A 144,179-nucleotide genomic window follows, 5' to 3' on the forward strand; every position below is an offset into this window, starting at 1 on the left:
TCTTCATATCCAAATAACATTTATTTTTTGTACATCAGAATGGAAAAGAAAATCCCTTATAATGTTAGGTTGACATATGTAATTATATAACTATATATAGGTGCACATATGTTCACATATTTAATTTGCCATTGAGTCACTTTTAAAATCTTATGGGACATTTGAGAAGTACTTGTGAATAGCTACAAAGAATGATTTCAAAGCTGTAGCTATTAAAAATTTGGGCTTTTCTGACTGTATTCGACCTCCACAAATCAACCGGGGCTATATAAAGGAAAACATTTTACAAGGGTGATAATAGCACTTGACGAGCAAGAAAAGAGATAATGACAAGAAATGAAATCTAGTTTTCACACCAATTTGCTGCCATTGGCATCCTTGTTAATGGAGGTTTATAGATTCCTTTAAAAAATTTAATTCTTCTAATTATAAATAAAGCAACTTTATTGCATCCAATTTAAGACAAAACTGCTCAGAGAAATGACTATATTTAAAAAACAGAGATAAAGCTTTGGAAGAAACTACAAAAGAAATCCTCACTATTCTTCCATGGGGATTTTGTTGCTTAGAATTATGTTAAAGACTGGGGAAAAAATGGCTCAATTTCTCCAGACTGATACACAGCCAATTGGCAGATAACATCTACCCAGACAGTAAATTAAATGAATACATACCAGAAAAATAACAAAAAAATCTATGTGCATAGTAATTTGGAAGATGAAATACAGGAATCAACACTAACATGGATGATTGGATCTGACAAGAGGCCTTGAGAAAATATAAAATGGATTAGGTCATGCTCAATAGTCTTGGTTGACAGAAATAAAATGCTGTCTTTTTAAATTTCTCATTCATCTGTTTATGTTATTGAGACTAGTTATAATACTTAATCTGAATATGAATGGTGATTTTGCACAAAAGTGAATACTTACAAATAACTTCAGAATCAGTAATCTGAAATGAAGTGTTAAGAATGCATTTTATTTGTTCAAATACTTTTAAATGCACAAGATGATTCAGATTAATATAAGAAATTTCTTTTTTGTTTATTTCTTTTTTCTTTAGAGAAAACTTCATTAATTCATAATCTTCAGTGCTATGATATTCATCAAACCTTGCAGTGACAGAATGAGAAGTAGTTGTGTTTCAAGCCTGCCCGCTGCACTTCTGTCAGATACCACAAATCAATCTGATTTATAGCCTTGCAAAGCAACCAATCAAGTCATGGAGAATTGGAATCAGTTTTGGTAGGGTCCACCTCCTTGCTTCTGCTTGATTTATACCCATTTGATCTTCTTCACAGAAGCAAGGACATTCTTGGCATAGCACCAGATTGTATGGAGAAAGCCTGGTAAACATACAGTAAGTAGTGGGGCTCTATTGAGAAGGTAAGAAGTCTCACTAAAGTAGGTAGCATAAAAACAGGTGGTGGGATCTCAATCTTTCATCTTCACTTTTTATTTGACAAGACTTAGAACAGGCGCAGTCAATGGCTACTTCAATAGCATCTGCTGAATACAGTGGTGCACCTTTTCTGTAAATTCCCTGCATTTATATATCGTAGAAAAGTATTTGTGTTTTTGTCATTACACCTGTAAGATACTTGAAGAATACATTTATAGTAGAAATAAATAACCCCCAAGAATAACTTTCTGTGGTTATCCTAATGTGAGGAGTTCATCATACTTTGAGGATAATTGGGGATGGAAAAGCTACACATTTGACTGAAAAACTGGTTGACTGACTGAGGAAAGAGGCCTAGAGGGAAATCTATGTAGATGAGATAGATGGTGATAGTGACAATTAAGAAATATCACTTTTATACTGATAAATGGCATGAAAGTTGAATTCTAAAAACATCCTGGATTGGTGTGAATATAACCATCTGAGGATCTGATGAAATCACAAGAATTTTATCTGTAGACATGTTTTAATTGTTTGCTGCTCCATGAATAGTAATAACATCAAATAATTATCAATAAAAGTATGTAATGTTATATGAATTGAATAATACAATAATTTCATAAGTTCCTATATCCACTAAGGGAAACCAAAACCTAATGAAACTACTCTTTTAGTCCAAACATTTTCCTAGATTCAAGAAGCCTTGAGATAGCTAAGTAGGAATCTTTCTAACTCTTTGTCAAATTTTATTTTAAAAAAAGTGTGGCACTGGATTTCTAGCTATCATGCAATTTACTGAACTCACCATAACCTTCTTACGTTCTATAGAGGTAGCTTATTGAAAAACTAGAAATCCATCTTAAAATGATGCAGTACTATTCAAAGGTAAGCACCTACTTAAATAAACCTCTTTTCTCCTCCCTTGCAAAAGCCCCCAAACAATAGCTGAATCTGCAAAGGTCTCTTGTAATTATAGATGTCCAATATAAATCATGATGGTGTGAAAATGTCAAAAAGCTGTTCTGATATCTTGATGTACCACCTGACCTTTTATACTTGCATTCCAACATTAGATACAAATATATATTCATATTGTGAATCATAATGCCCATTATTAGTCCTTTCTATGAACACCTAGGCTTATTGTAGTTTTTCACTTTTTTCTACTTACCTGGATTGGATATTCCCTATTCAAGACATCTGATCCACTACACTTCTCCTTTTAGCTCTAAAGGGATTGATCCTACCCCAGCCATTTCACTGGGTAGTTTCTTCATTGGTAAAACTGCCAGACTTCTTTTCCTCCATTGATTGAGTACAGGTAGTCCTCAACTTACAACAGTTCATTTAGTGAGTGTTTGAAGTTACAACAGCATTGAAAAAAGTGATTTATGACCATGTTTCACACTTAGACTGTTGCAGTATCCCCATGGTCACATAATTAAAATTCAGATGCTTGGTAACTGACTCATATTTATGATGGCTGTAGTGCCCCAGGGCCATGTGATCCCATTTTGTGACCTTCCGACAAGCAAAGTCAACAGGGGAGCCAGATTCACTTAACAACGATGTTACTAATTTAGCAACTGCAGTGATTCAGTTAACAACTTTGGCAAGAAAGGTCATAAAATGGGGTAACAAATGTAACTTAACAAATGTCTCACTTAGCAACAGAAATTTTGGACTCAGTTTTGAGAACTACCTATATGGCAGCCAACACCTCTTATTCCCTTGTATACCCAAGCTGCATTTCTTCCTGTTAACTACAGGGACTGGCTGAGTACAGTTCTGCAGGGAAGGGGGAAACCTTCACAAGTAATTTTTCTACTATCCTTTATTCCTTGACCCCTTATCTCTTAAACTGTCACTCTTTAAAATGACCTATTCTTCTAGCCCTTGATCAAGAGTAACTATTTTTTCTGTTCAGCTTCTTTCTTTCTCTTGCACCTATTTCTACTGCTTTTTTATTTTCCCATTGCTCAGTTTCATTGTTGTTTCTCTAAAAGAGGACAAGGGGATTATAGGAATGGGGCATTACAGCATCTTAAGTATAAATATTGCTTCATAGAATGACAATTATGAGCCAGAGACATGAAATTAAAGAATGTCTTGCTTTATTCCAACTTTGCTTAATTAGTAAGACAAACAGCATGTCATCCAATGTGAAAGTTATTCTTTTCAACTTAAATTGCTTTCCAACATGAATTAAAATGAATTTCCAGGTTCAACTGTTTTGTTATTCAGTCAGTAATCTCTTCAGAAGAAGGAAGCTTTGAGTTTGAAAAGGGTGCAGAGTGGAATACAATAATTTCAGCTTAATGGAAGTGCCTGAGATACTCAGTGAAGAATCAGATAATACTTGGAGCAGAGAAGATGCATAATTTTTTTCAACCCATTTTGGTAGGGCTATCAGGTTGCAATCCAGAGAACAAAAATTATGTAAAGAATATACCACCCATCCTGATCATCACTCATTCTTTGCCCATACGCTGAAGCAACAAGACTTAAGTTTGTCCAAAGCATCTGGCAAGGAACATGAATGCTTAGGAAAGGGCAAATGAAGATAAAATATAATGATAGCAAACTGTTGCCATTGCTATATGGTTATTGTTATATTCTATGTCAGTAGTGGCGAACCTATAGCATGGATGCCAAAGGCGGTACTTGGAGCCCTCTCTGTGGGCACACATGCCATTGTCCCAGCCTCACCTTCCCCCACAACCCCCTCTTCTCCAGCAGCCCCCCCTGGAAGAGAGTCGCCCTTGAGCATGGCCCATATGGAGCAGCGCAGCCAAGGACATGGCAGCCAGGCAGTGTAGATAAGACTCTGCCCTCACACCCCACCATGCAGATGATGCTGATGCTGCAGAGCGCTGGCAGAGGGTGTGGCTGCCATAGTGCTGCTGGGCTGCCTGGACAATCTGTGGTGGGCCCTGGAGGCAGTGAATGGTCCTATGGGTAGGCAGGGCAGAGGATGGGGGTAGAGCGGGGGTGGAGCAGGGAGGTGGAGCAGGGGCGGGGCCAGGTTTTGGGAACTCGGTCTCTAAAAGGTTCGCCATCACTGTTCTATGTTGTCCTTCATTTGTCTCTCAAGAAAATCAAGAAGATGGTATTATGATACCAAGATATCTCTACACAGATGTATCTATTCTGAAAACTGCACTGTCTCTCAGTGAGATTCCATGTGTAATTCTAGGTGTTGGGTTTCTCAGTAAAATCCCATATATATTTGTTATATACTGAACCGTCTTTGTCCCACAATTTCTTCCAATCAGTAAAATCTGAAAGAGTTGGCATACTCCAGATTCCACTATAAAACACTGACCTTATGGGCCAAAGAAGATGCTCTGTCTTGGTAAGTACACCACATCTGAAAAACAGAATCTCTATGTGGTTTGCATGGCCCTGAAATTGCCTCTGCTTGCAGGCCCTGGGTATGGTGCAATGATTTACTACCTAGTTCCGTGGTGGCGAACCTATGGCATGCATGCCACAGGTGGCACGCAGAGCCCTCTCTGTAGCCATGCATGCCAGTTCTAGGCCTTCAGTTGAGTTTTATAAAATCTTTTTGCTTTGGGCCTCCGCTGCCATGTGCAAAAAAAAAAAAAAAAAGGCTCAATCAATCAAGCAATTTCAATTTCTCGCAGGAAAAAAAAGACCTCGCAAAGTTGAAATTGATTGATTGAACTTTTTAGTCCCACCCAGTCAGCCATTACCATTGCAGCCACGTCCTCCCAATGGGCCACGCCTACCCAATGAGCCACACCCACCCAATGGGCCACGCCCACCCGACACCCAATGATACATAAGTGGGTTTTGGGTTGCAGTTTGGGCACTTGGTCTCTAAAACGTTCGCCATCACGGCCCTAGTTCATTCCTGGTTATTTTATATTATATTATCCTCCCCATTATGATATATATTATTGTCTGTTTTTTCCTCCTTTTGGCTACTTTTATATTTGTAGAAGTAATGTAAGCCACATAGAATTGCTTTAGTGATCGACACAATATACAAATTGGTTTGTTGATAATATTTCATTTTAAAAATGAAAATAAGAACCACAATCCATTTAATTCCTATAGATACAGGAATATCAGTGAGTTTAACATTTGAAAATTGCATATGCCCAATTATTACTTCTTTTTTTAAAAAAATTAAGGGTCTATGAACATTTTTGTGGGGGAAAGAATATATCAAGAATAATGAAGCAATGATCAAGTATAAAATCTAGTGTCCTAAATCAGGAAGAGAGCTCATTTATCTATTTTCTCACTGAGGTAATGAAGATCTTCCTTACTGATTTGTACATTTACATGCTAATCGCACATTTCTTTTGTCCAGTCTGAATTATACTGTTTTTCTGAAAGTAGGGAGAAGGACTACATTCTATATTAGAAGGATCTTGGGAACTTTTCTATATTTTCCCAGACCTATCATTCTCTTTACAGATGACTTTTCCACTTTACAAGTAAATTAATGAACTATAGTTTCAGCTAGAGAGAGAGATTTTCATAGCTTATTCATAAACGGAAGACATGTACTGTATATTCAGTAAAATTTTGTCAGGGGTTTGTGATATGGTTTAAGCATCCTTTTTGTCTAATAAAAAGAAAGAAAAATCTTTGCAGCATTTGCAAAATAAGGGAGCATATGCTGATTTTGGTTTTTTTTTTATAGAAAGGAATGTAGCCAAACTGTTTGTGTCAAGAAAGCCTCAAAGAAACAGAAGGTTTGCCTTGAGTGCTTATTTGATTATTTGTTTTGAACAGAATTTAAAACTGGAAAGCAAGTGGGACTATTTTCAAAATCAATTCAACTGCTTTTGCCTCTTTGTTTTGCTTTTTAAGAGTAAAAACATTCCTCTCGCTTTTAGTCATCTGTTCCGTCTGGCAGTCTGACGCCTGTTAGATGGTAACTAAGATAATGGAAGTTATAACAGGAAAAAAAAAATAACAGACTAACAGAGTTGGAAGGGACCTTGGTGGTCTTCTAGTGCAACCCTCTGTTTGTTCAGGAGATCCTATAGATGGACCAAATTTTTCGGAAACTAAGTTTCTTCTGATGGCAATTCTCATTTAAAAAGTCTCAATATTTTTATTGGTTCCATCAGTTCAAAAACCTTCCTCGTGCTTAAAGTTGAAATACTTTCCGGTTGCGCAGAATATTTTCCTATATACTGGGACTTGGAATACCAGAAATTGAAATCTAAAGCATCTAAAGAACATCATTTGGGAAGAGCTTGCCTAAAAATTTCTTTATATGGATTTTGCACCAATTTGAAAGCAGTTACAGATACCTGTGATTGCATAATGTCAGCAGTGATGTACAACTGAACTGTCTTATTTCTGGCTCAGATTCAGTGTATTTGAAACTATGTCCAGCTTAGTATAGGACTGGTGTTGTGTACATTTGGGGGAACCTGGTTTTTGAAGTGTGGAAATTATTAACTGAAAGAGATGTGGAAGACAATGATTGAAGGAGTTGATAAGTGAAATGATGGAGTATGAAGTTCAATGCAGTAGAATGGTCTTTGAGGAGGGAAAATAGAAAAGATAAAGGATATTTAACTGCCTACAAATTAACAAGAATTAGTGAAATAACAAGATACTGTTTGCTGATAATGGCTCTTGTGCCAGATTGTTTTTCAGGTGGAATGACAATATATTAGGTTGAAAGCAAACTAGGTTGTTGTGGGGACAGATTTTCCATTGCTGTGGAACTAGTATGGCACTAGCTGCCATTATACATAGGGTCGTAAAGATGGTTACTTTACAATAATTGTAGATACTATGGCTTTGACAGAAGAAGCAGTAGTGGTTGCATGAACAAAATGTCTGAAGTACTTTTTAAGTCTAGAATAGGAAGATAACATTTGAAAATAACTCAGGCAGTCATTGCCATGAATCACTGCACTTTAAGAAGGGGAGGTGTGAAGCACAATCGGACTTGCAAGATTCTGTTAATGTAGCAACTCCCAATAAAAGTAGATTTAGCCTTCTTGTGGAATTGATTTCCTGGTCTAGTGTATCTAATGCAGCTGATGATAATAGTCCAAAGGATATTTGGATATTCTAGAACAGGAATGTCATGACTTTTTCCCCATTGCCGGAGCTGGTGTGGTTTGGCATGATGCATCCAGCCCATGGGCTGGCAGTTTGCTACCCCTGTTCTAGAAGAAGTTCTATATAAGAAAACAGAAAAGAGAAGAAACAAGAATATACAGAGCTGAACTGGAGGAGAGCAGCAGGTGGGAGATACCAAAGACAAGTGTGCAACAATTGTGATGGGAGGATGGAGTCTGAAAAAGGATATAAGGGGAATTAGTGATTTCCCCCTCCCCCCCAATGGCATGTGAGATGGATGAGAGAAAAAAGACCTACCCAGAGGTGAGAGTTTAAGAGATGGGCTGTTTATCCAAAGGTGAGCATGTGGTTCATTAATATGGAAAGCTGGGCACTGGATTGATGGCTCTGTCTTGAGGGTCTTGTTGATGAAATGTGTTGGAGTGGGTGAGGAGGAACAGCGCTCCAGATTATTTGAAGATCTTTTGTGATAAAAGGAACATTTTTAATAAATATCAAATTTATTTAAGCCTTGCAGAATGTCCTTGTGTTCCCCTAAACTGAGCGCGATAACAAGGTTATAAACAAGAAACATATGGGAGCGTATCAAATAATTATAAAAATAAAAACTAGATGTTTTGACTAACAAATAGAGGTAAATTTCTGCCAACCTTATTGGGAATACAATGCATATATTATCCTGCATATTTACTATTGTGTTCTTGGAGAATAGCAGCTGAAGTTCAAGTAAATCAAGAAAGCAACATACAAAATTTATTATCTTGAGACTTCATCTTGTGTGAATTATTATCAGCTTGGGTTAGTTTGGACCATCTGTTGATGTAATATATAGATGAGTTTCTTGAATATATTTAGCTGTTTTGCAATATTTATATATCTTTTAAATTGTAGGACATAAGAACGCTTATTCTTAACATGTTGGAACTAATATAGAAATATATATAATAAACTTAGTGGTTTATACGGTATGACATTTTTATTCTATTTTTAATTGGTTAAGTTAACAAATTTTGCTGACATTCAGTGAAATTACCTCAAACCTGTCCAATTTTATCATATTACATGATGACTTGTCCACTTTGCATGATTCACTTCCTTCTTTAGTGGAAGTAATCTCCATGGGTTATTAAAATACAGTTTAGTCATACTCTTTATTATAAATACAATTTATAAATAATACATTCTTTGTATGTATTTGTACATTTATTTATCATTATAATGCTGTTCTTTCAAAGAAGTTAATGAAACATTCTCCTCTTCCTTTCCTTGCATTTTTTTTCTGTTTTGTGAAAGAATTCCAAATGTTGTTTATAAGCCTTCTGTAAGGTAAAATTTCACAGGATATATAAATGACTCTTTCTATAGCCTTGGACTTGATTGTCTTTGTCCTTTCCTTTGCCTCTGTCAACTTCAAATCATATTGGCCTACCTCAAATGGTCTTGTGAAAAATGAATAATAGGAATAAGAAGTGCTTCATTTATCAAGAATGTCATAGAAATAATAAATAATAGTTTTTATTAGTATTAGTAAGTTTATTTGATAACACATGCTAAAGATATTAAGAACTTGCTTGTAAATTTTATTTATCTTATTTGCCTCCCCTCCCTCAAAGTCATATAAGATGCATCTGAAGAGATCAAAACCATGGAAGCAATATGAGAGTTTTTCTTAAAAATAATACAGAAATGGAAAATTCAGCAGATGGGATATTGGCTCTTAAAAGTACAGGGCATGTGGTAAAAATATGGTAGTTGTCATCCTGGCATTTCTTGCTTGTTCCTTCTATGAACAGATCACATTAGAAAGCTCTGTGCTTCCTGAATAGAATAATATATAGATCAACAGTTTAATCATGTATGTACTGCATGTGTAAATAGAACAGGTAGAATAGAGCCTTGAAAACCTTGTTTCTATCCTATAATTTCCTCTAATTTTATTACTGTTACAGCTCTTCCATCAGCAAGAGAGATGGAAATGAAAATACACAGTTTTAAATTGTCAATATTTTTCGCAAATAACTATTAACAGTACACTATGATTTTGGTACCTTAGCAAGGCAAAATATATCATCTCTTGAGTGTCAGCTAACCTGCAATGTTATAACTTCCAGATTTTTGGTGTGTGTGTGTTTGTGTGTGTGTTCCCTTGTAGTACAATATACATACAACTGTAACACATCTATGCAATTCAGCATTTCTTTCTTATTTTTAAAGAAACCAATGAAAGAGCTATTTTCAAAGACTCGTTGGCCGTTGCCTTTCTGAAATTTGATGGCTAAAAGAGAATTTCTTCTAAGAGACCGGTCGACTTATCTTATTGGTCTGCTTGGCTGAAAACATGCATTATGTAAGGCTGTAATACTTAATTTAATCTTTAAAAACTTAGTCTTACCTTTTAGTATGTATGTGTGTAGAAATTAATTTACCTTGATCCTATACTGTATTTGGGGAATGGTAAATGATAGGGTAATTCACCGTACTTTGGATCCAGATTTCTAGTTGCACAGCTCATTTTATTGTAGATGTTTCTGTTCCCTGAAAATTTATAATTGTCTCAATGGTTACTGTAGAGCAGACATGTCAAACTCGTGACGTTACATGACGTTGCATGATGTATCGGAGTGCGGTTTCCTGGTGATGCATCCGGCCTATGGGCTGGCAGTTTGATACCCCTGTTGTAGAGGATCCTCCAACTTGATTTGAAATGGGATACATGGTTTACTCTTCTAAGAGGAAGCAATCATGCTTACATGGGAAGTAATATTCCTCCCCCACAGAAATATAATGTCTTTTAGTTCATTTAGAGAGGTTATTTCTTTCCTCTCCCCAACTAATTTTCAAATCCAATTTCCCATCTAGCTATGATATGACGGTGTAACCCAGCAGTGGCTTTGTTCAGGGCATATTACCTTAGTAAAATAATGAAAGGGAAATTAATTAAGTAAATACCTTCATTTGATAAATACTGTGAGGCAGAACTGAAATGGTAGAGGAGAACAATGAAAGCTGAATGCTGTGGCTTCAGAAATCTATTTGTATGGTAAACGATGTGGAGATCTTGTGGTCAAAATCTATTTCTGTAATTTTTAAAGCAGATTTACTACTTCATGACAGCAATTATAATTGACTAAACTTTGGGGGAGGGCTGTGAGTTCTGTGACCCCCAAAGTCAGATTTAATATGGTTGAATATTTTATGCTCTTTAAATCAAATGTGTCAGCTTATGAGGCACCTGTGGAAAAGCAATGCAGAAATTGCTTGGCAACAGAAATCTCTGGGGATAAGATGAATTAGTGCTGCTAAGATCTGCTTCTTGCCTTGTGCAGTGTATTATCCAAAACTAAACAACTAAACATACATTTCCCTGCTTGCTTATTTTATTATTTTCATTTTCTGCTTTTCCTCCAGGAGCTCAAGGTGGAAATGTACACCATTTCTTCCTTCTATTTCTTCCCACAACAACAATCCTGTGAGGTAGGTTGGGCTGAGAGTAGGTGAATGGTCCAAAGTAATGCAGTGAGCTTCCAGGGCTGAGGGCTCACTTGACATTAGTTCTGCTCAGTGCTTGTCCAGAAATCTGGCACAATATTACCTTATGGGCTTGCTGATCCATCTCTTGCTTCAAATTTGGAAAACATGAAAAATCTAGCATTGTCTTATGTTTAAAGCTAGAAATCCTTAGTGCTCTCTGAGCTTGTTTGCAGATATTACTCAACTAGGTAACATCATTAGTTTGGGTATGATGTACCTAGTTGGGTATAGAAACCTCTGCAAGCAAACAACCAAGCTCAGAACGCACGAAGAAATTCACAGTACAACTCTGAGCTACAGATATTATCTTATAAAGTTAGGATTTTGAATTGGTGTTAGTCATTCAAATCCTTTAAAAGAAATGATATTTTCCTTATTTTTCTTCTGTTGTCCACTTTTAAAAAGAAACCCTCAATATCTCCCCCAATTTAGAATGTAGTCCTCATTCAGGTGAAAGAGATTCACCTTCATTGCAAAGACTATCTGTTTTTCTATCTCAGTCTTCACAATGTCCATTAAAAGCAGAGGGAGTTTGTGTTGACTTTTTCTGTTAATGAATCTTTCCAACCTACTATAGTCTCCTTGCCTGTTATAGTATGAAAAAGTCCAGAATTAATGAAAAAGTGGGAAGTCTGGAAGAATACAGATAAGCAGAAAAATAATTGTACTAAGAAAGAGAGAGAGAGAGAGAGAGAGAGAACCAATCACATAGACTCTTCTCCAATGGTGACTTGTTTTCTATCAAATTAAATAAGTATGGTGGGGAAATCGTAAGATAACTGTTAGATAACTTAGGTTTTCTCATCTAATGAAACAAGAAATAATTATGATCAAATATCAAGTACCAGCATGAGGTGCAATGTTGTCATAAAACTTTTACTATAAATTTTAAAATACTTCATGAAAAACAGGATGTTTTTATTCTTCTCATCAAGCTAATCACATTTCTTCTCCTAGATGAGTAAATTTCAGTTTTGAACTTGTGCCTCAATATGAAGCAAATGTAAGTTACCTCAACTGCCTTTTGTTCAGATGGTCACAAACAAGGGTAGTTTATTTCTCTCAATGCAACTGAAGGTGAAATAAAGAGCAGAACAATATATTGAAACATCCTCAGTGAAGGGACAAGTTCATTCCCCTGAGGTTGTAAAGTTCTGACTCAGTCTTGCTGAAGGAAATGAGTCATTTAAGTTTGAGTGCTTCAAAATGCATTTACTCTCTTAGTTTAAAAGCCTAAGTAACAAGATTCCATTTTGATTGCATTTTCTAAATAATGAAATTTAGCTTTAAGAAAAGTTGAAACTTACTGCAAATTGATGCTCTGCAGCTGTTTCAGACACTATGCCTTTTTTTTTTTTTTGGTCAAGGGGGACTCCACTACAGTTGGGCTATTTCTGATGACAATTATTGCCTTTGGAGGGAAATGATTCTTCTCTCTTCTTTTGGTTTAATGTAAATTAGAGTAGTAATATTATACCTATGAGAGTCAAAATGAGAGCTAAAGACATGAATTTAAGCTTTTCCTCATAACAATCATTCTTATATAACCAGTGAAATGTATACATGATCCACTGATTTCATAAGACTAAGCAATTATTTAAACTCCCTGACACTGATACGATTGGCAAATGAATGCTAATTAGTGACCATATATTCAAAGTTAATAAATGGAACAAATTGAACTTTTGATGGCTACTTTTGATAATGAGGTTCTGGAGAATTAACATTTTTCTCTAAATTTTAGTGTCATGCTAATGATATAACCTGCATAAATAATGTGTATAAATTCAGTTAAATTGCATATATGTTAGTGATTTATTTTATATAATTTAATTTTCTTTTGGTATAAAGATTGAGATAGATTTGTACTATAGTACTTTGGAGTTCTGTTATAAATTTTGGAGATTTTGCTGAACTGCTTCCCTATTTCTTTAAAATTCTTCAGGCACTTTTCTTACGTTTGATACTTTCCAGATATTTTTTTACTTCAATTTCCATTGACTTCGTTTTGCTTCAGTTTATGAAAGTTGAAAGTCAGCATAAATTGGAGGGTCCAGGTGAGAAAGGCTTGGGCAGTGGGCCTAGTTTTGCTTGTGGAAAACTATCAAATGAATAGATCAAGGGGATTAGATTGAACCACAACTTTTCTAAGTTATGTAATGTTTTGTCATGCCATTTGTTATTTGTGTCTTCTTAAAAGTTATTTATAATAGTGCAAAGGCACTATTATATGCTTTGCACCTAATTAAAATTATATTTTATAATGAAAATGGAAAATTGTTTTTTCACCCAAGTTTTCCCCTCAAGCTTTAGGCAAGGTTTTCATGAATGACTAACAGAACAGATGCTGCAAACAAGCTCAGAACTTCTGTTTGCTGCCCTATTAAGAGCAATGACTCATTTTGGCATGATGTCAAAGCTATGAAAAGCTAAGAAAGGAAAATTTAAAACCAAATATCATGATCCAAGAACCCCAGCAACTGCTCTAGCATGAACAGAAGTTTGGCCAAAACTAATTTTGACTGGGAAATTGGTGATGGAAAATTCCAGTCATATCTTGGTTGCTTAAAGTCTTCTAAGACATTCTGGTGGGAAGACATGAATGATTGAGAAAACACCCATAACAAGGTATATTCATGAAATTAATAGCATGCTTTTAGTTTTTTAGTATTAATGTTTGGCTATGTGTTTCTCTAACTTAAGATTGTTTCCAGTTGAGTTTGGATAATGGTGCAGAACAATAATTACATTTTTGAAGCTTGCTTTACTTTTTCACCTAACAGCTTTTCTATCAATGTTCAGTACATTTTTGTAGTGCACATTATAAGGTTAGAGGAAAAATAAACATTTTCCCCTCAAGATATGTTATGAGTTCTCAGGAATTGATTAGACAAAATACAACAAGCAAGATCTTTCATATCAATCATTTTGATTTTCTTTTTTGCAGTGGAACAAAATAGAAAGATATTACTTTTTGGTACTGATTCTTTCAGAGAAATATTTATTTACTTATTACTTTTATTAATCAAATTTATGTGGTCTCCTATCTTATGGACATTGACTCTGAGTGGCACACCACAATTCAACAAAACCATAAAATAAATAATAATAACCTTAAACAATTATATAATAATTATTAAAAGAACATTAAAAATTAGAAAACCAGAACTAAAAAAGAAAAAGGAATGGAGAGATGTTAATAATAAGTGCATTAATTATGAGGCAACATCCAGCCAATACATATAAAGAAAGACAGCTTCAGTTTCTGCCTCTTTTCTGAATTCTTCCTTCATTGGAATGTTGCAAAGTTACAGCCTAACTGCTTTATAGTTCAGAGTTTATTTATGTCTCTGCTATAGTATTTCAGTGTCCTGTTCTTTCTTCTGTTGCAATATCATCTTAACATGTAATTGCCAGTAAATTTGCCAGTTGATTAAAACTTACTGCAAACCTTTGAAGGCCACCCCTGTCTCTGTTTTTGGTAACTTTGCATCATCTTTTCACCCTGAATGTCCACACCAAGTATACAGGTCTTGCATTGCATCATTGTCCTTCTCACATAGTGAATCTTCACTGATTTTGAATCAACCTTAAACTTGCATCTCTTCAGCACTCAGTCTCATTCATTTTTCCCTGCTATTCTCTGTCCAAATCCAACAGTACTAACTTCCTGCAGTTGCTTAGCTCTTTCAACTTCTCCACATGAGAGACTCTGTGTATTTGTGAAAATCTTATTGGTGTTTTCTTTTCCTCCAGTTTTTTTCCCAGCCTCAGGTTATCATCATAAATTTAGACTGTTTACCAGGGTGATTACATGGTAGGCTGACAGTGTTTGCTTTCTCCACTATGTCCAAGGGCAACTTTGTATAGATTGGAACATAGGAATCTCTCTTTATCAATTCAGATGTACCCATTCTGCACAATACAAACTTTTCCAAAATGCTAGCCTAGCTCAGTGGTTTTCAACCAATAATAAACAGTGAGACTTTATTGGCTATGATGGGACTCATCTTTCCAAATCTGTGCATGGAAGAGAGATTCAGAAAAGCAGAAAACAAATCAGAGCATTCTGGTTGAATGCATTAAGGGTGCTTAGTTAAATATTAAATGTCTAATATTGCAATTGACAGAAGGGACAGGGACACTTTCTTGCTAGAACATCAGGAAAGCCACCTCACCCTTGCTGCTGCTTCCTTTTGAGGTGTACTATATGGAAATGCACAATGGAGGGATAGTGAGATTTGAGAATGTCTGGTAACATATACAGACAGGTTCTGCTGATTGTGATTTGGGTAGTTGTTAGATTTGGCTATTACTGAAATTTTCTTTTGAGATACACATGTCAATCCATTGCATTACATCAGAATGGAGAAAAGTTTGATTCTCTTTTGAGTGAAATGCCAGTTAATGAAGTGCAACCACAAGATTCTTGCCAGTGATTGAATTATCATACCTGCTGTGATGATGAAACTATGCTTAACACAACAGCAAACATTTTATTAGCCAAATTTTTACAGAATTGTATGTATTTATATGCTTAATTTATATACTTAATTGTATGTATAATTGTATGTATTTATATGCTTAATTTATATACTTAATTGTATGTATATATATATATGTAGGTCTTTGGTTGTTCAGGTTTTCTCCCGCGTAAAATTGGAAGTGTCTTGGCGACGTTTCGACGAAGTCCCATTCGTCATCTTCAGGCTGGTGTTTTCAGCTTCGTGCTTCGAGCAGCAATGTGTGGTCTTAGCTGTTTCTTCCTTTTAACTGCCAGTGGGGTATGAACTGATTGGGTGGGAGCTTGGCTGTGTTCTGATTGGGTGGAGGTGTGTTCTGATTGGTTAGGGGCGTGGCTGTGCTCTGATTGGCTGGGGGGTTGGCTGTGCTCTGATTGGCTGGGGGAGTGTTCTGTTTGGTTGTGCTCAGGTTAGTCTGAGTTGCAGAGGGGTTTAAGATTTTGGGCTGCCTTGCTATTTTTTGGCTTCACGTTTGTGGTCGTGCCTGCTCTTCATGGAGGGTGTCAGTTTGCTTCATGTATGGATTGGAGGGGTTTAAAGTGGCTAATGATGCAGCTGTGGTCTGGCTTCTGGTTTGTCAGCTCCATAGGCTCACCTCTACAAAACCTAGCCAAATTTCTCGCCAAACAACTAAAGCCCTATGCAGAATCCATCACCTCACACATAAAAAAACTCATTCCAGTTTATAGAGATCATAAAGAAACAAAACTTACAGCCCAGCGACCTACTAGTGAGCTTCAATGTCATATCCCTCTTCACCCAAGTGCCTATCAAAGAAGCCTTGACAGCTATTCAAAACAAATATAACCCCCCCAAACACATCTTAGATCTGACCAACCACTGCCTATCCAACACATACTTCATCTATAACGGACAAAAATACAAACAAACAGAAGGAGCACCCCTGGGATCACCCCTCTCACCTGTCATTGCCAACTTCTACATGGAACACTTTGAAACCCAAGCTCTAGAAAAATCGGATCACAAACCCAAACTCTGGCTCAGATACGTAGACGACACCTTCATAATCTGGCCACATGGGAAAGAAAAACTGGACAACTTCCTCACACACCTCAACAGCCTACACCCCAAAATACAGTTCACCATGGAAACAGAAACTAACAACCAACTTCCCTTCCTGGATGTCTTAGTCTACAAGAAATCCAATGGCTCCCTAGGACACACCATCTACCAGAAGAAAACACACACAAACCGCTATCTGCACGCTCTCTCACACCACCACCCAGCACAGATCAACTCTGTAGCCAAGACACTCATCTCCAGAACAAAACGCTTAGCTGACAAACAACACCTAAAAACCGAACTACACACTCTCACCAATGTTCTAACATCCAATGGATTCCATAGAAATAAGATTACAAACCTAATCCAAAAAGAAACCCCCACTAAAATCCAAGATAAAGAACAAGAAAATGGCAAAGCCCTCCTCCCATACATAAAAGGCACCACAGACAGAATCAGTAAGATCCTCCATAAACACAACATCAAAACAGCATTCTGCACAAACAGAAAAATATCCACCATCCTTAGAAACCCCAAAGATAAAATTGAATTAGAAAATCAAGGAGTATACGAAATCCCATGCACCACTTGTCCCACCACATACATCGGACAAACCAACAGAAGAATAAGTGCACGCATTGTAGAACATAAGAACTCAGTCAAAAAAGAGGAACCAACATCTTCCCTGGTCCAACACCTTAAAGCCACAGGCCATGAAATTGACTTTAAAAATACCAGAACCATTGCCAAAAGTGAACATTTTAATAACAGAATAATCAGAGAAGCCATTGAGATAGAAAAACGCCCACACAGCATGAACAAGCGAGATGATACCTCCCACCTACCAGCCATTTGGAAACCCGCCCTTATTGACAAACGACTCCCTAATACAAAAAATGATACCAGACCCACACTCACAAAAAACACACAGGATGTCACCACCACACATCCACGCAAAAAGCAAACCCAAAGCCACACTGATGATGAGGCACGACCACAAACCAGAAGCCAGACCACAGCTGCATCATTAGCCACTTTAAACCCCTCCAATCCATACATGAAGCAAACTGACACCCTCCATGAAGAGAGGCACGACCACGAACGCGAAGCCAAAAAATAGCAAGGCAGCCCAAAATCTTAAACCCCTCTGCAACTCAGACTAACCTGAGCACAACCAAACAGAACACTCCCCCAGCCAATCAGAGCACAGCCAACCCCCCAGCCAATCAGAGCACAGCCAACCCCCCAGCCAATCAGAGCACAGCCACGCCCCTAACCAATCAGAACAAACCTCCACCCAATCAGAACACAGCCAAGCTCCCACCCAATCAGTTCATACCCCCACTGGCAGTTAAAAGGAAGAAACAGCTAAGACCACACATTGCTGCTCGAAGCACGAAGCTGAAAACACCAGCCTGAAGATGACGAATGGGACTTCGTCGAAACGTTGCCAAGACACTTCCAATTTTATGCGGGAGAAAACCCGAACAACCAAAGACCTACATACAAACACCCGCGAAAACCTCAGAAAACACACACACACACACACACACACACACACACATATATAAAGATTACCAAAGATTACCAAACTAATCCAAAAAGAAACCCCCACTAAAATCCAAGACAGAGAACAAGAAAACGGCAAAGCCCTCCTCCCTTACATAAAAGGCACCACAGACAGAATCAGCAAGATCCTCCACAAACACAACATTAAGACAGCATTCTGCACAAACAGAAAAATATCCACCATCCTAAGAAACCCCAAAGACAAAATTGAAATCAAGGAGTATACGAAATCCCATGCACCGCTTGTGCCACCACATACATCGGGCAAACCAACAGAAGAATAAGTGCACGCATTGAAGAACATAAGAACTCAGTCCAAAAAGAGGAACCAACTTCTTCCCTGGTCCAACACCTTAAAATCACAGGACATGAAATTGATTTTAAAAAGACCAGAACTATCGCCAAAACTGAACACTTTAATAACAGAATAATCAGAGAAGCCATCGAGATAGAAAAACGCCCACACAGCATGAACAAACGAGATGATACCTCCTGCCTACCAGCCATCTGAAAACCTGCCCTGATTGACAAACGAGTCCCTAACACAAAGAATGACACCAGACCCACACTCACAAAAACCACACAGGATGTCACCACCACACATCCACGCAAAAAGCAAACGCAAAGCCACACCGATGATGAGGCACAACCAGAAACCAGAAGCCAGACCACAGCTGCATCATTAGCCACTTTAAACCCCTCCAATCCATACATGAAGCAAACTGACACCCATCATGAAGATGAGGCACGACCACGAACGCGAAGCCAAACAATAGCAATGCAGTTCACCATCTCACATCCCCTGCAATTCAGACTAACCTGAGCACAACAAAGCCCCCACCAAACAGAACACTCCCCCAACCAATCAGAACACAGCCAAGCTCTCATCCAATCAGTTCATACCCCCACTGGTAGTTAAAAGGAAGAAACAGCTACGATCACACATTGCTCCTAGAAGCACAAAGCTGAAAACACCAGCCTGAAGATGACGAATGGGACTTCATCGAAACGTCGCCAAGATACTTCCAATTTGACGTGGGAGAAAATCCAAATAACCAAAGACCTACACACACACACACACACACACACACACACGCACGCACGTACGTATGTATGTATGTATGTATGTATGTATGTATACATACATACATACACACACATATATACACGTGGACTTTAGTTCCCAGAATTCTGGGAAATTAAAAACACATTAAAGTTGCTTAGGCTGAGAAACATTGGTCTAAGATCCAGTATTATGCCCTACCCCCCCCAAAAAAAAAAATTCTAAAAAGGACCATACTGAGTGTGCTGGTTTGCCCATTTTTTTGAACAGCTGAAGATTCAGAAAAGGGCAGGTGCAGTAGTAGGCTTTATATAAGAAATTAAGAAAATCAAAAGTATACATTCCATTTTAAAAGACTTTTAAACAGAACAGAACTTCAACTACTACAAAAACAGAAGAATAAAACAACAGAAATAAATTTAAAAAGCAATATAAAACAAGAATGGATTCTCATGCATTTATATAGATGTATGAAATATTATACAACCACTTTAATTAATACAAGACAACATGTTATTTTAATCATCCATACATAATATTCATCTCTAAGCAACATTTTTATAAATCACAAGTAACATTAGGGCTTCAATCTACTAAATATATGAGATCATAAATTTATATTTCCAATGTTGAAGGACTACAGAACTCCATTAAGAACATATAATTTATTTCCATTGTCCAGCAATTTCCATTTAATAGTTATGTAGTTCAAAAGAATATGGACGTAAAAAAATTAAACCTTGTCTCAAAAGGAAAATAAGAGATGGCCTTGGAGAAGTAATCAGGTGGCAATAGTTAGCAAAAAAATGAATGCAGCCTAGGAAAAGATAAAAATGTTAGCAAGAAACGTAAATTGACCCTGCCTTGACTCTCCTTGAAAAGGAAAGGAAGAAAAGGAAAAATGCTGCAGCATTTTTTCAAGCTATCATACTCTAGCCAATATCAGCAGAGTTCCAATATTTTTTGTGGAGTCTTTTTTCTGACATCAAATGGCTGAAGGTAGAAAATATTCTTGTGCCTGCTTTCACATTAGTATCCTAGTTCATTAATCTATAGTTTTCTGCAGTGCTTTTTTTGTTAAAAAAAAAGGTGCCAGAACTCACACGTCATACAACCTGCCTTGCCTGTCCTACAAGGTTCCATCCAAAAAAGGTGCCGGAACTCCATTCTGGGCGTTCTATTACAAAAAAAGCCCTGATCTACTGTGAAAATTGAACTGGAGAAATCTGGTTTAGGGACTCCTTCCAAACCAGGAAATAAAACAATAAGGATGGTTGCAACACTATTTACAACTTTTAACCAGAACCTAATTGTGAACACTTTGTGCTTTGGTCTTCAGTCCACTTTTTTTTTAACAACCTTATAATTCCTTGCATTGGGGTGGAGTCAGGGCAACTGAATGGACCTGAGTGTTTACTGATTCGATGCCCTTCCTGACGCCTATGCGGAGTTCACAGCATAAATTTTTTCTTTACACCCATAAAAAAAAAATATCTGCTGCTACCTCAGATTGAACTCATAGCCTCCTCATTGTGAGGTGAGAGCTCCACCTCTAGGCCACTAAGCCTTGGTATAAAAAATTGGCAGAATAGGTTACTCTTCTCCATCCTTGGCTCCTTCAAATACATTTAATGTAATTAATTTCATTATGATATATTAATGGTAGTCGACTTATAGCTAATTGTTTAGTGACTATGTAAAGTTAAAACGGCACTGAAAAAAGTGACTTACAACCAGTCATCACACTCACAGCCATTGCCACATTCCCATGATCAAAATTAGCGCATTTGGCAACCAAAATATGAGTCACTTAACAAATACCTTGCTTAGTAATGAAAATTGTGGTCTCAGTTGTGGTTGTAAGTCCAGGAGCCTGTAATATAGTTGCCAATAGTAAAACATACCAAAGTTAATTGGGCATCTTTGTGATTGTATGAATACCAAAATAAAATAACTAAACTTCTGCCTGAAAGCTATGATGACCAATAATATGAAATTATACACATCTAAATAATAAGAAGAAATAATTAAAAAATACTAGACTGTGCAGAAATGGACAGATTGACTTTGAGACTGAAAGAAAAAGAAGAAAGAGAACATTTTCAAACTTGGGAAATGAACTAGGGATTAGGAATTTAATTTGTATTAGAGAATGATAAACTCAGACAACAAGTTTGTTGAATAAGCACTGTTGAATTGTATTGAAAAATCAATAAAAACTTTATACACACAAACACATGAAAAGAAATTATACACATCTAAATAAATGCTCTATTCAAATTTTATTTTTATTTTTTGCAAAATAATTAACTAGGTTCATTGTTATATATTTATAAATAAATAAAATAAATAACAATTCCCTTAGGCAGTACTTCACATGAAGGCTTTTACCTTTCTTTTTCACCAAGATACAATGAAACTTTATTCTGCAACCTGTAATCTGTAGATAGTGAGTGAAGTGTAAGGATAGACATTTGTTATTTCTGAGGGTGCTGCAAGTGTTTTGCTAGAAACAAAATTTGCTACTACATCTTCTCTTTTCACAGGAACTACCCAAATAATTGCTGATGGATAAGAAAATGCAACACATAAAAGTGTTTTTGAAAATCAAAGACATAGCTCCTTCTACTGCTCTTCACCCAGAGTTAAAATGGTAAACAGATAAATTTGGGGCAAAAAAATCTGTTTAAAATTGCATGATGTGAAAGACACACCAATAGATTTTCTAGCTTCCCCTTCAGGCTGTTTCTAGGATTTTTATATATATATATATATATATATATAAAGCTTACATGCAAAAAAAAACTTAGTCACAAATCAATGTCAGAAACTTAGTTTATCACAAATGATGAATGTTATTTATAGTTTGGAAAAGGTATGCAAAGATTCGGAGAAATTGTGCACTACCAGAAACCCAAGATTCCTACTTGAATTGGCTGCCTCATTTTGCCTTCCCTTTTCAGGCTTTGTTTTTTTAATGATGAACTCTAATTATGAAATGAGAAGTTCAACTGGACCAGAGGTTGGGGAAGTCAATTCTGAAGATTCAACACAGGAATCAAAACATGAGGTCGAAGATAGTGGTGAAGACAGAACTGACAACAATGTGGCCTGGGCATCTTGTAGCTCAAACTGAAAGATTGGCAGAAAAGATTTTATAAAAGCAGATGTGTTCCTTTCACTGGATTTGCACACACAGTTTATTTAATCATTCTTTACTGAATACATCACAGTGGCTGGTACATTCAGTACCCTAAATGAAAATCAGATCAATCACATTAGGGCAGTGGTGGTGACCCTATAGCACACGTGCCAGAGGCGGCACTCAGAGCCCTCTCTGAGGGCACGCATGCCATCACCCCAGCCCCACCTCCCCCTCACGCCCCCCTCCTCACCAGCAGCCCTCCTGGAGGTGAGTCACCCCCGGGTGCGGTCTACACGGAGCAGTGCAGCCAAGGACATAGCCAGGCAGCAGGGACAAAACTCCGTCCTCATACCTCATAGTATGCAGATGATGCTGCGGGGTGTGGGTGGAGGGCGTGGCTGCCATGGCGCTGCAGGGCTGCCTGGGTGATCTGCTATGGCGGGCCAAGGAGGCGGTGCGTGGTCCTGCAGCTGGGTGGGGCAGGGGGCGGGCAGGGGCAGAGCAGCAAGATGGAAGGCGGAGGAGGGAAGGGGGCGGGTTTTGGGCACTCAGTTTCTAAAAGGTTCGCCATCACTGCATTAGAGATTAATGTAGAATGTGGATCCAGTGAGAGCAATGGTATCAGCTGACTGCCTTCCGGCTGAGGATCAGAATCTGGACATTTTGATGCAATGTTTCTTCACTCTTTCAAACAATATTATGCTATTTAAAAGCTTATGCTACACTGTATTTTCCACCTCAAAACATCAGGAAATAATAATTTTTGACAGTTGGGGTCAGAAGGCAGTTAAAAAACTGATAACAGGGTAAGTGTATGTCACCTTGTTCCCTATTGGTTTAAGGTATGACCCAGGCTTCTCTGAAAAGCATTTTCAATCCCTCCAAAGTTACTTATTTATCTTCCATTGATGGATCTGGCATCCTATTTTCTCTTCTAAAACCTTTTTCCTTTTTTCTGATGATTGCCAATCTGTCCTGTTCACAAAGAAGATTGTCAGGAAAGGGGCAGATTATCCTTGCAGAACTCTGAACCAATTACTTACAAAGGGCTTTGTAAATTAAATTTAGGACCGTATAAAGCCACTTGTCAATTCTTTACCTAGCAAATCAAATAATACACATTGTGTTTCATAGTATTTTTTTATCCTCTTGAAAATCCTGTGAGATGCATCGTGATTGAATGGAAATTTGAGCTTGAGTGTCTTTAGGACTAATCTGAAACTATATATATATTAAGAAAGAAAAAGGAAAAATCATATTGAGCTAATGAAATTGAGTGACATTGACCCCCCAAAAAGCACTTCATAAAATGCAGAGATAAAATTCTGACATTTGTTACAACAAGATATCAAGTTACCTAGCTATAAAAGGGGGATTATCCAAATTCATGGGGCAAGCTATCAGTGACAATAGTTCAACTAGCCATGTTTTACCTGTAGTGTTAAGAAATAGATTTTTTCTTGAAGAATAACTGCTGAGAAATCCAATCCAACCCAACCCTGAGAAAATGAAGCTATAGCCATATTCTGCTTGTGAGTTTTTCATAGTCATCTTATGAAAACAGAATGCTGGACAAGATATATCTTGAAATTAATGCAGCAAAAGTTTAAATCAAACATATATATGATCGAGTACTGTATATATTTGATATTGGTGTCAATAAGACATAAATGTGTGTATGTGAACCCAACAGAAAAATGTACATGATATGATTAAATTTTTATCTGTGCATATTTTTTCAAGATACAAAATGTCATTAATGCTGGAATCACATCCTATATCTCTAACTTATTCTTAGAGCCATAAGGAAGGTTGCAGAAAGAAAGGACTTGGGAGGGCAATAATGGGAAGAGAGAAGAAAATCAGTGAAGGCCAATAGTCATGATAGATGACTTCCTATTTCCTCTTCTGATGAGTTCTGTATATGTTCAGTCAGCAGTTCAAACTATCCTTTTTTCATTATTCTGTTTCCTTTTTTAGAAAAATAAGTACCAATGTTCATTCTTATAAAAGTTTGTGTGTTGCAGGGGAGGGTATTTTATGTTACACACACATGTGCACACGCGCGCACACACACACACACACACACACACAATACATACATAAGGACACCTTTTAAAAGGCATTTTGCTTGAGAGTACACATTTCTAAATGGACTGAATCCTAAAACAGAGAGTTTTATGTGCAACTTGAGGCATTTTTCTTAGCTAACAGCATCAGTGTGAAAAATATATGGAATCACTGTGTTCTCATCCAGGGAGTAGTTGAATAGATGCAGACCAAATCTGTTTGCTTTGAAATGCTGACTGAATCAAATATTGCTAGCAGGTGAAGTTATTTTCCAGAAATTCTGCAGCCATGCCATACTGTCTTCTGATTCTGTTATTATTCTTTTTTGTTATTGATTTCTCTTCATCTCTCCTCTCCAAAAAACCAATTGAAGGACAAAACATAAATGCACAATATCCTGGTTCTCTCTCTCTCTCAGAATGAACTGGGAGTGAAAAACAGACAAACAAATGGATGCTGCTAATGGCATTGGTAGGAATCCATTGTTTAAATTACTTTTTCCAGGTCTTCCTACAAACTCCTACAAACTACAAAAAGCATCATTGTGTCAAACACTCTGGAACCCCTCTGCATAGACAAGATTTGACAATCTTTATGGCTTGGAGACTGCAGCAGGTGTAGTCAGTGATGTTGTGACACCATTGTAATGGGTATGATCTGAACCATTATCATATAGATCTTTCAATTGGAATTTAATTGACAAGCCTTGAATACATCATTTTATTTATTTTCATTTCACACAATATTTCCCCAAGGTACCATATGAGAATTGGGCAGTGCCTTTATTAGTCAAGTGGAGAATTTTTAAAATGATGAAATCAGCTGCCAGGTATTTTTTTGCATAATAACTTCGGACTCCCATGTTTTTCTTTTCCCAAATAAGTAATTTGTCAGAATTAGAGAACTGACTCCTTTGAAAATGAGTTTTAGTAAACAGTTCTTACAACATGTGCATGACTGCATGGCTACAGAAGTGCTTCTTATGTTTTCAAGTATTTTATATCATTTTCTTCAGTTTTTTATTTTCTAGGCTTTCACCCTCAGAATCTGATGATAATCTGAGAGATATTGCTTTTCACTCTTCATTGTCCAGGGTTGAAGAGAGAGATTCTTAGAAAATGTTTGTTTTGTTAAATTTACGTGCCTCCCATCATCAAATTATAGTATTTGAAATACTCCAGCTAGTTAGATTGCTGTATGTAAGGAAGTTCTGACTGGTAGTTATACTACATGACAACCTTTTACCATGGGGATCCTTAGAAAAGGGGGTTCTCTAATAAGATGAAATCCCTATACCTCCCAAATCTATAAAAGGCCTTGATGCAGTAAATTGACTAATAACTCAAAGAAGCCTCTAGCCATTGTACAACCGCATTTATATGTTTGTAGGTCTATAAGAATGAAATTCAGCCATTTCAATTTATTGCTTCACTGAAAAAGCTCAAAGCCAGGATAAAAAATTATCTAAATTGGGATATAATTATTCTCTTTCAGCTTGCAGAAATGCTGATTAAGGAATGCTTAGCAAAATTTGTATTCAATCTTGTAAAAAAATGATTTACCCCCAACACAAAGGACTATAATGTATTAAATAATCTATAATCTTTGACACTTGCTGTCAAAACAATTTAAAAATTAAATCTATCAACACCATACATTTTGTAGAAGTATTATTAATATAGAAGAAATGATCACATAACAATTTTTGTTTTTACAAAATTATATTGAATTGATCAGAAACTGGTCCAAAGTCATAAATATATCCTTCAAAGATTCTAGTATCAATTTCTTAGAGTAAAAAGTTATAGTAAGATTTGCCATAAAACTTTCAATCTAGACAGCCAAATTAAAATAAACTCAAAGAAAATATAATATACATGTGCTGCTATACTTACAGCACTGTGGCTGACCTTCATCTTGACAGTTGCATAGATAACATATCACTTTTAGAACTTTGGGGAATATGTATTTTAAGCAAAATCTGGCACTTAAGAGATGTTATGCCATATTACATGGTCCCTTTAGCTGGTTCTATAGTTTTGATTTAAAAGGCAGGCTTGCTCATATATTCTTCCATTGTCTGCAACAAAGAACAATCAAGAAAATAACTCAGTTATAATCAGAAGTTACCCATAGAATTCATAATGTAAGAACAATCAACCTACACAAAAGCAGATAACTGAAACTAATTTGCTAAACTAAAGAAAAATCACATTATTAATAGACTCATTCTCTTCTCACTAGCTTAATCTTGTAGCCTAGACTAATTCTGAATGTTAAAATTATTTACTTTCAGTACAAAAATAAAATAGTTTTGAAATCATGAAGCTAATGAACATGAAACATTATTTTGTTAATAAATTCATAATCTTTCAATCAAATAATTCTAGTGTTTTCTTTTACCAATCTACAATCAAGCTTGAGATAACAACATCTATAGCAAAAATAAAAAAATTAAAATATAATGAATAAATTAAACAAAAAAACCTCAAAGGGTGTACTTGATGAACCATTAGGTCTCTTTCTGATGTCAGTTTTCTATGATTATATGCAGTTTAGCAACTTAAGCTTTTCTTGAAACACTGAGAATCTCAAGATATCTCCTTGTCTCTGCATTAAAAATGGATTAGCAGCATATTTAGCATTTAGTCAACAAAATTTGTTTGTTCTGACCTGGTTTGATCTGGGTTCATTTTAGATGCTTCTATGGAAGTCTTTAGTAATTTTCCATCACGATAAAGTCATTCCCAATACTTTTAAAATTCTAGCATTACTTGTGCACAAACCAGTCTCAATGGTGTGCTTATGTCCCATTGAGACTAATTTTACTATGCTACTTATTCAGCTAATTTGTTTAACAAATGAGACTTAAGATTGTTTCACAAATCATACCTTGTTTTTCCATAACATCATAGGTACATGCTATTAGGGATAAATAGGGCACAAAGTCCAAGTATTAATTTATACAGCTGATAGTAATTACAATTATCATGTTGGACAGATTGGGGAAAATAGTCCTGCCTCTTTTAAATTCCTTTTTACTTAATGCTGGCCATGAAATCAAGTATTTGAAAACACTAGATATGTTAATGAGTAGGGTATACATTTTAGTGTTTGAACTGAACATTAGACACCCATAACATCTTACAGAATTTTGTGTTTTTGTGTGCATGTTTTATACATTCTATAACATGACTGAAACAAAAGAAAGCCTTTCTATAATCAATGAAGCACTTGTAGACCTTTTTTTATTAATCTTTGGGTTTCTCAATTATATAGCAAGCATCAGCAATTATTCTCCTATTCCTTGGACTTTTCTAAAACTAGTCAAACATCTGGCACCTCTGCTAAATGGTTCTCATCTGTTTTGGATGATCCTAAGCATTATTTTTCTAGCATGTATAATTAAGTATATTGTGTGAATATTTGTTCATTCTGCTAAGCCTCCTTTGTTTGATATTGATATGTAGACTCACTTCTTCCAATTTTTTGGCCACTGGGTCTTTCTCCCAATTTGCTGGCCTTTGATTACAAACATTATAGATTCTTCTGTTGTTTGCCATATTTCTTTAGTTATTTCATCAACTCCAATAGCCTTCCGACTTGAGTACTGGCCTAATTTCCAGTATTAGTGGTTTTGTAAATATAGAGGATACCTTCTGGATGTTAACACATATAGTACAGACTACTGTATACTGCTTCCACCTTTACTTGATCTTCTTTGAATTAATTCTCACTATCCATTGATAGTTGTTTTAGCATGCCAATTCAAGGCTGGAACCTCCTTCTGAGTTAGGAAATCTTTTGGAAGACTACCCTTATTTTTCCATGTGTTTTCTTGTTTTCATATTTACTGTTGTAATAGTGTTTCTTGTCCTTTCTGATATGTCTTGGAAATTCTTTGTTGAGTTCTTCCTTGAGATCTTTGTCTTCCTTGTCTTTGGTTTCTTTTTTCTTCTTTGCAACTTTCACCTTTATTTTGACATCCAGTGTGCTTTTTCTGTTTCCTGATCTTTGATAGCCTATTCTCATATTTATATTTAACAACATCTTTCATGCATTCCATTGTTCAGCTAGATCTGTGAGGTATAGAATTTCAAATGATTTCTGATGTTCTTGAAAATGATGAGTACATATTCAAGATCATACCAGAGAAGCTGGCTGGCTTTCTTTTTCAGCTTTAGTTTAACTCCTTCCCTCCTAGGAATCTGGACCACATTCCACTACAGCTCTACAGTCAGCCCCTGGCTATATCTTTTCTATTATAAGTGAGCTTTTCTATATCCTTATACCAATAATATTGTTAGAGTATGATTGATGGCCTAAACCAATGCAGAGGGGTGGACTTCAACTCCCAGAATGCTGGCTGGGAAATTCTGGGAGCTGAAATCTTAAAGTTGCTTAAATTGAAAAACACTGACCTTAATAAGTAGGACAATCATATTTTTAAAGAAGGAGAGAAAGTGAGGGATTTGTTTTCTTCTCTTTTCTGACTTACCTCTTGTAACATATCACCATCTTCTATGGCTTTCACCGCAGATTTTTTGGATGTCTCTTGAACTTCCCCACCCATTAGAAATTCATCAAGTATAAAATATGCTTTCTCAAAATTGAAAATAATATCCAGTTCACATACCTGTTAAGTATTATAGAAATAAATATTTAGAGTCCGTATCCTGCTACTGAATATGTTAATATGTACTCATATATACTGTATAAATGTGCACTCCTAGGACAGCCAACTAAGGATATATAAAATTAAATGTATCCCGATGGTTCAAATTGAAATAATTTAAGACTAAGTGACATTTCAAGATCATTTTATGTCTTAACTGTTGACAGACTGCAATCCTTTTCACACTTTTCTAGAAATAAAATCCTACAGCTGGGTTTTATAAAAAAAACCATCTAAAGGGTGTGCACTGGCTATTATTTCTGCCTTTTTATAGGCAAGCTGGCCTTTCTTCAAATTCATTCATGGGTACATTGTCATAATAAACCAAATGAAAAGAAAACACATTATGCAATGTATTTGTTTTATCAAGGATTGGAAATATATACAGAAATTTAAAAAGTTTTTTATTTATAATACAGTTAAAACAAAAATGGACATAACGTGACATTCCAGAATAAATATTCCTAACAATTTGTTCCTCTTTATACATACAGTATAATTAATACATCATTCTTAATCTCTAAATAAACGTATTCTTCTATACAATACATTATATATACAATTATATGTATTTCTATCTTAACACTAGCTTGAAGCCCGAGCAGTTCTCTTTAATTTATACCAGTAATAAAATTTGTCCCAGAAATTAATTTCTGAAGGGGAAAGGAAAGCTTTAAATGAGTAAGCCCTTTAGTATTCTGATATTTTCTCTATTCTATTTTGAGTGTTTGTAGAACAGAACATTACATTAAGAATTAAAGTACACAAAATAATCACATGTGTAAATGAGCAGTTTGCCCTTATCAAGGAGATAGACTTGATAAGAAGTAGTGTTCCTTTGAAGCTTTCGTTACATTGTATTCCTTAATGCTGCAATGTGTGAAACTATTGGCTGTACAATATGCTATCAAAAACTTTATATGACAGGTGATTAGTTCACCAGCAATATACCATAAACCATACCATTTTCTAAGATGGAAATATGTGGGAGGTCTTCTCTTAGCCTTTACCTTCTCCGCAACATTTTAACTTCTTCGAACAATAAAAAAATGGAGAATCTCAATAGCCAGGTTACTAGTACTTGGAACTATCTTAGAATATAAACCAGCAACTACTATTTCATAACTAGCTAGAAGTTTTTTTGCAGATTGTTGCTAGCAAGAAGTTTAGCAGCTGTATTATGAACTAGTTGAAGTTCCTAACTAGATTTTGCGTTTCTGCAGAAATTACCCACTGAGGGAGTCTATTCTTAAGACAATGAAAAATAATTGCAACCAAACACAGTAGCCTCTTTCCAGGCAGGCAGGACCATGAATCTCAGTTGGTCAAACATATTCCACCCTACTGACACTATGAAAACTTGGGTGAAAAAGAGCTCACACATAATCCTTCAGGGAAACAGAAGCTCATCTACTAATTTTTACTTGGTTTATATAGTTTTATCTGGCATATATTTTTGTTATACTGGCCTGGTCACTGGATAACTAATAAACCTTAGAAATACATAGTTAAAACATAATAAATTGCAAACAAACTAAACTAGCTCTTCAAGTGGACAGATAATACACCAACATATTTCTATCTTGTCAGAAATCTCAGAATTAAAATAATTCCAAAGCACTTAGTGTTCCTATGCCTTTATATCATTTTTCCATTAAAGAAAAAAAATAGCATGATTGGATTCACATATAGGCTTGTGGAATACACTCTAATTGATTATATTTTACCCCTATTCCAAACCATAAAACACAATTTGCAAAGAAAATTATGTTAAACACATTATCAGTTGCAAAGAAAGCTATTTATGGAGCAATAATAAAGAAATAAGCTTACATTGCCAAAATATCTGTCCAATAGCTCTACATAACGATGGACAACTTCTAGGGTCAGAAGTTCATTATCTTCTTCTTCTACTGCACAACAGAAATACAAACTAGCATATCTAAATTATAAAATGAGGAGAAAAAACCATGACCATTAGCAGTACTTTTTTTGTCATAGAACGCACTGGAACGAAGTTCTGGCACCTTTTCTCAATGGATTTTCCAAGTTTTAAAAGTAACTTTGGAAAATTTGATGTTTGGTCCACATGGACTTGAATCGCCCTGTTAAGCATAGCAGGTCAGCAGCAAAATCATTAAAATGATGCATGCAGGCTGCTTGTGTGTTGAGTCTGATGCATGCGTACTTTGCGCTAGTTGTGATGGCTGATCTGGACCGATCAGTTAGATAGATCAGTATGTTAGAATACTTGGCATTTATTGGGTTAAGTGCTGTCTCCTTAAGAGATGGCTTATGGGTAATGTAGTTTAGTTATTCAGTGACAAATCTTCTCCACTGGACGCATCTTCAGGAATATAAGTTTCTGTTAAGGATTCCCGGATTAAATATTTGTTTAAATCCATTTTGTCGCATTATCTATCTGGGTCTGAATTGGAAGGCAACTCAGTTCAAGATCCAGAATAATGGCACTGTTCGGCTTGTGGTAATGCTCGGCTTTTGATTGGTCAAGTGATCGCAATCTGAGTGCTTACTGCAGGCGGAGATCATTATGTTTCGTTACACAACTGACATGTGGGTAGGGGGTGTACAGTGTTTGACTATGTGCGAAAGGTAAATAATTTCTCTATTTTAAAAAATTGTTGATAAATTGAATTTTTTTTTAATTTTAGTGTAAAAGTATGACCCCCAAATTTAAAAATGAAAAAAAATTACTAATTACTTCTCAACCACTAGTCCTGCTAAGAACTGAACATATAACTTTTTAAATAAAAAATTAACGAGATGTGAGTTCCGGCACCTTCTTTCTTACAAAAAAAGCACTGACCACTAGTATATATTAAAGATCAGTTTTGTTCTTTCTTCAATTTTGCTTGTTCAGTACATCATAAAATAATTTGTCTTAAAAGCACCTTGAAAAGTGGTTATCAATGATTATGAAAATAAGAAGTGCCATATCAGTTATGTTGATATGAAGTAAGTTTACAATTCAGCACAACAATCTGTCATAAAATCTCACCCTGTTTCTCTAAGGTCTATGGTATGCAAACCTATTTTTTACTTCTTAACATATCTTCATACATCTTAATACTTTATCAATATCGGTCCCAAATTATATTTCAAATGTTTGCATATTGATATAGTTTTTATGTAAACAGCTTGTTTTGTTAAAAGAAAGGGCAATTGTCTCTTTTAAAAAAATCCAGAATTCATGTTCCAGTAGCCCTTTTGTTCGTCCCTTTCATGATGAAAGTTTACACACTGTTTTGTGACCTTGAGTTAGTCCAATAAATGGATTGCTTTAAGGTAAATGTTTTCTTGAGCAGCCCAGAGTTTGCTCATGGGCAGCTCAGATTACCCTGAGATTTTATCTCACAAGCGTAGCAGCAGTAATTACTAGGAAAGTACAAATTAAAAACCATGAAATAATAGCAGAAATATGTACACAAGAGAGAAATTGTCATACATGAAAGTCCTCAAATGATTGTGAAAACCAGTATTTTTCATCATATCCCTGAAAAAAATGTTGCTGGGTAGGTCAGTGTTTCTCAATCTCAGCAGCTTCAGCTTCCAGAATTCCCCAGCCAGCAATGCAATTTCAGAGTTGAATTTCATGCATTTTAAACTTGTTGATGTTGAGAAAAACTGGTTGCTTAGGTGTATCATTGATTTGAAAATGTTATCCAACCCTTCCTTCGGCTAACAGAAGCCCCCAAAGGTAGTTTTATGTTCAGTATATTGATACAATTCCCTTCTTTTTCTACAAAAACAATATTTTTTTAATAGAAAATGAACCTGAACTCATGTGGTTGTTCTTCAGTCCAGTCAATTGCTATTTATAAGCATTCTAGCAGTGACTTAGAGAGCATTTATTCCTCTTCCTTTTCATTACATACGGAAATGATCTGCTGTATATAAAAAGTTGATTTATAAAACTTCCCATACCTTTTGTAAACAAGCTTGAGATCTTTCCAGTCAACAAAGCTGCTCATTTTTTGATTTCGAGCCAGAATAATCTGCACAATTTCTCGGGTGACTTTTTTCTTTTCCTTTTCAGGAAGTGTAATAAACCATTTCTGAAGTCTTAATTTCCCTTGTCGGCTGAACAGCAGGATAAAATGTATCTAGAATAAAGAAAATAAGTTGATTATAGTGACATGAGTGTAGAAAGTGCCACAACTTTTTTTTCCTTTTTCTAATATATTTTTTGTTTTATCATAAAAAATAAAAAATAGAAAAACAAATGAAATGAAACAAAACAAAAGCATACATTCTACCCTAACAACAACAAAAAAGAAAAAAATAGTGTACAAAAAAAAGAGGGAAAAGAGATCAATTAAATTTAATATTTAACATGTGGGATCCACTCTAGCTGGTTGCTGAAAGAAAAGAAAAAGCAGTACATTCTCTTCCCCTTACACACACACACACACACACACACACACACACGCACGTGTATGTGTGTGTTTTCTGAGGTTTTCGTGGGTGTTTGTATGTAGGTCTTTGATTATCCGGGTTTTCTCCTCGAAGCACGAAGCTGAAAACACCAGCCTGAAGATGACGAATGGGACTTCGTCGAAACGTCGCCAAGACACTTCCAATTTTACGCGGGAGAAAACCTGAATAACTAAAGACCTACATACATACATACATACATACATACATACATACATACATATAAAAGCAGTCAACAAATTAAGCTAAACATTACACCACTCTTCAAATCTCTCTGTTAACCATGTTATTATATTTAGCATGTAGAAAGTCCATCAACGGTTTCCAGGCTCTTATAAAACTATCTAGTCCATTATCTCTAATCAAAGCAGTTGATTTCTTCATCTCTGCTAATTCAGTTAATTTCAAAATGAAAAGTTTTTCTTTTCTTCTAAAGTCAGCTTGTTACCAAGCCATATATTTTCCATACAGAATTTTGCTTGTTACTAAACAAAAGTATAAAAAAAACCAGTGTGTGTGTGAGTGTGTGTTATATTTTGCTACTTACCTTCTTTTCCCTGGGCTGATATTCTTCAAATATCTATGTCTTCAACATCTACACTTTATATCTGAGATGGTCAAGCCTTTTACTACTAATGCTTTCTTTAGTTTTACTGCTGCCATGGCCTTTGAAAAAAGAACTGAGCTGCCAAAGAAAAGCAATGGAAGGAATGACAACACAGCACTGGAGTGTGTATTATCATAACATCAAGGTGCGAATATGCAGCAAAGGCAAAGCATCAAGAATAAAATTAAACAAAAAATATATACAAAATCTCAGAGCTAAAGCAAATACAAAACACATTTACCTATGTTTGGATTATAAACTAATTCAGTCTCTGTGAACTTTAACCAAACCCAATTAGCTGTTTTAAACATTTGAACCATGTAACTCAGTAACTCGCCCTGCCTATTTAACTTATATGCAGAGCACATCATGAGAAAAGCAGGGCTAGATGAAACAAAAGTTGGAATTAAGATTGCCGGGAGAAATATCAACAACCTAAAATATGCAGATGATACCACTCTAATGGCAGAAAGTGAAGAGGAACTAAAGAGCCTCTTGATGCGGGTGAAGAAGGAGAGTGCAAAAGTTGGCTTGAAACTCAACATTAAGAAAACCAAAATCATGGTATCCGGCCCTCTCAATTCCTGGCAAATAGATGGGGAAGAAATGGAGGTAGTGACAGATTTTATTTTCCTGGGCACCAAGATCACCTCAGATGGGGACTGCAGCCAAGAAATTAAAAGACGCTTGCTCCTGGGGAGGAAAGCTATGGCAAATCTAGACAGCATACTAAAAAGCAGAGACATCACCCTGCCAACAAAAGTGCGTATAGTCCCGGCCATGGTTTTCCCAGTTGCAATGTATGGATGTGAAAGTTGGACCATAAGAAAGGCTGAGCGCAAAAGAATTGAGGCCTTTGAACTATGGTGCTGGAGAAGACTCCTGCGAGTCCCTTGGACTGCAAGGCGTTCAAACTGGTCAGTCCTAGAAGAGATCAACCCCGACTGCTCTTTAGAAGGCAGATCCTGAAGTTGAAACTCAAATACTTTGGCCACCTAATGAGAAGGAAGGACTCACTGGAGAAGGCCTAATGCTGGGAAAGATTGAGGGCAATAGAAGAAGGGGACGACAGAGAATGAGATGGCTGGATGGAGTCACTGAAGCAGTAGGTGTGAACTTAAATGGACTCCAGAAAATGGTAGAGGACAGGAAGACCTGGAGGAACATTGTCCATGGGGTCGCGATGGGTCGGACATGACTTCGCAATTAACAACAACAACAACAAACTCAGTAATCAGGATTTGTGTTTGTTCAGTGACTTTTGGTTATTTCCATTTTGAGTCGCATGGGAAATCTTTCAAAAGATCTTTTTAATTTTGTAACATTTTCTCCTATACATTGCAATTCTGCCATGATAACGGATTCATGTCAAATAACCCCACTAGACACAATAGATACAATGCTGCAAGATGAACTAGTAACTGCTATGGCATTTTCCTAGTTCCAATGATCCCTTTACCAAGTTTGCAAACTTAGTATTTAAAAATCAGTAGGTCTATCATTAATCACCTAGGTAAACTATTAAAAACCACAAGTTTGGGGGTTCAAGAGGGTCTGAACATCATTTCATTCTTCAAATAAGATAGAGAATGCTATTTCTATCATTAATATTAGAACACCTTCCATTAAATCTGTTCTTTAAGAAGTGATGCTTGCCGTTACAATATGTAATGTGAAAAATTCTTCCAGTCTATTTGAATTACCATTTTAATCCCTCACTCTCCAACTAGTCACTATATGATAACCATATAAGCAGATTGCCCAACTGGAAGCTTATAATTATAAAATATTTTTGATTCAGGTGGCTGGCTTAAGGTCACCTAGTATCATTCACCGTGAAAACAGTTCTTGCCACTCCTAGTTCAACACCTTTGCAACTATATTTCATGTATTTTATATTTCCTCTTAATAGCCCAACCTTTATAGAGTACAGATATTGGATTACCAACAATTATTTAATACATAGGTGGCTGCAACTTCAGTGAAAGCTGACAAAATTAGACCCAGTCCCTGAGCCATGGAGCCAAAGAATTAATTAGGGGAGATAACTATAAATTTATTAAGTTGTTCTTAATATACAATTTAATTCTATTTTTTCTTTTCCTTTGACATAGATGAAGCTGCAAAGATGCAGATATAGTTTATGGATTCAGTAATAATTTTTATCTATAAATTATGAATCTCAATGGGGTAAACAATTGAGATATTGAAATTGGGTGTTTATCAGATGAGATATCAGTTCTATGAAACAGCAAAAGTTGTGCTTTTCCAGTTTGTCTATTCGTGGCCAGAAGCGCCTTTCACCAGTTTGGACTGGCTTGAACTACATATGATTTGGGTTAAGATGTCTGACATTATCAGTGCTTCCTCAAGTACTATTCTCAACTTTATTATTACAGTATACTGTTTTTATGGATGTCTTTGAAAATGACCTGGGGCTTTCAACCAAGTCAGAATGTCTGTATTAGATGGTTAGCAGGTATAGCCAGTTGAAATTACACCAATGCTAAAATCCTTCGTCTCAGGCTAATATAAAATGGTAGCTTTAATTCTGAAAATCTTAAGTGGATAGCATCAGAGGATGTTTTTCTGTCTATCAGACCCGGAAATATCCTAATTCTACTAGGGAGGCCCTTCTTTTAGTGTCAGCAAGGGAAGAAAAATATATCTGCCCTGATGATAGATTAATTTTTGTTTCTATCCTTATTTTTATGGATGATATTCTTGATATTTTATTTATCTATTTATTTTTCATGTTATAGAAACTTCTTCTCCTAACCTGGGTGTCCTTTAAATATGTTGAGTTCAACCCCCTGATTTACTAATTAGCATGACAATTGCTAAGAATTCTAGGAACTGAAATCAACATATCTGAAAGATCCGTAGGTTAGGAAGGTTAGTTTGATACAATCTTTAAAAAAAATAAGTGCAATTATAAATATTGTAAGAAGAACGATTAGATTTTAGTAACAAAATCATATATATCTTACTTTGAGACACGTATGAAAGCTTATATATCATTTGGAACAGATGGATTTTTCAGATTTCTACAGTCATCTGTCAAAACTGCTTTATTATTTTAGAAGAAAAGGCAGTTATATTTTTTGAAAAATTAACAGCAGAAGCAATAATATCCATATTTCACATATGCTGATCTTATACTTTCACTAGGGACAGACAATTGACAAAAAAATGGAGAATTGGAATCAGAAAATCTGATCTCAGGAACTGATCTGCCATTTCTCCCAACTCTTGCTATGATTCTGCCTATTAAGCCAGTTAGAAATAGAGGAAGTATCACCTGAATTTAACCTGTATCTTACAACAATTCTTCCTATCTCAGTTCATTTAGCATTTACTACGAGAGCATAAAATATAACTAAATGACATTTCTATCAACAAACCAGTGAAACTTTGGTAATTTTATCTTTGCCTTATGTTCTGGGCTTCTATTTACTGGTTTTGGAACAAGGTGTGTTATTGATTTAAGGGAGTGAGTCATTTTAGGGCTTTTCCATTTCAACAAGACTTTACTGGATGTTACATTGTTCAGCTTGTATATCAAGGGCCAATATGAAAGTTCAAAGATGTAATAGGAGAACAGACTGTGCCCCCCCCTCTCTCTCTCTGACAATGACATAATTAAGAAAGAGAAAAAATGTAATCCTCTGATCAATTGATTTAGGCTCTTGAATCTCAATGAGGTTTCTGGCCAACAGATGTGGACTATGAACACTGAAAGAGAAGGAAAACTAATTACTGACAATGTTTTGGTGCTATAGGTAGGTAAAAGAGAAAACGCACAATTGGGTCTATAATAGCTATAATAAAACTACAGCTACTATAGTCATAGTTTTATTATAGCAAAAAATGGGTTTTCTATTTCCCCTCCCAGTCACTACCTGTTTCATAGATCTTTTAAGCAGTTTTGAAAAAAAATATTTGTATAATTGTCCTATTTGTTTTTTGCTCTGATAAACATAGCTCATAATGTTGAGATGTCCCTTGTTTGGAAAAATGCCACATGACAAAAAGAAAAGTATATGTTATTTTGCTCATTTTGGGGGTAAGCACTACAAATTGAGTTGGGAGCACAAATGAAATTTTATTTTCTGTGCTTGTGGCTGTCAGTGAAATTCAGTCTACCAAACAATCATGGAAAAAGATGGAACTTTGTGAAAAACTTTGATTTGAATATAAAGGATGTAATGAAGTTGGCTGTATTCATGTCAGTCTAGTTTTAAACATGTTTGTTGTTGTGTCCTGAGCCTGCAAAAGCAGGCTCAGGACATTGCTATGATCCCGGGGTTGCTGTAAGCTGCCCAGGGCCAGACTGAGCAGTGTCAGCCTTGCACGAAAGCGCGCCATTATCTGTAACCATTTTGCCCGGGGATCCGGATACAAGAGGCCTGCGAGTCTCTGAGTTGTTGTTGGAGTGAGCAGAAGAGAAATAAAGAGCTGTTGGTTACAGAATGTGTACTCTTCATTCGCCATTAAACCAAGGACTTAACACTGGTGACGAAGGTGGGATGACTTGCAGGCTTAAAGAAGAAGGCTGTAAGACTTACCCAAGGAGTCCTTGAGTAAAGGAAGATGGCGTTAAACTCAGTGTCTGGCCTGCCAGTACAGCATTGCTGGAGGTAAGCTCGGCTGATAGACTCCTTCCCAGGCCTAGAAGTAAGGATGGCGAAGATAGGTCGTTTGCCAGAATTCGATGTTGCCCACCCAGAGAGATGGGAGTCCTATGTTGCTACAGTAGAAAATTACTTTAGGGTAAACCAAGTCAGAGAAAATGGCTTGAAAGCTGCAACCCTGTTGTGTGTCTGTGGTCAGGATATGTTTGAAATTGCGTAAAATTTGGCGGCCCCTGCTCCTCTAGAGTCTGTAACGTACACAGACTTAAAGAAGTTATTGAAAGAACATTTCCAGCCGAAGATGTCTGTCATTGTGTGGAGACACATGTTTGAACAGAGGGACCAAAGGGCAAGTGAATCAGCCAAGGAATTCATTGCAGCTTTGAGAAGAGCAGGCAAACCCTGCGAATTCAAAGATTTGGAAGAAAGGCTGAGAGACCGTTTTGTATGCGGTTTAAGGAACAGAGACTTAACAGAGACTCTTTGCAAAAGAAGATATTTATTCCAAGATGCTTTGAGAGAGGTGACGGCTGAAGAGGCAGCAGGTGGGGCGGTCAAGAATATGCGGCCCATCAGGAACAACCCAGAAGCAGTCTCCGTGCACCATGAGGGCGTCCAAGAAGGCTCACAGGAAGATCCTGAAGAAGAGGTGAATCATCTTTACCAGTCCACGGAAAGGAAGCAGAAGGAAGGCATCCTGCTTCGGGTGTGGAGGTCGCCATAAGAGAGCCAACTGCAGGTTCCGTTCCGCCATCTGCAGAGTGTGTGGCAGGCAAGGCCATATAGCATCCGTCTGTTTGGGTCGCCAGAAGGTACAACCTCGAGAAGAATTGTGTCTTAAAGGTACCAGGGTCCCCAGCCAAAACAGGGTGGGTTTCTGCGCGTCGTGCAGAAGTATTTGCAGAACAGGCACATACAAACACCTTTAAAAAAAGCTGTCACTTAAGTGAGGTTGCAAGGGGTTCCTTTAGTCATGGAGCTGGACACTGGGTCCACTCTTTCAATCATTTCTATTCATACATTTAGAAAGATTTGCAACAGCAGTGGGTTCAGGCCAAACTTAAGCCATCCAACATAATCTTAACAGATTTTCAAAATTCCAAGGTATGTGTTAAGGGGGAGGCCACCCTTACAGTGCAGCACAAGGATTTTGAAGGTCCATTGGATGTGTTCGTTCTTGGGGGTGAACGAACGAACCTTATAGGACTCGATTGGTTTGAGGCCTTGGGAATCCAGGTTACTGGGCTGCAATATTTGCAAATGTTGAGCCTAGCAGAAGTCTGCAAGGAGTTTGCAGATGTGTTTAGTAGACAAATTGGGTCCTACAAGGGGCCTCCAGTTTCATTGAGGCTTGACCCTACCATCACACCCATTAGTGTTAAAGCTAGGAGAATACCTTTTGCAGTAAAGGGTAAAATTGATGCTGAGCTGGATAAATTGATCCAGCAAGGCATTTTAGAGCCTGTAGATTCAAGTCCATGGGAAACTCCCATAGTTACGCCTATCAAGGCTAATGGGGACATACGCATATGTGCAGACTACAAGTGCACACTAAACAAGGCACTGCAACAGCATGCATATCCTGTACCTGTAGTCAGCCATATTTTGGCCTCCCTCAAAGGGGGGAGAGTTTTTGCAAAGCTTAATCTGGCACAGGCATATCAACAGTTACCTGTTGATGAAGCAGCTGCTGAAGCACAGACCATTGTAATGCATAGGGGAGCATTCAAGGTCAAGAGACTGCAATTTGGGGTAAATGTAGCCCCTGGCATATTCCAAAGTGTCATGGAGAGTACACTTAGGGGTATCCCTGGAGTTTGCCCCTATTTTGATGATGTCCTTATTGCTGGAAAATCTACTCAGAATTTAGCAGAGAGATTAAGGGCTCTTTTGCTTCATTTTCGAAGAGCAGGCCTAAAACTAAAAAAAGACAAGTGTAAGTCACTTCTACAGAGTTCTTAGGATTCAGAATAGATGCCCAAGGTATTCACCCTGCTGAATCTAAATTGAAGGCTATACAGCAGGCTCCTAGCCCCAAGTCTAAAAGTGAACTGCAGGCTTTCCTAGGCCTCTTGAATTTTTACAATGCTTTCCTACCTCACAAAGCTGCTGTAGCAGAACCACTACATAGGCTTTTAGACAAGCAGGCAGTTTGGCAGTGGACAAAAGTCCACGAAAAGAGCTTCAATGAGGTCAAGGCCTTGCTAACATCCAATGATGTGCTTGCGCATTTCAATGAACAATTACCTGTCTGCATCGCCTGTGATGCATCTCCTTATGGGGTGGAAGCTGTACTTAGCCACTTGAGGGCTGATGGAACTCAGGTTCCTATAGCATACTACTCCAGGACTCTATCTTCTGCTGAGCGTAATTACACTCAAATAGACAGGGAAGCATTGGCCATAGTAGTGGGAATTAAGAAATTCCATGATTTTTTATATGGCTGACATTTCACGGTCTACACAGACCATAAGCCTCTGCTGGGATTGTTTACAACCAACAAACAAACCCCTCATATTATTTTCCCTAGAATGCTGAGGCGGTCTATTTTTTGTCAGCATATGATTATTCATTAATTCACAAACCTGGTAAAGAAATGGGCCATGCTGATGGCCTAAGCAGACCTCTGAAGCTGGTAAAAGCAGACCCTGCTCCTGCCATCAATATCCTCTCCATTCAGGAGTTGCCTGAATCTCCCCTCAATGCCAGGGATGTGGCTTCAGAAACTGCCACGGATCTCACACCTACACGCATGCTTTCGTAGGTCTTGTCTGGATGGCCTGACAGAAGTCCAGGTCCTGAGTTCCAAAGCTTATGGCTCAAGAAGCATGAGTTATCTACCTTTAAGGGTTGCCTGTTGTGGGGCAGTAGGATAGTTATCCCAGCCTCATTGAGACCTAGAATCTTGGTCTCTCTGCATGAGGGACATCCTGGCATTGTCAGAATGAAAGTGCTTGTACGTAGACATCTCTAGTGGCCCGGGTTAGATAAGGATATAGAGGCTCAGGTGCATGGGTGTCGGTTGTGCCAGCAGTCATGTCCAGAAATGCCTCAGGCCACAGTTCATAGGTGGGAGGAAACTGCATCACCATGGTCCAGAGTGCATATAGATTACGCTGGGTCCTTTCAGGGGCAATTCTTCTTGGTTGTTGTTGATAGCCATTCAAAATGGCTAGAGGTTGTTCCTGTTTCCTCCACTATTACTGCCAGGACAATCCAGGTGTTGAGAGGCATTTTTGCAGCACACAGCCTTCCAGTGTTCTGGTTTCAGATAACAGTCCTCAATTCACTTCTTCTGAGGCTTTCCTTCAGGCCAACATGATCTGTCATGCGACTTTGGCTCCTTTCCACCCTTCCACCAATGGTATGGCTGAACGAATGGTACGCATCACCAAGGACGCCCTCAAGAAACTGACTTATGGTGACTGGCATCACACGTTGGCAGATTTTCTTCTTGCACACCGCACCACACCGTGTACTTCCACTGGGAAGAGCCCAGCTGAACTCCACTGGGGTCGCAGACTAATAACTAAACTTGACAGATTGCACCCTGATCGGGTGGCGCCTGCAGTCTCACAGCCACGGGCACCTAGGTGTTTGCAAGTGGGCGCTCTGGTTTGGACCCAGAACTGTGGGCCCGGTCATCTTTGGATTCCAGCTGTGGTCTGCAAGGTCTCTGGATCTTTGTTCCCAAGGAAGGTCTATTGTGGACCTGGAGAATACCACAAGTCCGCAAAATACTGAGTAGGACTCAGAGAGTCCAGCCAGCCTACACTCAGGCAGGTCAACCAGGTATGGGGAGAAGCAAAGACCTGGTCTGCCAAGCCTGGTGGGTGAGCAAGCAGGCCAGGCAACAGAACCAAGGTCACCTGGGCAACTGTGGAAGCAAAGAGGGGGCACCCCAAACCCAGTAATTGAGTAGGAAAGCCAAGGGTGTTCCCTGGGTCCGAGAAGGTCGCAACGGGTTAAATACCCACCCAAACACATTAGGGAGTTTGTAAAGTGGCTGTCAAGTCACGGGGAAAAATAAGGCAGGAATGCCATAAATGAATGGTGGAGTTATTGGTTTGTTTTGGAGTGTCAGATACAATTATTCCCAAAACGATAGCATGGTATCACACAAGGGTGTGATCCACGAGTAACATCAACATCCACAGTCCATGCATTTGATTGATGGAACCTTTACCACGTCCCTTCAGAGAGGTCACACATGTGTGAGGAGAAAGTTTCATCTGGGGGGAAGAGGTGTTGTATCCTGAGCCTGCAAAAGCAGGCTCGGGACATTGCTATGATCCCGGGGTTGCTGCAAGCTGCCCGGGGCCAGACTGAGCGGCGTACTCTTCATTTGCCATTAAACCAAGGACTTAACATTTGTAACATCCTTGCTGTTAAAATTCTTGTTTAAATTACTAAGCTCCTGCTTTTCAGTGTCAATTGTAGTCAATATTTTAAATTAAAATGAAGGCTCTTGAGTTAGATGCAAGTGAAAGCAAGAATGCAAATAACCCTGAGAAATTAGGGGTGGGATGAGAGAAAAAAATCATCAATTTAGTGAATGTAATTCATACAAAGACAAAGACAATATTAAGTTATGACAAGTTTAACTGCAGAGAATTTATTTTAGTAAAAAAAAACCCTGTAGAATATTGTGCCTACAGGCCTCATTATTTTTACAAAAGGGAAAGAAAAAGCATTCATGGCAAACAAGAATGGGATGATAACCATGAACTACAGAATCAGAATGGCATTGATATGCCTTCTTCAAAGGACTCTTCCTAGTAAGAATTGCTGGATATTTCACAATTTTTGAGGGACAAAGAATTCAGCGGGGTATACTAGCAGGACATGTGTCACACAATAACCCTTTTTTTGATTGGCTTCTTTAAAACTCTTCAAAGGTTCTTGTGCAGATGAGAAGAAGGTAACAAGGAACAGAGAAAGAGGGGAAAAAATATAATACATGATTCAGCATCATTCTGTTTATTCATTCTAGTTAGAGATCTCTTATAAAACTATCCCTTCTGATTAGAAGATTGTCCTATCAGTAACTCAGTTTTCTTGTGTTATCAAAGCATTTTTCCTATATGGAAAATAAAAAGGAATGTGGGTATTTGATTTTATCTTGACCTTTCTCTAGCCTTCTGAATTGCTGAATTACTCACAAGGCTTTAAAAAGAGTTCAGATTCAGTTCAAAATTGTTTTAATTTTGAGTCTGAAAACAATGGAATCTCTTCAAAGGACCCCAGTTCGATTTATGTTTCTTTGTTCAAAGCAGGTTTAGTTAATAAATCAAACTATAATATCAGGAAACAAGATAAAAGTATATTGTATGCAAGTTACAGCAAACTGAACATAGAAGGTGCAGGTTTTGGCTCATAAATGTATGAGAAAGGATTGATAGAGGCATGAGAGAAGGGGGAAAAAACTGGAACGGGGACAAAAATGTCACCTTGATGGGATAGAATAAGAGAGTTGGCAGGAAGAAAGGGAGACACAGAGGAGAAACTAAGTAGAAGAACCTCAACATTAGAAGCTTCTGAACCTCTGAAAGGAATATCTAACACTTCACAGATATAAATAAGCGACCACTGGGAAGAGTATGGGAGAGGCAAATTTGCCTTGTTTTAATTTCAGATTATTTCATATGGATAATCAAGGGAAGCCCTATAAGAAGTAAATAAAATTGTAATGTCTTCAACATTTTTTTTTTATTTTTTGGTGCTAGAGCTGCTGTGCTATATTTTATATCTGAGAAGATGAAACAGTGCATCCTTAATAAATAGATAACTTTATCCATATCAAAATTAGCTGATCTTTTTTTGCCAGGCTCTCCCCATATTTTTGACTGATTAAGTAATCCATGTGGAGTTCTTGGTGCTCTCAGAGCTTAGTGGTGTTCTTACAGACTTGCTAGCACTGATGATTTACCTACTGAAATGCCTGCAAGAAAATCACCAAGCTCAAAGAGCACCGAGAACCCCACATTCTAACCCCAAGATACAACTGTTCCCTTCTTTCATTAAATAATCCATCTTAAAAATATAGGTTTAGAGACCGAGTGGCCAAACTGCAACCCCAAACCCACTTACGTATTGTTGGGTGCCGGATGGGCATGACCCATTGGGTAGGTGTGGCCCATTGGGTGGGTGTTGCCAGTTCAGTGGGCATAGCCCATTGGAAGGGCATGGTTGCGGTGGTAATGGCAGACTGGGTGGGACTAAAAAGTTCAATCAATCAATTCCAACTTTGCGAGATCTTTTTTTTCCCGCAAGAAGTTGAAATTGATTGATTGATTGAACCTTTTTTATTTTTTTGCACACAATGGTGGAGGCCTAAAGCGAAAAGGTTTTATAAAACCCAGCTGAAAGCCTAGGACTGGGGCAATGGCGAGAGGGTTCTGTGTGCCATCTGTGGCACGCATGCCATAGGTTCGCCATCACGGGGTTTACTATTAAAATACTAAGTATTAAAAATTTTCAATAAAAGTGCCTACTTGATTGGGAACAAAACCAATTATGACATCAAAAAAGAGGAAGGACTATACTGTTGATAAGACTAATGGGTAGGAAGGGAAAAAATAACTTTTCTGCAAATATATGTTTTGATAGATAGAAAAGTCTTGATGGATACAACAACAGAGAGAATTCAGATAATCAGCTGTTTCATATGATAAATGGGATCAAATAGTTGAAGACACAAATACAGGGATTTCTTTTGCTGGATTATTACATCTAGGAGAATTAATCCTTTTTGTTTTATTCAGCTAGCATTATGCTGTATCTCCTTCCCCACAAATATGGCATGCTGTTTATTCTGTTTAGTCTTTTACAGAGATTATATGTTCCCTAGAGTTAAGGACTTTGAAATCTTGTCAATTTGAATTTATTTTAATAATCAAAAGGCAGACTGATATGCAAAAAGACCAAAACTAGGCCTAACCGCCTGTGGTGAATTAAAATATTTTTTTCTCCAGCTTTTCCCTGAAATTCTGTATTCAAAAATGGTTTGCCTTCAAATTAGAACATGCTTTAAATAAATTATCCTTTCCAGAAGTGTTAAGTTACAACCCATAATCTTTCCAATATCCCCAAAAGCATGTTGTAATCCATCATATCAGAAGGGAATCAAGTTGAGGAAAATTGCTATGGGTTTCAATTGGGGGAGAAAGCAAACATATTCAGGCAGAGCTTGGCCAATTCCTGATTAGGACAAAAAGCTGATCTACAGGATTTTAATTGATTCATCAATTAGCTTAGAAGGAAAAACACTTAGTAGATGAAAATATTTGCCTATGTGCCAGATGCTATGTGTGACACTAATAAGTAAATCTAAGTAAATCCTAAAGTCAGCAATTCCCTTTCTTAAAAATACATTCTCACACATATAATTAGAATTGAAAAATTGGCTCAGGTGGAACTGCTTTTTTTTTTTTCTTCAAATTTAATTGCCACACTGAAAAAACCAGCAAGCTGGTTGGGCAGGCCTTTCACTGTATTCAGTATGGGTGGCTCCCCTTCACAGCTTTTAACTGTTCATTAGAAAGAACCGAAACACTTTTGACAGATGTCCTCTGAACAATGTGTAAGTGCCATTCATTTCTTCACAAGCTTTAAATCTGAGTAATGTTTTGTTCAATTCATTTATGTGTGTGCATATACATTTCAAATAAGTTTTTTGTCATCCTCTCCCAAAAATGATGAAAGAATAAAATTATTACAGCTATGCAGAAAATGGAATTTGAAGAACAAAATATGAAATGAAGTGCACATGGAACACCTGACTGCCGTTGTGTCTTTTCCTTTCACAGCAACTGTACTATCTCAGAAAAAGACAGAGTTGGGCTTCTTAACTGCACAAAGTATGTGAACCCTACTGTATATAGCAAGCTCCATTTAAAAAGGGTAAATTGAAACATTTACAACATCCAAATCAAAGGTCAAAATCCATCATTTCCTGTCCTTAAGGCAAATACTCTCCAATTGAGTGGACTTAGTTGAAGAGTTGAACTGAATTTAACCAAGAGTTGGACTAAGAGTTGAGACCACTGACTAGAGTTGAGCTTATTTATCATTTACTCAACATCCCTGTTTTCTTTTTTTTTTTTTTTCCTTTCTCTCTCCTTGACTGCTTCCATACTTCGTCTTACCAACTTTCCTGTTCCCATTCTGGAGAAGCAAAACAAAGCTTTGCTTAACATTACCAAATAAACATCATAAAATCAGTTAAGGAAGTACAAATTCCTGGACATCTTAATATATTACCGGTAATCCCATAGCACAAAACTCTAGCAAAGGTGAGTGAATGAACTAGGTGAATGAACTCCACCTAGAATGAACAAGGAGTACTATGTCAAGGCAAGCCTCACTTGCTTGGAAATAAAACTCTTCTTTTTCCTGGTGGTAGAGTCATTGTTGACGTTATAATGGCATTGTAAGTATCTCAAACCACTCCCTATTGTCATTCTCCACTTCATAGCTGAGTAATAGCATCAAGTTCAACCCCCAACTCAGTGCAGAATCCATTACAGCCTATATGATAGATGACCATACAATCTGTGTTCAAAGATTTCCAATGAAGAAAAACAAGCACAACCTTGACCAAGAGCTTATACGTGGAATCATCTGAAGCCTGAATATTCTCCTTATATCATTGATTTTGGATCTGCCCACTGGGTCAATAGAAAATAAATCCTATGTTATCTTCTAAGTGACAGCCCTTCACATAGTTGAAAACTATTACCATATTTTTCCTTGTGTATCTCTTCTATATATTAAAATATCCATAAATTGATTTTTATATAGCTTGGTTTTCAGATCAATCACCATTGTGATACTTTTCTTTTAAATTTGCTCCAGTTTATAATTGCCCTTTTTATGTTTATTTATATCTTACCTTTATTATTTTTACAAACACCAGGCAGTGAACACATCCAAAACAAATCCTCCTGTTTTCCCCACAACAACATCCCTGTGAGGTGAGATGGGCTGAGAAACAGTAACTGGCCCAAGATCATCCAGCTGGCTAAGGCAAGACTTGAACTTACAGTCTCTTGCTTTCTAGCCTGGCGCCTTAATCACTAGACCAAACTAGTTTTTTAACCAGAACAAGACACAGTATTCCAAGTAGGATCTGATCAAGGAAAAACAGAGTTGGGACAGTTCCTTCCCATGACGTGGACATTAGGTCCTGCAAATTCACCCTAAAGTGTCATTTACCTTTTTAGCATGTATTTCACCCTAGTGGTACATATTGAATTTGTAATCAGTAAGAACCAGATTCCTTTCGCATGAATTGCTATGAAGTCTCCCCATCTTATACTTTTGCCTATCCAGATGGAGAAGTTTGTTCAATCATGTTCCATCATATTCATTTCAGCACACTCAAGATTGTCTAAGTTTTTTGTTTTTAATTCCTTCCCTCCTCTTAAGTATTAACCATCCTACCTTTTAGGTTCTTTAAGCATTGATTTAGCTTCCTCATCCAAGTCACTAATAAAAATGTAAGAAGGCACAAGACAAAGCTCCATGGAACCCCATAATTAAGTGGAACCATTACAATTGGTCGTTCAGCCAATTGCAAATCTGTTTAACAATAGTGTCACCTAGCTCTTATTTTACCATTTTATAAAAGAGAAATAGACTATTTGAAAGTCTTGGTATATTATGTCTGGAGCATACCAATCATCCATTACAACAGGGGTCTTCAAACTTGGCCCTTTTATGACTTGTGGATTTCAACTCCCAGAATTCCTCAACCAGGCATGCTGGCTGAGGAATTCTGGGAGTTGAAATCCACAAGACATAAAAGGGCCAAGTTTGAAGACCCCTGCATTACACTAATAACTTTCTCAAAGGAGATAAATTTAGTTTGAATGACATCAGAAATATAGTACGCTGCTTGGGTTCAAAGAATATAGTGAACCACAGACAATGATTTTTTACAAGCCACAACCTTGTAAAAGGTATTTTTTATGTTCATGATCCTCCATCCCCACCCCAATGTTGAAAGTGATGAATGGCTTAGCTGAATACCTGGTCATCACTTGCTGATTCAAAGTAGAATTGATCTTTCCCATACCTTCCTAAACTTTTGATGTCCCTCTCCTCTGCTATATAACTTCCATAATCTCCAACCAACGAACTCACCAACCAGTTCTGGCTTTGTGTGCTGCATGATGCAGCTCATCCCACGCAGCTAATTTAATATAATATGTTTTAGCTTAAAATGTACTTAGTAAATACTGCCATGGGTTAAGTTGTGCCTTGCAACGTTCCTGGGCTAAACCCCATGAAAAGAAAAGTGGAAATTTTAAGAAATTAAAACTGTACGAGGTCGGATACGATTCTTTTTTTTTTTCTTCTTCCCGATATTGACTAAGCAACAGGTAAAGAGAGGCTTTTCAAAGATAAGCGACTTTTGCCCCCGTCCTTCTCTTCTGTTGATTTTGGCTGCAGCGTCCAGATAGGAATTGAATTAACCCTCGCGCTACAAAGAAGCAGGAACAGGAAGGGCAATGAAAAGCAATCGGAGGAACCAATAGTCGAATCAAGTTCCCTAAAATTTGTCTTATTCCTCCCAAGCGACCGATCGCTATCTCAGCGAGCCGCCTCGAACCGAATAGCCCGTGGAAGTTGCTGAATTTGCGGGACGTTAAAGGTAAGCCTCGAGCCCTACTCGCCCCGCCGCTCTGTTCGCAAGGTTGCTGCTTCACCTGACTTCAACAGGTAGATCCCTCCTCTGCCCTGAGAGCCCCGAAGCAGGTTCTCTTTCCTCCCACTCCCGCCCGTCGCTTCCCACCACTCACCATGGCTGCCGCAGACCCGCTTCCCCGGAGGTTCGTCTCCCCCCTCCCGCCAGATGCGGGTCTCCCCCCTCCCCCCGGCGCCACAGGTGAATTTCCAGAGCTCGCTCCGCTTTCCCATCATGCCCTAAACTGAAAGTTCTTGACTCCTCCTTCCCGCCCAGCCTCCCGTGTAACTCGGGCAACCGCCCCACGGGCATTTGGGGGGCTCGCGAGAGAGGACGCTCCGCGCTCTCCCGAGTCGGCGAATGGAAATTTTGCGAGCGGCGCCTGCCTGCCACTGTTCGTAAGCCAAGTTTCCCCAAGGGAAAGTTTTCACTTTCTCTCTCAGGGCGCTGTGCGGCGGAACACACCTGTTAGCAAGTCCTCGGACCAGAGAAACTTACAGGATCGATTTAGTTCCAGGGCGAGGATAAGCGGGAGAGAGAAATGCAGGTGCAGGTACCTGCTCCAGACATTGAGAGATAATTTAAAGTTTGCATCCTGGGATGTATTTCCTGATACCCATGTACACCTGCTTTAACCTTTAAGACTGTTACCTGAGTTTCTCGTTGGTAGTTCTAGCCTAGTCCTAGCTTCATAAAAGAGCTGGACGAATTCCTGGAGGTAATGAGGATCAAAGGCTATTAGTTTTTATGGCTTTGTGAATGCTTCTGAAGGCTATCTACTATCTAGACTATAGAGAGCTTCCTTGTGCAATTGGCTGGCCATAGGACAGCAGACCTTGGTCTAGGTGGCCCAGGGGCCCAATCCAGCAACATAAGTTATAGTCAAAAAAGTTAAGTTGGCAAATTCCAAAAATGGGGACTTTTTAAGAGGGGACCAATATTTCTGGAACCAGCTTCATAGAAAAAAAATGCACATAACTGAGAAATTTCCAAATGTAATCCTACAAACATTCACTATTTCAAAAGTCCCGATTTTGCCAATAAAGAACTATAATATATTATGGACACTTGATTATTGCTTTAAATCTGAAATTTAACTATTAAATTGTAGGAGTAAGGAATCTGGTAACCTGGGGTTACAATTCCCATAGTCCCTTGATTATTACCTAAACCTGCTGAAATGATGGAAACTGAAATATATTTATATTTTGTTCATTTTGTGAAGATAATCATCCTAAGTGATTAACTATATTATATTTTTTACTGTTGCATTGGGTATCCAGTTAGTGGTATTTCAAAAACATATTAGCAAATGCAAGAAGGTCTGTTATGATTCTCTATAACATAAACAATCAGGGGTTTGCCAGTTCAATTTGTGTGTGGACTTAGCACAATTCATCTGATAAGTGCAAAATAACAACTGTATTTTATTTGGGCTTATGCCACATGGCCAAGCCTGTTAAGGTAAAAGGTTTTGCTTCAAATTAAATGTTATTTTTTTAAAGCCAAGCAGTTCCAGATATTCTAGTTGAACTTGATTTCCTTCTTGAAAGTGTTCTTTTTCATTCCTTTCATTTTAAAAATAGCTGAAACTGTTCTGCATTACTAAGCAACCTTTTGGCTGGTGGGCATGTTTGAAACTTTGAGAGGTTATTAAAATAGTTGCTACTTAATGCAAAAAAGCAAACAAGCTTGTCAGATTACTCTATTTCACAGAATGCTCACAACTACCTTAGCTTATCTCCCTACCCCCACTCCACATACTTTTCAGCTAGTTGCACCCATTTTCAGACAAAGCATGGAATTTCAACCAGCCACCAATTTTATTTTTGTTTAAGAATGCCTGTGATAACTCTGGAACCCAAATTCATTATGAAAAATAAAAACAGCATTGGAGCTGGTGCTTTGTGGCAGGCAAACTTCCTATTTACTTAAACTCACAGTCAAGTAGATAAAGGTGGGGGAGCATTCAGGCCATAAATTCCAACCACTTCTTACATGCCATGTAGTAATGTTAAAGGAATATCTATTAGGGAACTGCATCTATTGGGGAAAAAATACTTTGCTTCTGACCTGAAACAAAATTGGAGATTCTGTTGTTTTTAGTTTGTTTGGCCTCTTTTACAGTTTGGCAGAACTCAAACCTGGAATGTTTGCTGATATGGGTTTGGAGTGAAGAAAAAAAAAATCTAGACATTGGTAGTTTGGAGTCTCCTTAACATTTCCCAGTGCAGCATATTTCATGACTCTCTCTCCCCTCCCCCATCTTCCTAATGTCTTCCCTGTTCTCAGTTGTCATTACTGTCCACGCCCCAGCAGGACAACTCCCATGAATCCACTCCTATCTTCCAAATACCTTCTTTTCTCTGTGTCTTTGGCCACTGATCTTCCTATGGCCTTCCTCTCAGTCACTTATATTCTTGCTATTTTTCCCTTGCTCCTCCTCAAATCCTTTTTGCCTGGAATAAAATATCCCATTTAATTACAGAACAAATGAAAAAGCTTCTTTCAATTTATACAAAAAATCCCTCCCACTCTTATTCAGCTGTCCATGAAAATGAGTCAGTTTAAATTGGGATAAATGCAATCCAAGGCACAGGACTGCATATGGCCTCACAAAGCCTTGGGTGGACTTCTGACAACTCCTCCAAAGTTCTTGTGTGATCATAATTTTCATGTGATTAGAGAATAAAACTGGGAAAGGTATGGTAAAAACAGGACGAAGAGGTATTGCAAATTCCCTATTTGAGGAAACATCCCCTAGCTGCCTTGTGTCTTATTGGCACAATAATGGTTGTGTGCTTCTAGACTTGCCGGTTTCAATTTGCATGTCTTCGAAGTTTTCCTTTATGACTGCAATTTACTATGTCCGCTATAGATTTTTCTTCCTCATCAGCTTTTTTATTATTATTACTATATGGAACCTCTGGCATAGATAAGCTTGCTATTCCTATTGCCTAGCACGGAAATATCCCAGATGCCAGCCAATAGTTTGAAGGACTTGATTTCCTGCCATTGCTTAAACATACAACTTGCAAGTCTCATCCAAATTCCAGAGTAACAGAAGTTCCTTAAATTAGGAAATTTTTACAATTTCTGAATTTCTTTAGTTACTTTTTCCTTACTCCTTACACTTGATGCACACAGTGTACAGTGAAAAGTCCCTACAGGTTATGAATAAAGAACCAAAATTTACAGGAAATATTTTTATTATACAATAGTCAAAGCTTTTTTTCATTTTTTTAAGACAAAAGAGAACAACAAACAGTAATAACAGTTTCTCAGATAATGAAAGATACAATGTTTCACGAGAATAGGGTCATCAGACAAAAATACATTAGTCCTTCTGGTTTCCCCATGAAGAAAGGTTTCAGGGGGAAAAACAAAGTAAATATGTCAAATCTGAATGATTGCACATTTAGAATACAGGGCCAATTTTGTTACCAAGTACAGCATAATCCTTATTCTCTTCCCCACACACAAAAGCAATTTATATCCAAAGCAAGCAACAGAGTTTTTACAGTTCTATATCTTATCAGAAGAACTTCAACATTGGATATAGAAACAATATAATGTTTTGCCAACATTTCTTTGTGTATCTATTTGAACCGTCCACTTTAATATTAATATTTGCTATCTACCTTATTCCCAACTAGTAAATTATTCAAATGGAACAAATCTGGCAAAATAGTGATGGATAATTTTGAGTGGAACTGTCAAATATTTCAGTGTATTTTTGTGCAATTTGTACAATTAACAGATGAAAATAGTAGACGGTCTCCTCTATATGCAGAAATATTGAGACCTGAGAATATTGTTCTCTGGCACCAGCAGGTTATCCTAAGTTTAAGAGAATATTAAGAGGGTTAGAGAGGAAAAATACAAATGCTTTTGTGTAAGGTGATGCTTTTCTTAACCCAGATTTACATTTCACTGTAGATGGGACACTGAGGTGAAATAATTAATTCTGGTTTAATTCAAACAGGTTAAAGTTCTCCTTTTTATACAGTATAATAAGGCAGGTAAGTAGAATAATGTAATAATTCTAACAAAATCATTTAATGATTTATCTTATTTGTATAGTGATATTGCTGAAATATTCGGTTCTTTCATTTTGATCTCTGTCCCTCCATTAAAATTATTATCAAAGAGGTTTAGGAGCAATAACTCAATAACAATAACATTGATTATACCCATCTTATATGACTTACCAACACTAATACTGATTTACCATGGGATAATCCCTCAGGTTATATAATTCCCTTCCTCATATGTATTGCCCTAATGAAGACTTTTTTTTTAAAAAAGAATTCTTTGGGGCTTACATTTTAACATGATGATATAGCTTCATGATTAACCTAAAACAACTTTCTTTGAGAAAGATGGAAAAGCAGTTTTTCTTCACTTACTTTTAAATATCCCCTAAAAGAAGTGGCTGATTACACTATTTGCATACAAAAAATAGTTTTAATTGGAGGACAGATTGAACAGTCTATTTGTGCAACACTTTGAAACAAATGTTTCCCATCGGTTTTAATTAGCAATTATTTAACTTCATTGATGTTGATTCTACACCAGATTTTATAAAGGTACATTTAGTAATACAATTTAACCTTCAAAATGAAAAGAACCGCAACCTACCATTTCTCTTTAAAACTCTATACTATAACAAAAGTACTTTTCAAAAATAATGACAAATTTTAATGTACACATTTTCCCGTTATTTCACTTAATTATGTATCTATCTGTTTATTAAATTTGCTTATTCCTACCATTTTTACTTGCAGCAGTCCACATGCAAGCTTTTCTGGTACAATTGTAGTTATTGCTGAAACTGAACTAAAAATCTGATTTGGAACTGGCTTTAGAGAACTTTGATACCTGTACACCACAAATCAGGCTTTTGTTCAACATACCTTTACTGTCTATTTCACCAAACCTCAACTGTACCATTTTACTACATACAAAAAGTATGATTCAAATCCCTCATTTAGCTTCAGCCATTATTGAAACCATTTTTAGTGTTTTGCCAGGGATCTATCCACCCCTTCTGCAATAGACAATTTAAAACTGGAACAACATCAAATGTAACAGAGAAACAAAACAGTCCAAAACACACTATCAATGCCCCCACCCCTATTGCAATGCTGCTGGGAAAGAAATGTTTTCCCTCCTGCTGGCAAAGTTATATTCAAAGTCTGTGCACCATTATTCATAGTGACTATTCATAAGACAAAACTAGTCTACCGGGACAGTTTACAAAGAATATATTACTGCTATTTTGAACATGTTTTGTTGTCACTACAGTATACTGTACTCATTTTAACCCTTAGCCACAGTACAATATCATTTCAGCAGAGAAAGCACACTGAATGCTACAAGTAAAATCAAGCTATGAGTGGTCTTCCTAGACCGGATATTTTGTTGTATGTAAACCTTCCTACTGTTCATTCCACAGGCCATCAACTTCCACCATTCTTTGTAAGCCCTAAACGAAAATGTCTATCTTAGGAAAATGATATTCTCAAAGTCAAGCAGCTGGCATGTGTGGCAGGAGTAGGAAAAGGAAGATATCCACTTGATGCATACAGTATACTATTCTGGAAAGCCCGGATCAACGGGAAGTATATCCAGTTGCAAGGCTACAACCCACTACTGGTGTCATGTCCCAAATCTAAAAAATAAGATATAAAAAAAGACACATGATCTACATTCTGAATAAGCATTTTTAAAATTTATGTTTATTATATATTTGCATGGTGATAGCTATGTTATGTAAATGTAGGTCAATGAGGAATAAGGATCCTCCATTTGAAGGAAATGTCAAAACATTTATATCTTACCTTCTGTCATGTGTAGACTTCCAGAAAGGACTCAAAAGATAGCCCATTACAGTAGAATAAAATAGGAAATAGAATTTCTCAGCAAATAAGCAATATGCAATGTATTTAGCTAAATTCTGATTAATAAATAAAAAGGCAATCTATTGCAGGATCCAATCTGGTTCGATCACTGGGACCAGAGGTTTAGTCTTCAGATCTTTCGAACTTGTGCTGGAGCCCCCATTCTCAGCGAACCTCTCTCTCACCAGAATGTGTGGACTCCAGCACAAGTCCAAAAGCTTAGAAGACTAAATCTTTGGTTCAAGTGACCCACCCAGACTGGATCCTGCAACATTATCCTGGGACATATATACTTGCCTTCATTTGTAAGGCAATCTGTATTGAATCTGTGAAACATGTAGTCAAATCCCAACCCCAGGTTGTGTAGAAAATGTGGCATTTCATAAGCTATGAAAGGTATATGCTATGTCTTAAAACAGCTCTGTTTTTCATAAAATTCCTAACTGGGAAAGAAGATACAGCGAAGCCATAAGAAGAATATGGAACGCTCATCTATAATCCTGGCATTCCCCAATGCCATAAAATTGATGGTGATAGCAGACAGGATAATCACTAATGTTCATCAGCTTTATTATGCTGCCACATAAATGCAGTCTATCCCCCAATTCCCAACAAAATGTGTTTAAATGAATCTTTCTCTACTGTCTCCCAAATTTATAAAAGCTTGGCAGAAAGACTTTTAATTATTAGAAATTTAGAAAGTTTCAATGAGGCCATAAATTTTGATAATTTCTGTCTTTCTGCTCTGTCCCCCCTTTCTTTCTCTCTGCTCTTTTTCTTCTACATTAGAGGGTTGCCAGAAAAAGAACATAAACCTGCAAGAGGTTTTAACAGATAATAGAGAGCTTGTCAAAAATATCTCCCTCCTGATATAGAAGAATGCTTGTTTTAGCCTTCTTATCAATACAAATATGTCAAAGCCTGAAAGGATAAAAAGCAAGACCGAAACAATGAAAGCTGTAATTTTGATTCTGGCTGGAGTCTAAAAGACTCACTGTGAAAAAATGTGCAAAGTATGTGAACACTAAAACTACTGGAAGAACTACAACAAAAAACTAAAAAGAAGAAAGAAGGAAGAGGGCATTCAATGGAAGGTGAATTCCTTCACCTTTTTCTTTGATTGATCTACTAGTGCAAACCAGCTATTTAAATGATAAAACACCTTTGCAAAAATGAAGAGAACAATATAGTTTGGATTTATGTATGCTTATTCAAAGCATGCTTGAATGTAATTAATGGAATTCTGAAAAATACGTTTGTATATTATAACTTCAAAATAATATTGAAGATTAAACATTTGTAACTTAGTGAAGTAAAAATTAATTATTAGAAATGTAGTATAATTTACCAAATGCAGGCAGGCAATTCATATTATAAAAAACAAGAAAGCCATATTCACCCACTACAAAAAATAAAATAAAATAAAAGTCCATGTTTTACTACACTTTCTTAAGAGTATATATGAGCAATAAAATTCATAGGCTTTTACATTTAGCTAATATTTAAGGCTTTTGTTTTATTCTCTTCTTGCTTTTTAAAATAATATCTGATAATGGTTCTAGGAACCAAAAAAATTTGCATCATCTTCTGTTTTATTATTTTAATAAAGATTTAACTCAACTATGATTTTGTGTATAAGTCCCCTTTCAAACCCTCCCTGGTAAATTTCTAAAACAGATAATCAACATTTTTTCTCAGACATTTTCCCCCTCATGAAGAATGAGTTTGTTTTCAACCCGTAAATGTAAAAAAGTGTGTGTTCTATTGAAAGTGGGGGAAAAAAATCTCCAGGAGAAATAAATATATCTCCTGGGTAGTGAGAAGGAAAACTATTATCTTTTGTTTTAGATTAAATCTGGTAATTTTCAGAAAACAGAAAGGAATTACAAATAAAGTTGACTTAGAAATTTCTGATTCATGGAATAGTTATTCGGTTAGTCTGGTAAAAGTTTACTTAGTTGTGTTAGATTTTAGTTTTCCTGATTTCAGATTTCTCAATGAAAAATTAGTTTATTTGAACAACTTGATTTAATGGTACTATGGTGTTTCCCAAATTATTTACTGATCCACACAACCTTGGGATCTGCCCATGATTTTATATTGTTGCTGTGTAAATCCTTTGGAGTCTAGAGTCTAGCATTTTTATTTCTTGTACCATTAATGGCTTTTGAATGATTACCTTAAGCCAGGAATGTCAAACTTGTAACGTCACGTGACATATTGCGACCTTTTTACCATTGCCAGCAATGGGATGGGTGCGGTTTCACCATGATGCATCTGGCCTACAGGCCAGCAGTTTGACACCCTTGCCTTAAGCTGAACAGAAACACTTGCCTTTTTCTTATTTTTAATAAAGTTGATTTTGAGGATTTTTAGAGACACATTCTAAAGATCAAAGGGTCAAAATACAGCTTCAGAGTTTATTTTACTTTACTACTGCTGTGGTTATTTTTCTGCCACTTGTCAGTAAGATGGTCAGGTTGTGGGATCCGTATCTGCCCCATACATCACAGTTTAGTAGAAGTAGATGGTAGTAGCAGTAACTACAAATAGCTCCACCAAGGAATAAAGGTCAGAATGTGAAGGGTTTCTGAGAATAGCAGACTGAGATTCCCCTCATATTATACAAAAGTTAATTCATGAATTTTGCAAATTCATTTTTCACCATATGTTAGTTCTTTAATCCTATTATTCCACATAGCATCTTAGCATTCTCCAACATGGTTCTTTCCAGACATCTACCATGCCTACAGTCCTATTCAGTACATTTGATTACTGGCTATGGAAATTGTAGCACAGCTGATCTGAAAAACATCAGATTATGGAAGTCTGCTACAGATGCTGCCTACAAATATACCGTATATTACCATATTCTTCTGCATACTACACAAAAAAATCTACATTGGATTTAATTAACTAGTAGCAAGATTGCGATAGAGGCCTTGTTTAGAGACTAATCCTTTCAAAACTAAAAAATACCAAGTAAGAAAAAAGAATTTCCTTTATGCTAACAGATCACGGAGCGACTTTCAATGTGTTAAATATGTTTTTAGGAATATTTCTAAGGAAAAACTACAAATCATCTTATACAAATAATGAACACATAGGATACATTCTTTGTAAAATACTGGAAAAAACTGTATTTCCAGAAATTGAGAGAAAATTATTTGAAGTAAATCATGGGGGCTTTTTTCTTATTATTTTTAAGAAGGAAAAACAGGTTACTTCAGGAGATTAAATATACTTTAAAGGTGATCTTGACAGATAGGAAAGGTATTATGAATAAATTTACATTTAATAGAAGACATGTTGATCAATGGTAACTGGTCGACACAAAAAAGCCAAACTACCATATTTAACCTAGCATAATAGCTATTTGCTGTTTTTCTAGGATCTAGCAGTCTTGCTCCACTTCTTAAGATGTTCTCCAAAAAAGTAGTTTAATGGAATTTAATGTCAATAGACATTATATTTGATTTATTATAATAATGAGTGCATTTTTTTCTTTTTACAACCCTGAAATCCATTTTATCAGAGTAGAGTTGTGGCAACTGATGGAGGTGAGCGTTTACTGGCTTGATGCCCTTCCTGATGACTATGTGGAATTCACAGAAGATATTTACTTTTTGTGCCCTAATAGAAAAATATCTGTTGCTGCCTAGGATTGAACTCTCAGCCTCCTGAGTGTGAGGTGAGCATCTTCACCTCTAGGCCACTATGCCACTCAATGAGTGCATTCTTTTTTATTTATTTATTTTTTATTAATTTATCAATAATACAAAATTAAAAACACATCGGACATAGATATGACGTCACTGGTTCCATACATCTTCCGTCACTTTACAGAAATATTAATACTCATATAAACATATAGTTCTTGAGCTTGCTTGCTATTTATAATATCATATAAACACTTTTCCCCCTTATTTCTGTATATTTATTTATCTTTTAAATATACATTTGTCCATAACCTATATTTTATTCTAACACTATATATTTGTCTTGGCTACCCTCTTGTTATCTATCCAATCATAAAATTGTTCCCAGATTTTGTAGTACTTAGTTTCATTTTTATCCTTGAGTTCCAATGTAAGTCTATCCATTTATGCGTAATTGAAAATTTTCAGTAATATTTCCTCTTCGGTTGGAATATCTTTCTCTTTCCATTTTTGAGCGAAGGCTATTCGTGCCACTGTTACTATATACAGTAATAAATAATTTATATCTTTCTTATATTTTCTTTTTATAATTCCCAATAAAAAAAATTCCGGTTTGGCCTCTATATCTATTAGCAAAATTTCTTCCAGCCATTTCTTTAATAAATTCCAAAATTTTTGTGCCTTTGGTCAATGAGTGCATTCTTAATGTATATAAATATATACTTAATGTTTACAAATGTTTTAAAATGAGATTTTACAATTATTTTCACAAGGGTGTAGTCTGAAAGTGGTTGGATTTAGAAATGACCAAATAAACAAGGCTGCACCTTGAGAATATATGTAACCTTCTAACCTAAACATAAAGATTATTCTCCCTCTTTCCTTTCCTCCATTTGCTGTTCTTAAAAAAACAACAACAGATAAACAGAACTGGAGGATGATAAAGCACAGCTAGTATGAAATGTATTTTATGTAATTAACAAAAGAATAGCTTACCTTTACTACACGATCACTTCCACATGTCACCATAAGTCCCCTTGAAATATCCATGGACATATGGCATATGTTGTGTTTTCCTTCATGAAAAGTTGCCAAAGAGGTACGACTGGAAGAGAGAGAAAAGTGGATTTAAGTAACAGCAACCTTTGAGATCTTATTTAATCCAGGGGCAAAAGACAGCAATACAAAAGCACTTATGCAAAGTAAAGCTTCTTTAAAGCAATTATGCTAAGCTCAAGACCAATTTTATTATTTGAATTATTTTATTTATGTATCAAATTTAGAAATCACCTAACTCCCTCATAATTATATTTGAAGAAGCAGCCAGTTAACTAAAGATCATGTTGAATCTGAACAGTGCAAGCATGAAATAAAGGATTTATAAAAACAACAGCAAAAATCAAATCCCAACATTAAGATAGTAACAAATCCACATGCCAGGCGATTTATATTTAAAGGCTCTGTTCCAACATGTTTGCAATCTTGTACACATACATACATACACAAATACACACACACACAGAGGCAAGAACTTAAAACACCATTTCAAATTATAATGCAAACACGGAAGATCTAATTAACAATAATTTTTCTATTTCAGGAATGGATGCTTTTGACCTGCTGCTTTAGGAAATAGATAGCTCAACTCTGCATTCAGTATTTTCATAAGCGAGAACAGTTAATTTGGCAAATACACTAAGCAATGGAGAAGAATTAAAGCAAGTATGTTCTTCACTTAAAATCAGACAGATATTAAACTTCTAACAAATTAACAATGTTATATATAACCACAGACAGGAAAACATACCGTGTTTTACAAGAAAAAAATGGTAGTCGACATGCTTTCCTCCTAGCGCTGATTTAACCTTTAATTTAAGCGGGATGTTTCCTAATACAGCACTGCACTGTTTCTATATCTGACTTATATTGTTATCCATCCATGAGTTGGTACAAAACAATACTAATTCAACAAGTCTCATTATTTTCTGGGAAGAATGGGAAAAAGATCATTTGTTGTATTTTATGAAAAGGTGATGAGTTGATAGTTGCTGTCATAAAGGAGGAAGTCATTTCTTTATATATATATTTTATTTTTATTTACTACATTTTTATTTTTTATTTTCAATTTTATTGCACTTTATATTTTTTATTCTATTTTAGCTTATATTAGTTTTATATTTGTATTTATAATTTAATTTAATAAAATTTCTATCAAAACCAACCCTCATTATTTTCTGAAAAGTGTGATTAGGAAAAGCAAGGATATTTGTAATCAAAGGTAACAATGAAATTTAGAGTACTATGGAAGTGGCAAACATTCCTTTTTTGGAGATAAGCTATGTTGAAAATTACTGGTGACGGGTATGTAAGAACTCAGGAAACAAAATGCAAATGGAAAAGCTAACAATGGAAGAGAAATATTTGCCTAAAGGCTACTTAGTGGGAAATGGGTATACATGTCCAACGGTCACATAACATACTTCCCCTGATACTCATAACAGGTCCGATGACCTTACCTCCAAGATAATGTGTGACAAAGCATTACAGATTTTATTTGACTTGATAATATAGAGGAACAATATTAGCTCAAGGGAGAAACCAGACCACTTAATGACATCTTAAGGCTATTTACATATGGGATGACAGTGAGGCAACATGGGGTGAAGGAAGATTTATGTTATCATAGCTAATTGTGCCACCACAAACTGCAAACAGCAACATAGCTTAAAAGTAAAAAAAAAAAAAAAAAAGATGGCGAAATGGAACCAGTATTACTCAATCGGGAATTCAAACTGGAGCTTGGGAAATTAAGGTTCAAATGCTACACAGACCAAAAGAAGTTTGACGGCTGAAGCCTCTAGGAGGAAAATAGCAGAGAGAAAGAGGGGACAGAGCAGAAAGAGAGAAATGCCTCCCTATTTCTGGGGGGGGGGGCCTGAAGAAACAGCCTCCCTATTTCTAAGTGCCAGAGTAAAATATACCAAATGCTAGCTAAAGTACAAAATCCGGTTTGGTGTAGTGGTCAAGACATCAACTAGAAACTGGAAGACTGGAGTTGTAGTCCTGCCTTGGGTATGAAGCCAGCTATTTCAGTCCTAGGCAATGACAAATCATTTCTGAAAAACCTTGCCAAGAGAACTGCAGGGATCTGTCAAGGCAGACTCTGAAAATTGGACATAATTGTACAGAAGGGGGAAAAAAGGGAGCTACAGAATAAGAAGCCAATGGAAAACCATTTCTGAAAATGTTGCCACAAAAACTGCATGGACATGTTCAAACAGTTGCCAGGAGTCAAAACTAACTTGAAGGCACCCACATTAAAAACAAAACTAGGCCAAAATCATAATTTTGCCTAATAGTTAATTAAAAATCAAACTCTAGACCCAAATTACTAGGCTGAAAGTTAATAGGCAGGAAGTAAGGCACACAGCAACCATGAAAGAATGGCAAGTAATATCTAGAACATAAACTAGGTATAGATTTCATGAGAAATCATTGAAGGGCTCAAGGATTTGGGACTACACCTAGGGTGGGTCAAGGCAAAGTAAATAGCACGTACATCTTGACTGATGAATGGAAACTTCAAGCTTCTTGACTCATTGTCTATTTATTTAACAAATGATAATCTGGTAGCTAATATTTATAATGAGTTCTCCTGCAGTTTCAATGATGCCATGAACTTTGATCATTTCTCTCTTTCTGCTCTGTCCCCTCTTTCTTTCTCTCTGCTATTTTCCTCCTAGAGGATTGCCAGAAAAAGAACAGAAGCTTGCAAGAGGTTATAACAGATAATTTGTAAAGAGCTTATCAAAAATATCTCCCTCCTGATATAGGAGAATGCTTGTTTTAGCCATCAATACAAATATGTCAAAGCATGAAAGGATAAAAAAGTAAGACCGAAACAATGAAAGCTGATTCAGGCTGGAGTCTAAAAGACTCACTGTGAAAAAATGTGCAAAGTATGTGAACACTAAAACTACTGGAAGAACTACAATAAAAAACTAAAATGAAGGCAAGAAGAGGGCATTCAATGGAGGTGAATTCCTTCACCTTTTTCTTTGAACTTCTACTGCAAGCCAGCTATTTAAATGGTAAAACACCTTTGCAAAAATGAAGAGAAAAATATAGTTTGGATTTATGTATGCTTATCCAAAGCACGCTTGAATGTAATTAATGGAATTCTGAAAAATACGTATGTATATTATAACTTCAAAATAATATTGAAGATTAAACATTTGTAACTGAGTGAAGTAGAAATTATGCAATGTTTTATGATCTCAACTTGATAAAATTCCCATCCTACCCTTTTGCTAATCAGAAATGACAGGAATAACTTTTTAAAAAACATATTTTGTTTCTGATAATCCCTGCATTAGGGTTAGTATATTGTCAAATTTTGGATTTGTTCCTAGAAACTAAGACCTGATTGGATCAGCTCCCTTTTTTGGGAAAAAAGGGCATTTCATTTTTCTACAGGATTTGAACTGATTAATGAACTGAAAGCAGTTCAAGCTGCTGATTGTTATTTATAAGCTCTTACATGGTTTGGGACTTAAATAACTTCAGACCAGCTATTTGTAATGGTTTCTGCCTGTCCAGTAAAAACTGGGAGAAAACCTAAAGGATTTTCATCTACAGACAGGGAACAAGACTTTTCAATTACATCTTCCATTCTTTGGGAAAGTATCCCAACCATTTCCTTACTATAACTGGTGTTCTCCCTATTAACTGTCTAAAAAGCCATTAAAACCCGGTTATTCCAAACAACCTTGGTAAGATATCATTGTGAATGGAGATGACTCTTACTATAGTATGTTTCGTGTATGATATTTCTCTAGAACTATCTTTACAAATAAATATTAGTTCTTGGAAAGAAATTAAGAAAACCTATTTTTCCTTTGTTGTATTATAATAGTATTGGATATATTACTAGAAATGAATTAGCAGAAATTAAAACCTAAGTCTTTGAAGCCAATTTTATTTCCTGCATACATTAACTTTAAAGAAAATGAATTAAAAAAACCTTATGAAAGGAAGGATATCTATAGTTCTTATCTAACATATATATTATTTTGGCCTCAAATCTCAGACTTAAAACTAAAGGGCAGTAAGTCAGAGTCCTCTAAGCTATAGTACTCACTCTTCATCTTTGACAGACTCAAAACAAGAGTCACAAACCCGGACTTGGAATTCAAAGCCCATTATAGGATAGCTGGAGCGTTTCGTGCTGCATTTGCCACATACTGCTTGACCACATTTTCTACAGTGATGCTGGATAATGGAAATGAAAATGAGAAGCAATCAGAAATATATTCCAAATTAATCCAAATATTAAGAATAAAGCAATAAATTTCTCATGTTTTCAGCCAATGAGTTCACCGTTGCATTCATCAAAGAAGCCTACTATCTCTGTAGGCCTATCCCAGTTAATCTCCTAAAAACAGCAGTCTAAATCTGTCCCAGATAAAAATCTCAATTAATAAGCAAAATCATAATGAACATTTTAATTTGCACATAACCTGATCTAGACAAATCTAATGCAGAACACTAATTTGTGCTCAGATGCATAAAGAAAGACTTCAAGACAATTCTACCTAATTTAGTTCACTCAGGAGTGCAGTTTTTAGTGCGTCCACTAGCATGATGAAGCCCTACTTGCTGGGAATTCTGAAAAGTACATTTCCAATACATCTAGTGAACTCTAGGTTGGGAAAAGGTTAACTTAAAATCCAGAAGAGCTATGTTGCTGCTGAAAGGTCATGGAAGATGAGAAGGAAGTATGCACAGGAACCAGAAACTAATTCAAAGAGACATCCTAATTAACTTCTTTAGCTTTCATACTGTTATAAATAAAACACTGCTGGCTTCTTACCTGCCTCAGACCCAGGGTCTTTGTATCCCACATCTGCTTTATATTCCAAAAAAACGGCTGCTCACATTTCTGACAGGAATCACTTTCTAACCACTGTGGGGCCTGGAAAAAAAAAGATGACAAAAACATACTTAAATATGCCATTTCGAAAAAATAAAAAATACTCCCCAGCTTTAAAAATGTAAGCAGAATTAAAGTATAACCTTTTTTATTTGTTCAGATACAATTAGAAATAGATAAAAGTCTACAGTTCACAGATAAGGGCTACTACAGCAGTGTCCTTGAAAGCAAGGATGTGTTATAAAAGTTGCTTCCTCTCAGATATAATTAGTGCAATATAGTCTTAAATGGTGTAGATGAGGTCACTCAAGCTGCCTCTCAGATGCCTCCTACACTTAACTTGGTATGACGCAGTTTTCACTTCACCACGTTAATGAGAAATATGCTTTTGTTACACTTCAACAATTAGCTTCCTGTAGGAGGTTAAGGGCTTCCATTTTTCAATGTGGATGATTAAGAAAAAGTTCTGGATAACTGAAAAGCTGAGATTTTCTAAAATCAAACCATTATAAGGGCTGGTTTCCATTCTTCGTCTCACTGTGAACAGAGCTTTTGGAAAATCATGTAAAGACTAGGATTTTCCATAATTTATTGTCTTATAAATAAATTCTTCCAAAGTAGCGTAACCAATTATTTTTTCAATAGACATTTTTTATGTATGGAAAAATGGCTGGGCAACTGAAATGACAGGTGCAGCCAGCAAACATTTTTGAATGCTTGGTAATCTAACTAACAAATGCTATTCAAAGACATAAGATTCCACAAGCTGTTACAAATTTCATTAAATATACACAGTGTTTCTAATTAAGGGAGTTATAGCTTATGTCTTTGAATAAAATATGTTAGTCTGAAATAAGGCTCCTTCTGATTTTTGGTTACCATAAACTAACACAATGGTGACCTCACTAAACCGCATCTTCAGTACTATTCTGGCCTTGAAGACTAACCTAAATAGTGTGATGGCACTACAACTTTTAATATTTTTCTTGTTTAAAATTTTATTTAGTATAGAAAGCTAGGGTTGTTCTTTCCAGATACCAACATTTCTCAAATGTTTCTATTAATGGGATGATGACAAGTATGCAGGATTGTATATTGTATTTTTTACAGCATGCAACCCATGTTTTGACCTACATGCTAGAAATTCAAGACACTAAGAGATATGTCAATGTTATACTTCAGTACAATCACAATTTTATCTTTTACATTACATTACAAGGTTTCTTAAACATTAAAAACTTCTTAAAAGGCAACTAGAAGAAGGTGATTCCAATTCCAAAGGAGAGCATACTTGAGTCATTTTCTTCACTCCCACTTCTAAAATATCACTCCAGTATGACTTTTCTGGCTATTTGCTAAATTTGACTGATTAGCTGTGAGGTAACAGAATACAGGAATGCTATAATTAGGGAATATTAGCTGATCATCTGTCCTTTCAATATGAAAAAAAAACTTTTATTTTTGTTCCTACCTCTTCTCTACTAACATCCATATTCCAGACTGTGATCCCTCCATCTGCTGAACAAGAAATCAGTTGTCGTGTGAGCTGGAGGTAACAGAGGGCCTGCACCTTGTCACTGTTAAGAAAAAAAAACCAGCTAGGTGATAAAGATATGTAACATAGGTATTTTCCATGTTTGACTTGAAACCATTCAAATCTTGGGTGGTTTTTGGGGGGGAATGCTTGCTAAGAACATTTTAAAATATCAAACTGCATATACCTGGATTTTAAAAAAAAATATTAATTTGCATGACAGTTTTATATTACATAGATTGCAGCTTTACATGTACAATCATCTTTCCAAACATATTGCTTCCCAAAATATCAATTATAAACTCCAGGAACTCAAGTCAGAATGGCCAATAGTTATAGAAGGTATAGTCTAGCACACTGGGGAAAAGCCAGGTTAAAAAAAAATATTGCTGTCATCTTTCCAGATGTTCCAGGGTTAATTATAAACAGGTACTAAAGGATAGAATAGCTTTTTGAAGAATACATTTTTGTAATTCTTTGTACAAATTTCAGCTGTTAAATTATCCAGTAAAAGCAGATGTTGGCTCAAATTCTACAATTTTCGATAAAGTATTTTGAACTGAAGACAATGGCAATTTGGAATCAAAAGTAATAACCCCATGTCACTCCTAGGAAACCCACATTACAAAACAGTGTCCATTGTAGACAACAAAGAAAATAATCATTCTTTTTCCTGCTGTTTAGTGGAGATACTGTTTATTCATACTCAAGAAAAAATATTAAGTGGCTACATATCTTAAATGTTTGTTAAAGTACTGTTATATTTGCAAGAATGAAGTATTTATTAAATAGTGACAATGTGTTTTGTAAAAGAAGGGTTTTGCATAAACAGAACTTCCAAGAATTTAGTCTTTTTGGGGAGCCTGGGGACAGTCATTAGCACTGCACTGTTCCTTAATGATAGAAGACTCTAATGAAGCAAGAGTCTTTATTGACACTTGGGGAACAAGTTTTCTGTATCTTCTATCAGCAACTGCCTTGTTAATTGCAGAAGAAATCCATTCTTCTGGACCACTGCAATTTATTTGCATGTGTCTCCTGCTCTTCTGTCAGCATGCTATGTGTCTGCACTAAGGTGTAAGATACAGCTGGATAAAACTAGGAAACAAACAGAAAGATTTAAAGCATCGGATTTTAAATCTTTATCCCAAACTCCATGTGCTTTTGAAGAATATCAAAATAACATACTGCAATACACATTCAGAAACAGCACTATACAAAAATTTTAGTTGATTGTGGCTGACAGAAAATAGAACCAAATAAAACCCTTTATTCCTATGTAACACCAAAAGCTAATCAGCATTAATACACGCTAGGAAACAAAATGGCTACATACTGATGACCTTGAAGAAGCAGGGTCCGACCTCTTCTTCCACCAATGTCCCACATGATTATGCTATTATCAGACGCTCCAGAGAAGAGTAATCGCTGAACAGGATCCCACCACAAAGAAGAAATACTTCCTATATATATGGGGTGAAGGTGGGGAGAGGAGAAGGGTGCAATGTTGACAATGTACACTTTCTAGATGAGTATGTACAAATAGAAATCCTATGGCAATCTCTCTTTTATTTTTATTGAAAGCACGATAGAGCATTTACCGAACTGTACAACAAAGTGGAGATTCTCCCCCCCCCCATCCTGATTAAAAAAAAGTCTATGTTGAAATTGTGTTTTTACCTTGGGACATTTTTTAAATGAAATCTTCACAGAAAACAGAGATCTCAATGTTCTTCAGCTGCTAAACTTAAACTATTTTAGCATCTTTGAATTACAAATTAAATGTCATGGGAAAAATTGTTTACTTCCTGACCATATCTTAAAATCAACTAAAATACAGGATACAAAATACAATTTATCTCAATCCATTTCAACTGAAACAAGGTATTCATGATGGTGGAAGTTGAAGTGTACCTTCATATGCAAGATTAATGCTCACCTTATCAAAGCTTCATTCCTTCCCTTATCTTTTTTAATAAACTGAAGAATGTGAAGTGAGTGCTATGTTGGTTAAAGAGCCAAATTAAGATAAAGAAAACTCCACTTTAAAATCCTTAGTGTTTATTAAATTATTCAGAAGTTATTTAAATTTGCTGAAATCTACCCTACATAATTGTTATGAACATTAACTGGAGACCCACATAAACTACCTTATGCCTCATGGAAAAAAGCAAGGTATAAGGATGGATGGATGGATGGATGATGGATGGATGGATGGATAGATAGATAGGATAGTTTTAAATGAATATATTTTAAGCAAGCTAGATCTCTATAAGCCAAATAAAACTATATTCATCTATAAAAACATTTTAAAAAGATTGTGACATATGTGGGAAAACTCAAAAACTGGGGAGTTTCTTAAGTTAAGGGTACACTTACATTATCTAAATAAAGTAAAATCTATATTAGTGCTTACATTAGAATGCCACATGACTCTCACCTCAAAACATATAGCCAGTAGTACCAGGAATTTTGAAAGTTATATATGATCCTGATTTGCACATCCCAGGTTTACAATGAGGGAAAAAATTATTTGATCCTCTGCTGATTTGCCCACTGACAAAAGAAATGACCAGTCTGTTATTTTAATGGTAGGTTTATTTTAACATTGAGAGACAGAATAACATGTTTGATGGTGGGGATAGTATTCTTGGGGTCACAGGCAACATTTATCCTCCTCCAAACATGGCGAGTTGAGTTGATGCCAAAGAGCTCGATTTTGGTCTCATCTGACCACAACACTTTCATCAGTCCTCTTCTGAATCATTCAGATGTTCACTGGCAAACTTCAGATGGGCCCGTACATGGGCTTTCTTGAGCATTTACATTTGTAAATAATTGCACCAACTGTTGTTACCTTCTCACCAAGCTGCTTGGTGATAATCTTGTAGCCCATTCCAGCCTTGTGTAGGTCTACAATCTTGTCCATGACATCCTTGGACAGCTCTTTGGTCTTGGCCATGGTGGAGAGTTTGGGATCTGATTGATTGATTCTATGGACAGATGTCTTTTATACAGGTAACAAACTGAGATTAGGAACACTCCCTTTAAGAGAGTGCTCTCTAATCTAAGCTCATTACCTGTATAAAAGATACCTGGGAACCAGAAATCTTGCTGATTGATAGGGGATCAAATACTTATTTCACTCATTAAAATGCAAATCAATTTATAACTTTTTTAAAATGTTTTTTTCTGGATTTTTTTGTTTTGTTTTGTTTGTTATTCTGTCTTTCACTGTTAAATAAACCTACCATTAAAATTATAGACCGATCATTTTTTTGTTAGTGGGCAAATGTACAAAAACAGCAGGGGATCAAATAATTTTTTCCTCAATGTAACTGAAATGGATAAAAATGCACATAGCAACTATAAATAAAGCACTGTGTATTCCTTAGAGGAAAAACAGGTAATCAGCAACACAGTATGGGATAGTTGTGTCTCAACATTTGGCAACAAAAGCTGTATCTGAATGGCATTTTACTGGTAGATTGCCTAGTCGAATCTTCTGCAACCCATTTGTGCTAAGTATGGCTCATCCTATCTGAACAGAAAAAGTTAACTGCCCTAACAAGGTAATGCCACTACATGGCAATAAAAATCTGATAAAGATGAATAAAATTCATTAGATGAATAAAAGAAAACAATAGAAAGGATGTTAAAGGCGAGATAGGGAAGAAATCATTTTAAGAATGCCAAAGATTTTCTGAATCCTTTGTAAATTTCTTCCTGTGTTATGTGATGGTCTTAAGAAGTAATAGTCCCAGAAATTAGCAAATATCTTTATTTAGTCTTTAATAATACAGTAAAAATTGGGTGAATTCAAAGCTGATACTGCTTACTACCTAATACATCAGTTATCATGAAAACTGACTGAGACTCAACATTTGAAAGTCTGACATCTAGTGTTTAAATCTTTCAAAGCACAAGAAGTATTTAGAATGAAATGAAATGATAATTAAACTACAAGAGATTATTTGAGCCACTGGACCCATTCAGTACAGGAATCCAAAGTAAGGCATCCTAGACAGATGCTATCTAACTTCATTTGAACATATCCCACCACTTCACTTAATAGGTGATTCTGAAATCAAACTGCTCTTACTATAAATACATTTTTCTGATATTCAAGCAAAATTTGCCTTCCTGTGATTTAAATCATTATTTTGTGTTCTGTACTCTGAAATAAGGGAGAATAGTCTTGGCTTTATTTGGACATTTAACTTTTTAATTAAAAATTACAGTTTAAAATTGGTTTATATTTTCTGGTATTATTATTAATATTAATATTCCTGGCACAAATTTAGTTCTGTAAATTTTTGAGTGGTTATCTCAATAATCATACAGCCAAACATTACTTAGAATTACATGATTTAACTCCAGCTCATATATCCCCTGTAAGGATCTTTTATGTCATTAAACTTTTTTTTTTTCTCTTTCTCTGGATGAACAATTCCATAAAGGTCCCAAGGTACTTTTTCAGGAGGCAACTGGACTTCCTTGTTTTTTCTTTGAAGACGTTTCTCTTCTTATCCAAGAAGCTTCTTCAGCTCTGACTAGATGGTGGGAAATGGAAGGATCCAGTCAGAGCTGAAGAAGCATCTTGGATGAGAAGCAAAACCTCTTCGAAGAAAAAACAAGAAAGTCCAGTTGCCTCCTGAAAAAGCACTTTTGGGATACCCATGACCTAGATGACTGAGAATCTCCATAGACAATTGCATAAAGGCTCTAGTTGCCTGCTATCTTAAAACTGCAGCTTCAAGGAAAACTTTGCTACCCCACTAAAGTGTAGAACTTAAAAAAAAAAATCACTACAGAGTGATAATTGAAAGACCCAAGTTTCTGACTGTAGGGAAAAATAAGTAAAATAAGTAAATGTTCTGAGGCTAGATTCACATACACACCAAGATATGGCTTGACAAACATAGACTTATATACCGCTTCACCGTGCTGTACAGCCCTCTTTAAGCAGTTTACAGAGTCAGCCTATTGCCCCCAACAATCTGGGTCCTCATTTTACCGACCTCGGAAGGATAGAAGGCTGAGTCAACCTTGAGCTGGTGAGAATCGAACTGTGAGGAGTAGCCTGCAGTACTGCATTCTAACCACTGCACCACCACACCACCAAACATAGTTCCTAAATAAACTATAATTGGCTGGATTTGCATAATACACTGACAAAATATTAAAAATAATATTAAGGTTTATAGTGAAGCAAAATACAAATCTCCCCCCCCCCCGCGTATGTATATATGTACAGAAGGTAAGTATTTGTGTGTTGCAGAACATGTGACCCTGGAGAAAACCAGTGGGAACAAACTGTTTTATATTGGGCCGAAGTGGGTTAGCCCGCATTAAAAAAAATGTAGGGAACTGTAAGAGGGACTCAGTTAGGTTAGCAAAGATAAAATGGACAGGTAACTGAATAAAAATTTATGTGGAAATTGTTTTTGGAGGAGAAAATGTTTTTCAATTGTATATGAATAATCTAAGTAATCAAATGTTTTGGATCAATGTTTGAATATGGTAATGAACTTTTCAAAGAAGATGGAAGTTCACAGGGTTGTGTAAGTTTTTAGCAGCCATTTGCAAATGATGAAGTCACACAATGGGCTTAGTTACAGTGTCATCAGTATGGGGATAAACAAATCTGATCTTGTTTCTACCCACTATTTTCAGAGAAACTAATAAAAAATATTTACACAATTGTAGGAAAGTAAAATTTAATTCAGACATAGATACTAGTACTAGTTGGAACCAGTTCTGGCTGGGATTATACTACTTCTAAAAGAATTTCTTAGTTGAATTTCTTCCTGATTTTGATTTGTATGAGAACATCAGTACTAGGAATAGGTTGGGTGTTCTGTTTCAGTTTGATAATCATGATATGATCTTGACTGGATTCAGATCTACTCTTCATTATTTATACATTTATTACATCCAGACTTCATTACTGCTAACATGGGATTGCTTTTAAAGATTGCTCAAGACACAATGGAGTCTTGATAAAAAACAAGAAAGCTCATTCACCTCCAGGTCAAAGTTTTGCTATGTTTTAAAACAGTATTTGGTTTATTTGCCTTGTAATTTTCTGAAATGCTACTAAAAATTATAGTATGTGCTAAATGTGTCGAAGAGGCTCATAAAATGGGGAAAATCCAATTTGTTGAATTAAGTAAAAATAATAATTGTATAAGATACAATCCATTTAAAGTCACAATCAGACTGAGGATGAATTTTAGAAGATAAATGCCAAAAAATAATAATGAATAACCTAATTTGAATAATCTTGAGAGGTATGAAGTAGGAATAAAGTCCATGTCTCAAATTTATAAGTTATCCAATGGTTGGAAGGTCATTGAAATATTACTCAACATTTAACAAACGTATCTGAAAACTTTGTTTTAACGATTACTGGGTAAAATATTATAGCATAAAACACATTAAAACATTAGACACAATAGTATTTAAAAATAGTATATATTCTAAAATTTAAAGAACATACAGGATCCAATTGGGTCAGTCACTGGGACCAGAGGTTTAGTCTTCTGAGCTTTTGGACTCATGCTGGAGCCCATCCTCAGGGAGCTTCTCTCTACCATTCTGGTAACTTTTCTTTACCATTCTGATAGAAACAAGTTACCAGAATGGTAGAAAGAAGTTCCCTGAGGATGGGCTCCAGCATGAGTCCAAAAGTTGGAAGACTAAACCTCTGGTCCCAGTGACCAACCCACATTGGATTCTGATACATTATCTTAGCACATCTATATTTGCCTTCATTCAAAAGAACATTCGTTGTAATTCAAAATTAACTGCCTACCTTGGAAGACAAGTGCATAAAATCTAGTAAGAATTTTTTTAAAGATTCAAGATTGTATGCCTAATTTACAGGACAGCTAATTTATTGCTTTATTTTATGCAAACATTTAAAATGTAAAATATTTTAATATCAATACATTTATGTATGTTAGGATTTTACTGAAGTTATTCAATAAAACACTCATTTTAGACTTGGTTAGATTTATTTTACTGCTTTTAAAATATTTTTTTAAAAAATGATCAAATAACTAATTAGCATACTTAATTAAAATGTCAAGCTATATTTCCTCATGGCAGCCCACAAGAACTAACAATTTCAATAATTATGAGGAAATACTGCAGTTTTGAAAGTTTTATAAATCTTCCATGTTTAAGCACTGGAATGATGTGTAACCCATTTGGAATGAAGATTTGATATTATAAAGAGGCAACTGCCTTGATCAGTGTGAGCTATGCCAGCCACTTATCAGATGGAGAAAGTATGGCCACCATTATCCATCTTTTGATAATCTTTCTCTTCAATATTAGAACGCACTGTCACGGACCTGATGCTACACTTGATCCAAACCTATACTGGAAAAATGTACTGGATATAGGGATTATGGCTGCCAAATACTAAAAGTTTTGAAACAGCCTTCATTAACCTAACCAAAATTTCAAAGTGAGGCAACAATAATTTGACTGAGAGAACATAGTGGATATCTCACTCCAACATTAAAGATCAAGTTGTATCTAATGTTTTCTTTTATATAAAAAAGAAAAATTTGAGCTTCGATCAGTTGAAAACAAATTACCTTCATGACCCTTGAGAGTTGTGATCACTGAACACGTGCTCTGTTCTAGCTTCAATAGAGTAATCTGTCCAGAGTAGTCTCCGATAAAGGCATGCTGGGTTTCAAAGTCATATCTTAGTACAATCCCAAGTCAAGGAGTATGTTTTCAAGTCTCAGTAGTTCCAGTAGAAGGCAAAAGACTGAGTATAAAAAGTAATCTATTTTAATTTGTCTTGAAAATAGTTAGTAACATGCAGCCAGAATTAGTGAGTCTACTTTTATTTTGAAGAAAGTAAGTAAAATATTATGGATGTCTAAAAAATCACTGTCAGTTAACAGGGCTGAAACATGCACATTTTTTAGTGATAGAATTTTTTTCAGATGTCCAGCTTAACGTTCATCTGTAAACAATGAAGAAAAAAGAGAAAGACAGAAATATCAAATTGCACCCCTGTAGGTAACAGCAGTTCTGCTATGCAGGAGATGGAATACCAGCAGAAACAGTGTGACGAGAACTGAAAGGAGAAATACAAGTGACGATGCAGCTGTAAGGAATATCTCTACTCTCAGCTAAAATCTACATTTACTGATTATGTAATTAAATCTATACTTTTATTTTGTTACCATCTCTTCTACAGTCATCTTATAGATAATAAATCTAATAAACTTTTGTGAAAAAGCAATTTCCTAGCATATGCATTTACATAAAAATTCTTTACTTATTTATTTTTTTGCATTAACCCTATTATTATTAAAAACAAGCAATTTAAAAATTGTTCCCCAAAAATTGTTCTCCAAAAATTGTTCCCCAAACAGGCATTACAGGCCGATCAGTATACACAATGAGTCAAAACAAATCAAATAAAATTGGTTAGATCATAACATGGCTAGAACAAGAACATATGCACTTAAGTCAGCTTGTTGCCCAGCCTTTTTTGTCAACATTATTCTATCATGTTGAGAATATTGTTTGCTTTACTACAGTGGAAAATATTATATATATATAATATTTATATTTTCAGTTAAATGTGTGTGTGTGTGTGTGTGTGTGTGTACAGGCACATATACATATGTGCATGTGCGTGTGTTTGTGTGTGTATATGTATGTATGTATGTATGTATATGTATATCCATATTGGAACACATCAGATTTAACTTGCCTTAACCAGCTGATTAGTAACCCTGAACTGGAGGCATTTGACATCATTCTGAAACAGAGTCTGGCTATGAACTATTTCATGCGATGCCAAAAGGCTCACAGGTTCTAAAAATAAAACAAAACTGGGAGGAGCAATATATAAAAAAAAGGTGGGAGATGGACAATGGCCACGAGGGCTTCAGGAGATCGTCAAGCAATCAGCTGAGGTAGTTTGTCTCCGGCTGCGGTTTGCTCCGTCGGATCGAGGGGAAGATCGGCGGCCTCTAAGGTTGTTTCCAACCTGGCGCCGATCAGCTGCTTCAATTCAGACTAACGGGAGGGCTCACGCCAGCTGCCGTCCATGAAGCTAGCCCTCCCTGATCGTCGGCAGGCAGAGCCTGCAGCAACCCCTGAAATTGGGAAGGAGACCACCCTCAGCCCCAATCCCTGTAATATTATTGTGAAATAAATTAAGAAAGGAAAATCCACTAGGGATGATACAACCTGCTGCTAATCCTGGAAGGGAGCACAAAACACGCGTCTGATGAGCAAGAGACTAAGTCATAAACTGGGGGTTCTGCACAGCAGAGGTGTGGCAATTTTCCAGACTTAGTCTTATTTGGAGCAGAAAGATTAAGACAACCCACTAGTGGATTCTCCATCCAATCATGCTGGAGAAAAAGCATTACACTAATTTTGCTAAACCTATGGTTACAAATAAATGTATATACAACTGAAATAACTCATTAAAATAACTACAGCCAGTATGTAATACCCAACAAACAGGTTTCCAACTTCCTAGACTAGACGTTATATTATTCAATCATTTCAAAGGAAGACTCTTCTTTGTCTTCTAAAATTAATTCTCTTCAGCTGTTTTCTGCAAAAGCAGCTAGGGCTGAGAAATAAAGATGACTGGGTAGAATCAGGAACAACTGTTCTCTGATCTTATCTATCCATTTCTTTAAATAAAATGGATGTGAAATAGTAAGAAATGTTGGCTAGTCAATAGAAAGCATTCTTCTCCTCAAAATCATTTGATAAAGGTATCACCAACCACCTATTTGACTTAAGTGGCAAATAATGTATTAGTCTCAAATTCCAGCATTTCCTTATGGTAACACACCAAGTACCGTATTTTCCGGCGTATAAGATGACTTTCTAAAGCATGCAAATTGTCTCCAAAGTCGGGGATCATCTTATATGCCGAGTCATCTTATACGCCGGAAAATACGGTAGTTTCTGGCATATAAGACGACTTTCTAAGCATGCAAATTTCTCTGAAATTGGGGGTTGTCTTATACGCCGAGTTGTACATGCCAGAAAATACGGTAACATTTTTATAATACTTTTACAATTTACAGTAATAGCAAAAACTTTTAAAGGTGATTAGTTTCTTGATAGAACCAACACAGCATAAAATACAGATGTGGGAAATATTAAGACTGATTAAACAAACTTTAAGAAATTACACATCTGCTATGATACAACTACTTTGAAGGATACTGTAGGCAAGATGCCCAGGAAGTGAAATAGTGTCTTCCCAACATATTTCCACTTCTGGTACACATCCAACTGACAGATTTATCGTGGCCAGTGCTAATCACCCATTCTGCTTCCAAGCAAAAAATGATTGCTGACACTCTGTTCTGGTGAGCTGTACAGACAGACAAGAAATTATAACACAGAGACAAAAATATTTATACATGAAATGGAATGGATATGATCAAGCCTAGGTTTGTTTCTCTTGGGTATTTTCCAGCCATTCATTTAATTTTTTCTCACTACTCATTTTCTTCAAACGGAAATAAAACATTACCTTTCATTAATGCAAAAGAGAAGTCTAGATGCGAACTAAAATATATTCCTAACTGTAAATATACCACACTGTGAAAGAAATGAGAAGAAATGAGAATAACATGATGAAAAAGAGAGACATTATAAAATTAGTTTGAAATAATAGAAGTCTTGTTTTGGGAAAAGCCAATACTTTTTCTATAAAGCTGTCGTGTTATTTTAATATCAGGCTTATGTCAAGGCCACATTCTTATCCATGGCTTAGTTGCAAACAGAATCCTCTTACACTGTGTTGGCAGTTCAGTTAAAAGTTTCTTACGAATGTAGCAACATATTGTTCTAATATTTTGGTTTTCCTGTGTGTGTGTGCATGCACATACACACATGTACATACTACTACTATTACTATTACTACTACTATTTCTACGGGAAACAAAATAATGTTCTGGAATGCATTTCCTTTCAGGTGAAGCCATAAAGGGAATTGCATATACACACACATACACACACACACATATATATATGCTTAATACTTATTTTATGAAAATAATATTATCTATGTGAATTAAAATTAAGTCAACATTCCATATAAATTATTGAAGGCTACTTGTATGTGCAGGGATATTTCACTGTCTCATTACCTGGATAAGTCTTGACAAAATTCATCTTATTAAAGTCTTCTGAAATATGAAATTCCTGAAATCATAAACAAACAGTAAGATACATGATCTAGAAATCCTGTTGATGGTAGAAAAAAATAACCTCATAACCCAAAACAAACAGAAATGTGGGAACCACTGACTCCTATTGAATGATTAACAGATTCTGTCAGCTTGCAATTAAAATGTCCAAGTTTACACTTCTTTCATTTAGAAACAGAGATGGGCATGGCTACTGGATAAAAACGTGTTCTGGCAGATATTTCTGGGATACTTTTTGGAAAGAAGACTACAGTGTATTTCACAGTATCTGGATGCTATGGTTCTATCCTCTAAATATGTCTGAAAGGCCTTTATATTAAAATAGCAATATTTATTCATATTTTTTTACTTTGACGCTGAAAACCTCTACACTTTTATAAAGAAAAGTTTCACTGCAATCAATAAAGTTTATTTCCAGTCAGGAATGCGTAAGATTTTACTCTAAAGATGTTTTATGCTTTGAAAAACTGGAACAGGAATAAACTATTAAAAGAAACAAAAGTTGTATAGGAAACATTTTATCCATTGAAATTGTGACTTCATAATGAGGAATAGTTAAGACACTTTTGTTCTTCAGTTAATATGGGATGCGCTCCCACAAATTTCTGAAGCATGTCTAAAATCATATGCTGAAATGTCACTTTTTTAAAAAAATATACCTGCAGAAGAAATGACTACCTCTTAGGCTAAGTTAGAACTTTTTGCTTTTTCTGAACATATTAGCTTTGCTCTTTAGATGTATTCATCTCAGAACTTTGGAGAATATTCCTTTGCCTGCATTCTGACTTCACAAACAGGTTCATTTCATATTTTTTCTAACTATGAACTTTAGTTTTCACCATGAAAGTCAGGAAAGACCTCAAAGGTATAAAGAAATGTACCTGATAATAACTGTATTATTCCTGGTCTAAAATACAATCTTTTCTTTTTCCCTTCTGCAAAGCCAAGTTTATGTTTCTTGTAAATACGACTGCTTTCCATAGCTTACCAAATTAAAACAAACATTATATAAGCATCTCATACTTCTCACCAGAAAATGAGATAAAGATACAATTTGGACACTGTTTCATTAAAAATACCTGCAATGGGAAGTAGAAGCTTTTGTACTTCTATTCCTAAAAAGAGATGGATGCCCAAGTACAAAAAAGAAAAATCTACCATGTTCAACATATTGATAATAACAGGAAGTTTAAATTCTTTCCATTTTCAGAAATAGATGTCAAAGAAAAAAATTCTAATCTAACTCTTTTCCTGTTAGCCTCCCACAGCACAATAACTGATACATGAGAGATCACACTGCTCTTTATAGGACAGACTTGACATCAAGCTGACTTTGGCTGATATTACAAAGCTAAGTAGAGTTGTACTTGATAAGTGTCTGGATGGGAAATCACAAATATTAGACTGTAAACACTATTAGGAAATTAAGAAAACATCCAAGAAGGCCTTATAAATATTACAATATTAATACATAAATATGAACATGAAATTACTAGAAACTGCATTCACCTCAAAGAAAACTATTGTCTAGATTTTATTGGAAAACTTCACAGATGTTTCATTAAACAGAAAACCAAGGCCAAATAAATTAGCCCCAGATCAACTGATGCCATCAAATTAATTTATACAAAATCAGCATGGTATTCCATAATGGGTTATTGCGGGACCTCAAAAAATGTTCTTGAACAATGATTTATCAAAGTTTATTTGTGCAGATTTGCATTGAAAGCTTAGGACTGATGAATCCTAGATATTGATGTGCAATGCAAATATTTTTAGCAGCAGTTAAATGTACAGTCATCTAAAAATGAATGCTTACCATAATGGCTCCGTTATCTTGGCCTACAAATATTCGTCTACTGTCATGATGATAAGCCATAGTTGAACAAGGAGCTGCCCAAAGAAATGTTGATTTGTAAAGTCAGTATTACAGTGAATTGAATTTCTGTCTATCAAAGCAAAGAAATGATTTTATATAACCAAATGTGAAATCATAAAAATTCTGCTCCTAATTCATATTAGAGACTGATATCAACATACCTGAATCTGAGTGTACTTACATGACATTGTATGGTAGATGCTGGGCCAATACTGTCCACTATCTCTCTTCAGCCATACTCTAATTGTCCTGTAAATATAAATATGGGGGGAAAGATTAGGGAAATTATCACAGTTGGTCTATTTAGTTCTCCTCAAGTGGATCAGATGCATCTTTTACATGCTAATACTAAATAGGCTTATTTAACCAGCATTTATTGTTAAAAAAATCAACACTTGCTGTCACAGACATCTAAGAACTATCAACAGAAGGTAGAACAAATCAGGCATGATCTGTTGTAATTCTTCTTATCCCTGCAGTATATTACTCAGGTCAAAAGATTTGCAGTATTCTGATACCAAATGGCTTGAAAAGTAATTTTTTAATATGTATAGCATCCATTAGAATATTAATATTTCTTATAAGAGATAACATTGCAAATACTAAATCCCACCTTATTCATTTAAATTTATATAGCCACTCATCTCACACAAGCAATTGAGAGGTGAGTACAGTCAATATAATACAAAATACATGACATATTGTAATGCAAGGGGGAAAAAGGGATAAATGATGTTTTTGCAATCAACTCTTGCTCACACCAGGAAATTCTATTAATTGTTATGTATGAGGTTATCTCAAACTTTGGGCAGATAAGAGGAACACACAGGGTTGTAGAACATTTGAGCTGTCACTTCTGTTTCTCTAGTATAAGGGCACAGACAGATAAAATTCCTAATATTCCATGTCAGGGTTTGGCAATTATGATATTCTAAACCTTGATTTCCCAACAGCCCCAACCAGTGTGATCAATGGTGAGGAATGCTGTGAGCTGTAATCTATTATCTTCTGGAATGCTACAGGTTTACTTTTCTTTTCTTTTTCTTTTTGCATTGCTCTCACTGTATACAGAAACTAAAAGAATCAAAGCAATAATAAAAACAGAAAGTTCACTTGCCCAGAAAGACCATACTAAGCTACAAAGATCGTTTTGAAAGATAAACTTCTAAAAGGTTTATAAATAGATGAACTAGTAGTTAACCTGACACATAGTGATTATTACACCTTAGCATTCAGCTGACAAATGAAATGATATATGTGCTGGGAGGGGGACCCTTAAGTAGTGTTATACCTTATAGTGCTTGATCTGTTTCAGTAGTACTTAACAATGCAGGTTAGTAATAAAACCAATTTAACCTTTTCATGGCTCCAATCCCTATTTGAAGAACTGAGAATAAAAAACAGCAGGGCACCAGTATAGTTCATCCAGTGAAAAAAAATACACATTATTCCTCTAGCTTCAATGTAATTAATGCAACCCATGCAGTATTCCCTGAAGGCTCTTGTGAACTATTAACAATTAACCCTTTGATCTGAGGAAAAAGATCATTATCCAATTATTTAAGAAATTTACAGGATAGTTTCTCTATAAAGATTAATACTCTATTAGCTGCTTTAAAATTGTAACTTTATTGAGAATATCAAATGCAGATATTTAAGAACCATTCAAAGAAACATCTAAAGAACAATTTTGCAGATAATATAAACTTGAAGTATTCTGCATACAAATTAAACAAGTTGTTTTTAATAGCTATCCAAATCAGTGTCAAAGGATATTGTTATAAGATGCCTATATCTTACAGAAGAGAGTATTCTAAACATACATTTTGCTTGGAGTAAGATGACTTTAACAAGCATTCCAAGACATGTCTGTTTATAATCTGCCCCTTCTAAATCAAAATAAAATTTTGCTTAAATAAACACAGCTGCACAATAAAATCATGGCTGAGAAAAAAGATTAAACATCTCTTCTTATGAGGTGGAGTTCTAATAAAAATAGAACTTTTCCAATTCAAGAATCAGAAATAAGGAATATAATTAATTATAAAGCAAAATCCAGTTGGTATCATTCTAAGTATTATGAATAACTTTGTCAGCATATTTTCACTGCAGAGTTTACTTCAGATTATGCAGTAATCTGGAAAAAACAAACTTCAGACTGCAGTGTTATTTTTTAGTATTTTCTTCCCATGATCAATGTTGAAGAGAAAAAAATATGCATATGGAACGTTTTCAACATTTTGGAAAAAGTTGGCATACTACCGGTATGTGATATCAATCTGCAATACCAATGTTTTTCAAAATTTTGCAAATTGTACTAAAAATATACTTCACACAGTTGAGTACCATCAAGTAAGACTGCCTGGGAATAGTAAAAGTTATAGTCCAACTTCTTCTCTTTGGGGAAGATGGCAAACAAGAAGTTGTATTAGTTCACTCCCATTTATAATAGGCGCCCACAGACCAACTTTGCTCTGGGTTTCTGACTGCACGAATAGAAAGAGGTAGAAACAATTAAATTACGGCCCTGAACGTGTTTCCAATTGTCTAAGAAAACCACCCTTCTCTGCTTTTTCCTCTTGCCTAACCAATTATGCCTGGTAAACCCCAATCCCCACTCAGCCAACATGCTCCTGAGCGAGAATGATGGGACTGGTAGTCCACCCATGGGAAGGGGAGCAATGGCTAAGAGGGATGGGCCATCCCCCCCAGAAGGGGGTGTGTCGCATACCGTTTCGCAAGAAAGGGAAGGCAAAGACCCGTTTGCAAAACAGCTAAGGGATCTTAACATTTGCACATGACTGAGTTGTTGTTGTTCTTATTGTTGTCGTTATGCCGAGCGCAGCGCGTCTTTCCCAGCGCCCGGTCCTCGGAGAAAAGAAAGGGAAAGAAGCGGCGGCCGACCCCGCGTGACCCTCTCCGGAAAGCCTCTTTTCCCCCACTGCCACTTCCCCACCTGTCCTCGCTGGCAGTAATGATGCCGTCCTCTTTGGGGATAACGAGCGCAGCACTGACGGCGTCCTGATGCCCCTCGATCTTGCTCAGCAGGACCGGCCGGCTGCTTTGAGGCCGCGAGTGGATCTCGGCCGCCATCTCGCCAGCAAGGCCGCGCTCAGCAAAGTCCAAGCAGCCGCCCCGACTAGAGCGGGCCCTAATCGTGGGAATAGCGGCGCCTCCACAAAGCCTCAGCGGCCAGCCATTTTCCGTAATGACCGAAGTAGCGCCGCCCCCGGAAGCAGTCGGAGATGGGAGGGGAAGGCGAGAATGACCGGTATAGTGGAGGCAGCGCGGGGTGCTGGGTGGAGAACTAAGATGGGTGCGTAGGCCAGCGCGGCCGGAAGGTCGCTCATTTGAAGAATTATAGGCGGAAATTCATAATCGGATTAGAGAAATAGGAAGTATAGATCAAATGGCTTTATGTGTCGGATCGCCGACCGTTTCAGCATGTGCTGTCAGGAAAAGACCTTTCTGTAGAAATAAGATTTCTCCACCTTGGTATCTTGAAGATGTGTGGACTTCAAATCCCAGAATTCCCCGGCCAGCTCAGCATACAAAAGACGAAAAATCTTTTACTGGTGATACTTAGGAGTAAGACGCCAGAAGAGTCAGAGAATGCTGGCACTTACTAACAAAACTGACAAGTAATTGAAGGACTTTGCTACACAGCACTTCAGATGGTCACCTCTAGATTGGATTACTGCAAAGTGCTCTACATGGGGCTGCCCTTAAAGGCCATCCCGAAGCTGTAACTTGTCCAGAATGCAGTGGCAGGGATAGTAATGGATGTGTCACAATATGTGCATGTGTTCCTGCTGCCTTGGGGTAGTACTGGTTGCCATTTGAATTTGGACTGCCATTTGAATTTGGACTGCACCTCTATCAGTATATGTGCCAACTTATGGATGAGCTCTGTGTTGCCTTCTGGTTTTTAATCATACATTATAATTAAATCTTTAGTACAAGCAAATCTTACAGCAAGTTTCAATATTATTTTCTCCTAATAGACATCTGATTATCAAGGATCATTTATGCTTATTTTTAAAATACTTGTTTAGATATGAGACATTTAAACAAAGCCACATTGTTAAACTTTTCCTAAGAACTTTTCCTAATGACCCCTAATTTAAATATGATGAATTTGAATCACTGAAACTTTATTGCATTTCTGTTGGTGCACTTTAAATGTGGGCATTTAATGAAAACCATCACTAGATATACATTTTAAAAACTTGTGCTATCAACCCTTTTTATTTATCTTTCAAAGCTGTTGGGAGTTGAAGAACTGCACTTGGGAAAGGAAACTGCTGAACAATGCATGAAAGAAAGTCTGTTACCAGGTGGGGAAAAATATATTTTTCTTTGCTGATTGCCACTTGTATCCATATCTAAACAGAGAAAGAGGGCATAATTTTATCAAAAGTCTAGTTGCCTCACGAAAAAAAAGCATCTTTGGGATAACTGTGACCTGGATGACTAAGAATTTCCATAGACATCAAAAGATTTATTGTAGAATGGGAGGGCAAAATAATATATGCCTTTGAAGTTACAGGAAAAGCCCTTCCCACATTTACTGAGTCAGCTAGGAGCAGAAAGACCTCTGAGCTGAATCTAGTTCAAGGAAATTTACACAGTGAAACTTCCCTCAAGGGGAAAAGAATGTCATTTTAAAATCTACCCCCCCCCCCAAACTCTGGATAAAGAAAAACAATGTTATCCTGGGACACATATATTTGTCTTCATTTGTGACAAGCAATATTTTCCTGAGAAATGATTTTGCATAGGAATTAATATTGTATTGCTATTGTATAAAAAGATTAGATTTTTTTTTTTAGTCCAAAGAAAAGGTTAACTGTGTAGTTCTTTCAGGTGGTAGAAGTAAAATAACAATGAGAAAAACTCATGGCGATGAACAGCAGGTTGCCAAGGAGTCTGCAACTCATCACAGCCAAATTTACTTCAGCAAGATAGTTATATCTAGCATTACTATTGCCAGCCATTAAGGAAATCCATGACAATATCACTAATAGATGCCCATTCCTTGTTTACTTGTGAAATAAAGAGATAATCCATTTACTCTCTTTAACCAAATTCTCTTTTCTTTTGATTGTATTTATTTACTTATGGAACAGAAGTGTTTTATGTTTGAGACAGTCTTTCAAACATTTGAAAAGTGGTAAAACATATTATCTTCTAGTCTCCAATTATCATGTTTACCATTGTTTTCTGAACTTAATCAGAATACTTGTGCTTAAATCATAGCATTTAGTACCAGATGCAATATTTCAGTGCTATCTTTTCCCTTCTGTTATAGCAAGCTCAAGTAAAGCAAATAAGCTGTTTATCTTTTTTAGTAGGCATCAACTGTTTTTTCCTATAATGCTTGTAATTATTTGTAATGATGTGCAATTAATTCAATATAGGTATTGCTTGACTTATGATCACAATTGAATCCAAAATTTCTGTTCCTAAGTGAGATAGTTGTTAAATGAATTATGCCTTCCTTGACACTGTTGTTAAGTGAATCACTGCAGTTGTTTAGTTAGTAACATAGTTGCTAAGTGAATCTGGTTTCTCCATTGACTTAGCTTGTCAGAAGATTGCAAAAGGTGATCAGATAACCTCGGGACATTTGTGTGAACCAGTTGCCAAGGATTCGGTCACGTGACTGGGGATGCTACAATTGTAGCTGTGAAAAAAGGTCATAAGTCACTTTTTTCAGTGCCGTTGTAACTTTGAACGGTCACTAAACAAATGGTTGTAAATCAAGGATTACCTAGAAACCACAATATACTGCAACCTAAATTATTTTGTAGTGATCTGTCCACAAGATGGTGCTGAAACTATATTTTGGATTTACTGTGTGAAAACAAGTTATTCAAACAGTAGGACAGTTGTGCCCTATTGAAGGAATGCATTTTAAACTTTATAAGCAAGAGATAATCATTATCAAACATATACAATAAAAAAGATAGTTTTAGCAAAAAAGTGAAAAAAACATGTCAGACTTTTTATTAAAGCACGTTTTTGTAATTAATTAAAGGCAATAAAATAAATAATAACATGGTTTTAGAATATCACATTGTAAATTAATAGCCTTGATATTGATAAGTCATAGCATTTCTCAAGTAGCTTCTGTTAAATCCAAATACTAATGATAATTATTAACAGAAACAATTGAAAGGATGATTGTATAAAATTAAAGCATTAATTAATACAACTGTTCCCCTATTTCTTTTTTCTTTTTTTTTCTTTCTTTTTTTTTTTGAAGAGAATGTAATTGATCTTACTAGAATAATGAAATGACATATAAAATGTTTTTGACCAAATTTTATTTCTAGATACATTTTTGTGGCGTCCTTGGTTGTCTTTGAACTTGGTTGTTTTCTTGCAGATGTTTCATTATGAAACTTGATTAACATCATTACTGCTAGTAGGGAGATAGGTAGTAGTAGGTTTTGTTCTCAATTTATATACTAATGGCTTACTCTGTGTTAGTGGGAGTGGAGTTGACAGTTTGATTGGACTATTGCTTACTGTTAGTTTATGAGCTGATAATTTCTTAACAGGGATATTGTTTGCTTTTTGATTGCTGTTTTAGTGTTAATCTTGGCATTAATCGCTCTTCATTTGGATGTTGATTGTTGGTGAGGTGTTTACTGGTTTTTTGTTTCCTTTTTGATTGTCTCATTTGAATGGTATATAGATGTTGTTTCTGTGTCTGCTGATGGCTGATTTGTCTGTAGATTTTTCTAATATATTTCTGTTTTTAGAACTTGTCCAATTAATTGCTCAGGATTAAAGCAAACTCAATTTTAAATTGTAAGAATCATTATGGAAAAAAATTGATGATTTATTTGCCAAGATAATTTGCCTTTAAAAATCTCATATTTAATTAATTAAGCAACAAATTCAGTATTTCTTTCTCAATTTTATCTGCAAAATGAAACCAATAGCTTAGATGCTCTCGATATTTAACCACAAAATGCTATGGTCTCTGACCTTGATAAGATTCCTTCTTTGAGTGAGACTACAAAGATGGGAAATTAATATCAAAAATTACCCACTGCCAGTCTCCAGTGGTTGTTTTACAATACCAAGGAAAATGAAGAGAGCCAGAGAATCGGCATATCAGGGTAAGTAGGGATGTGCATGACAAAGATCCACAGAAGGTTTTCATCATGTCCTCAATTTGAAGGAGAATTTAGACTAGTCAGTCAGCTGATCAAAATAGTTTTGTCTCTCGTTGACTTGGTTTCCATTTTCAATTCCAAGACTACAAACTTTGGTTTAGCAGTGTACTAGAATATCTCACCCCTTTGTGGATATTCTCTATTTTTGCACACTTTGGCCACAGAATATAATCAAAGATTCATGCGGATTCTACTGAAGTATGAGTGAACAAGAAATACCATATTTGTGTTTGTTCCATTTACTTCATAAGCTCATCTAATGTGATATGCCAATGAAAAAAAATAATTTTCCCCTTAAGATTCAATAATTAGTTCTAATTTGTAGCTATAATAACTATCCTCAAATACTTCCTAAGATTGTTTAGTATCTCATATTGTTGTACAGGAATTTGGACTCATTCTTCCATAGAAAACTCATTTAACTCATTTTGACTAGTTTAATAAACTTATTAGACAATTTTTCAGCATTAACTAATAGTTTCATCTCCTGCCACAACGTTTCTATGGAATTTAAGTCAAAACTGACTTGACCTTTCCAAAATCATACATTTGTTTTTCATTCATTCATGGAGATTGCATCTATGCAATTGTTGTCTTGGAGCACTTCAAAACTAAGATTCATGGCCACCTTTGATTGATGTGACTCTGTCATGTTTTCAAATAAGCTTCACCTCTGTTTCTAGCAATTGTCCTGTTTGGAAAACCCAGCTCAGATCAGATCCAGAATTTCTTCTAATATCCCTTTAACTGAAATAGAAAAGTAATTACTTTTTCACTTCAGGATATTACATTGGGCTTGATTTATGAAAAAATTGAAAAAAGCACCAAACATTGGTGCTCTTTTTTTACATTTCTTTTAAATAATGTAGAACAAACATAGACCTCTGGTAAAATTCATTGGCAAAGATATGCAAGCATTCAGAAAATCCAGAAGCAGACTAGTACATTTTCACAATTGCCAGGAATAACAATCCTGAGCCTTCTTTCAAGACAAATATTCTGCAACTCAATTTGTAGTTTCTTCTCAAATGAATAAAACTACACAACTTCTGACACGGTTTTATGTATTTGTACAAATAGTCTTCTAACCAACTAAATTTTAACTTTAATCTACAATTGTCACTTATTTTCAAAAGTAATGAATCGTTTCAGCAACTATAATGTAACATATAATAATTATTTGGTTTCCAGGTTCCATTCCACAAATATTTTTTATTGCTAAGCCTTACCCCAAACAGTAAATAAACTCCCATCAATTACGGTACTGCACTCAACATAAGACATAAAATAGGGGCAAGAAAAAGCTTGAAAGCAATTGTCTGATTCTTTATCATGTCACAATTTGCTAATAAATTTGTATGCCTTCTGATGTAACATCTGTTTAATGAGTATTAGGAAAAGTGCAAAGCAGCAATAAGAGCAATAAAGATCATCAGAAACATATTAAGTACTTTATGTAAACAAGCATATGGTAATCTGTACCAGCAGCTTCAATCCCTATGGCTGAAGATCTTGATTTCTACAGGATTGGCTCCTCAAAGTAGAATTTTCCTGCTCTGTGTGTATGCTCTTGATTCTCTCTCGCCAGATGGTTTAGGACAGTGGTGACAAACCTATGGCACGGGTGCCAGAGGCGGCACTCGGAGCCCTCTCTGTGGGCACACATGCCGTTGCCCCAGCCTTGCCTCCGCCCACAACCCCCTTCTCACCAGCAGCCTCTGGAGGAGAGTCGCCCCTGAGCATGGCCCACGCGGAGCATGCAGCCAAGGACATGGCAGCTAGGCAGCGTAGACAAGACTCTGCCCTCACGCCCCAATGCGCACAGTTGATGCTGTGGGGCATGGGCAGAGGGCATGGCCGCCGTGGCGCTGCTGGGCTGCCTGAGCAATCTGCGGCGGGCCCTGGAGGCGGTGAGTGGCCATACGGGCAGGAACAGTGCGGTGGAGTGGGAGTGGGACAGGGGCGGGGCCAGTTTTGGGGCACTCAGTCTCTAAAAGGTTTGCCATCACTGGTTTAAGATGTGGGCTGGCTTTTCCCTCGGTTGCTCTGACCCTATGGAAACATCATTCCAGAGTTTGGGATTGCCCTCCCCTTGTGTTCCAAAACAGATGAAAAATATTACAATATCTTTCTTGGGGTCTTGGGGAATATTTTGATAAGAACTATAGTTGCTACATTTGGTCTATGATTAGAATTTTTTGTATTTGGTAATTTTAAGGTGAAAGTACTTTTATGATCTATTCAATTATTGTGAATAATTTAGAATTTTGGAGTATTGTTAAATAAAATAAAGTTACACTGAACATAGATTTTCTTATGTTACAGTAAAACACAGCAATTTAACACACGTTTTCAAATGTTTTCAGGCAATAAAACCTGTTATTAAACTAAAATTGACAGAATGTGATTTTTTTAAAATTCTTTTTTTTTTCATTCGAGTTCTTGGAGAACCCCAGGATTGAATAGAATACATTTCAGGAAAAAACAATTGATTTAACAATTAATACTGATATCCATGATTTTATATATTTATACATTTTTTCCACATTCAGCTTTCTGGAGCATTTATGCCTGACACAGAAAAATATGCTTCGCATCCATGTGGAGGTTGTTACAAGAATCTTCCATTGAATTGCACCAAAATTATCTTTTAAGAGAAGCATATCTGAATGACATACAAAGCATATATTATTTGGAAGAGTTAAAATACTTTCCAATAGATGAAAAAATTGCAACCTTCTTTCCAGGACATAAGGAAAAAACAAGAGCTTTACCCAGGGTAATTGTATTGTTGGGAAAAGTAGTGTTAACATTTTAAAAATTATTTTAGGGCTATTTCAGTAATCGGCAATTTTTGAAGATATTGGTTTAAAATATTTGTAGCATACAAATATATTTCAGGAAAATAGTTGACATGACATTATTCTCCAATGAAAAGGTAATTCAATGAAAAGGTTTCCTTGTCGAGTTATGTCTGAATCTAGAGCATGGTGCTCTTCTCCGTTCCTTGGCTGAAGGAACCAGCATTGTCTGAAGACATTTTCCATGGTCATGTGCCCAGCATGGCTGTAGGCCAAAGGTGCATGGAATGCTGTTATCTTCCCATTTAAGTGGTACTGATTAATCTATTCACATTTGCATGCTTTCGAACCGCTAGGTGGGAAGGAGCTGGGGCCATAACGGGAGCTCAGTCTGTTGCTCGGTGCTAGAAGCTTGAACCTGGGCTGTCAGCTTTCCAACTGACAAGCTCAGCATCTTTGACTGCTGAGCCATGCCCCCCCCCCCATTGTCCCATATGATATAATAAATTACTAACATACAGACAGCCTGGAACATTTTTCAAATTTACTTAACAGAAGTATTCCAAAATGCAGGTCATTCCTTACAGGAATTATTTTATCACATGGAAATTTCATCTTAGTAACAGTTTACTTTCAACTTTATGAATTGTGAGTAATCGTTTCCCTTCAATATCACTGTGACTCTTGCACTATATTCAACTGTTCATTATGATTTTATTTTCCTTTGTACAAAAAATATAAAATTTAAATCTATAGAATGTGTATACTAGCAACAACAAGTTTACATTACACCAATGTAAAGGCATTAATTGGAACATTAGTTGTTTAAAACTCAAAACATGCACAATCTAAAATAAAAAAATGCTAAAGCTTTCAGTTGCTTTCTAATAGCAAACGCCTCATCCAACTACTGAACTGTAGTAGTAGAAAGGCATAAGCAAATCCAACCCAAACCAAAATTGGACTTGTCCCTTTAATTTAAACTTGGTTTAAAAACAATATGAAATAGAACGGATTTTCAAAAGTTGTTAGCACAGAGAGCTAATCAGTAGTTTTAAGGAACTTTACAATGTTTTCAAAAAGGCATTTTATTCTTCCATAAAGAATTCCAGCTACTTAAGGTTTTATTCCCCCCAAAACTAGATGACCAACGTTTCCAAAGCTAGTTCAGAGCTGAAAAACAGGGTACAAAAATATTTAAACAGTACAAAGGCATCAATCTTTAGTTTTCTTCAGAAGAAAAGAATCTCTTCCTGTACTCAAGGTTTGGTGATTTGTCCCATAAACAAAACAGCACCTAAACAAGAAATATTATTGCAAAATTTGCATTAATTCACAAATACAAAATATTGTTACAAAACCTCAAGACAAACGTTTTCATCTAAACAGCAATTTCTAAAATTACTGATTATTATATAACTACCAGATGGAAGTTAGCAGTTACATTCTCATAAGCCTACAAAGTGTTTAAAATGTTATGGTTTGGCTGTAAGCAGATTCAAATGTAATACCTCACTCTGTTATTAAGTTTATTTCATAAAGAAACCCTTAAACCATGTAAAATATTGTTTTAATTCAGTGAACAATTTATTTTAAAAAATAAAATATCACAGTAAAAGTCTAATTTTTTAATGACAATAATTTTTTAATTTTGCTTATATCAAAATCAGGCACAATAATTAGCTAAATACTCTGCAAGGGAATGGAAATTCATTAAATTTTTATGGCTGCTTATCATGGTAAAAAAATAAGATCATTAAGAAAATAGCTGATAAATGAATCTTTATTTCTCACAAATATTTGCAGATGGGAATTGACCGCTCTGCTTCTTACTGAGTTTAGATGTTTTTAATAAATTACTTGAGGATTTAAATATATTTTAATTTAATTTAATAATTTAATCTAATTTTAATTAATTAGATTTATTATGTTAACTTAGTTGCTGAAAATCTCATCAATATTTTTCTAAAACCAATGTAAAATGTACCTTTGAATAAGTCTTTATTTTATCAGAATACAAAGCTGTGATTAAGAATGATCAAATATCTCATTTATGCTAATGCTGCAGGAATGTTATTTCTTGAATTTTATTTGGTCTTTACTGTATATGAATTTGTGGGAGAGGGGAAGAAATAATTATAAAACACTGAATAAAATATACCATTTACCCCTTCCGAGTCATATTTAGAGGGGAAAATGGTGGTTTCCTAGCACCTGCCTTAGATTTAGTTTAGAATATCAATGAGAAATGGATCAAAGCTCTGAGATGTGTGGCTGACAATTGGCCACTGTGCATCTTCAGTATTGCATAATGTGCCTTTGATGTCCTAAGCTGCCCATATCTGGGAACTGATGCCAGAACTCAGCTCTTCCAAAGAGTTGGCATTTTCTTTCAAAGCATGCATCATAATATGTAGATTAGCTAAGAAATACACTAATGAAACACAGAATATATTTGTTCTGGCAACAACTCCTAAGTGTCTAAATCCTGCACAGCTGCAGATTACTCTGTTCCTGTCAAGAAAGGGCATTTCTTATTAACAATAAAGAAGAATGGAGTTTGGGAACCTTATTTTGAAAGACACGGAAGCAAGTCTGAAATGTTTTTGCGCTTCAGGTTTTGGAGAAAAGCTACCTGAATTTAGCTAATATACAAAAAAAGTATGACAGAATTACCTGTAGGGTTGTGCCGTATGAAGAATAAAAATGGTCGATCCACTACAAACCAAGGAGGTGATGACCGAGCTGTTACAATTGCAGCTAGATAAAGCAGAATAAAAACTTGAATGGTTACTTATTTTTTGGCTCTGAATAGCTACCGTACGAACTGAATTTATCTTTTTACAAGTTAAATTTTAAAAATTCAATATTGGATAAATACTTTTTAAAAAATAAATTATTTTTTTCTCAGTTAGAACAGATCTTAGAAATATGCAACTTTCTATCATGGAAGAAAAACAGCCAGGAGAATAATGCAAATGGTCTAGTTTTAGCAAAAACAGCTTTTTCCCCCTGCCAGTAACATTTGTTTAGTTTTGTATGGTATTCTAAGGGCCATATTCACATTCAAATATAAATATTTAATTATAAATGGATAAAATTCATGTATTCCAAAATGTTCTAAGGAAGAATATGAAAATTTTAACAGGAAAAACAGGATAGTATCATATATACTTTTGATATTGAATACAGATCTTTTATGAATGTATATTTAAAAAAAGATTATATTGTGAGCACAACCAATGTTTTTGTAAGTATGAAGCAAATATGTAACATTTACGATTTCTGTACAATATACCAGCTATTTTGTTTGTACATATAATTAAATTACCTATGCCAAGCTACAGACAGTAAAATGTTTTCTAAATCAATACACATCATTACTTGAAGAAGTATTTTAAGTAGAGATGTTGTAAAATGTAGTATTAAGTTTCAATTTACTATATTTTAGTGCTCAGATTCAGCAATGAGAAGTTTCTTCTATTGGCAGAATTAAATACAGAATCCTTAAATTATACTTATACATATGATTTTAATATTTAGGAAATAATATGTTACATTGTTCAGGCCAAATTCCACATGCTTCTTTATTAATATTTTGTTTTATATAAAAATAAATTCACCAGGCTTTTAAAAGAGTGAGGGGAACTTTTGGCATAGATAAAAATATAGCTTCTTAATGCTATTTCAGTGTTTGTATAACCTTTTGGTGATTTAGATCAAACAAATACTTACTTGTTGCTGCAGAAGCTTTTGTTCCATCTTCACTTACTTCAATTTTTGCTTTTTGCAAGAGCTGAGATACATAAATGTTTTCTGATCCTAAAGGGTCAACCATAATATACATGTATGAATCATTGTTTCATTCCTTCAAAAAGCAAATTCATTTTCAATTATAAGAAAACCCAGAGCAACAGAAGTTAATGAAAATCTGATTCCATACAGATTAATACATATCAAAGTATTTCACACATGGTCCTGATTTTATTTATTTACAGACATTGTTATCTTCATATTTAATAAAAAGTTCCAATGATGATATTCATGTGATATGAATCAGTACAAATTAAAACAATGCATTGCAGGGCAAAACAAAGCAATTATATGCAAACAATGGTTAACAGGTATTAACCACTTATTATATTTGTTTATTCAAATATGAATAAACAATATGGATCCAAGTTCCAGGAAGAATGAATTATTTTTTCTCAAAATTATTCAGTACACAAGCTTTATTTTTTAATTCTTTTATAAAGGGAAAACCAATGCAAATAAGCATTTTTTTAAAAAAAAACAACAAAACAAATACTATATATGCACACCCTGAACAATTTCAAGTTTCAGAAACACTAATCTATGTTTTTGTGAGGCATATAACTTTCACAGGAAATAGCCCAATTATTTAGAAAATATTTCTAAATACCTTCTAAATCTAGGTTCAACTGAAACTGATTAACTGAAAAAAATATTTTCTTAATACCAAAGATTGACTGGGTATATTAGCATTATCAATAGACCTATATACCGCTCCACAGTGCTTTACAGAAGGGTCCCCAACCCCCGGTCCACAAACCATTATTGGTCCACAGGACATTGGGAATCGGTCCATGCAAGCGGTGGATAAGCGCACAAAGCTCCATTTGCACAAGAGGTGGGTGCCAAACCATCCTCCACCTCCACCACTGCCTGTCCATGGAACCAGAAAGGTTTAAGATTGCTGCTTTAAGTACTATCTGAGCAGTTTACAGCATCAGCATATTGGCCCCAATAATCTGGTTCCTCATTTTATCTACCTTGGAAGGATGGAAGGCTGAGTCCATCCTGAGCTGGTCAGGATCAAACTCCTGGCAGTAGGCAGAGCTAGCCTGCAATATAACATTCTAGTATGGCACCACCATAGCTACTATTTACCATTACCATTCAGAACTATCATAATCAGTATGTTTACATGTCTAGAATTTTTACATAATTTCACATTCAGAATTAAAAACATACACATGTTGCAGAAACCAACAGCTTTCCAACCTTAGCTCATTCAACCCATCTTTATGGGTTCATGCACTTTTTGCTACATAATTACATTATTATGTACCGCCCAGAGTGGCCATAGGTGAGTTGGGAGGTTATACAAATTTGATAGACAAATAATAAATGAATGGATCTCAGGACTGAACTAGGCTAAAATAAGGTTGCCTAGTTTTTTGTCTCAAGAATCAGGCACACAAAGCTAGCATGTTCTGCTGATTTTCTCTGTTTATAAATCAGATTTTTCACATTACTGATGTAAACCAAATATGTAATATAGAAAAACATGAACCTCTGACCATACACCAGCCTTATGTAGCCTGATGTTCAGACTATTGAACTATAATTCTCACTAGCCCCAGTCAACACTGCCAATAGTCAATAAAAACAAGAGTTGTGGTTCAACATATGGAACCTATTTCCTGAGAAATAATATAGCACAACAGATTTCCTTTTCAAATTCATATTCAAGAATAATATGTACAAAGTCAAAGCATCACTTTTCTATATGGTAACTCACTTGTTATTTTCGCAAAGTTTGCCCTTGATTGATCAAACATATCTCGAATACCAAGTTCCTTGAGAGGTTCTTTTAAATCTGTTTCTGCTTCTGCTGTAAACCTGGGGGAGCCATATCAAATATATAAGATTTCCTGTAAAACCATCAATTGTATTTTTTCCATTAAAATGAGAAAGAAAATTACATACTTGGGCAAAATGACCTGTACCCTCTTTTGAACCATAGTTGTCATCCAACTCTGTATAGTTTTTGTACTAATATGAGGAATAATAGCAGACAAGGGAGTTGAACTTTCTGCAGGCAAAGCAATCAACATGCTGATACTTTCACCATGATATGGCAGTTCTATAGTATTATACCATAAGTCATTAGGAGTGCTTGTTGTGCCTATAAAACAGGAAGCAAATAAAAATAATTTAAAATATATAAGGATTGGAATAATATAGTGTTATTCTCAGTCAGCCTACAGATGTGGAGGAGGGGGCAATATGAGTACTACTATTGTTCAAAAACTGTTTTTGTATTTTCACACAAAATAAGTTCAAATAGACATGAAATACAGTTAGTAATCTAAGAATGGAATGGAGAAGGAAACCATTTTCCTGACTCAAGTTTAACAAAACCTAATCGGGACATTTTAAATCAGCAATGTCACAATGTTTTATTGGTTTCAGTACCACACACTAACATGCCAACTATGCTAATCAAGGCCAACTCACTCTTCAAATTTGCCAACACGATCAGAAACGAAAGGTACTACCAGGAAGAACCCAGATATTTACAGAATTAGACTACAGGTAGTCTTTGACTTACAACTACAATTGAGCCCACAATTTCTGTTGCTAAGCGAGACATTTGTTAAGTGAACTTTGCCCCAATTCACTACCTTTCTTTCCACAGTTGTTAAGTGAATCATTGCAGTTGCTGAGTTAGTAACAGGGTTGTTAAATGAACCTGGCTTCCCCACTGACTTTGCTTGTCAGAAGGTCGCAAAAGGTAATCACATGAGCACAGGACACAGCAACCATCATAAATATGGCTCAGCTACCAAGTGTCTGAATCTTGATTACATTACCACAGGGATGCTGCAATGGTTGTAAGAGTGAAAAACAGTCACAAGTCACTTTTTTCTGTGCCATTGTAACATTGAACGGTCACCAAATGATGTGTAGTAAGTCGAGGACTTACTGTATTACTATAATATTCAGTATGACTTTAGTCAAAAGTTTTGAACTACTTTATGTATATATAGCCAATGAATGTGCAGTTGTAAAAAGCTTAAGCACTGGATCTCCTACCGAAAATATTAACATATACATTCTCCATTCTTTCGTGGCAATGTGTTTAGGGATTGATATCAAGGTACTTGTTTCACAACAAAGACTGTGAAAGTATGCTTATGATGTTCAGAGATGCTGAGGAGGTAAGACAAGACTCCAAATGGACGCGCCAAGCGTCAAGATATGTGATTACCTTGACTTTCTGAGGAACACTTTCTTGGGTAGCTTTGTGAAGCTCTTTTCTAAATGACCTGCACAATCCCACTAAATATTTTACTTAATCTTAGTCTACAGAATTTTAGAGGAAGGTAAATTTCAGAATTTTAAAATTTTATTGAACATACCACATCGGAACACTGACAATTGAGCCAGCATAGGCACTTGGTAAGTCTTTCCATCTCCTTCATTGAATGTTCGCTTTTTTGTGTTTTCAGGTTGAAATCGGGACCTCCACAATCCCTTAAAATATACTGCATTTATCACTACTAGTCTGGTCAGAGCACTGTCAATATCATCTGGGGTTAGGACACTGTCGATCATACCTAAACAAACAAAATCCAACCTCAATTCAGCAGTAGAAAACAAAGAACATATTTGACATGTTATTATATTAAGTAAAAACTGAAGCAACTTCAGAGGAGTCACATGGTCACTGGATTTTCATGCCACTACACAATCTGGTTAAAAAAAAATTATGCCCACTATTCTATCCTGTATGGACCTTTCATATGTTTTCTCTGGGAAGTGCCTGCTATTCCACGACTTGGGACATTGTACTATAAGGGTTTAAGACATCATGGGCCCTTTTCCCATTAATCTGGCACATAAGAGGAAGCTATATAGAATCCCATCCAACCAGAAGCACCTCAAGTCACTATCCTAACATGTCACAACTCTGCTTGCCATTCCCTTAATTGCCCTCTCTTGCAGTCACTATCCATCTGACTCAATTCTACCCAACATCTCCTTTCCCAATCCCTACCAAATAATGCCCTTCTGTCTTCCTTCAATATGCATACAAAAGACTAAAGCCACAAGCTTTCCACCTTGTCAGTCCAGTTCTCTTAAAATGACTCATGATTTTGTATCCTAAAAGAAATGTAATAGTTCACAAAAATGTTTCTGAAGCAATCTGAACGCTTCAGTGTTTAGCATTTCAGTTTTTCTACTTATGCTTAGGAGTGAGAGTGGCTGGAAAAGGGAAGTAGTAATAGCAAGACACTCAGGATTAAAAATTCTAGGAAGAGATGCTGCCAGATCTGAGGCACTTTTATTACTATACTTAACTATTAGTGTTCACAATCCCATACAAAACAACAGAGTAAATGCAGTATATATTCTTTTATAATGCTTGAAACCAAAATTTAGGCACTGGGGAAAAGAGACAACAAATTAAAGAAGAAACAAGAGACTGAGAAAAAGAAAAATATCACATACCCTCAGTTTTATTTTTGACCCACTGGTTCATAGTGTCAGAAGCAGCATTTGGATCCTTGAAATTTATATTTTTGACAGGGCACTGAAACACTTCACTGTTTCTAGAAATAAAAGATGCTTCCATTTTCAGCCCATTGTTCGCAAAAACTACATTTGCAATTTTAACAATATCCTTATTCTTCCTTGAGACAATAGCTTTGTTTATCTTCTTCAATACTTTACCAGCTCCTGATTGAAAGACAAATTAAGAGAGATATAGACACGTGTATATACACAGACACTTTATAAACAATTGGAAGATTCAATGGCTAAAGGGTATTATCATTTATAAATCTTTTGCTCACTGTTGTTAGATTACATGGCACAATCATATGACTCAAGTTTTCACTTGTCTTATGTGAGATTTTGCTGTTTTGTTGCACTGATTGTGTTGGTTTTATTTTAATTTTATAAATGAACCATTTATTAATAAGGGAGATATATAAAACCAACAATTACTATTTGGGTTAAAGAAGCCAATTAAGGTAAAGGTAAGTATACTTGGCTTTCAGAATCTAACTTGATCTTTTTTACTACAATTTTATTTATTTAGATTTTTCTTTTATCCCACCTTTATTTAATTTATAAATAACTCAAGGCAGTGAATATAGATAATACTCTTTTTTCCTTCTATTTTTCCCACAACAATGACCCTGTGAGGTGGGTTGAGCCGAAAGGAGGTGATTGGCCCAAAGTCACCCAGTTGGTTTTCATGCCTAAGGTGGAACTAGAACTCACAATCTAGAATCTTCCATCAGTGGATCAGAAGAGGATCAGTAATGAAGACACATTTAAGCAATGTTCAAATATTAAAATTTATTAGTACCTGGAATGAAATAATAATTCTCTCTCTCTCTCTCTCTCTCTCATTCTCTCTCTCTCTCTCTCTCTCTCTCTCTCTCTCCTCTCTCTCCTCTATCTATCTATCTATCTATCTATCTATCTATCTATCTATCTATCTATCTATCTATCTATCTATCTATCTAAAATTTATGCTGCCCATCTTTTCCCTATATGTTGACTCACAAACCTATGGAAGAACTTTCTGAATTTTGACAATGCTAAAAACAAATCTAGGAAGCAGGAATTCTTTGTGATCTATTATAGCTCATCATCCATCAGTAGATGCCAATCTGCTGCTGTTCACCCTGAATTTCTAGAGGCAAACAGGTCAGCTTGCAACAAAAAGAAAAGTTTGTGTTGCATCCTACAGCCTTTATTATTTCTGACCCAATCAGATACACTGAACAGATAGTATCTGTAGGAGAGATGGAAGGAAAATCACTGTATATATGTCAGAGTATTTAAACCATGGTTCTATTCCTCTGGTCACCCTATTGCATAGATCAGTGGTGGCGAACCTATGGCACACGTGCCAGAGGCAGCACACAGAGCCCTCTCTGTGGGCACACGTGCTGTTGCCCCAACTCCCCCGTGGCCCCCTCCTCATCAGCAGCTCCTCCCCCAGAGGAGAGTCGCTCCTGGGCACGGCCTGCATGAAGCAGCACAGCCAAGGACATGGCAACCGGGCAGCATGGACAAGATTCTACCCTCGCACACAGATGATGCTGTGAGGCATGGGCAGATGATGCTGTGGGGCGTGGGCAGAGGGCATGGCCGCCATGGCGCTGCAGGGCCGCTTGTGGGCCATGGAGGCAGTAGGTGGTCCTGCGGGTGAGCAGGGCAGTTTTGGGGCACTTGGTGTCTAAAAGGTTTGCCATCACTGGCATAGGTAATAAAGACCTCTAGTTTGAAAAGTGAAGCTCATAGTAAACAAAAAAAAGCACTACACAGTTATTAGTCATTAAAGCAATCTGTGACAAGTTGCTGTTTCTCTTGTTAAGATGCAATACAAAACATTAAATAGAAAGTTTCTGGGAAAAACAATAAGGGTGTGGGCTAGAAAAAGCACTAAGATGAGTAGAAAAAAAAGTAGAATTCTATAAAGTTTGATATGGCAACAACAATGATATAGCAACTGCTCCCCCCCTCCCCCCAACAGTCAGATTATACTGTTAAATTGCCAGGAAGCACAATAATATTTTATAAATATCATGCAAATGTTCACACGGATATGTATGCATCCTGCATCAGGAGCAAGAGGCAGGTGGCATTTTGTTCTTTCTGCACATTTTTGGCAATGAAATTCAATCCTGCTTACTCTGGAACCAAGAAATTAGTTCTTGTTAGATTTACTGTGCTTTAGCATTTGTGCCAAACACTGGAGCCAAGAATGCCTTCTGGTATGAGAGATAATGCTTCACTGTCATCTACTTAGTATGCGTTAGGACATGATAACTGCTTAATGTACTGAACAACAGTAAGCTCTGTTTTCCTATAGATTTCTTTATGTGCTTATGGAAAAGTTATGGCACAGATGAATTTATTTCAGAAATTAATACAAAAAGCCCAAATCTTGAAATAATAGATCAAAACCACTGACCATTTACACTGTATCTCATCACTGTAGTCAGCTGCTTCTTTGTCTTGCTGTCTGCTCCTAGTTGAAGCATCCCAAGCACTGATGCAATTCCATGTGGAGAAACCACAACATTTTCGCCAGCTCTGGTTTTGACCAGCTGATTGAAAACTTGGATTCCAATGTCCGATCCCAATTCCTCGAGTGACAAATGATTTTGAGGAAAGCACAAATAGGCTGAAATCAAGGCAGCGAAGAGGAGAGGAAAATGCCAATACATGGTACCAATCTAGAACAACCTGAAAAAGAACAAAGAATGTATACAACATGAAATGGCCCAAACCAATTGAGTCTGGTGTGTGGATGTTTCTTCTAAAACTCCTAACTACCAGGGCCCATAGTACTTTATCCAGCTTCACAGATTCAAATTTTAAATCAGTCCCCCACTCATAAAAACTGCACCACCACAAGAGGAAAAGCTGCCAATTATTTGCAGCAAATTGTTAACAGAAGTAAAATAAATCCAGATTCAGTGCATGATGATTTATGCTATTATGTCAGTATCTCCACAGTACCACCTTAAGCAATACAGCAGCTTTAATTGCAACATATTTTAAAGAATGCTAACTCTGTTATATTTGCTTCTAAGAACATCCTTTTACAGGAAAGCTTTTTTACAATTTGCCTATTAATTTAATGTATCTTAATTCTACTTATGTTTTGCTCTCTGGAATGAAATTGTAGAAAATCTTATTTTACTTATGAACTCCAAGTCTGATACAGAATAAATTAAATGTTTAAGCACTTTCATTCCTTTAGCTTGAATGCACTGGAAACACCTTTCTTTAATTGTTCAAAGAATAATATTTGATTTTGCAGGCAATAAGCAACACTGATCAAGGACGAGCATCTTTTTGTGTATGTTCTCAGAATGGGAGATGGTAAGAAGTTGAAACAAAGTAAATAATTTAGGAAAAAACTTAAGAGTCTTTGTTTAAAGGCTTTTTCAGACACACCATGCTTTAGTAGGAATAAAAATTTCTATAAGTATACTAATACCTTGAATACCTTGAGTATTCAAAAAGGATAAGTGGATAATCTAACTGCTGTGCAAACAAAGCTCCTCTCTCTGAAATGTTAAGGCAAATACATCATTTGCAAAACTGCTCTGAAACTTAGTCCCCACAGTAATTTCTTTCACCGGCAATCACTCTAATGACAGTATTTGCTCAATCTCAGTAACTTTAAGTTGTGTAGACTTAAACAACTCCCTGGATTCTCCAAATAGCATGCTGGGTGAGAAAGTTTTTGAGGTTGAGAAAACATTGCTGTGCAATATCATCCTAATAGTTACAAACTTGCAGAAAGTGAGTAGGGAAGGCACTGTTTGAGTCTCTATAGTAAGTATGTTCAATAGTCCAAAAGCTACCACGGGCAAGGCCCACTTCCTTGACTAACTCCCATTAATTACATAAGGAAGGTTTCTAAGCAGAACTCTCAAGGTAATTGGATCAAATGAATGCAATCAATTTTTACAGGAAAAAATCCTGATGAAAGTGCTGTACTGGATTTAAAGGGCAAGGACTTTGATTAGGACCTAGAAGTCGATAAAAAATCAGGGCAGTGCTCTCAAAACCAGGATTACCCTATAAAGGCAGAGATAGTTTTGTATATAGTGCAGAAGTCTTGTAAGGGACATAGCTATTTTAATACTTCAAAAACAAATGCTTTCTTCATACTAGCATGTTCCAAAAAGCAGCTCCTTTAGCTAAAATATGTAATTTTTCATCATATTTTAATTTTATAAGAATAAAGTAACCTAGAAATTAGATAGCCAATTTGATCAGAAGGGGATCAGCATAGGTCAAAAAGTACTCTTTTTTCAGTAAATACAAGTATTTAATTCATCTAAAAAAAATACAGCTTTTTAATGAACTGGAATAATTATTCAATTAACTAGTTCACAATACTTTTAGCAGAATACATATAATAGGAAGAACTGTGAAGACTTCAGTTTAGCTCTTGCTTTCCTACTTTGTCATTTGCATTTCAGTGAACAAAGCTCAACAATCTTACACAAAAGCAATTCAAATATAATTATGTATTTAGATTATTAACTAAGCTTGCAATGTAACTTAATATAAAGAAATGGACTGTCTGCTCAGATTTTATTTGTCACATTTTTTAATCATCCATCTTCCGTAGAGAAAGAAATTTGTCTAAAGCAGGGGTCTTCAAATTTGGCCCTTTTATGACTTGTGGACTTCGACTCCCAGAATTCCTCAGCCAGGCACGCTGGCTGAGGAATTCTGGGAGTTGGAGTCCAGAAGTCATAAAAGCAGTTGGTGTCAAACTGCTGGCCCGCAGGCCGGATACATCATAGCAAAACCGTGCCTACCCCATTGCCGGCAATGGCAAAAAAGTCGCAAAACATCGCAACACGTCACATGATGTTGCAAGTTTGACATCCCTGGGTTAAAGCCACACAAAATAACAAAACAATTCAAATGTACCTTCACTCAGCCTGGGATGATGGGAAATGTAATCCAAAATACTGACAGCACCAGGCTGAGGAAAGTATTAGAATAGTCCGCATATTGTACTATAAATGGATAGCTGCTTTCCAGGACTAGATTGCAATGTAATAATTTCTTTCACATAAGCAGCTAAATGGGCACAGCCTGCATGATTTTGAGAGGAAACGAGAAAATATACAAGCTCTTTATAAAAGAAGAAATAAAAAAAGATAAGAAATCAACCTTTTTTTGGAATAGAATAGAGCTGGAAGGGACCTTGGAGGTCTTCTAGTCCAGCCCTCTGCTCAAGGAGAAGAATGTATACATCTCAAGACATATGATTGTCTAGTCTCTTCTTAAAAATCCCCAGTGATGGAGCGCCCACGATTTCTGGAGGCAGGCTATTCCACTGGTTGATTGACCTCACTGTCAGGAAGTTTCTCCTTAATTCCAAGTTGCTTCTTTCTTTGATCAGTTTCCAACCATTGTTTCTCATCCTTCCCTTTGGGGCTCTGGTGAATAATGTGACCCCCTCTTCCTTGTGGCAGTCCCTGGCTCATAGTTAAGCGATTGTCCACTAGGACTCCAAGATCTCTCTCACAGTTACTGTTTTTAAGCCAGGTCTCGCCCAATCTGTACTTGTACCTTTGATTTTCCTGCCTAAACGTAAAACTTTGCTTTTCTACACACTGAAACTCATTTTATTGGATAAGACCCATTGTTCAAGTTTGTCTAAATCTTTTTGTATCCTGAGTGTTTCTTCTGGGGTATTGGCTATTCCTGCCAGTTTGGTGTCATTTGCAAATTTGATGAGTTCCCCTTCAATTCCCTCATTTAAGTCATTGATGAAGATATTGGATAATACTGGGCTTAAGACCGGAATCTTGTGGTACCCCATTGCTTACTTCTCTCCATGTGGATGTAGTGATTGAGGACTACTCATTGAGTACGGTTTGTCAGCCAGCTATAGATCCATCTGGTGGTGATATTGTCTATTCCACCTTTTTCTAGTTTACCAACTTGTGGGATGTTATTTGATAGGATCAAAAATTAAGTTTTTTAAAAAGTAAAAGTGGTCTTCAAAGTGAACTTAATCAGGGTTAAAATATGTATATTGTGGTTTCTGATAGCTGTTAACAGGATTTCCTTTTGAGCAGGACTTAATGATAAGGCTTTAAGGATTTATTTTTAAGTAGGGAGAGATTTCTCTTGCTTTATTGTGATAAATTGATTATAAAATTTATTTTTAAAACATTAAGGTGTTACTATTTCTCTCATTGGAATTAAGATTGCCGGGAGAAATATCAACAACCTAAGATATGCAGATGATACCACTCTAATGGCAGAAAGTGAAGAGGAACTAAAAAGCCTCTTGATGCAAGTGAAGAAGGAGAGTGCAAAAGTTGGCTTGAAACTCAACATTAAGAAAACCAAAATCATGGCATCCGGCCCTCTCAATTCCTGGCAAATAGATGGGGAAGAAATGGAGGTAGTGACAGATTTTATTTTTCTGGGCTCAAAGATCACCTCAGATGGGGACTGCAGCCAAGAAATTAAAAGACGCTTGCTCCTGGGGAGGAAAGCTATGGTAAATCTAAACAGCATACTAAAAAGCAGAGACATCACCCTGCCAACAAAAGTGCGCATAGTCCAGGCCATGGTTTTCCCAGTTGCAATGTATAGCTGTGAAAGTTGGACCATAAGAAAGGCTGAGCGCCAAAGAATTGAGGCCTTTGAACTATGGTGCTGGAGAAGACTCCTGCGAGTCCCTTGGACTGCAAGCGATTCAAACCGGTCAGTCCTAGAAGAGATCAACCCCGACTGCTCTTTAGAAGGCCAGATCCTGAAGTTGAAACTCAAATACTTTGGCCACCTAATGAGAAGGAAGGACTCACTGGAGAAGGGCCTAATGCTGGGAAAGATTGAGGGCAATAGAAGAAGGGGACGACAGAGAATGAGATGGCTGGATGGAGTCACTGAAGCAGTAGGTGTGAACTTAAATGGACTCCAGAAGATGGTAGAGGACAGGAAGACCTGGAGGAACGTTGTCCGTGGGGTCGCAATGGGTCGGACACGACTTCGCAATTAACAACAACAATTTCTCACATCTATTTAGAGACTTTTACTTATTAGGTCTGAATTATTACGACTTGATTATTGATAAAGTATGAGATATGGGAAGAATATTTTTTAAAATTGAAATACAGGTCATCTTCAACCTATGATGATAACAGAGCCTGCCCATTACAGTTGCAAGTAGTGACAGTCATTAAGTGAGACAGCCTCCTTCATAATCCCTACCCCTTCTCTCCCTGATACCACGGTTACACGAACCCGGGGGTCATTAAGTGAGCATGAGGTGCTCATGGATGAGGAAAGTCCTGGGAGGCCCACCACCCAACTGGGTCCATAACGGGGACAGACAAGGAGCAGAATATTTTGCAAACCCAAAACAGGACAAAAGGGGTAAGAGCTAAAATAGATTAGGGCCTAGCACCATGTTCCAATGCCGGAGAAGTTTCCAAAGAAGCCTCCAAGCTTAGCCATTGAAACCCAGTTTATGGGCTGGACCACTGCCCCACTTCATTGGCCATTGGGAGACTGCAAACCTCTCCTGGTTCTTGCTAACTTTGATGAAGCCACCCTACACTATGAAAAGTCACAGGTTCAGGACAAGTTTCCCAAAAACTTTCCCTTACTTTATCCCCTGCCTCCTTCAGAAACCCACATTTCTTTTAGAAGGAAAACAAAAAAGCTGGAAGGGATAGACTTGTTGATCTTCCCCCCTCCCTCCATTAGGTGCTGAAAGTAAACTTTCCACCTCTGAACTCCAATCTCTATCCCTCATTTGTTAAATTTATCGTGACAAAATCTGTACTTACCTTGACTCCAGGCTGAAGAGAAGAGGAAAGGAAGCAAGCAAGCAAGCAAAGAAAATATTTCTGCAGAGGTGCGTGGAGGAGGTGAAGAAAAAGTTCAGCCCCAAAGTAAAAAGCATGCAAAGCACAAAGGTGCAGCAAATGTTCAGGGCAGAAGCTGGGTCTTAAAGGCAGTTAGGCAGATAGTAGTAGAAGGCTTACAAATCTTTAGAAATAGGTTTCAGGTTTCTAAGCTTTTTGCTTGCCTGTCTTGATTCTCTTTAGGACCCAGCTTCTGCAACGATGTTTGATGCACATTTGTGCTGAAGCCACTTTTTCTCTGGAGCAGAACTTTTTCTTCAACTCAAAGCAAAAAGCTACAGGAAGATTTTCTTTGCTTGCTTCCATCCTTCCCTCTATCTTCAGCCTGGCAGTGGATCATCTGTAAGTAACTTACAGATCTTATTACTCTCTTTCCAGGTATGCAGAAAATTTAGCAAATTAAGTGGTTATAAAGGATCGAGATTGGTGGGCAGAGATGGAAAGTTTATTTTCAATACCCTCATGGGGGAGGGAATTATAAGGGCAAATGACCGTGGGGCAACTCCTAATTTTGAAACATGATTGTATGGTTGCATGTAGTTTGGGGAGTTTTGTCATAACTTTGAATGGTCATTAAGTGACTTATCATATCTCAAGGACTACCCGTACTAGAGAAGGTGTTATATTACTGAACATGTTTATACTTGCATGGAAATAGGGGGAATAATCATGTATATATCTTTTTCTTTTATTTTTGTCTATCTGTACTGTTTATATTTTCTTTAGTTTGTATTAATGTTTTCTTTAATAAAATGATTGCAAAAAAGAACTGTAAAAGGAAAGCCACTGGACACAATATTGGGAAAGACACAATATATATAAATGCTATAAAGTCTCCAAGGTAAATGGGAGAATTAGAGTTCTAATGGAATCATTTTTGTCAGACTTCCCCCTTTCCTTTTTATGACTCTGTAATTCCTTAACATGAGGTAGAATCGGGGTGACTGGATGGAGCTCAGCATCTACTGGCCAGATGCCCTTCCTGATGCCATGCAGAGTTCGCAGCAGATATTTTTTCTGTGCAACCTGGGAGAGAAACATCTGCCATTACCTAGAATTGAGCTTTCAACTTTCCAAGTGAGAGGCAAACACCTTCACCACTAGGCCACAACGCAGCTCGTCATGACTACCAGACTAGATTACTGCAATGTACTTTGCACGAGGACATCCTTGGAGACTATTTGGAAGCTTCAGTTGGTGCAGAATGTGCCAACTCGGGCTTTTAATGGTGATGACAGTTATTTGGCACATGACACAATACAGCAAATCAATGCTGTATTTGCCGTATTGGTTCCCAGTGTGCTTCCAGGTACAATTCAAGGTGCTATAATCCTTTTTAAAGCTGTTCATGGCTTTGGACAGGCTCACTGTGGGACCGTCTCTCCCAGTTGTTTTTACCATCCTATTCACTGAGACAAAAGGAGTTTGCTGAGGTTACTGTCAATCTAAGAGGTCTTGGCTTGCAGGGCCCAGGAAGACGGCTTTTCTCTCATGGGATCCATCATCCTTTTGAACTTTATTTTTTGTAGTTCAGGTTGACTCCAGTCCTGTCAAGTTTTCATTAGGCCTGGGAGCTTGGCTTTTTGCTGAGTTTGGGGTCACAGATGTGGGACAGAACAAATCCCCTGGCTTTGTTAATGATGTGGGTTTTTAAATTTTTTTTTATATTGTATATATATTATTTTTAGCCTCCTAGTGTCACATATATGGCAACTGTACAAATTGATTAAATCAATAATGGTAGAGAACATAAATGTAGACAGTATAATTAAAAACAATAGGAAAATGAAATTCTAGCCCTCCAGATGTTGCTGAACTAGAACTCCCCTGCACAGAGCTTAATTCACAATTTAAGAGTCCTCTTGGACTCACAGCTCCTGTTCAAGGAGCAGGTGCTATCTGTGGCATCAGGGCTTTTGCAGTTTCATTTTGTGCATGAATTGTAACCTTTCCTGAAACTGTCACTTGTTCTTAATTGCTCAATTAACTATTGCAATGCAGTTTGCACGGAGTTGCTCTTGAAAAGTATTCGGAAGCTACGGATAATTCAAAATGTGGCAACTTGAATTTTTTTGTATTTTCTCTCCTTTTTAGATTTTAACTGTTTTTAAATGCATTTCTTATATGCCTTTTTATCCAGAACTATTTTCACTTCATGAGTCTACCAAATATTCTTTTTCGTGCTTCTTATTACAGTAGTTTAATTTCTACATTCACTTATGTCATTCAATTTGGAAATTACTTTATCTTCTAATATTTTTCATATATAACCTGCACCTTTCTTTTCTTAAGTCCTTCTAGTTTCCAAGTAATTTTTTTCACTACTTTCCTTTATTCGCAACATTTTCCCCAGAATTCACTCTTGACTGTATCAAATAATAGTCTGTCCCATATTCAAACATCTTATCTTTGTGTAGTGGGGTGCCCCATGGCTTTGTTCTGGGCCCAGTGCTCTTCAACATCTTCATCAACGATTTGGACGAGGGGATAGATGGGGAACTCATCAAATTTGCAGATGACACCAAGTTTGCAGGAATAGCCAACACTCCAGAAGATAGGCTTAAGATATAGGAGGATCTGGACAGACTTGAACACTGGGCACTATCTAACAAAATGAAATTCAGTGGTGAAAAAAGCAAGGTTCTACATTTAGGCAAGAAAAACCAAATGTACAGGTATGGTATAGGGGGTACCTTGCTCAACAGTAGTAACTGGGAGAGGGACCTTGGAGTCCTAGTGGACAATCACTTAAATATGAGCCAGCAGTGTGCTGCAGCTGCCAAAAAGGCCAACACAGTGCTAGGCTTCATTAACAGAGGGATAGAATCAAGATCACGTGAAGTATTAATATCACTTTACAATGCCTTGATAAGGCCACACTTGGAATACTGCATCCAGGTTTGGTCACCACGATGTAAAAAAGATGTTGAAACTCTAGAAAGAATACAGAGAAGAGCAACAAAGATGATTAGGGGACTGGAGGCTAAAGCATATAAGGAATGGTTGCTGGAATTGGATATGTCTAGTTCAGTGGTTCTCAACTTTTTTAATGCCACGACCCCCAATCGGTCATAAGTCGAGGACTACTCAACCGGTCGTAAGTCGAGGACTACTCAACTGGTGCAGCACCGTTTGCAGAACGGGACTTTTGGCGGGCTCAGCAGGGCAGAGACAGCCTAGACAATTCCTATTGGCTTTTGAAAGCCAATAGAATTAGACTCTATTCAAGAGAGTCTATTCTATTGGCTTTCAAAAGCCAATAGAATAAAAGGGAGTAGCACAGTTAAGGAAAAGGGGAAAAAATGGCGGACTGCGTTGTTTGGCAACCCCCATGCAATAGTCGTTCGACCCCAAATGGGGTCCCGACCCACAGGTTGAGAACCACTGGTCTAGTTTAATGAAGAGAAGGATGAGGTGGGACATGATAGCAGTGTTCCAATATCTCAGGGGCTGCCACAAAGAAGAGGGAGTCAAGCTATTCTCCAAAGCGCCTGAAGGCAGGACAAGAAGCAACGGGTGGAAACTAATCAAGGAGAGAAGCAAACTAGAACTAAGGAGAAACTTCCTGACAGTTAGAACAATTAACCAGTGGAACAACCTGCCTCCAGAAGCGGTGAATGCTCCAACACTGGAAGTTTTTAAGAAGAGACTGGACAGCCATTTGTCTGAAATGGTGTAGGGTTTCCTACCTGAGCAGGGGGTTGGACTAGATGACCTCCAAGGTCCCTTCCAACTTTATTATTATTATTATATTCTTCATTAATTTTTAAAAACCATTCATAATAAATAATCATGTTTAATTATTTGTTCCTTTTCCAGGTATAAACACGAATAGGATTAAACTTAAATCATGTATGCAAAACTGCTATTTTTCTAAGTAGCTGCTCACCAAAGTTACCACTCACATTAATGACACAACCATTTTTAGTACCCTGTCAGCAAGAGGTTTAACAAGCAAAGACTGTATAGTAAGATCAAATATTATAAACTAAGTATAGAATGTTTGAGAGTACTCTTAGCAGAAGATGTGCAAGATAAATTCAGTGGTGTACACAACGGAATGAAAAGTCAACAGCTCAATTCAATGCAGCTCACCAAATTCATCAATATGCTAGCTTCCCAGGCTCAACCTAACACAATGTTTATACCTGACTGAATGATAACAGATAGTTTTATTTATTTTAACATTATATGCGGAGGGAAATGAAAATACTGTACTATTCAGTAAACTGTTAGCTGCAAACACAGACATGCATTTTGCTCGAGACTACAAACATTTTTAATACACACATTAACAAGAGAAATGTTCTGAGGTACATACACAGTCAGATACTACCAGCTGCTTTCCTTTAGAGAGATAAAGTATTTGTTACACACACACACACACACACACACACACAAAGAGAGAGAGAGAGAGAGAGAGAGAGAGAGACAGACAGACAGAGAGGAAGGAAGGAAGGAAGGAAGGAAGGAAGGAAGGAAGGAAGGAAGGATGGAAGGAAGGGCGAGGGAGGAAGGAAGGAAGGGAGAAAGAAAAAGAAAGAAAGAAAGAAAGAAAGAAAGAAAGAAAGAAAGAAAGAAAGAAAGAAAGATAGATAGATAGATAGATAGATAGATAGATAGATAGATAGATAGATAGATAGATAGTGGAAGAAAAAGAAATGAAACCTGTGTGCTGAGGTGTTGGTTTCTAATTTTATGCATAATTAATTCTTTTTTATACATCACTACCTCTAAAAGGAGTTTTGCATTTCCTCTTTTATTTTTTAATATAATTTATTTTATGTAACTTTAAAGTTTAAACTTTGTATTAATTAATTTAAATTTAGAACTCATACAAGATTATTGCTAACAAAAGTTATTCCTTAATAAATGTTTTTAACTGTAGCATTTTGTAAGCCCTACAGTGCAGAGCAGATTAAAAAATACTTCAAACTTAACAGAAGACTAAAGACTCCTTTTATTTGGATTGGCTATAGGACCATAATCTTGCAAGTTGATGGTGCTCCTCTTCCTCTCTTTTTTATAGCTGTGTGAATTAAGGAGGTATCTGTCTGAAACCTTTACACACACTTTCTACAGACTTTAAGTTTTTCTTCTCTTCTTTTGTGTAACAATCTCCCTCCCTCCCTGGAAATCATCAGCTTTTCTCTCTATTCACTGCAATTGGCCTTGAAATAGACCAGTGGTTCTCAACCTGTGGGTCCGGACCCCATTTGGGGTCGAATGACCATTTCATGGGGGTCGCCAAACAACGCAGTCCACCATTTTTCCCCCTTTTCCTTAGCTGTGTTACTCCCTTTTATTCTATTGGCTTTTGAAAGCCAATAGAACAGACTCTCTTGAATAGAGTCTAATTCTATTGGCTTTCAAAAGCCAATAGAAATTGTCCAGGCTGTCTCTGCCCTGCTGAGCCTGCCAAAAGTCCCATTCTGCAAACGGTGCTGCACCAGTTGAGTAGTCCTCGACTTACGACCGGTTGGGGGTCGCGGCATTAAAAAGGTTGAGAACCACTGAAATAGATAAATGTCAGAACAAATCATGAAGAGCTAAGATTTCTTCTTTTGTTCAATTTATAGACAGCAGAGGGTGCACTTACTTGCAGTTGAAGACACTTAGAATCTTTTAAAATAAAAATTATTGTTTCTCCATTTACTAGAACAAATTCCACTATTCTGGTTTATCAGTGATAAATTACTTTATTCAAAATATTCTAAAGTCCTCATTTACTGCTTACAGAAACAAAATCCATTCAGACAAGTCTTCTCTACTCCAGAAGAGTCAATAAAAGGCTATCATCATCCACAGCCAGCATAATCAACTTGATCCAGTATTTATAAGATATGTAGCAGAACATCAGGATGGGGTTAACTTGTAGTCACAGGTAATACAGAGGGGTTTTTTTAGGAAGAGATGAAAAAGTTGCCAACCTAAATTGTACTTCACCGTAAGCTGTTGTAGCACAAACTCTATCCCTTTTACATATTCAAAAATATTAATCACGTAAGTCTTCATTTCCTCAAACACGGTCCTCTATCATGATGTGTTTAATTGTTGCAGGATCCAAGCCGGGTCGGTCACTAGGACCAGAGGTTTCGTCTTCCAAGCTTTCGGATTCCTACTGGTGCCCATCCTCAGGGAACCTCTTTCTAGTAGAGTGTGTGCTTTGGGTTATTTATATGGTGTGGTATTTATATGGTGCCTGTCCAAAAGTTCAGAAGACCAAACCTCTGGTCCAGGTGACCAACCCAGATTGGATCCTGCAACATTATCCTGGGAAAAGTTTATCCGCTTATTTAATTGTGTACTCTCCTATGAAATTTACTGTTTTTTTATGGCAGTGATGTATTAATGATAATTTAGAATTAACTAGTAAAAACACCATTAATATGCTGTATTCATCTATTTGCTCCTTATGGTAATTCATTATCACTAATATAATATCTACAGGGCTTTGTTCTTTGGCACAGCAAGACTATAAGTTTAGGTTTTATAAGACACAGTTACCTATAATATAAGGTACTTAATATTGATGAGTACACAGTTAAATCCAGCGCTTCTGGATGATACTGTACATACTTTATATTTTAAAAAGGCTAGTTCTTTATAAACTTTTTAGTTCTCAAGGTATTCCAATTTATTCATATAAGCCTCATTTAAAATTACTAAAACTTCCAAAACTTTTACATTGATTTCTATAAGGCTACCAAAGTTAATACATTACTGTCCACAAATACAAGAGGTATGACAAAATTGCATCCTATAAAGTTCAACAAATTTGCTTAAACCTTTATTTTAGGGCCAAAATACACACATCCAAAGTTCTGAACAGATTGTAAATAAATTTTACTTGTTTTATTTCATACCTATCATTTGTATTCATGTTATCTCAAATTATTCCAATGGATTCTAAACCTCTTTTGAGGAAAAAATGTTCTGCTTCCAGAGCAAGTATTTTGTCACTGACCTAGTTCTTCATTCTGAGCAGTTTCTGAAAGGATGTTGTCAACAACTATACTCATTAGAGAGCCAAATGCTTTGGCAAGCTTTAACTAGGATAGACATTCCACTACCAGGATGGAGTGAACAAAAGGTTCATCCCATTTCCAACTGCTTAAATTCCCACTGATAGAAAAGTCATGCAATTCAGCACAGATAAGAAGTCTAAAGAGATGAGTAGAAAAAAGTGACTCCATTTGGCACAAATGTAATTCCACACCTGATTAAGAAAAGTGCACTCAACCCACATTGACATATATCAGCATTTGCTGTGCCTTCAGGATGTTGTTTTCAAGTATTACATTTTAGGTAAGCTTAAGTTCTTAACCACAACATAATTAGTTCATATTTTTCTGTTTGAGAAGCACAAATAAATTATTGGCATGTTCTTTTAGAAAACAAAACAAATATTTCAGACTTCGGGTATTAGTATTCAAGCATTGTTTTCTATTCACTCAAGTTGATAACTTTCCCAAAATATACTTAGATTCAGTAGTACAATGCTTATTATTAAACTGTTACTCAAACACTACAACTAATAAAACTATTTTCAAATAAACAATTTCCCAATTACTTAGTATTATATGCAGTCATTTTAACACAGCGGTTCTCAACCTATGGGTCGCGACCCCATTTGGGGTAGATCGACCATTTTTCAGGGGTCGCCAAAGGCGGCGATCCGCCATTTTCTCCCCTCCGGGGGCGCCGCCGCGCATGCGCGCCGTGCATGGGGGGAGCCACACATGCGCACCACGCATGGGGGGGCGCCGCACCGCGCATGCGCATAACGTTTGTGTGACGGGGTCGCCGTCACACAAACGTTGAGAACCGCTGTTTTAACACATATTTTATGATGTTTTAAAATTATACAAAGATTCCTATATAAACTGTCTACAGAGAAGGCTATATAATTACAATGCATTTTTCATTCTGTGATACTAAATACCATATGGAACATCCAGTGGCATACTAATATTAAGGCTACAAACATCTGCTTTGTTCTAAATGTGTCTTAAGAAAGCCCTTTACCAAGAAAATCACACTGTATTTAAAGAGGTGAGCGGGATTGGAAGAAACCAAGTCTACCTAGTAATAACTTTATTCGTTAATTTATTAAGACATCTTTAAGCATCCAATAGGATTTCCACTAGAAATTGGAGTCATTTGGGGAAAGACTGTGGTGGCACAATAGTTAGAATGCAGTATTTCACTGCCAGAAGTTCGATTTCTTCAATCCTGACCAGCTCAAAGTTGACCAGCCTTCCATCCTTCTGATGTTGGTAAAATGAGAACCCAGATTGTTGGGGGCAATATGCTCACTCTGTAAACCACTTAGAGAAGGCTGTAAAGCACTGAGAAACAGTAGATAAGTCTAAGTGCTGTTGCTACTGCTATTAAAACAGGGAGCAGCATGACCATGCCTGATTCAGGAAGAATTGCTGCAATGAGGAAGATTCATTATTGCAATAGGAATTGTGACATTTAGGATGCTGATAATCATAACCTGTATCCCACATGAACAGGCATAGATCCTTGATGCTCAAATTGTTCCTCACTTATAGCAAATCACAGGTGTCTCCAGATGAGCAAATAGGTAAACTCTTACTACCAGATGAGGATAAGTTCTTCCCAATAGCAGAAATGTAAGAAAAATGGAGCAGGGCAAGTAAATATACACTAGAAGGAGGGGTTGCAAACATTATTGTGGAAACTAATAATTTGCATTTATTTTCAAGAGTGTTCTGACTCAGCAAAATGAAAAGATGCACAGGATCAAATTGAGAGAAGGCAAAATATACAGATGACATCTAATAAATCCAATGGCAACACCAAGATTTGGTACAGAGATTAGGCTCCCGTGTATATGATCCATACAATCGTATTTCTGTACTTTCCATAATGATTAACCATTAATGATTCATAGTGATCAGTCTGGATTTATAACTGGAAGATATATGAAATATAATATAAGACAAATTGTTAATTTGAGTATTTGGATAAGAACAATCAAGTCCCTGCGGCATTGATATTTTTGGATGCTGAAAAAGCTTTTGATCAGTTGAATTGGCAATTTTTATTGAAAGTTGTTGATAAAATGAATTTTATATATATATATATAAATTTTTATATATATATAAATTTTTATATATATATAATTTTTTATATTCTCTTAGGACTATATACCAACAACAATCAGTACAAATCATAATTAATGGGGGATTAACAGAGGTATTTAAAATTGAAAAGGGTACAAGACAGGGATGTCCATTGTCGCCATTGTTGTTTGTTTTAACAATGGAGATTTTACTGATTAAAATTCGTGAATCAACTACAATAAAGGGAATAAAAATAAAAAAGAATGATTATAGGTTGAGAGCTTTTGCGGATGACTTGGTTGTGACACTATCTCAATCGGTTATAGACTTGATGGAAATTCTAACTCAGTATGGGAAAGTTTCTGATTTTAAGGTAAATAATAATAAGACTAAAATATTATCTAAAAATATGATTATGAAGGAAAAGGAAATGTTAGTTAAATTGACAGGTTTTGAAATAGTGAAAAAGGTTAAATATCTGGGAGTATATATTACAGCCTCTAATATAAAATTGTATAAAAATAATTATGAGATATTATGGTTAAAAGTACAAAAAGACTTAAACAATTGGAAAAAATTACAATTATCCTTGTTGGGGAAAATTTCAGCTGTTAAAATGAATGTTCTACCAAAGTTTCTTTTTTTGTTTCAAATGATACCTATTTTGAAAAAAGATGCCAATTTGGATGAATGGCAGAAGGGTATTAATAAATTTATTTGGGCGGGGAAAAAACCAAGAATTAAATTTAAGATCTTACAAGACGCACGGGAAAGAGGAGGACTTAAGGAAATTATACTATGATGCAGTGGTTTTAACACTGGTTAGTGATTGGCTTAATTTAACAAATAAAAGTATATTTCACCTTGAGGGATGGGATTTATTATATGGGTGGCATACATACTTAATTTATAACAAAAAAGTTGACCAGGCTTTTAAATCTCATATTTTAAGAAGTGCTTTATTGCGTGTCTGGAAGAAGTATTATTATAGGTTAAATTATAAAATATGTTCATATGCTACTTTATGTTGCAATGGAATAAAGCAATATATTTCCCCATTTGCCAAATGGGATACATTGCCAATAATTACTGATTCCAGTTCTTCCACTTCTTATTCAGTCCAAAGATGCTGTAGGCTCTGCTTGCTTCAGATTTTCTACAAACTGAATCTAAACTTGGTGAATTGCTCAATACCTACTGACTATCCCACAGAATTTTTCTACAGAATTGGCACAGAGACCTTTCCTAATAGACTATGGAATTTCAAAAACTATCCTTCATACAGAGCTCTTTCCTACTGAGCTGGGCTGACAGTGATCATTTCCTGGGAATTTTAATCTTGCAGGTGCCTGACAAATTGCTTGTCCTAAGCATTGTAACTATGGGATAAGATGGCCTCTGCTCTACTTGGATTAAGTGGTTATCATGACAGGAAGAAACATATTAAAATTCTGAAATTCTGAGTCAGCACATCAAAATTATAATGACTAATAGTTCAGGCAAGTCAATTATTTGCCACTACTGTAATCTATTTCAGTGACTCCAATCTGCTCCTGGATCATTTTTAGCCCCAAAGGGTATTTCAATCAAATTTCTGGAAGCAAAATAAGGCTTGATTTGGCTTTTTAATAAATAACAGCAATATTCTGCGGCCATGTCCTACTAACCATGTAAGAATGCAGAAAAGACATTATAAGCAATTGCTTTGTGGGAAGACAAGAGAAATGGTCAGAACTTTCCGATAGTAGCCATTCAAGCCAGAAACTCAACTCCACTCTCACAACTCTATCATTAGAACTGGAATCCACTATGCCCCACTTTTACAACTCCAGCTAAGATCTGAGAAACACATTTTAGTTCTCTTAATACATAAGGAAAAAGAAAGCCAAATCAAATTGACCTGAATTCCTCTTCCTGATAGCCACCAGTAAAACCTTCAGAAATTAAAAAATTAAGTTCAGCAACCTACACCAGAAAATGCATCAAATAATAATTACCTAATAACAGAAATTATCTGTAAGATCTTAGAATGGTAGACCCCAGTATGAGTCACCCTTTTTTCATTGCAATAGTGCCAAACCATTGGGGCACAGCAGTAATAATCACTGTAACAATGAAAAGAAAATTGAATTACCATTCAATTGGTTTATACAAGATCATCAGCAAACTGTACACCAAACATCTGAACACAAAATTGTTGGACTGGCCAGAAACATTTATTTGAGAATTAAGAATAATTATGCAAAAAAGAGAAAAAAGCCCCAGTATTTGCTAAACATACCAGAATTTACAGATGTCTATGCCCAGGTTATTCTCAACTTCTCAATGGTTCACATCTAGGCCCTATGGTAACTACTCAAAATCAAAAACTATTATCAAAAATTCTACAAAGTATCATTCAATTTCCACACAATGTCTCAAATGTAGTTCTCCACAAGGCCGAAGTAAATAAGATTGAAAGAAATATTCAGCTTTTTTTCATCTATTGGTTGTAGATAAATTTCTGCCCATATACTTGACTTGTCTGACCCTAGCAGTTAATTTTAATATTATATGGAGGAGGGATCTGCTTGAGAAGCTACACTTATATGGAATCTCTAAGGAAATTCTCCTATTCAAAAAGTGAGAACATGCCAGAAAGGTACCCAGAACCCATTGGACATAGAAAAACAACTATATCAGTATAAGCTATCCAGAGGTTTTCTTAAGGAGTTGATCTTTTTCACTCACTTATGAGATATTTAAATTCCATTTGTTTCCAAGATGAGGAAGTCTTGAACTAATTGCACTAAATCACTTATTGATTTAATGTTTAAGGTTTAATGCTCCACTTTCACTGTATTTGAAAGCAAGTATTCTCTCTCTCTCTCTCTCTCTCTCTCTCTCTCTCTCCCTCCCTCCCTCCCCCTCTCCCTCTCCCTCTCCCTCTCCCTCGCCCTCGCCCTCTCTGTGTGTAAATAAATAAAATATCCTGTGGTTTCTGACTGTCTTTGTGATGTGGATGCTGCTGGATATACATACAGTTTCTATAAGGATTCCAGGACTTCTTTTATTTACCCTGATATATCAAATACTCCTGGCACATAGATGCTTTTTACATTCAAAATCTTCTCTTGGACCAGACTGATTTACTTCCTTGGCTTTGCTAAATTCTGCCATACAGCTACTAAATCTAGGCAGGAACTAACAACTTCCAAGGATAATATTTTCCAGACTCCTGCCATTTAGCTCTGCCTATAGACGATGTCTCCATTTAAAAAAAAAAATACCAGGATTTTACTCTTCATTTTTAGATTCTTCTTAGCTCAATTTCTAAATGCTTTTAGTTTAGTATTAACAATAATAGTTACACTCATAGACAGAAAGTAATCAGAACAGACGTTGCTTAAATCGTTTCGGTTTTGCTTTATTTTTGTTCTTGTTTTTATGCTGGCCCTTGGCCGAAATTAACTGCTTGTTTGCTTGATTACCAGCCTCAAACGGTTCGCAGTACCCATTGTCTATCAGAGGGAGGTGAATTGCCTTGTTCGATAACTGCAAATTTAACTCTCCAAGTCCGTCAGAAACAGACCTCGCTACACAAAAACTTTTTAAACTCAGGAGTTATTACGTTCCGCAAACTCAATTTTGTCCCCACCATTACATTTCAGCCAATTTCCGGGCGACCAGTCTTAATAAACTAACGGCTGTCATCTGGCTTGCGAGAATCTGAGCCAGTCTCTCCCAGCCACTGGCAGTCGGGGCAGGGAAGAGCGCGGGGGGCGTTTGGGGAGACCCCAGGGGAGGGTCGGGTAGAAAGAAAGAAAGGGAAAGGAAGCAGGCCAATCACGCCTATATGGAAGCCGGAGGGAGGAGAAGAATTAAAGCCGGATAAAGAAACAAAAGGACGGAGAAGAGGAAAAGAACGCGCGCTTTGGGGAGAACTCGCTTCCACGAAGACTCCTTCCTGGAAGCCAAAACGCTCCCCCTTGAGACGTACCTCACCTCGAAGCGGCCGGAGAAAAGGCTACTGCTGCAGCTCCGCGTCCTCCACCGCTCGGCTCAGCGACTAAAGCGAGCCGCCCCAAATCCGGCATTTATCCCGCCGCGGTCGAGAGCGCGCAGAAGCGACCAGGCGGCGCCCACTTCTCTTCCTCTCTCCCTCTCCCTCTCCGCAACCTCCGCCTCCTCTGCTCGACTTTCTCCACCGCGTTCCGGGCTTTCTCTTTCTTCCGTACAAGATCGCGCGGCAAAAAAAAAAAAGAGAGAGAGAGAGAGAGATCTCGCTGGTCCTGATCCCGATTCTCTTTCCAAGTCAGCAGCCCTCCCCGTCACGAAAGCCCGGCCGCCGCTGGCTCTTTCTTCGTCGCCTCCCCCTCCGCGAAAGAGAAAGCAAGAGGGCGGCTTCGGGCGCCGGCGTGGCTCTGCTCTCTTTCGCTTCCAGGCGGAATTCTTGCCTCGCCCGGTTTTCAGGATGAGCTTTGGAGATAATTATAGTTGCTTTCACCGATAGCACACGATCCATATCTTTTAAAAAGAGAGAGAAAGAGAAAGAGAGAGAGCCTTGAGTGAACTTAACGATGTTTTAAATTAATGGCCAACCGCAACAAAATGTTGCAGTACATCTAACACCCGTCCAAGATGCAAGCGGTATCTCGGAGGTGCCTTTTCTTCCATCTTCCCCCGATTTCTCTTTTTTCCGAGCAGCCTAACTTGGCCAGTTGCTCAGTCTCCCTAAGTAACTATTAAAAAGATTTTCGTGTTGAGATTTCTGTTGGGTTGGGTTGGGTTGACTTTGCAATTGTACATTCGTAATGAAAGTAGAACTAGGCTTATGAGAGATAACCTTCCCTTATGTGCACGAATAGAGTTGTTCCGGAATACAGGGAATAGCTGCATTTATGACATTTATATGTCATGCATATATCTTAAGATAGTGTTCAAGTTTATCTAGACAAAGGATTAAGATTGTCATAGATTACCCACTTTTGTCTCTAGCCTGATCCACTACAAATTTGAGTCCTATCAAATATTAACAGGTAATTCCCTGAAAAATACTTCCAAGGGAATATAACTGAACAAATTAAAATGTTCTACACTTCTTTGCATACTGCATTGCATTGCTACATGTGTTGGATTGGAAAATTCAGTCCCATCTTCTATCTGATGGAAGAAGTGGTCAGGAGTTGTTGTTTCCCACAATAAATATGACAAATAAATAAATAAAAATTCTCATTACTTGAAGCTGAGCCTTTACAGAGACTGTGATTTCTTCTCTGGTATGCAAAACAGAAGAAAAAAGTTGCTAACTACAGGATTCTCAGGCTAGCTGCAATTCATTAATGCAACAGGTAACCATAATTGCTCACTTACATTGAACCACATAATGAAATGTGTACATCTAAGGCCTCTAGGACAGGGGTGTCACTCAATTTCATTGAGGGCCGCATCAGCATTGCGGTTGCCCTCAGGGGGGCAGGTGAGTGTGACCAGGGTGAGTGCGGCCTACTGGGTGGGTGTGGATGGAGTGGGTGTGGCCAGTGGGATAGATCTGAGGGTCTCTGGCAGAAGCGGGTGGGACCAGGGCAAGTGCCAAGGCATGGTCCACTGGAGGAGCCTTACTGTTCTTCTCAGGCCATGTAGGGGAGGGGGATTATGGAGCTAAGACTGAATGTGTTTCAGCATAGATGGCCGCCACAAAATTGTACATTGGCTCCCGGCTGGCCTGGGCCAGGGCCAAGGCACAGGGGGCCGTTCCCTCACTGTTTTCCGAATGGCTTCACGGGCCACATGAAACCACTTCGCGGACCACATCCGGGCCCCAGGCCTTGTGTTTGACATGTCTGCTCTAGGATCTCCATGCCACAGTACTTGTATTCCTGCACCCATGTTGTGTACATTTTTTCAGACCCTTTCAATCAGCCTCCCCACTGCCTCCCTCTCCCAGAAAGGTTGCTATGAAGAGCTTGAAAGCTATGACAAATGAAAAAAAATAGCATGTCAGCATTTTAGTAATCAAGCACTTTTCTCTGTATTGTAACCATAGTTGCCAACTGCTATGGCAGCTTGAAAGAGGACTGAGGGAGAAACTGCTCCCACCAGGCACCAGAAAGTGGGTCTTGAGGCTTTATGGTAATGGTTGCCTTGACACCCAGAGACAGGATGATTCAAGAGTTCCTACCAAGAGGAGAATAAACCATCAACAAGGTTAGCAGAATTGCAATACAGCAAAAGGAGAAAAAAAGTAGCTTTGCTCTGACATCAAATTAGCCATGTGGAGCCAGAAAAACAACAACCCCAACTTAGCTCTCAAACCCAGTTAAACAGACCCAGGGAACTACAGACCAATCAGCCTAACATCAATACCTGGGAAAATACTGGAAAAGATAATAAAAAACCAGATCTGCTAACATCTAGAAACAAACAAAGTTATAACTAGAAGCCAGCATGGCTTTGTTAAATACAGATGATGCCAAACCAATCTTATTTCAAAGTAGATCAGGACCTACTTCTTGGAAAGCTTTAAAAAAATGGAATAGACAGTTTCCGCATCAGATGGATTTTTAATTGGCTGAAAAACTGTACTCAAAGAGTAGTCCTTAATGGTATTATATCTTCATGGATGGACGTAAGCAATGGGGTGCCACAAAGTTCGCTCCTAGGCCCAGTATTCTTCAACATCTTCATAAATGACCTAGATGAGGAATAGAAGGGGAATTTATCAAATTTGCAGATGGCACTAAGATGGCAGAAACAGGCAACACCCAAGATGATAGGCTCAAAATCCAGAGGCATCTTGACAGACTTGAACACTGGGCCCTATCTAACAAAATGAAAATCAATGTAGAGAAAAGTAAAATCTTACAGTTAGGCAAGAAAAACCAAAAGTACACATATAGATTGGTGAAACAAGGCTTAATAGCAGCAACTGTGAAAGGATCTTGGAGTCTTAGTGGACAATTATTTAAATATGAGCCAGCAATGCAATCCTAAATTTCATTAACAGAGAGATTCAATCAAGATCACATGAGGTATTGATTCCACTCTATAAAGCCTTAGTAAGACCATACCTAGAATACTGCAATCAATTTGGTCTCCACAATATGAAAAAGATGTTGAGACTCTGGAGAGAGTGCAGAAAAGAGCAACAAGGATGATTAGGGAACTGGAGGCTAAAACGTATGAAGAACAGTTACAGGAACTGGGCACGGCTAGTCTAATGAAGAGAAGGACCAGGGGCGAAATGATAGCAGTGTTCCAGTATTTGAAGTGCTTTCACAGAGAGGAGGGGTCAATCTATTTTCCAAAGCACCTGAAGGCCAGACAAGGAATAACGGATGGAAACTGATCAAGGAGAGATTCAACTTGCAAATAAGGAGAAATTTCCTGACAGAACAATCAACCAGTGGAACAGATTGCCCTCAGATGTTGTGGTGCGTCATCACTGGAGACTTTCAAGAAGAGATTGGGTTGCCATCTATCAGAAATGGTGTAGAGACTCCAGCTTGGGCAGGGTGTTGGACTAGAAGACCTACAAGGTCCCTTCCAACTCTGTTATTCTATTCTATTCTATTCTATTCTATTCTATTCTATTCTATTCTATTCTATTCTATTGCTGTGTAGTCATACAGGTTTGGAACTGCAGAGACACATCTTTTGGTCTGGATTTATATACATATAAATATTATATATATATATATATATATATATATATATATATATATATATATAGTTAATAACACTAAAAATATGAACCCTGGGAATATTCATATCTAAAATAAAGTGAACACCAAGGTATTGATTAAAACTATAAGAGTTTAATTTAAAAACGCCAAGCTTTCGCCGTCATCTGCCGGCATCATCAGGACTGGACCGTCAGGGTGTGAGAGAGTCATTTTATAGGCAGGCCGGAGTCTGCACTCGGCTCCTCGATCTCGTCACCGGACCCAATTGGTTGAATTGTGCTCTGGTGGTTCGTTTCTTTCTGTCCTTCCTAGCTGCGTGTGTATCTTCATCTACCTTCTTTTCTTTGGATTCTGAGGCAGGTGATGTAAACCCCTTGTCTCTGCGATTGCCTCTATCCCTCAATCCATTCCCCCTTTCGGGTTCGAGTGGTAGTTTGTACTTGTCCTTTTCCTTTCTCCAATCACGCTTCACCCAGTCACTTTCTCTATGAGTATCTTTCTTTTCATCCTTAATGCCCCTCCCTCGTGCCCAACTGTCATTAGAATGGTCGTGCACAATGTTCCAGACTGTCTGGGGTGGCTCAATGGATTGTTTTTCTATGGGGGTGATCTCATGGTTATAATTATCTTTGGCCCGTCGGTGAGGTGTCAGGTCTAATGATCTCTCCCCATCTTTGTCTAACGTATCTCCTTGCATGCTAATTGGGATATCTCTGATGTTCGTGATGCAGGGGTTCTGGGCTTTAATTTCTATCGCTCTCTTAGTTTTTTGCAAGCGTGTTAACATTGCAAGGGTAGTGGGAATTCTCAATCGTTGTCCGTCCTCTTCTGAATTGCATCGAGTTGGTTGGGGGGTTGGTACATCTCCTATGGTTCTCTCATTGGATTTACTATCGGGCCAGTGGTAACGAGATGGGTGGTTGGTCGCACTCCATGATCTAAGTGCTAAGTGTGCCGGACAGAGGTCAAGATGCCGGTTGATAGAGGTGCCATTGGATAGCCATGCTTCCTTAAGCAGTCGGCCTCCCTTAGTACTGTCACTTGCCAAGACGTCTACTTCATTAAAATTAAAGCGGTGGCCCAATTCTGCCATATGAGTCCATATCTGGGAGTGTTGTTCGCCCCTTTTCACAGCTAGTCTGTGTTCGTGGACCCTGGTCTTCACTTGTTTGGAAGTCTCCCCAATATATATATATATATCCGGGATAAGGTGACTTTGATTTTTTTTGTTGGGATGAAGAGGTAATATGTTCCTTCTTGAGAAGTTATTTTGCAGCCTCCTTATCATGTCCTCCATTATTTAGAATAGCCCTAAGAGCCTTGTACGCAGCCTTTGCAAATAATGAAGAAAAGTAAAGCAAAAAAAGAGACACAAGGTTTCATTTTTCTGTTAAAAGTTAGGGCCCCGTGAGTCAGAAAGCAGATTTACAAGGATGATTTGTTCACCCCTTTGTTAGAAAAAAAAAACACCTCATTGAAGGGCAGAGTCCTATTCTATAGTCATTTGACCAGTATGTCTTTAAATTTAAGAAGTGCAGCAATGGGATTAGCTTAACATTTTGGTATAAAAGGGGACAAGGAAGAAATTTAAGAGAGAAAAAATACTATTGGACAAAAATGCTATTGGTGAAAAGACCTTGAAATCTTTCCTACCTGCATCAGTAACAAAAGAGTTTTGGTTGACATTTTAAGAGACAATTTAAGATCTGGCAAGATCTGATTTTACTTTGTTAAAGTGCACTTTACTAAGTACAAATAGAGTCTTGATATTCATTTGCTGTGGGGTACTACAGAATTGTTGAGTTTCTTCTATTTTTAAGCAGGAACTGAAGTCAATCAATGCCAATTGTTCAGGAACAACTGTCAGGGTCTGATGGGGGAGTAAAGGAACTCTCGGTTTAGGAACATACTGAAAGAGGCATTTCAGAATGTTTAGTTACCCTGATGACAGCATCCAAACATTGGTTGTATGAAGCTTTGCTGATTTGTGTTGTTTTGAAATGATATTAAATCATTTGTCAGCTCAATTTGATTCAGCATTGCAATGTTTAAATTAAGAAGTTAAGCTAATAGCTGCATTTTTAGAACATAGGAACTGTCTTATAACCTTCATCTCAACTTTATGTATGTTAAGCAGCCCTGCCTCTTTAGAATTTCAAATACCTTATTCTGACAACTAGCTGAAAATGCCAGAGATTAAATTTAGGACATGCTGAGTGCAAGGTATGTGTTCTACCACATCAAAGCTAAACTCTGGGACCAGCAATGTCAATCATGCACTAAAGTTCATTCCCTGACAGGAAGCCCATTAGCATTTATCTTCTGAATTTGCTCTTTCTTTTCATGCAGTGGGTTAGGGTTAGAGTTGTTAGGGGTCATCAGTTTCCTTGTTCTTCTTTCTAGTCAAAGTTAGTTGATCTCAAAAACTCAGCAGGATTGGCTCTGCTTAGAATTTGGATGGGAGACTAATAAGAAATAGTAGATATGTAGACTAAACACTGTTAAAATTGCTAATTGTATCCATTGCAAAAATAATTCCATTGGCTAAAAGAAGTTTTCAGTCTATAACTTGTTGCTTATATTCAGGACCTTCCTCTCCCACAACAACAAAAGGCTCCTGTGACCTGCATGGCTGACCTTAACCCCTCCCCCCCAGGAGAACTGGCAGAAGGAAATCCAGTTGAAGCTCACTTTCATGCACAAGGCAGTTGCTGTTTTACTCCAGAACTCAAATTGCTGTACATGTACAGTAATCTCCATCACTTCAATCCATTAACTGAATCTAATTAGAGTATTTCCAAACTGTTTACCAAAGGATGTAAGGTGTGACTTAACCAGAACAATATGCTTCTTCAAGGATTTGTACTGGTCTTAAACTTGGCATAATATTATGCCTGAAAAAGAAGAGTTATGAATAAAACTTTTTATTGGTCATAGCATTTTCTATGTAATCCTCCACAATAGGAAGAAATCAGGTTAAGAACCTGGGTTAACATTGTGTGCTAAGCCATATGATTGAATTAGCATATTACATGAATGGTTTATAAACCATGGTTTGTGTGTTGTAGAAATGCAGTCATTTATAAGGTGTAATTTAGTGCAACATGCAACAAATGACGTATCTTAAACAGTCCCAATTATTAATGGACCTCAAGACTTTCTCTGATGCTAACAAGTGTCTCTAATGGAAGCAGCTTTTCTAAAACCACACATTTCCTGTTTCTGATATATAGACTAATGTCTGCAAAAAGAAAGAATGAGTGTAAAAAAAAAAAATCCAGGGTGAAAGTTGTTTATCCTGAACCTACCTTATATGAGATCGGTTCCACCATTATTGTGCATTAATTAATGCCTCCTGATTCACAGGCAATGTAATGATTCCATAATGAAGTCAAATTATGACCAGCAGTGAAGATGCTAGAAATTCTTGAATTATAGTTTTTGATTTTGCTTCTGAAAATCCACATGGTCATTATAATGTTTTATGTAATAGGCAGTTGTATATAGATTATAGCAAAATATAGCTAATGGAATATAACAATAATTATGCTGTTCGATTGTTCTTTACCGCTCTATAAAACATTTAATTAAGAATTATTTTGACTTTGCACAGAATTTTTAACCTTCCAGTAGATTTGCTACTTTCAGTTCTAGCTCTTGAGCTTTCATTTATCTCATTCTCTGTAGATAGTGCCCTACTTTTAAACTGAACTGGTTTTCAGTCTTGTAACTTTTTCAAGGTCTTTGCTTTTCAATGTTGTTTTATTATAATCTTTGCTACATCATTTCATAGTTTTGTCAGAATGGTTATGTATATCAGAAAGTGACTTGTCTTCCTTTAATGAAAAAAAGGTTATAATACTTTTTACTGGATCTTCTAAAATTTTGTGGTAGCTTTTAGGAGTGAATGTTGTGGATAACATCATTGGATTAAATACTTTAAAAAATGGCAGTAGCATTTACTTATGGGATGTATATGTCACCTCTCTGTTTAAAATGATAACTCAAAGCAGATTATAATTTTAAATTATACAAAGAAATAGAATGAAAAAACTTCATTAACACTTGAATAATACAATCACTAATATTTAAAGCTTGGTTAAAGTGAGCCCTCTTTTAGGATCAGATTAATTTGCCTGCTGGCTAGGGAATTCTGGGAATTGAAAGCCACAAATCTTAAAGTTGCTTAGGTTGGCCACCTGTTTCAGATTTTCTAAAGGCACAGAAAGATAGAACCAAGTCAGAACTGAAGAAGCTTTCTGGATGAGAAGCAAAATATTTTCAAGAAAAAATTAAGAATGTCCAGTTGTCTTTTGAAAAACATATTTGGGACAACCATGACCTGGATGATTGAGATAGACATATGGAAGTGAAGGTCTTCTCATGTCTGCCTGACAGGCAAGTCTGAAAAGCAAGAAATTCTCAAAGGAGCATGTGGTCAGGCAGGTATGTAACTGGAAAAGCAGATCCTCTGAAAGTTAGAATTGAAATTGTTTAGGGCTTTATAAGTTAAGTCCAATATCTTACATTGTATCTGGAAGACAATATACAATCTGTGCAGAACATTCAGGACTGGCATTTTATAATATTGATGCATTGCAGATAATATAGCTGACCTATTATATGCTTATTAGTATATCTATCCAAGGGTTATTCCATGTAGAGGGCTGAAACTGACAAGGAACCAGACATGACTATTCAGTGAACATAGGCCAGATGCCACCAACTGGCCAGCATAAGAAATGGAAAGCAAGCAGTTAGAAAAGGGTGAGAAAAAGGATTATACATATCTCTAAAACCAGATACATAACTACAGTATTGGGTAGAAGTTGTGCTTCATTGTAACTATGGTTGCTTGTGTCTGCAATAAAATATGTTTTCTACTAAAGATTTTTGTCTTCCTAAGGGACAGCCAAATTCCAGAGGAAGAATTATTGTATGATCCTGGGAGTAAATCCTGAACTACCACTCAGTACAGTAATCTGTCTCCTTCATGTCTGAAAACCAATTTCTGTAGCTTCCTTAAAAATGATATTGATACTCTGAAAAAGAGACAACAGGACAAATTCTAGGTAAGCATGTAGCAAATACATATAACCCAGATCAAGATATTTCTGTGATGTGATTTTTAAGTGTCTTAAAATTAGCAGTCTCAAAATTTGAGATGTACTAATACCACAGAACTAGGCAATAATCAAGCTATTTATAGTAAAGCTGGGCAACTCTTTAGATTTAACAAAAAAAATTTGAAGCTGGTAGGATATAAGTATAGTGCCTCTCAGTGATGAAACAGTGATGCCTTTTCAGTTTGATCTTATAAATTAATAAAACCATTTAGTCCAATCTGCAGGTTCAATGGACATTAAAAAAAATTCTGCCTGAAAATGTTTATTGAAATATTCATATTTAGTACATTTGGAAAGCAAAATGTATTGCAATGTTTGCTATACTGCGCTATCTCATCAACAGGTCTGTTCCATTCCTGCACTTTTGTTGATGGAGAACTAAAGATTAGGTTGCTTCGCTTTGAAATGCATTTTAAGTAGAAAACGATGTCACAGAGGAAGTTGCAAGTTTGTAGTTTGCCCATTGTTTATGACAATGCAACATTGGTAATAAAATTTGGACCTATTGAAATATAGTTGTAGATGATTTACAACAACAATTACAAAATGAAGATAGGGAGGGGTGGGTTGCTGTTAAAAGCTATAAATAATTAGCCAGATTGTACTATCTAACACGGAGGTGTCAAACTGCCGGCCCACGGGCCGAAGCGTCACAAGGTAACTGCACACACCCTATTGCCGGCACTGGGGGAAAAACTCCGATATGTCGTGCGATGTCATGTGACATCACGAGTTTGACATGTCTGATCTAACAGATGTCAGGTTTATTATTGTTCTATATGAGATGCTATTCAAACATAACAAAAGGAATATTTGGTCAGCTTCTAAATGAATGCAACCAAGCCTTCCTAATCCAATATTTTTGACACAAACACACATACATACAAACATACTGCAACTGATGTGTGAAGAAACCCCAATGGCACATTAGACACTTATTTTTATTGGAATATAGTCTGGAGCATCAGGAAAATGCTGTTGTTGGCAAACTGTTATTGAGCAGTTATAGAAATGTTTTCTGAAAGGCAATTAAATTCCAAGAAACATTCCTGTTCTTCTTGGGAAGTACTCAGATAGCCAGAAGCCAAGATAAGCCATTATTTTTTTTAACAGTGTCTGTACAAATCTTCAGGATGAAATTATTCATTTAAAATGTATTCACCATATGTTGCTAGAAATTTGAATATACTGGGATTAAACACTGTATTGTTCTGAAAGAGCACGATAGAACCATAATGATGCATCAATAGTAGAAAAATCAGTATTTTTTTTATTCCAGTGCCACCAATTCTTATTGTTAATTTAATTTTATAGTCAATGACTGTTATAAACCAAAATAAAAAAGAAAGAAAAATGCTTAGATTAAAACATTTAATAAATAAAATATTCTTAAAAGGGCAGATCAACTTAAAAGTAGAAGTGAATATTAAGGCACCGTGGGGGTATAATCTGGATTAGGCAAAATTAGGCAAAATTAACCTACAAAGTGGCCCTTTGACTGAATTGTGCTGGATGTTTTTTGTCAAGGTTTCATTGTTTCAGTGCACATTAGATTGCTTTGGGGCTGTGCCCTCAAACTGAGCATATCAGGTTCCTCTTGTCAATTAGTATTGTGATCTCTTTTTTTGGATACCCTATTTTACAATAGACCATACTCAATCCAATTTTCATCTCATTATTCCTACAGGCTCTAATCACACATTTTTTTTTTTAAAAAAAAGAAAGGGTTTTATTTCAAACAGATTACAGATTACATATCTTGCTCATTGCATCCTGATCAGTGCATAAGATAGGCCTCATAGGATAACCATCTCTGGTTTTTAAACTAATTCAGTCTTGTATATATTCTGATGCTTAGTTTAATAATGCTTGCATATAAAAAATTCTCATGTATCACTATAAATGAAGAAACATGACCAAAGTGTGGGGATTGGATTGGGTTTCATATACTGTATTACCAGAAATGGAATGGAAGGCACAGAAATGCCATTTTATATCTAAATACACTGCAAATCCTTGATGGAGGATGTCAAAGAGATGACATCACTCTGGAACTGTAAGGGTAAGGTTATTCTATCAAAGCTTATGATGTTCCTGAATGTATCTAGTTTTGTGACACAGAATGCTAGATTGGGCAGACTGTTGGACTAAACCAACGTGACATGTTTTATTTTTTGCATGCAAAAACTCCTTACAGGAGGACTTATTTTAAACTATTTGGGAGAGAACAAGCTAAAGGGAACGGGTATAGGCCAAAATTGGTCTACAAGAAGAAATGTCCCAGAAGCAGCTAGGTCTGAGATTTTCAGAAAATCTTGTTTTGTGGTTGTATGTTTTGGATGATTAGAAAAAAATATTATGGAGGTATTGTATATGTATTCAATGACTTTACACAATGTTTTTTTTTCTTGCCTTCTAAAAGCAACAGGAAAGTACAGTAGATTTAGTAGTTTGTTGCTAAATTTCAGGGGTATGATTTTTGAAAGTTCCAGGAACTTAAAAAAATAAATAAATAAAAAGAAGGGAGGATTTAGTGGCTTCACATCATCAGTCTTCTGAGTAGTCAAGAAAATAGACTCAAATGTCAGTAGAAAACAATCTGAACCTGTCAGATTAAAATTCATACTATATGCCAGTGATGGCGAACCTTTTAGAGACTGAATGCCCAAAAACTGGCCCCACCCCCGCTCCATCCCCTGCCCTGCCCCGCCCTGGCCCGCCCCCACCCTATCTGCCCGCAGGGCCATTTACCGCCTCCAGGGCCCGCCACAGATCGCCCAGGCAGCCCAGCAGTGCCATGGCGGCCATGCCCTCTGCCCACGCCCCACAGCATTAACTGTGCGGGATGGGGCATGAGGGCAGAGTCTCGTCTATGCTGCCTGGCTGCCATGTCCTTGGCTGCACTGCTTCGTGTGGGCCACGCTTGGAGACAACTCTCCTCCAGGGGGGTTGCTGGTGAGGAGGAGGTCATGGGGGGAGGTGAGGCTGGGGCAACAGCATGTATGCCCACAGAAAGTGCCACCTTGCACACGTGCCATAGGTTCGCCACCACTGCTATATGCTATCAAATCAACAAATTAGGTGCAAGATTGAAATGGTGAGAAATTTGGAACAGTTGATGTGTTCAAAATTGAAAGAGAGAATATAAAATAGGTTTTTGGCAGATGAGGGCAAAAACACAATATTACATATAAAGAAGCCACAAGCCGCAGTTGTGCAGTGGTTAGAATGCAGTACTACTTCTGCTAACTGTGGCTGCTGGCAATTCGGCAGTTCGATTCTCACTGGCTCAAGGTTGACTCAGCCTTCCATCCTTCTGAGGTGGGTAAATAAGAACCAAGATTGTTGAGGGCAATGTGCTGACTCTGTAAACCACTTAGAGAGGGCTGTACAGCACTGTGAAGCAGGTATATACCATATATGCCGGCATATTAGGTGACCCGGCGTATAAGACGACCCCCATCTTTATAGCCGGGCCGCATTCCTAGAACGTCGTCTTATACGCCGGAAACTACCAGTATCTCCGGCGTATAAGACGACTCGGCGTATAAGATGACCCCCGTCTTTGGCGCCGATTTCAGCGCTCGCGGAAGTCGTCTTATACGCCGGCATTTACGGTAAGTCTAAGTGCTATTGCTATATGTAAAAACAGCTGAAAAATATGTGTTTATTTTATTTATTTTGTATATTACAGTTAGCCAATATAGTAGTAGGTTCAAATTTCTTTTGGACGATAAATTCTTAGGAAACATTTTCATTCTATTACATGAAGTTCCTAGAGGTTAATGTTTATCGTAGAGAGGTCACATAAGCATTAATTGTCTCCCTGAATGATTATCTGTCTCTCAGTTTTGCTTCCAATGAATTAGTATAACTTAGTATAATTATCTAGCAAAATCTCAGGATGCGGCTTATTTTTTTCTATATTTGCTTTATTTAAAAGTGGCTGTGACAAATTGGATTTCATATGGCTCAGGAACCAGTTTTTATCTGAATATATCCTTAATGAGCAGAGCAGTTTGTCTAGGGTTTATTTCTTGTTATTTAGGATTATTTGTAATCTCCTGCAGCCTTGACATGATGGCATTCAGTTTATTGTTCTTTCCAAAATTAATCAATGTACAACAAAAAGCAAGCAAGGAAAGGAAACAAAAAGCAAAACAAAAGGAAAGTTACAAAGTTTAAAAGAGTAGACTATGTTTTTGGTCCTGACACTGTATTTATTGCTGCATTGTTATACATATACAAATACATAAGCAGTATAATTAATTCACAGTTCTTCCTATGAGATGAGTTGGTCCAAATTATAATTATAAAGATCCTTTGTTAATTTTAACATAGGATAATGCATGAACTTAATTATTGTGGATTGTGAACTATGATTTATGACTAAATGCAATGTGTGTACACAGCAGTTACAGGTCATTCAATAAATGTGGTTAAAAAACTATAACCTTGTATGATGTATGAATTAGATTAGCATGTGGCTCTATTATTTAGTGGAGAATCCCAAAAAATCAGGATTGGAGAAGATGTTATCCATACTGATAGAAGAGAATATATGTACTGTATATATGGTGCTTTCTGAGCTTGGTTGTTTTTGCATATCTTTCATTACCAAATTAGGTAACATTGTCAGTGTTAGAAGGGCTGGGATTTGCTCTCACCTTATATACTAGTGCAGTGGTTCTCAACCTGTGGGTCGAGACCCCATTTGGGGTCAAACGAACATTTCACGGGGGTCGCCAAACAACAGAGTCCACCATTTTTTCCCCCTTTTCCTTAGCTGTGCTACTCCCTTTTATTCTATTGGCTTTTGAAAGCCAATAGAATAGACTCTCTTGAATAGAGTCTAATTCTATTGGCTTTCAAAAGCCAATAGGAATTGTCCAGGCTGTCTCTGCCCTGCTGAGCCCGCCAAAAGTCCCATTCTGCAAACGGTGCTGCACCAGTTGAGTAGTCCTTGACTTACGACCGGTTGAGTAGTCCTCAACTTACGACCGGTTGGGGGTTGTGGCATTAAAAAGGTTGAGAACCACTGTACTAGTGGCTTGTCCTGCCATTATTAGTGGGAGTGATTGATCTGGGTCCTTCATTCGGTATTGTTTACATTAATTATTGGTCTAGTGTTAATCTTGGTGTTAAGCTCTGATCACCTGGGTGTTGATTGCTGCTGAGGAGTTGTTTTGGTCTGTTTTCTTTTTGGCTTTTTGATTGTCTCTTTGAATCAAAGAACCACCAACTCAGATAAACTAGCTAATAGTAAACTACAGTCTAATCAAGGAACTACCAGGGCTATTCCCACCAACAATCACAGGGCAAGCCACTAATATATAAAATGAGAGCAAATTCCACTATCTTCTAGGACTGACTGATGTTACCTAGTTTGGTAAAGAAACATCTGCAAGAAAACAACCAAGCTCAGAGAGCACCCAAGACCCCAAAGTTCATCCCTCACTGAGCTGAGTGAGGACATTAGGAATAAAATGGCTGAGCACTGAACTAACTAATATTACAGTAGTTTAATCAGTTATGTTCTCTAGGAACTTCCTGCTTTAACAAAGCAGGAAGTATTCATTTAATGCATTCATGCAAGAAATACAGAAATACCAGCTAATTATTTTCATTTATTTTCTTCAGTATTGCCGTAATTAAATCCTTGTCTATTTACAGTTTTCTGAGCCATCTTCTAAATTTCCCATCTTTGGAACAGCATTCCTCTGAAAATAAAATTGACTCTCACCCTATTTTGAGAAGGTTGTGAAAACCTAGTTTTTCTAGGGAACCTTGGACTAGGCAGATGTGATCTCAGAACCATTGAACTATATTTTTCAAAGATCCTGGACCACTGGGGAACTACTAGAGGACTGGAAAAGAGCTGATGTAGTTCCCATCTTCAAAAAAGGAAAAACAATGGATCCAGGAAATTATAGACCTATCAGCCTAACCTAAATACCTGGGAAGATTCTGGAAAAGATAATCAAACAACAAATCAGCGAACACCTAGAGGCAAACAAAGTCATTACTAAAAGCCAACATGGGTTTGTCAAAAATAGATCATGCCAGACAAATCTTATTGCATTCTTTGACCAAGTGACAAAATTAATGGATCAGAGGAATGCTGTAGACATAATTTACTTGGACTTCAGTAAGGCATTTGATAAAGTAGATCACAACCTACTACTTGATAAGATAGAAAAATGTGGGTTAGACAGCATCACCACCAGATGGATCTGTAGCCGTACTCAGCGTGTGGTCCTCAATGGAACCGCATCTACATGGAGGGAAATGTGTAGTGGGGTGCTCCGGGGCTCTGTTCTGGGCCTAGTGCTCTTCAACATCTTTATCAACGATATGGACGAGGGGATAGATGGGGAAATCATCACATTTGCAGATGACACCAAAATGGCAGGAATAGCCAACACTCCAGAAGACAGGCTTAGGATACAGGAAGATCTGGACAGACTTGAACACTAGGTGCTATCTAACAAAATAAAATTCAATGGTGAAAAATGTAAGGTTCTACATTTAGGCAAGATAAACCAAATGCACAGGTATAGTATAAGGGGTATCTTGCTCAAAAGTGGTAACTCCCTCCGAGTCCTAGTGGACAATCACTTAAATATGAGCCAGCAGTGTGCTGCAGCTGCCAAAAATGCCAACACAGTGCTGGGCTGCATTAACAGAGGGATAGAATCAAGATCACGTGAAGTATTAATACCACTGTACAATGCCTTGGTATGGCCACACTTGGAATACTGCATCCAGGTTTGGTCACCATGATGTAAAAAAGATGTTGAGACTCTAGAAAGAGTACAGAGAAGAGCAACAAAGATGATTAGGGGACTGGAGGCTAAAGCATATAAGGAAAGGCTGCTGGAATTGGGTATGTCTAGTTTAATGAAGAGAAGGAGGAGCGGAAACATGATAACAGTGTTCCAATATCTCAGGGGTTGTCACAAAGAATAGGGAGTCAAGCTATTTTCCAAGGCTCCTAAAGGCAGGACAAGAAGCAATGGATGGAAACTAATCAAGGAGAGAAGCAACCTAGAACTAAGGAGAAACTTCCTGACAGTTAGAACAATTAACCAGTGGAACAACCTGCCTCTAGAAGTGGTGAATGCTCCAACACTGGAAGTTTTTAAGAAGAGACTGGACAGCCATTTGTCTGAAATGGTATAGGGTTTCCTGCCTGAGCAGGGGGTTGGATTAGATGACCTCCAAGGTCCCTTCCAACTTTTTTTTTAATTATTATTATTATTATTATTAGGCTGATGATAAGAGAGATTCTGCTGGTATGAGTTGGATGTTGTGTCTGTTCCTTTCTTTGTTCTCTTGAGTTAAGACAATTTATATTTTAATGTGGCATTATGTTTCTGTAGTAAGCCATTCTGACCTTTGTTGGGTTGTGTGGCCTGTGTAGAGATTGTGGTAAGTAACTAAATAAATATTTGGTAGCTTGATTCTGGCGTCTGAGAAAATAATCATAGTTATCACTTCCTGGTTAGTAAAGTCTATAATTTATTGCCTTCGGCTTCTTTGACTTTAATAATCTTGGCAAATTTATGTGCGAAAATGATTCACAGTGCCTTTCAATTTTGTTTGTACTATTTCAACAAACAAAACTACTAAGCACACTTGACTTTCCTTGTTCATTTATTGATACTGTATATACTATTATTGTTAATATAAAGATTAATAGCTTCTAATTCCCTGGAAACAACAAATTCAAGCCGTTGAACATGGTCTCTTTGAGATTCTGATCAGTGTCGTGGTCTTTTTTCACCACCATAAAACTTTAAAGTACCTTTAGAAATTCAACTCTGTTTTAAAAATATGTAATGAAGCAAAACTAGATTTATAAAAGAAAACAAAGTGAGAATATGGTGGAATGAAAGAAATAAAAAAATAAGATAAGAAAAAAGAAAGGCAATCATAGATATGAGATTGCTATAAGTCATATTTCACCTTTTCATATAATTTTATCACTGAATATGAAATCTGCATAATCCCAACATATCCAGAACTTAAAGTGGCATAGTAACAACCTTGTGGAGCAACATGCCAACAAAACTATTTTAGGGCATTTCCTGAGCAGGAAACAAAGTTGAAGCTGTATGGAATGGGAGTTCATGATAGGCAGCCTCACCATTGTAAAAAACATATGGCTTTCAACAGTCAGGTTATACCTGTTGCTAAAAAAGAAAGAAAAAGAAAAAAAGCAGATTTCCAAGAATGGCAAATAGGACTGTACAAAGCTTCAAAGGATGTTTTCTTTTGATGCCACTTCAGTTGAGTTACTCCAAGCAAATTAATGAATTCCGCAAAGATTACTTTGATGAAGCAAGTGGAATGAGAGGTTCACGACATTTTTCACAGATGTGATTGCTTTTCTAAAATTGTTGTAAACAACAATAGAAGTTTGTAACTTATGGATGAATTTTTATACTGCTTCAGTTGTAGTTATCTCTAAGCAGTTCATAATCCAAAAGTATGTATAATGCAATCAATAATACAATAAAATAGTAAAAATACAAAGTATCTGTTGCAATTTTAGATAATGCTGGAAAGAAGGTTGAATGTATGAAGAGCTTTCTAACACTGCTGAAGTACTGATCTGAGGGTTATCTATTACTGAGCAAACATAGCATTTTACCACGGGCTAGCAGCAGATAGGGCTACTATCTCAGGGGAGATGGCAGCAGTGTATCGTCCCCAGAACTTTTCAAAGCTGGTCCAAGGCTAATCCTACCCATCAAGTCTTCTTGGCAGTCTCAGATTCTCCTCCAACTGTAGACGTGGGGGCAGTAGTGGGATTCATATATATGAACAACTGGTTCTGTGTGTGGATGCTGCTTCTGGAAGTCCATTCTGAGCCTGGGCAACAAAAAATTAGCTATCAGTTGTACTGAACTGGCTGAATCCCACCACTGTGTGGGGGAGATTTTGGCAGAATAATGTGATTCCATGTCCTTGGTGTGCTCCATAATTGTACAGCATGGGGAAGCAGAAAGGGCATATACCCCACAGTGACTGATGATGGGAAGGGCCTTGACTCAAGGCTCTGTTATAGCAGCTAGAGGGCAAAGTAGGAGCTGCAAGTAGGCTAGCTTAGTAGCTAGGGGAGTGTGTTATGGGGAAGGCCTTATTACCTTCAACAGGAAGCTATCTTCCCTTGGGTTGAGGTATGCGTCTGTGTCCTCTAGTGCTTCTTATGGATCTGTATGTGTTTACTGGATTAGGATTCTTTCTAACACTCAGTAATGGAATCATAAGAAATAAAGATGACTCTGTTTTATCTGCAGGAAGCACATTTAAACTTGCAAGATACTGTTACTATAATCTTATAATAAAAGCAGTATTAGCATGTGTAACTTTGAATTCCTAGTCTGATCTACCTTGGATGACTGACAGCAGGCCTAAATAAAATAGCTTTTATATTTTATGTTTTGCAGCCATCAACCCTGATCCCAGAAACTGATGATTGTATATCACTGGAGAACTTGTGGTCAAAAAATACAATAGTGATTTGTCTGTCAGGAGTACTGGCAAGATCTTGGCAGCATTTCCTGGGCCCAATTCAGCTCAACTCAGCATGGCTTGACAAGGATATAATTCATAATATTTTTAAGACTGTCCAATATGTAATCAGAGATATATAAGAATCCTTATTGCATGTTAGAAAAGAATTTAACATGACAGAATTTCCTTTTTATATTCACTGATCATAGTTTAATTCTGGCACTTATTCCTTCCACACTTTCTATAGTTAAATAAACTTTTTGTCCTTTGCTGTTCAGCTATGAACCTGGACCACTGACATAATCAACATTCTGTTCTGAAAAAAAAATCTGACTCTAAGTTTTACTTCACTCTGCCAAGACACATTTTCTGATCCATATTTTTTATTCAAATCATTACTGAAATCAGACATTACTAAAAATCAACAATAAAGAAAGATTTAGAACTTCTTACAAAAAATGATGCTTATGCAGATTAAATGATGTTGATGGGACCAGTTACTGATCCTGTTTGGCCCTATAAAGTATGCCAATTACTAAGACACACAAGCAATATGGATGCTCTGGCCAACAACTTCAATGCCCTGACAGAAGAGAAATGAAAGTTAAGGATCTACTGACTATATGCCATTGCTTGCCTGCCTGGTTTGGCTTATGATTTGATATTTCATTTACTAACACTGCACTCTACATATGTATCTGGTCTGCATTTAACAATGCCAAAAAAGGCTATTACTTTGCATGGACTGACTGCTGAACTTGGCGTTGTTTATATCATTGCAGTCTATGTCAATGAGTCATATTGCCTCATTAACCTTTTTGCCAAGCAGAACTCTTTTGGAAGGTAAGGTGAACACTGCTTTGCACTTCCTTCTTTTTCTTAGTGCTCAATTTCTTTACTGTGACAGCTACATGCTTTAATTTTGTTTTCTTGAGCTAATGAATTAGTTACATTGATTAACCAGGAAGCATACACTACATGACCATTTCTGTCTTATTGGGATTTCTTGGATGTTGTTTTGTCAATGGTCAAGCTGCCACTACAACAATCATTTACAATAATATCTATGACATATTTGCCAAACAAATATGCCCATCAGCCCCTGAAGTTTGAGGACCTCCTTAAAAATTAGTGCTTTAAGTTAAAGTTTGAATGATGAGAACTAAGGAAGAAGAAACCCATGTAATCGACAAAAGTCATTTCTTGACATCACTGAAAACTGGAGCAATTGAATTTTGTATGGGGGAGACCAGGCTTCAAATCCTAATTGTGGCACAGAATTCATTGAATATCCTTGAGGCAATTAATTTACATTAACTTACCTCATAAAACTGTTGCGAGTATTCAAGGGCAAGAACTATTTCTACTACAATAAACACTTCGGTAGGACATCATAATAGATTGATTATGTGCCATCAAATCAGTATCTATTTTTCATAACCACATGGATAGATTTTCTCCAGGTCATTTTTACCTGCACCTTCATTTACATCTTCAAATGGGGTATCCATTGCTGCTACAACTGAATGCATCTACCTTGCTGCTAGTTTATCTTCTTTTTCTTTCCACTTTTTCTAGCATTGTGCACTTCTTTAAGAAAGCTAGTTCTTCATATAATGTATGAATAATTTGTACAATAATTTAAAAGTGATAATTTGTACATCAACTGGGTTCATTTGTTTTCGTGGCTATCCTTGATATTCTCAGAAGTCTTCTTCAACAGCAAAGTTCAAAGCCTGCATCTTCAAAGTCTAACTTTCACTTCCATAGAGCATCTTATGGAAAATCATTACCTGCATGATTCTGATCTAGATATAGACTGATCATGGCATCTGAATATATTTCTCAAGGTCTTATTGCTACTCTACCATGTGCTAATCTGCAGCGTATTACTTAGTTTTTGGTTTCTTTATTGTTGATAGTCAATCCTAAAAAGCAAAATCTATCTACTGTGTCAGTACCTTTATTATCCATTCTAAGGATGATTGCGGTACTTATTGTCATTGTCATTAATTTAATCTTAGTTCCAGTTTTTCAATGTATTCCTTGACTTTCATAATTAAAACTTGCAAGTCGCTTGCATTTTGAACTATCAGAATTCTGTCACCAGCATAGTAGAGATTACTGACTCAGTGTTAAAGAAGCACTAAATTTCTAATCCTGCTTCCTTTGGTATATATTCAGCATATGGATTTAATACTCTCATACAATGGATTTAGGATATAGATGTCCAAACAAATTTAAGCAAGGTGCCAGGCCCCATTTTTTTCTCAACTATCTAGCATGCATCACCAATAATATATTTTATTCCTCTGCTTTTTATCAAGCCAATCAAATAACTGGCAGTGCCCATTCCCTATAGGGATCTAATCTGAGTGGCATAATCCTAAATATTATTTTACTAGCACAGGAAATTAAGCATATTGTGTGATAGTTTGCACACTGTGTTAAGTCCTTTCTTTAATATTTTATGTAAATTGATCTTTTCAAATCTGTTACTACTGTGTTATACTCCAGACTTGCTGGCCAATTTGGCTAGAATCTTTACTGATCCTTCTTTTATTGCTTGCCATATTTCTGTAGATATTCCATCAATTCCTGCCAACTTGTAATAACTAAAGTGCTGATTTAACTACAGCTTGTAATATTAGAGGTTCATGTAGGTGGGTCATATCTTCCAAGATATCTTGAATGTTGACATCTCTGCTGTACAGAATTTCAGTATATTCTTAGCATCTTTGTTGGAATCAGTTATTACGTCAATACTGTAACAATGGATGTCGTCGCTCTGACAACTGAGAATCAGCAGCATTTTTACTTTTGCTTCTAGCGTGTCTTTCTATTATTTTAGAGTTTAGATTTAGAAAGGATCTCAGAGACCTAGTGGACAATTACTTAAATATGAGCCAGCAGTGTGCTGCAGCTGCCAAAAAAAGTCAACACAGTGCTAGGCTGCATTAATAGAGATAGAATCAAGATCACGTGAAGTATTAATACCACTTTACAATGCCTTGGTAAGGCCATACTTGGAATACTGCATCCAGTTTTGGTCACCACGATGTAAAAAAGATGTTGAGACTCTAGAAAGAGTACAAAGAGCAACAAAGATGATTAGGGGACTGGAGGCTAAAGCATATAAGGAACGGTTGCTGGAATTGGGTATGCCTAGTTTAATGAAGAGAAGGACGAGGGGGGACATGATAGCAGTGTTCCAATATCTCAGGGGCTGCCACAAAAAAGAGGGAGTCAAGCTATTTTCCAAAGTGCCTGAAGGCAGGACAAGAAGCAAAGAATGGAAACTAATCAAGGAGAGAAGCAACCTAGAACTAGGGAGAAACTTCCTGACAGTTAGAATAATTAACCAGTGGAACAACCTGTCTCCAGAAGCGGTGAATGCTCCAACACTGGAAGTTTTTAAGAAGAGACTGGACAGCCATTTGTCTGAAATGGTATGGGACATGGTCTGATAAGGTTTTGGCGGGCTGAGGGGCCGGTGAGAAAAACCCGAGTCTTGCGTTAATTGGGGAATGTGATTTGTGACAGCATTTGTGGGATGGGAATTGCAACTTGTTACTTTGTATATGGGGGAGGGAATCTCAGTTTTGGGTTCAACTATGTAAGTGCCGATACTTTATTTCCTAATAAAATGTTCTTTAAGGAAGAATTCTTGCCTTGAAGTTCTTTTACTGGTTTCATCTATCGGAACCATGACATATTATCTGTGAATTAGCATCCTTTAGCACACTAGTTTAAATAATGAACTGACACCTCCAGGAGTCAAAAAGGATATATTTGGTATCACTTTGCCAAAAACTGAACCAATCTATCTGATCTGAATGTCTTGAGCAGTTCTCATCTGAGTTCCTGCTCTTGATTATGAGTTCTGTTTCACAGTTTTATTTTTATTCTGTTTGTTATTCATCATTCAGAGGTGTGCCACTTGGGTGACTTACAAGTACCGTGAAATAAGTAAGTAAGTAAATACTATAATGTAGTTCTGTGAGACTGCTCTGCTTAAAACTTAAACTTAATTTGAAATTACAAACTTCCATACTTTCCACTAATTAAAACTGGAAACACCAAAAGTAATTTCTTTTTTCTTCTACATTAGAAAGTTTTTATTTAATCACCATTTAGCCTGCTTTCCATTGCAAGTAACCTAAAACTGAGTTAAATTTGCAGGAATCATATTACTATTATAGAGTGACATATACCAAATTAGACAAATATTTCTTTTTCTGTGAAAACTGTCAATATGATCTATATTTCTTGGCAGAATTGGAAATTATTTTTGGACATAGTTTCCTGCTTTGAAAGAATAAATCTTTCTAAGATTCATCAAATTAAGTTCAAGGATTTTATGTTTCATTTCACAACAATGAAACCAAATATTAGTGTTCTATTTAATGAAAATCCTGTCAGATAAATGGCCACAAGAAATGGGGAAAAATTCACTAGATAATATTTGTATCAATCAAGTGAAAAGGTTTCAGCATCATGGCCTTTGGCCTAATGAATTTGATCTCATGTGACTCTCATGATTATTTGAGTTTGAAAATCTGATCTTGAAGCCTGATGGATCTGGCTGGCCTTGCTTCCTTTTCCCCTCAGGTTCTGTTTCTCACATTGTGATTCTTGTAAGAGACAGCCACTGCTCTGGAGCTTGTTGTTTCCTGACTTTTTTAATGACTCCTTTGGTAACCTTCTTATATGCTTGGTCTAAATCAGGCATGTCAAACTGCCGGCACGCGGGCCGAATGCGTTATGATGAAACCGCACCCAACCCATTGCCGGCAATGGGGAAAAAGTCGTGATATGTCTCATGATGTCATGTGACGTCACAAGTTTGACATGCTTGGTCTAAAATTATGTACATTCCGCTGATTTCTTAGAGGTATTTTTTGTTCACTTTGTTCATTTTTGTGGCCCTTGTTTTCTAATTGGCCTGTATCATGGGCTCACTTCTGTTTCCTCTAGCATATTTCCATGCAGTACCAATCTAAAGGTCCATGCAATCTCTGTCTTACATAAACTGAAAGTCCACTGATGACCAAATAGACCTCCATGCCATGCTGATTTGACAAATCGTAATTTGGCCATTCTGGTTTGGCTCTTGATGGCCAGATGGATGATGTATAATTTTAATAAATAAGTAAACACACTAACTTTATGGGTATATCAAGCATGACTCTTTCAATAACTTCACTCACTGAATACAGAAAATGCAATTAATTAGGGGTGGAAGTTTTGTGTAGACAATCCTGAGGGGGAAGAACAGATTGATGATTTGCTTGTAAAAAGTTGACATCTAAATTGAGACTCAGAATGTAAATCTTTGCTGTTGTTTATCAAGCTCTTTGGACATACTATGACAAGCAATTGCCTCTGTTAAGAAATTTCTTTTGTTCAGAATTTCCCAATCATGTTGGGACTATACATATGCTAGATTCAGAATATCCAGTCCATGCTATGGCAACTTGGACTTCTGGGGATTATCATTCAGCATTGTTAGAACATAACAGATTGGGAAAGCTGCTCTAAATTCATCGTATGCATATTTACTCAGCATCTCTGAGCTTAAAGAGGCTGAATAATCAACATATTTAGAAGCATCCTTGCATAATAGAAACATTTCTATTCCTTTGCATGACATATTAGCTTAAGTAAAAGGAAGCAAAAAGAGATCTATTGATTGAGACAAGGGCTGACCTATTCCAGTATTTTGTTTTGCAACAAAAGCTAACCAGATGCCTCCAAAAAGTCCCCACCCAAATGTTGCCCATCCTTTCAAAACATAAAGAAAAATAATTTAAAAATCTAAAATATTATGATTAAAATGAAGCAGTATTTGGGGCAAAGGAGGGAGGACATATAACTATAGAAATAATTATGCTTTTATTGCAGAATTTATTGAAGAAATGTTTAAGTAAATTAAAATTGTTCTTTTTGATATGTTGAACTTTCAATTGCATCTATGGTATTAGGATTTAAAAGAGAAAGTATCTATTTACTAAGATTGCTAATTAGTTTATGTCATACTGGGTTATGATATACAAAACACATCATCTCTGAAGAAAATATATCAAACTGTTGATCTTACTCTTAAAGCAAAAGTTGTTTTAAAAATGCAATATGTATGTAATTTCCAGGGTAGTTGTTATGCCAAAGCAAAATAAATCAGTGTGTTGCTGAAACCTTTGTACTTCCTGCCACCATAATATGAGTCAGAATACTTTAACAACTTCTCTGAATAGCCCAAGATTGCATTTTGATCCCTGAAGGCAAGTTAAATACACCCACATAGCTTCTGTTCACTGAAAATGGGCTCTGCCCTATGTAATATTCCCTTTCATAGAACAGTTTATGTTGCAATTATAGGAAAGTGATAATCTTTGCTATAATGATACTTGCATGTCTTTAATGATATTCATTTTGATTCCATATTTGTCCCATAATGTTTTAAACAGTGGATCTAGGAAAGGTTACCACTTATTACATAAGGTACCATAGTTGCATTCATTTACACACATATTAGGGAGTAAAACCTTCTGAATTTGGGGATGTATTTTTCAGCAAACACACAGGCAGTCCTTCACTTACGATCACAATTGAGCCCAAAATTTCTGTTGCTAAGTGAGACATTTGTTAAGTTGGAGTTTTCCCCCATTTTTACAACCTTTCTTGCCACAGTTGTTAAATGAATTACTGCAGTTGTTAAGCTAGTAACACGGTTGTTAAGGGAATCAGGTTTCCCCATTCACTTCACTTGTCAAAATGTTGCAAAAGGTGATCACATGACTTTGGGACATTGCAACCATCATGAGCCAGTTGCCAAGCGTCTGAATTTTGATCACGTGACCCTGGGGATGCTGCAATGGTCCTAAATGTGAAAAATGGTCCTAAGTCACTTTTTTCAGTGCTGTTGTAACTTTGAACGGTCACATAATAATAATAGTAGTAGTAGTAGTAGTAATAATAAT

The 144,179-nt window shown here is 36.6% G+C and overlaps 3 protein-coding genes and 2 long non-coding RNA genes across 11 annotated transcripts; 2 read left to right on the forward strand and 3 right to left on the reverse strand.

Annotated features, from left to right (window-relative positions):
- Positions 1-6,140: 6,140 nt before the first annotated feature.
- Positions 6,141-22,570, forward strand: LOC120303059. 3 transcript variants are annotated; one of them, XR_005555335.1, is made up of 4 exons: positions 6,141-9,835; positions 10,897-10,962; positions 11,977-13,647; positions 21,744-22,570. It is a non-coding gene; the product is annotated as an uncharacterized LOC120303059 (long non-coding RNA). The 3 variants fall into 3 exon arrangements; XR_005555334.1 differs by having other exon boundaries at positions 6,141-10,962; XR_005555333.1 differs by having other exon boundaries at positions 10,897-13,647.
- A 3,544-nt stretch (positions 22,571-26,114) lies between these two features.
- AP1S3 (adaptor related protein complex 1 subunit sigma 3) lies at positions 26,115-49,681 on the reverse strand. Of its 2 annotated transcripts, none has more exons than XM_039332189.1 (5): positions 49,589-49,681; positions 33,033-33,211; positions 30,921-31,029; positions 28,911-29,048; positions 26,115-26,492 (listed from the first exon to the last, which is right to left on the reverse strand). In XM_039332189.1, the coding sequence occupies exons 1-5, from the start codon at positions 49,589-49,591 to the stop codon at positions 26,457-26,459; spliced, it is 465 nt and encodes a 154-aa protein (XP_039188123.1). In that variant the 5' UTR covers positions 49,592-49,681; the 3' UTR covers positions 26,115-26,456. The 2 variants fall into 2 exon arrangements, with proteins under 2 accessions (XP_039188123.1, XP_039188122.1); XM_039332188.1 differs by lacking the exon at positions 49,589-49,681 and adding an exon at positions 48,862-49,000.
- On the reverse strand, positions 26,121-82,835 carry WDFY1 (WD repeat and FYVE domain containing 1). Of its 2 annotated transcripts, XM_039332184.1 has the most exons (14): positions 82,562-82,835; positions 79,787-79,854; positions 79,546-79,619; positions 77,667-77,721; positions 76,735-76,885; positions 74,112-74,224; positions 67,838-67,964; positions 66,439-66,544; positions 64,908-65,009; positions 64,176-64,306; positions 60,032-60,140; positions 49,972-55,147; positions 33,033-33,211; positions 26,121-26,492 (listed from the first exon to the last, which is right to left on the reverse strand). In XM_039332184.1, exons 1-12 carry the CDS (start codon positions 82,696-82,698, stop codon positions 55,088-55,090), a joined length of 1,233 nt encoding a protein of 410 aa, XP_039188118.1. In that variant the 5' UTR covers positions 82,699-82,835; the 3' UTR covers positions 26,121-26,492; positions 33,033-33,211; positions 49,972-55,087. The 2 variants fall into 2 exon arrangements, with proteins under 2 accessions (XP_039188118.1, XP_039188119.1); XM_039332185.1 differs by lacking the exons at positions 26,121-26,492; positions 33,033-33,211; positions 82,562-82,835 and having other exon boundaries at positions 52,665-55,147; positions 79,546-79,675; positions 79,787-79,853.
- On the forward strand, positions 49,303-63,912 carry LOC120303060. Of its 2 annotated transcripts, none has more exons than XR_005555336.1 (2): positions 49,303-49,440; positions 60,636-63,912. It is a non-coding gene; the product is annotated as an uncharacterized LOC120303060 (long non-coding RNA). The 2 variants fall into 2 exon arrangements; XR_005555337.1 differs by lacking the exon at positions 49,303-49,440 and adding an exon at positions 55,156-59,067.
- Positions 82,836-90,120: 7,285 nt separating the features above from the next.
- On the reverse strand, positions 90,121-119,231 carry SERPINE2 (serpin family E member 2). Of its 2 annotated transcripts, none has more exons than XM_039332187.1 (9): positions 118,872-119,231; positions 100,341-100,615; positions 97,859-98,086; positions 96,766-96,963; positions 95,330-95,528; positions 95,142-95,242; positions 93,332-93,418; positions 92,273-92,356; positions 90,121-90,893 (listed from the first exon to the last, which is right to left on the reverse strand). In XM_039332187.1, the coding sequence occupies exons 2-9, from the start codon at positions 100,594-100,596 to the stop codon at positions 90,856-90,858; spliced, it is 1,191 nt and encodes a 396-aa protein (XP_039188121.1). In that variant the 5' UTR covers positions 100,597-100,615; positions 118,872-119,231; the 3' UTR covers positions 90,121-90,855. The 2 variants fall into 2 exon arrangements, with proteins under 2 accessions (XP_039188121.1, XP_039188120.1); XM_039332186.1 differs by having other exon boundaries at positions 118,867-119,231.
- Positions 119,232-144,179: the final 24,948 nt, after the last annotated feature.

The sequence above is a fragment of the Crotalus tigris genome, unplaced genomic scaffold (genome assembly GCF_016545835.1).
Source record: "Crotalus tigris isolate CLP2741 ecotype Arizona unplaced genomic scaffold, ASM1654583v1 scf7180000024453.458620722:586385, whole genome shotgun sequence".
In the NCBI taxonomy this organism is placed as follows: domain Eukaryota; kingdom Metazoa; phylum Chordata; class Lepidosauria; order Squamata; family Viperidae; genus Crotalus; species Crotalus tigris.

Excerpts from the sequence above, each read along its gene's own strand:
- SERPINE2 (XM_039332187.1), bottom strand. The coding sequence starts at position 100,596 with ATGTATTGGCATTTTCCTCTCCTCTTCGCTGCCTTGATTTCAGCCTAT. Across the intron at positions 96,964-97,858 it reads GGTCAAAAATAAAACTGAGG|GTATGATCGACAGTGTCCTA; the intron begins GTATGTGATATT and ends TTGTTTGTTTAG. Across the intron at positions 95,243-95,329 it reads GTACAGGTCATTTTGCCCAA|GTTTACAGCAGAAGCAGAAA; the intron begins GTATGTAATTTT and ends TGGCTCCCCCAG.
- AP1S3 (XM_039332188.1), bottom strand. The coding sequence starts at position 48,969 with ATGAGCTGCATCATGCAGCACACAAAGCCAGAACTGGTTGGTGAGTTC. Across the intron at positions 31,030-33,032 it reads CTCAAGCTTGTTTACAAAAG|ATATGCTAGTTTGTATTTCT; the intron begins GTATGGGAAGTT and ends TTTATAATTTAG. Across the intron at positions 26,493-28,910 it reads ATGGTGATATGTTACAAGAG|ACAATGGAAGAATATATGAG; the intron begins GTAAGTCAGAAA and ends TCTTTGTTGCAG.
- WDFY1 (XM_039332184.1), bottom strand. The coding sequence starts at position 82,698 with ATGGCGGCCGAGATCCACTCGCGGCCTCAAAGCAGCCGGCCGGTCCTG. Across the intron at positions 77,722-79,545 it reads AAGATAACGGAGCCATTATG|GAATTTCATATTTCAGAAGA; the intron begins GTAAGCATTCAT and ends TTATGATTTCAG. Across the intron at positions 65,010-66,438 it reads TGGATGTTAGTAGAGAAGAG|GCCCCACAGTGGTTAGAAAG; the intron begins GTAGGAACAAAA and ends TTTTTTTTCCAG.